A 139,624-nucleotide genomic window follows, 5' to 3' on the forward strand; every position below is an offset into this window, starting at 1 on the left:
ACACGGCTGATCCTGCCAGGCTGACCCTGCATGGTTTGTCTCGTCATCCCACAGATCTCCTGCCACCCTGCTCACCCCACACACAGCTGCCCACGGGTGCAGTGGGTAGGAAGCAGTGCTGGCAGGGAGAGCAGCAAGCAGGAAACAGGCTCAGTGGAGCATCACTCCAGAGCCACCAGCAATGGAGCCCGGGCTAAGAATAGCAGCAGAGCGCTCTGCAGCGCGGGTCAGCCGCTGCTCGGCCGGGAAGGAGCGCTCCCACCACCGGCACAGCCCTCAGCCAGGGCCCCCACAGTCACCACAGCTCCCGGGGGAGCTGCCAGGCAGCCACGGAGCAGGACCTGCCATCCTGGAAAAGGAGCCCGGGAGGGGCTCTGAGCTGGGAGAACTGAGCAAACACTGCAAGGCACAAAAACAACTCAGGGTTGATGAAGGCTGTGATCCCTGCCATTGTGGGGTGGGGACAGGACACGGGCTCAACCAACCCCACTAGTCAAGGGGTCTCAGATGCCTCCCGTGCCTGCTCCAGGGTGTGGAGGCTGCCTGTGCTCCAATGGGCAACTCCCAACCCTTGGGTGACCGGGGAACCCCAGGTACTGCCAGCTGGGCTCCCAGAGCCCCTCAGCAGCCCGATCTGTCACTTCTGAGCAGCAGCTCGGCCGTGGGGCCAAGGCTGTGGTGAGGCCTCGCTCTGCTGCCCGTGATCTGCAGAGCCGCCATCCCCACGCTCGCCGAGGGCCGGGACGGGAAGCGGAGGCCCACACACGACTCCCGCTTCCTCACCAAGCCCTGCCGCGTCCCCAGCTCCGGCCTTGGCTGCCACCATGGCGGGGAATGGCGGCCGTGGCTGGGAGATGGCCGGGATGGGAGCGGATCCCCCCACGGACACGTACTCACCGCGAGGCGGCTGCACGGCTGCTGCGCGTGGGGCCGGCGGCTGGGAGAGCCTCGCTCGGCCACCGGCCAGGAGCTGCGACCCGAGGAGCCTCCGTGGGGCGTGGGTACCGTGCCCTGTCCACGGCAGGCTGGGGGATTTATGGGGACCTGCGTCTCTTGGGAAGGTGTTGGGGCTCTGGCTGCGCACACGCCGCCCCGGGCAGGACACCGGCCAATCTCCTCCCCATGGGGGCCAGGCTCAGCCAGGATGGACCCACTTCGGTGCCTTATTGGCTTCTGGAGCCACGTGACCATGCTGAAAAACATCATAATTAAGCTACAAAACGCTGCCCATAAACTAGCATTAGAAAGTGACAGCGAAGATAAGTGGAACCCCTGGAGCAGATAAGGTGCCCCGGGAGGGAGACCCTGCAGGGAGGTGGGGGGCACCAGAGTGCCCCAGCACCCAGGGCCACCCTGATTTATGGCCCAGGGCAGGAGGGAGGCGGCTGAGGGCACGGGGCAGGACACCTCTGGGAGGAACGAGAGCTCACCTCACCCACCCAGCATCGGGATGCAGCCACGGCCTCCTCGGCCCTGAGAGTCTCCTCTGCAGGGGAGGATGGGAGGAGGCTCCTCCACACTCAGGGCCCCACTCACAGGTCCCTGGGGCTCACTGTGCCCATGGCCAGCAGCTCTTCATTTGCCAGAACAGCACTCACAGAAAGCCAGTGCTCCTCCTGGGCCTAGGCAGCCACGCCTTGGCTGTGTTTTTGCCATGTGTGATTCCCCACGTTTCACTGCCATGCTCCATCCTATCCACAGGCACTGTGCCGGCAGATCTCAGCTTCCAATCGCCCTGTGCAACACAGGAACTGCAATGCCACGGCAAGAGGCTGCGTGAGAAACCCTTCCATCCTGCTAGAGCAGGGATCTGCTCTCACTGCCAGCCCCATGCTCCATCCATCCATCGCCACAGTGTCTCCCCACATGTTTGCAGTGTCCTGCTCTCTGCTTCATCCCACAGTGACAACAGCCTTGAGAAGAGGTGGCTGCCTCAAGCCCCACACCAGCCCAGCAGAGGTTGTGCCACGGCTCTGCTCTGGCCAAGCAGCTGCTGGTAACCAGGGTGGAGCAGCAGGACCCACAGTTCTGGGCTCAGGGAATCAGCACAGCCCCGACATGGTGTGACAGTGAGGTGCCCTGCAGTATTCCCATGCAGAGTGAGGGAAGCAGCGAGCCCCGGGTGCTGAGGGGAGAGGAGTGGGAGTGCGGGCTGCACAGCCCTGCTTGTTTTTTCCTTGCTTTGCAGCTGAAGAGAGGAGAAAAACTAATGAAAACAGAGCTCTGGAAGAAGCGCCAGGCCTGGAGTGGCTTCCGCCCTGATCCCCAGCAATTATCAGCCTCATGCCAGATGTTCCGATGCGATGCCAATGTCAGAGAAAATAAATCTGTGTCAGGTTCAAGGTCCCTGCTGGGCCGGCACACAGCGCTCGCGGCTCAGCGCCGCGCGAGGCGGGACAGGGCTGCGGGCCGGCCGCGGCCGCTTCCTCCTGCCAGGCATTGTTCCCCTGGGAAGCCCCGGCCTCACACCGGCCACTTGCTATTTTTGCAGCAAGGTGCTTTCGGGGGTAAATACGTCCCTGCCGGCCTTGGGCACTTTCCTCTGCGCGGGCCCTGGCCAAGGCTGTGGCCTGGCTCCTGCAGTGGGCGTGCGGCCATGGTCAGGGCCAGCGCATGGGCCCGGCGCGGCCTGGCCGTGGCGTCAGGGTGGATTTCTGAGGGTGGATTTGGGAAGGCCGTGCTGGAGTGGCTGCACAGACACCAGGTAGAGCCGGCTCCCAGCAGCCTTAGGGGTTCCTCGGGACAGTGAGGAGGCACAGACAGGCGACATTTTGGAAGCCACAGCACCTGGGAGGGAAGGATGAGGTGGGTCTGGCTTCCAGCAGCACGGGACGTGCTGGGGAGGGGATGTTCAGGGCTGGGGATAGGCCCCAACGCTGCTGCCCTGAGCAGTGTTGTCCTGGCCATGGGAACAGCACAACTCTGTGCCCTCGATGGGCCCAAGCACTGCCACATCTGTCACCAGAGCTCCCACTGTTGGTTTGGAGTCTCCTGGTCCCATCTCCTTCCCTGACGGCCGCGGCGCAGCCGGAGCCCGTGGACCCACACCACCCGCGGCGGGCCGCAGCGTGCTTTGGCTCCTTGCTGGTGCTTAGCCTTGATGCTCAGCAAAGCATATCTCCTGCTCGGATTTTGTCTCCATCCACTCAGCTTATCGGCGCGGGGCAGCCCTCCTGCCTGCGCCACGTTCCCGGAGCGTGCCTGCAGCAGGTGGGGCCAGCACTACTGTTTGCCAAGCACCGCTGCCTGCCCGCAGTCCCTGACTCCGGGGCCCGCGCTGATAATGCGCGTGCGGCGAGGACTCTGGCGATAGCGTTCCCCATGACATTACCTTGTCCCCCGCATTCTTCCGATGCCACACACGCCTGTGCTCGGGGCGCGGGCGGCCCGGCCGTGGCGGCGGGTGCAGATGCTGTGCAGGCAGCCCTGGGAAGTGCTGGTGGTCTCCTCCCGGGGGGACTCATTGACATATCAGTCACATAGTTCTGCATAATTGGGACTTGGATGCAGCCTCTCTTTATGTTTCCTCTTGGAAGTTGCCAACAACATGAAGCACTCCTGGGTCAAAATGACAGCCTTTTGTTTACTATTCCTGCTTATGTGCCTCATTTTCTTCAAGGATAAGAGCTCTTTATAGGAATCTTTATTGTGATGAGGTTAGCAGAGAGAAGGATTTCTCTCCAGCTTTCTCTCTCTCTTTCACAGCTGATTAGCAGGGTCGGCCCATGAGGACAGTGATGTGGAGCACAGACCCAGCATTTGTCTCAGGGTCCCTCCAGCCATGAGGCATCTTCTCCAGCACAGCCCCAGCCTGCTGGCCCCCCAGTACCCAGCTGCTCCCCTCCTATTCACGGCAGACTGCAGGGAGGGGATCCACCACCCAATAAAGGTACTGAAAACCCCAACTGACCCCAGAAGCTTGGACAGGAGCTTACCCGGAGCACACAAGTCCCCTCCATGGTCTTACCAGCCCATCCATGGTGATGGATATCCTTCATCTGACCTCTGCAGTAGTGACCAACCACATTGGAAGTGTCCGCACTTGGCAACCTGAGACGTGAGAGACTTGTGATGGACCAGACAATGGAGACCCACCAGTCTGCTGCACTCAGAACTCTGGCTTTCAGGTGTGAATTCCAAACAGACTGTGACTGGGGAAGGGATGAGGAGAGATGTGGGAGCAGTTGGTGACAAGATGGGGAGAGCTCATAATAGACATGGGCAGGGTGGACATCATTGGAGAACCTTCCCCAGCTCTGGAAGAGGCCTCCCAGGACCATCCCAGCAGATCTTTCACCCACTGCTGGTCTGACTGCGCCACTGCAGGGAGGTGACCCAGCTGACCCCACAGCCCTGTCCCAGCCAGTGCCCATGGGGTGACACTCCTGGGAACAGCCACTCCTGTCAAGAGGAAAGCAGCTTACCCTTGAAAGTTACTTAGCGAAGGTCAAGAGTGGGACTGTGACAGAGCAGCCTGACAAACACATCTCCCTAAGTCCTTGGGCCCGATAATGTATGTCCCATGCAATGTTGACACTAGTGATCCACCAAAGATCAGGTTAACAAGTTTGACGTTAGTGACAGCGTGATTTGTTCCGCGCTGGCTCTGAATTCATAGAGCCGCCGGCCTTCGGTGATAAACTATTGCGCCGCGCACGCGGGGCCGCCGCAGTTGTCACCCGCCGGAGCACCGAGATGAAAAGGAAGCAGAGCTCTAATCAAAATACAGTGGTCAGTAGGGGTTGAGCTGAAAATTAAAAGGTGCTGGTACTTTTCCCACTCCAGCCTGGCTTTCCAGGCAGTGCCTCGTGCAAACACGGGGTGAGGGGAGAGGCTGCCTCGTCACCTCTGCGTGGCTCCAGCTTCCTTTGAAGGTGAGGACAAACCTGGCAGCCCACGTGCACAGAGCATCCTCTGCCACCTCCCAGGGAGCCCCACCACTGCTGATCTTCAGTGCCCCCTCACTGGGAATAAATCCCGTGTGGCACAGTGCCCTTATCCCAGTTCCCAGCCACAGCAGCAGCCCCAAGGCCTTCCCCACACCCACAGCCCATTCCAGAAGCACAGCAGCAGCCAGGGCAGCACCACCCTGAGACAGAGCCACCACCAAAGGGGGAGGCACAAACAGCCTGGAGACAGCAGCGGTGCAGAACATTTCACATTTATTAGTTCATACAGCTAAACACTCACTAAACATGCATTCAACACTTATTGGTCACATTTCCACAGGTAGTCAAGTCCCAGAGCGGAGCAGCGGAGCGGGGGCGGGCAGGCTGAGGCGGAGCCGCCGGCAGAAACATTCATTTGGTCACAGTGTGGGGAGGGGGCAGCTCCCGGTGCCGTTCCCCTGCGGTGACAGGGGGCCAGGCACACCCTCCTGCCCAGCCCCGGCTCCGAGTGTGCCCATGCTCACCGTGTGCCACGCCGAACATCCTGCTTCCCTGATTTACACAAGGGATTGTGGGAAAAATCAACGGGAGAAACCATCGCTGGGAACATCACCAAGGAGCCAAGAGCTGGGACTGACCCTCTTGGAAACATCCCTCACACCAGCAAGGGGCCGACACTGCAGCAAACCTGACCTGCTGCCTGCCCGGGCTGCCAGGACGGACACACTGCGGGGTCCCAGGTTACACAGGCAGCCTCTGACCAAGGCTGAGCTGGAATGGGCACTGACAAAACCCAAACTGTCCCCAGGGAGGGACAGCAGAGCTCAACCTCAGCACAGGACACACAGCAGTGACAGGAGCCAACCCCAGCCCACGGGAAGGGAAACAACTCCAGCAATCACGGCCCCTGCTCCTCGCTGGCAACAGACACTGGCAGTGTTTAGTTTTTCACACAATCCCTTTGAGATGATAAACAGGATGTCACACGAGGTAGTTTAGTTATGGAAATTGAGTCAATAATGTTATCAACTATTACAAGACATTTTATAAATTGAAAGAAACAATGAATCACAAAAGGCTTTGTTAAGGTTGATCGTCATCTGGTCTCAATTTCTGTTTCTTTTTGCCCTTGGGGGCATTTCTTCCACTGATCCATGTTGCTTCTTTCACAGACTTGTCAGAGGGCAGCTCACAGGAGCTATTTTTAATTTTTTTTTTTTCCAAGGGAAAGACACTGCCTGGATTGGCCTCCCCAGCTTTTTGTGAGGCTGGTTGAAACTCAGATTTGCAGACTCTGATTGGCTTACAGCTGCTATGAGTGTCCAAACAGCCCCATCCAGCCATAGACAGAACCAGCACTGAGAGTCAGCAAAAGTCTGAAGGGCTGAAATCCCCTCCCAGCTCCCTCAGCCAGAGTCACACACCAGTGCCTGTCTCAAGCTGTCTGACTGTTCCTACAACCACAGTGAGAAAGCTGTACTGATGAAAATTAAGAATTCATAAGCAACAAAGAGTACAGAGCCCTGCAACTGGCTGCCAGGGACACAATGAGAAATTCCTGTTTCTCATTTTCCATGAACAGTCAAACATTTAACATTTAGCTATGAGGGAATGCAGAAATGGAGCCCCACAGGCAGAGCTGGTCCCCAGCTGCTGGGTGGTGCAAGGACACAGCCTCCTACAGCCCCGTGCACCTTTGGGATGCTCTGCCCAAAGCACTGAGCCTTCAGCAGGCAAACTTCCCACAGCCAAACCCAAAGATTTCCCCCCAAAATCCCCATCTGGGGCCTTGTCAGCTCTCCAGGGCCCTCCAGACAAGTTGGGAAAGAAGCAACTGTTGCAACATCAAAACTAGGGTTTCTCTGGGTCACATTTTAAATACTTATCCCTGAGCTTCTGTGCATTGAAACAACACACCATGAACCCAGAGAAACACCACAGCTTGGTACTGATAGCTATGCACTCCCCTCCATTTACACATCATCTACAACTTAAAAATTAGTTTCATACTTTAACTAGTTCCCCAAGTTTTCCCCTTTCTCCTGCCTTTCATGTGGCAGGGATGATTGCCGCTTATTATCCTGAGAAATAACAACATTTTCACAGACACCGAGCTTCACAGCTTCAAATCAAAACCAAGAAAGAAGAATGAATGGGAAATAGCACATTCACAGGAGAATATTTTTTTTCTTTTTTTCCTTTTAAAAAATGTAGTAAAGATAAAAGAAATTCAAGTTGTTTTTTTTTTTTTTAAAGTTGGTTTGAAGGACAAGACTTAAACTCCTTTACCTGAAGTGGCTGTGGGTCTGTGCAGAAGCCTGAGGAGCAAGGGCAGGTCCTGCTGGCACAGGGGAGGGGTCAGAGCAGAGCCACTGGAGCCTCTGCATGGCTGGGGACGGGGCCACCACGGCCCCCCAGCAAGTGAGAGCAGCCACACTGAGGGGTCAAGGCTCAGCTCCTGGCAGGAGCCTGAGCTGAAGGGGAAGAAAACTCACTCACTTTCCAGAAGGTTCTGTTGAGGCCCCAGGGTCTGGCGTTCGCCTGGGAAGCAGCCCTGAGAGCGGGACCCTTCCAGCTGCTCCTCAGCAGCCTCCCCTGAGCACTTTGAATTTATGTCCCAAATCTCTGCTCGGATTAAAAGTAACTCTTCAGCTTTCTATCTGCACAGATGCTTTGAAGGAGAAGAGGGGGTCAGCCAGCCAATCTATCTTTCAAATCGGGGATAAAAATTGACTTGTCATGGCAGAAAATTCTACCAAAGACTATTATTGTTGATAGATTTCTCTATGACAGAAGGTCAGATAAGCAAGAGCAGATAGATACCAAAGATAATGAACTTCCCCCTAGTAGCATTAAGCACAAATAAAATATGAGTCCCTGTAAACTGAATGTTACATGAAGAATGGAACAAAAATTCCAACCTTTCCAGGGTGTCCTTCAAACCAAATTCACAAATACATCTACCTAACGTCTCTACGTCTCTAGCTACATTCCTACCTTCTCATAATACCTGAGTTTGCAATGCAACACATTCACATTACCCTGTTTAAAAAATACAAGTCATTAGAGGACTTGGTGCAGAAGATATCAGGAATGACTGTCCCGTGATTCCATCTGGTCTGTTTGCTGCTTCCTTACCTGTCAGTTCAGGAAGGATTTTCTATTCCCTATGGCAAACGTGTATTTGGGAACGGATACTGCTGCCAATCAACCGTTGTAAAATTTGCTTTCTACAACAGAAAGTGGAACATTCATGTCTGTTTGTCATCATAACTGAATTTAGGTTTTTGGTTGTTGTTGGTACAGCATTAGTTTTGGGAGACTATTTTGGAAAACCACAGATTACCCAATAGATTATTTTTGTTGGGTAGCTGGCAACAAGATGACTGCTTTTATGTACACTAATTAAAACACTTATTCACCAACAGATTATAATAATTCAGTAACTGTAGAATAAAATCACTCCTATGCAATTTTAACAATTCCTTGAGTGTATAGAACAGCAAGCCAGAAATAACCCGTAATAAAAAGATCATATCAATCTATTCGGAAATTAAACTCAAAAGCTGAGAAATACATTCTAACTCACAAACAGATACACTAAAATCTTCCCCTGAACACGTGAGGTATTGGCTGTATGCAGAAGGCTTTCCTGAGAATACACACAGAAAGTAAATGAGATTTATGGAACCACCTTTGGGTGCGAAGCTGCACCGAGCTGAGCCGCTGCTGTGCCCAGCAGCTGGTACCCGTAACCTCCTGTTAAATAATGGAAAATGAACAGCTATGGACTTTGAGAAGAGGGAATCGTTGAGCTGGGAGACGGCCCAGCGGGATGGATGCCCGTGGTGAGGCAGCAGCAGGCCCTGGTGTGGTGTGAGCAGGCTGTGCCAAACCCGCAGGGCACAGCCCCCCTCGGGCTGCAGCCAGCAGCACCCACTGGGACAGCAGGGAGGGAGGGAGGGACGACTTTGGGGAATGGGATTCTCCTCCTGCTCACCATCACATTCATGGACAGCAGCTGCAGCCCTGCTGAGCTGTGCTTGCTCTGTGCCACACAGCTGCCACCAGGGAAAGACAAGGTAGTGACTCATCCCTCCTACCCTGAGGGAACAAAAGTTGTTTCCACAAGTATTTTTAAATCAGCATTCAAACACTTATCGAGGAGCCACCTTGCTAAGTGAATGCCAGATTTACATCTAAGGAGGCAGGGAAGGAAATCCAGCCAAGGCTGTCTAGGAGAGTGACAGAGTCTTTGAATATTAATTCCTAATGAAGAAGATGAGATCAAGAGCATCTCATCCAACCTCCCCATCATGAGCAGGAAATCATGAGGTCACTCATGAGAATGCCCAAGTTTAGCTAAACATCAGCACCTAGCAATCACTCAATCAGCTAATCAGCTGTCATTAAACCAGTTCTCCATCTGGAGCTGTGGAGAGCCTGAGAGATGGAAAATGTAAGCCTGGCAACACCTATAACATGACAGGTAACCAAGTACAGCAGTAATGTAGTTTTTCCTGGGATTCCACAAGGAACAGGACAGTCCTGGCAGGATCTAACTATGGAACACCCATTCCCTGAGTCCAGCAGAGAAAGCCGTGCCAGAGGACACTGGAGTCCCTCACCCCACTACACAGGCCCCATTTAACACAGGATACAGTAACTGCTCCCAAAATGGGGGTTGCTGCAATGCAGAAGTCTCAGAAGTCAGGTACCATTTTGGAGGAACACATTTAACAGGGACAATCCTGCCTCTTCTCTAAGTAGGTATTTCCTGCTTTTGTAAACCTAAAATGGATTTTAAGGAAGTGATGATAAAGTCCTTGCCATCCTCTAGCAACAGAAGCACCTTTGTGTAATGCCAGGAGCCTGTCAAGAACTGCAGGAACACAAATTCAGAGGAATTGGCAGGTGTTGTGGTAATAGTAAGAGGTTATCTGGCCAGGAGGAGCTGGGACAGACCCCCCCTGCAGCTCCCCAGACAGGACAGGGCCAGGGAGCCCCTCAGAGCACTGCCATCCCACTGGAAACTGCCAGGGGAAAAGAAACCAACTGCCTAGACAGACTTCTCCTTCTCCACTCCTGCCTTCTTAAAATTAAAGAAAAAGCTTGGCACTTCTCTAGCACCCACTTCTCCAAAGTCGTCCCTTTGGGATAATAACAGCTCTGTCAACATTTGCTCTCTGTGACAAATGCTTTGGATGCAAATCATGGAAAGAGCAGTGCATGAACAGCATCTTCTCCTTGAGGTAGTCTTAGTCATCTCGGTCCCCAGCCCCAAATACAAAAGAACTAACCCTAACAAACACTGTAACATTAAACATCTTCACATTCTGTAAACTGCTGGAGAATGCATCTGCTGCATTCTTACAGAACCATGTGCATCGTGTTGAAGATCATACATTCAACTCTGTCGTGAAATAAATATATAGGAAAACGAGTAAAAAAACAAAAACAAACAAAAAAGATTCTTGCTACGAGGGCAGGGAGGCGCAGTGCCCTGTCTCCTGCCTGGATGGCCTTTGCCCCTCTCCGGGTGAGCCGGGCCCGGCCCCAGGCTCCGCGTAAGGCACCGGCCGGGGCCAGCTGCGCTCACTCTTTGCTCACACTCGTCTTGCAGGAATGTAGAACGGCCTTAAAAAGGAGAGGCAGCTGCTCCAGAGGGACATTCACCATTTTTCCTGGTAAGAAAGAAACCAGAATTAGCAGCCACAACTGAATCAGATTTCAGAGACACCTAAGCCAGCAGCACTGGAGATGGTTTTACCTTGAACCTTTCACAGAAACAGTTAATCATCCTACAGCTACATTAGACATTTGATATGCATTTGGGCACAATATGATTTATTCACTGAATAGAAAGCAAAATAAATGGGCAAAGTCAGATCAAAATGATTTCTCCACAATGGAGAAGTATTTATAGAAAGTGGGAAAGGCTAAATCCCATCTCATCTCAAACCCCCTTGTTGATCTCCATGAGTAAATTACAAGAGCTACTCTGAGATTATTATCTAGTTCATTATGACGGAGTAGGATGAAGCATACGGAGCCTTGACACGGGGAGGCAAGCATCTCCCTTTGCCATAACATCCAGGAACAGTTTTAGTAACACTAGGCCTTGGAGATCTAATTAGCAATGCAACTGCAGCTGAGAATTCATCTGAGGATTTCCGAGGTCCAGATGAGGAACCCTGGGGGTTACACTGATCTGGTTGAACTCTGCTGATCACTTTCTGCTCAGTTCAGGGATCTCCCTAATTCTGATGAGATAACTACTCAAACCAGGATTACATCCTTTTGAGACAAAATGCACTCCATCTGGGAGTGAAAGAAGAATAAGGGGAGACTGAAAAATGCACTTAAAGGGTGTCAGGTTGGAGCAAGGCACCTCTCCCCCAAGTGGGACTAACCCTGTGCCCACCAGCACCACCAGGACACCTTGCCAAGAGCCCCTCAGACTGGATGAGCTCAGGGCACCAGGATGGGCTTAAAGATGGGCAGAAGCTCTGATAGGAAATGCTCCCACACAAACATCCTGGAGCAAAGCCCACAAGAGTTTCACTGCAGTAAGTTCAGTGTTTTTCAGAAGCACTCAGAGTTACCTGCGATGTAGCGGATCTCTGGCAAACACATCATCAAATCCGGGAAGCGGTTTGGCTGGTGGGGGTATTTGTACTCTGTGAAGTCCTGGCAAACGTACCAGTACCGCTTGTTCAGCTGCTCCAGCTGGGAGGCGTTGGTCAGACCCCTGATATCTGGAAAGGGATACAATCAGAGCAATGAAAACATGACAAAAACATCTCAGAAGAGCAGCAGACTTACTGCCACTTCTTCATGACACTGATTTCTGTCACTCTGATCCGGGCCCCTGCTTTGGAGACTGGCTTCCAGCACCTGGTTAGACCAATACTAAAATGCCCATCTCCCCTCCTGCTGTGCCTGCATCATGGATGTGTCTTCATATGTGTGCCTAGATCCAGGATTTCCTTCCACAAAAGGCTGGGAAGAAAACAGCTAATGTCCTACACTGCTCACCTGCAGCTCAATGAATGCTCTTGGAGAGAACAGCCTCAGCAACCTGAAATCTCTGCCTGGCACAACACAGCCAGGTGTCAGGGTTTGGTCCTCACAGCAGATCAGTGTAACACCTCCTCACACAGGAACACGTTGGTTTTAGGTGTATCATCTTGGCTGAGGACAGTGCTCAGCTCTATAATTGAAGATATCATCACATTCCTCCCCATCTGCTTATGAATTATGTCATGGGAGCTTTATAAACTTGTCAAGTTCTTATATTTAAATTTAGCTTTGCCAGTGTCAGGCGACACACACAGAGGAAGAAGGGACAGGCAGGAAGTCCCACTGGCAGCGTGAGCAGCAGCACTGGCAGGTCCTGGGAGGATCCAGCACAGCAGCGAGGAAGCTGCGGAGCAGGCTCAGTGCTGGGAGACCATCTGACGGAAGAGACATTGATCTACTGCCCAAAAGCTGACTTTTAAAAATAAGTCTCAGGTATTTCACATAAAAAATTGCAAACTTCAACTAAAAATAAAAGAAGACAGGAAGTTAATGAAAATACATTTTGGAAAACAATGGAGACAGCTCGAGAAGTGCATTATCCAGTGTCAGGAAACTGCCCAGGGAAGCAAACCGGAACCTCAGCCCGGCACAGATTGAAGTGTCAGCATTATCTCCCTCTGGAAATGAGCGGGGGAGGAGGGAGCCCGCAGCACATTTTTACAGACTGCAGCTATCTTTCACAGTACAAAAGACTTTGGGGACATTTATTTCCAAAATTACAGCTGAACACTATTCACTGAGCATTTGTCTCCGCACGGATTTTGAAATGCCCAGGGTCTTGGAGGAGCCTGAACTGCCAGCTTTAATATGCTGCTTAATCAACAGGAGGATACAGCCCTTTCCTAGGATGAATTCATGGCCTGCATGTAAATACTTCATTTGTGATTACCTTTCACTGTGAAGAGTCAGATTTAGGTATAGAACCTAAAAAGTAGGAATCCAGCTAAGAAACCTAAGAATATAACCTGAACGTAAACATTTTAATGAGTCTGAAAAACTCTAAAAAGAGAGGAACCAGTCTTACAAATTCATCCTTTGAGGCATAAAAATGAGCAAGTGTGGCTGGTAGCTCCCCTTTGCCTCACCTTGGTTTAGGAAGTTGATGGCTTTCATGCAGGCGTACTCCTCGTTGCTGACCTTCAGCTGGTTGAACTTGCGAAAGAGGTAGATCAAACGCTCCATCACCTCCATGCCCTCTTCACTGAACCTGCAGGACAGAGATCACATCAGCACGCACAGCACACGGCCTGGACAGTGAAGGCATGAAGCTCATTAAAGTGACTTCAGAGATTCTAACACCTTGCAAGAGAATTTTTTTAAAAAGTCATCAAAACTGCCTTAAGTCTGCTGGTACCAAAATAAGGAGGAAAATGTCTCAGTTACAAATGCAGTATCATAGTATCATGGATTGATTTGTGTGGAAATTACCTCAAAGCTCATCCAGTCTCATTCTCTTGCCAAGGGCAGGGACACCTTCCACTAGACCATGTTACTCAGAGCCCCATCCTGTCTGGTCCAGGGATGGGGAGCCCACAATCTACAGATATTTTTAGAAAAAAATCCCCTCTTGGTGATTCAGTTCACCACCAGCCTGTTCTAACAGCAGAGAAGGTTTCACAGAGCCAGGAATCTGCAGCAAAGCCAGTGACAGAGATGGGCAGCACAGGGCACACTGATGCACAGGGAACACCCCAAAACCTCCTGGAAAATTGCCTGATGGAGATTTTGTAGGTGCAGAATGAGGTCCTCCTGCTAAAGAGGGTGCCACACTTCATCAGGAGAAACACCCCACATGTGCACCATGAAAAAGCCATGGGGAAGGACCAGGCTGGAGCGGAGTGGGAGGGTGTGGAGGGCTGTGGGTGTCTGCAGGCACCTCCAGACCATCCCACACCTGCCCAGGGCCAGAGCAGCCTCTTGGGAACACATCTCACAGCAACAGCCCCAGCTTCAAAGCAGGCACATATTGCAGAAGCGCTCAGAAGTGGGACAGAAGTGTTTCGGGAAGCTTCAGCGTGCTCTGGCATTGTGCAGCACAAAGAATAAGAGCACAGCCAGCAAGCCATCTCTGAATAGAACAGAAATAGAACCTTTTTCACTGAATAATACCTTATTTTGGCATGTGTGTTTGTTTACTTCAAAGTTATTTGTAAAATGCATGATGGGGTTTGACCTCTGTGAAGTGAAAACAAGCTGTCTGAACTCCAGGTCAGTTCTTCAAGAAAGTAATATTGTAAGCGATGAAAGCCTTGTCGGCTAATCTAAAGTTGTACAAGTTTTCTTGCTCTCCAGTTGACATTAAAAATCTTGCAGGTGCAAGATTGCAAAGCTCAAGAAGTTAATGAGCACAAAGACCACTCAGTCATCTGTGGGGTTTAATTGTTTTTAGAGCATGCACATTTTTACCAACCACTCATCACTTCATAAATCCAGGAGAGCTCTTCTCTCACTCCTGCAGTTGAACTGTCTTACTTTTCTGCACATACTTTCCTCCCCCTTTCAAACAAAGCTGTTCTGTTTTTCACAGCCCTATTTCTTCTCGAGGACTGACTCCTCCACACACTTTTCCTCACAGTTTACACCAGGCAAGTTTCTGGCTGGGAGTTGTCGGCATCAGCTGGGGAGGAGGGGGAAGGGAAGCGCTATCAGGAGTGCTGGGGGAGGTCAGGAGTCTATTCATTTCATATTCATCTTCAGAAAAACAGCACAATAAAAGAAAACATTTGATCTAGCAGGCAAACAGAACGTTTAGCCAGTTGTTAGAAGCAATTAAAACAAAGGAGCTGGGGAGCTCATTCTATGCCTTTGTTTGTCACCTATGCTTTAGCACTGCTCTTGTCATTTTGTTAAGAGCAGAAATTAACTCACAAGTGCCAGACCATCCCTGCTCAGTGACATTTCTCCAACCAGGTGTGAGCTCTAATGAAGTTCCCTTTGCAGTCATTCCTTCCTGACCAATGCCAGAGGAGCCAGGGGCACTTTGAGAACACCCAGAAATGGGACACCTCTCCTAAAGGGCCCCTCTCAAGTCCAAAGAGACCAGATATTCCACTAGTGCTTTGGACAGGGAGACTGATACCCATGAACCATCCCACTGCTGCTGGAGACAGTCAAGTCATGGCTGAAGGACCATGAAGACCAGTGGGAGGGAGCTACACAGCTCCAGTCCCTCATCTGTGCAGCTCCCGCTAAATGGCTCTTTGGGTGTGCATTCTCCCAGGTTACTAATGACAATTAATGACACTTGAAAAGCTAAATCACAAGAGGAGACTGCAGAAGCATTCCTTTCCCAAGAACACCTATTTTCATCCATGTGCACAGATCTTCTCTGAAGGACCTTCAAGGCGACCAGCTCTGAATTGCCGGTTCCTGCAGGGTGAGGATTCCTCCTTTGTCTCGTTGTCTTACCTCTCGCTTGTATTTATTACAAACTCAAAATGAAACAAACACTTCTCTAGTGAGGCTCTGACCAGGACAGCAGGAACAAAAGGACAGCTGAATGCAAGAACAAGTGTCATTGTGGTTTTCTATGACCCTCAGTGCTCCTCGCAGGAGCTGCACCAGATGCACGATGAATGGCTGTGCGCAGAGCAACCTGTCCCAGGAAATGAGACACCTGGGGCCAGCTCCCTGCTCCCCAGTGTGGGCTCAGCCAGCCAGTGCCTCTGCTTGTCACAACAGATGCACAAAGGAGCCCCCAGGAACCATGAGACACTGCAGTGGCCGAGGACCACAGCACTGTTGTAAATCTCTGCTCATCACACATCCCCTGGCGACTCTGGCAGCATCGTGAGCCCAGCAAGGGCAGAGAGCAAAGGGCAGGTGTTTAAAAGGAGGATGGACAGCAGTTCCTCTAAATCCCACCTGTTCTGCCAAAATATGGTGAGACTGGGACTCTACTACCAAAAGAAAAATCTGTCTGGCACCAAGACTACAAAATAAAATATCCAAACCAAAAAACAACACCCTGACCAACATGATAAATGAAAGGCAGGTTCCTCAGAGCATCAGATAGTCTGTACCATGGAAAAAACAAGAGCTAAGTTGCAACATCTTTAAATTTATCTAATCAAAACAATGAAATAGCAATTAATAATGAACACTTTGATAATACAGACAACCAGCTATGTGAACAACCTTTCCACTGGCCCAAAGGGTTTTTAAATAAGACTTTCTTTCCTGTGCGTCAGGGTTACCCAAAGTGTTGGTCAGTTTTACCCTCCTCATAAATGGTGGCTTGTAAGGCTCTGTTGGAGGACAACAGCATTGCTCCATGGTACTCAAACAGCCCCACACATCACCGTCCCCTTCCCTGCAGAAGGGAGTTGTGATCCAGCACTGACCAACCATGATGAGCTTTCTAAGCCTGGAACAACTGTTCCCTAAAAAATAGAAGAAGAAAACAGCCACAGGCACAGTGACCTGTCCCAGGAGGTGGTCAGAGGACACCTGTCTGTTGGGCTCCCGTGGCTCCTCATCCCCAGATCTCCCTGAGCTCAGCCCATCTCACCTGTGCAGCTCATCGTCAGAGGGAGAGTACTTGGAGGTGACATCTGCAAGGTCACCAAAGATCTGCTTGCTGTAAACAGTCAGCGAGGAGAGCAGGATCAGCTCCTGCCACGTAGAGCTGAGCAGGCAGGTATAGTCCTTGATGGAGAGTTCGCAGAAGAACGGCAGCTTCTTGATCCAAGCAATCTGCCTGAAAAGCAATTCATCCGCCAGACGACACAGCAGCGCAAACAGCTCTGCCTGAGTCACTTTGTACCTGCAGGCACAGTTAGTACAAAGGCAGAAAAACCATTAAAAATGTTGAATGACATCATCTGACGGGGAACTTGGAAACAAGGCAAATGCCAAGGGAATTGAGTGTCACCTGGTGACAGAAGCCACAATATCAGGAGCCTGGGCAGGGGCTGAGGGGAGTCCTCACAGCCCCTGGGGTCACCCACCTGCCCAGCACCCAGCCTGGCCAGAGCATGCAGCCTGGAGCTGCTGCCAGGCCCACACAGCCCAGCCCAGCCCCAGCTCCAGCCCCTGCCCCAGCCAGGCCCACCTACCCCAGCCCCAGCCGCATCCCGGTGGGATGGGCTCTGGTTTGCTGCCTGCCCCGTGGCTGTGCTCTCCCCAGGGCTGTCCCTGTCCCACGCACCCGTCCTCGATGAGCATGGGGGTGCTGAGGGGCTCCAGGTCCTCGGCACACAGCAGCTGGCTGATGAGGCCGTGCGACTGCGGCTCCAGGCTGCGCGGCTGCGGCGCCACCAGCGCCGAGTGCGCTGAGTAGCTGAAAAGGTGCGGCAGGTACTGGTAGTGCGTGGACACCGGCGTGCCCAGGTACTGATCCCTGAGTGCAGCGAAGCCGTTCAGCTCCACCGACCTACTGGAGAAGGAAAAGCTCTTCAGTACACCCCCGAAACTCCACCTGATTCAGTGCAGTGCCACATCCAGCTCCACCAGAAACGTGAACAGAAATAGGGAAAGCCACTGCTGCGCACCCAGCCTGGCTGGGCACTGGTTCCACGTGATGGAGATCTGGGAGCTGCTGCTGAGCTGCCATTCAGGGGGCAAAGCAGAAACCCAAAACCCACCTGTGCCCAGCCTTTCCACCCCAGCCTCCTCACAGGGCCAGAATTTAGGACTGTACATTAAGTACTCGCACAGCCAGTGAACACAAACAAGGCCAAGCTTAAGCTGCAACTGAAAGCAGATGGGATCAGGTCTGAGATTTGTGCAGTGTTTGCAATCAAAGGCTGCATCAGGAGGTTTGCACTCACAGCAGCCAACTTTAACATAACACCACCCATTACTAACATAAATGGTTTTATTTTCAGAATCTGAGCAAAGTGCAGAGAAAGAGCTTATGCAGAATGAGCAATGAAAGGTGATCAAGTTCTCAAGATCTGCAGAAAACACAAACAATATAAACTGAGGTATATTTTAAATATAATTGTATCTCAAGATTTCTTCCTTTGCTCACAAACATCTCATTTCCCAGTTCAATTCTTTTCAACCCGGTGCCTGTTTGTCTTAGAACACAATCAGAGACGTAAGAACCTGCTGCATGACCAGTTTACACAAAGATGCACTCACGTGTTTTCCCTACACTGACCCCAAGTATCACTCAGGGAAAGAAATCCAAGATTCCTGTAACACCAAATTCTTTCAGGGGTCATTCGCACCTTGAAGATGGAGTAGAAACAGGTGAAGGCTGGTTGCTCTCAGAAACTCCATTTCCAGGGGAACTATGGTCACTGTCTCCGTTGTTGCTCCATGACATGTTTGCCTCTCCCTCAAATTCTTGCCCAGACATAATTCTCTCAATCTCTTCCTCTGATATCTGTCAAATACAGGATACAAGGGTTGGAAACAGAAAAGCAGAGCCTCTGTTTGCAAACACCCCCAACAGGGCTGAGCCTCCTGCCCCCCTGCAGGTACCACATCCTTCCCCTGCATTTAACAACACACAGGGAAAATTCTATTTACAGGTAATCGTGGTGACCTCCAGCAGCACCGTTCAAGTGAGGGCAGCACAGCAGACAGGAACTGACACATGAAAAGATGATGTCAGATGGACATGGCAACGAGCTGTAAATCAGCCACTGTCACACCCTGAGAAACCTGGCAGTAATTGAGGCCAGGGCATTGGGAACATCACTCAGGACTGGCAGGGGGAATGGCAAACAGGAGGTGGGGCAGGCTCTGGTTTGATAAAGCAATCAAGAGAGGCAAGGTGACACATATAAAATCAGTCAGGAAAACATTTACAGGGAGCCAGAGCTCCCTATTTTCCTCCAGATAAGAACCAGGTAGCACCTGAAGTAGCAATTGAGCACTTAATACTTAAGTTCTAGACAGTAACATACACAAAGCTAAAATAGAGTAAAAAAATTTTTACACTGAGTTCGCTGTAATATAAAGTTTAAAGTGCTGGGCATGCTCCTGGAGGAATATTCCACCACTAATGGGGAAAATGCAACAAAAATTTAGAGGCTTTTTTTTTTTTTTAATCCTGTGTATGTCCCTTAATGTGAACAGCAGGAAACAGGTTTGTGTGGTTGCAGGCTGTGTCTGACACTGCCCAGCAAGGCAGAGTTTGCTTGGCTCCTCACGCTTTGGGCAGGGCTGAGGGCTCCTTCCCAGGCACTCAGACTCACAGACATTGCTTTCAGTGTTATTTCTATTTTGCTAAAATAAACACTAAACTTTTAAAAGACCCCTCTTCCAGGAGCAAGCTGGAAATGGCCATCATTCCTCAGGCTGTGGCACAAGCTGCTGTGCTGAATTCCCTCTCTCTTTACAAGGCATCTCTGCACAAGCTGGGCCATCAATCAGGCAGACATTTACTGGTGCCCTGCTTGCCACAGCTGGAGGGATTGCAGCAGGCAGATGAGATTTACTGGGAGTCATGGAGGGACAGACGTCCTTGTGCGGCGCACAAAGGACAGGGTGCAGCGAGCCTGTCCGTGTGTCCAGGCAGCACCCAGCTCCATTTACCAATCTACAGCTCCTGACGTGTTTCTGACAGAGCCAGAGCCTGCCAGACCAGCAGGAGGCACGGCCAGGGGTGATGCAGGCTCAGCCAAGCCAGGCCCAGCCCAGGCTGAGCTGCTGTGGTGTGAGCCCAGCCCAGCCCAGCCCAGGAGGCCAAAGCTGAAGGGAACCACAAGGGACAGCCACACGTGCTCACCTGGACAGGTCCAATGCTTTTGTTTCTGCCTCCTGGCATGCCATCCTCCCTGATTGCTGAAAGATACAACCAAACCTTAGTGAGGAACCCTACTGCAGGCTATTTAACAGATACCTATTTATGTTGGAAGAAGTTTTTATACCTTAAAAGATTCTTTTTTTTTTTTCATTAAAGAAGTTTACAGAGAAACCTCCAGTGCTTGAGCAGCACACAGCATGGTTCTCACCCCAAAAGGCACAGACACATCAATGGGGCTACAAGCATTACTCAAGGATTTTAGTTTCTTCATGTGCTCCTTGAGTCACAGGCAATGAAGAAATAGCAATCCTTTATCACAATTAATTTCAGCATAATTTGAGAAGTGGAACAGGGTAAGGAACCCTATCTGACCCCTGAAAATAAGCCAGTGAATGCCCAGGACTGCTGGAAAATGAGATGTGAGGCCAGCACGTCCAACTCCACCACCCACAGCCCCGTGGAGCACCAGAGAGACACCCCCAGTGCAGCCACCAGCACAGACACAAAGCACTGCACTGCTGGCTGCTTCCCCTGCTGTCCCTTCAGAGGGGCCCATCTCCTACAGCCACCACAGAAAACAGAGGGGAGATGTGTGACCCTGCTGGTTGCTTGCAAAGCTGCTGTTTAAAACTCAAGTTACCACCCCGACCCGCACAGCTGCATTTCAGAGGGGCAGCCTCATTTCTCAGCTGCATTTTTAAGGCTCTTTAATCAATTTCCAGGGAGCTGCAGTGAAATCCAGCTAAGGGGATAAACCTGGAGCAGTTTCTGTACCTTGCCCTTGCCTCTGTCTCTCTCTGCAGAGGCCAGTGGCAGCCCTGCTCCCGTGTCCCCCTTCCCAGGCTGGTCCCTGTTTATCAGGGCTTGATCTCTTTCCCACCACGACCTGGCCAGACTTGGCAGGAGGCTCTGCCCAGCTGCACGGTGACCTTGCTGCTGCACAGCCTCACCCTGCTTGGCACAGGGGCTGCAGGAGGCCCTCCCAGAGCAGAAAATGACACAAAATTTGAGCAGAAATTTCTGTCCCACAGAAGCCATGCTGCTGCTTGGTTTGAGATATCCTCAGCTGGATATCCCCTTTACGTTTTTTAAACTTACTGGAATTACAGGAATTCTGAGGGAATTGTTCTCATTTTCCAAGATATTATACCACTAACTGTGATTTAGAAGCTTCCCAAATTGCCTTGGTTGTTTGACTTCAAAGCATAATTTTAGCAGACAATAGCTTACACTTGCAACAAAATGTAGGAATGTTTTTGCTGGTGGTCCATCAAAAATGGTTCCCAAATACAGATGGACTCTCTCTGGAATACCATCCTGGTCCTGGGCTGCATGACAGCCAGTCTCCTCAAAACTGGTTTTCCTACCAACGCTAAGCTCTGCCCCTTATCTGAACGTAAAAATTATTGTATTTAGACCTAATATTGAAGGGATTTTCCAACCCAACAATGCCATAACTTGGGCAGCAGGGCAGGAAGAGAAAGCTCCAGAACCCAACACTGAGGACCTTCAGGGCTGCCTGAGGCCTCCCTGGCCTTGGCAGGGACACCAGAGGGGAGTGAAATTCACACGGTTGTTGGGGGAAGGAAGAAAAAGGGAAGGAGGAAATTAAGGGAAGAGGAAAGGAGGAAAAGGGAAGGGGAAAGGAGGAAAGGAAGGGCAGGAGGGGAGCAGGGAGGGCGGCGCGCGGCCGGCAGGTGGCGCTGCGCCCCCGCAGGTGAGACCGCCCTCAGGTGAGGGACCCGCGCTGATCCCAGAGCCACAGCACAGCCCTGACCCCCGCGTGAGGGGCTCTGAGCTGTCCCCAGAGCCACAGCACAGCCCCGACCCCCGCGTGAGGGGCTCTGAGCTGTCCCCAGAGCCACAGCACAGCCCCGACCCCCGCGTGAGGGGCTCTGAGCTGTCCCCAGAGCCACAGCACAGCCCTGACCTCCGCGTGAGGGGCTCTGAGCCACTGCCAGAGCCACAGCACAGCCCTGACCCCCGGGTGAGGGTGACCCCCTCTCCCCGGGGCAGCCCCCACAGTGGCAGTGTCCCCTCTCCCCGTGGCCGTGCAGCCCCCACGGTGGCAGTGTCCCCTCTCCCCGTGGCCGTGCAGCCCCCACGGTGGCAGTGTCCCCTCTCCCCAGGGCAGCCCCCACGGTGGCAGTGTCCCCTCTCCCCGTGGCCGTGCAGCCCCCACGGTGGCAGTGTCCCCTCTCCCCATGGCCATGCAGCCCCTACAGTGGCAGTGTCCCCTCTCCCCGTGGCCGTGCAGCCCCTACAGTGGCAGTGTCCCCTCTCCCCGTGGCCGTGCAGCCCCCACACTGGCAGTGTCCCCTCTCCCCGTGGCCGTGCAGCCCCCACACTGGCAGTGTCCCCTCTCCCCATGGCCGTGCAGCCCCCACACTGGCAGTGTCCCCTCTCCCCGGCGTTACCTTTGCGGTTCATGCCCATCTGCAGGCACTTGAGCAGCCGGCAGTACTGGCAGCGGTTGCGCTGCTTGCGGGACATGACGCAGTTCTTGTCGCGGCTGCAGCGGTACACGCGCTTGTTGCAGATGCTCCTCTTGAAGAAGCCCTTGCAGCCCTCGCAGGAGATGATGCCATAGTGCAGCCCCGTGGCCCTGTCCCCGCAGATCAGGCAGGTTCGCTGATCCACCCGCTCATCTGCAAGGCAAGAGGGAGCTCTGAGGAGACCCTGGCCTGGTTTCTGCCCAGTGGGTCTGGCAGAGGGGCAGCCACAGGGTCCATCCTGCAGGGGCAGCTCCATCCTCCCCTTCCCCTCTGCCAGGCAGGGCTGCTGGGGCTCTCCCCAGCAGCCTCCAGCGACCTTCCTGCTGTTCTTAGCAGAGAGGAACAGAAACTCCAATGGGGAAAAAAGGGTTCTGAAATGTCCCACCTCAACTGCACAGAGTGCAAATACAGAAACCTGGCAGACAGCAGTGGCTATGAAGTCCTGTCACATCTCACAGACTCCAGGAGCACCTCTGGGCTTCAACAGCCTCACTGCCCTCACAAGCCACCGCCAAGAACCTGAAAGCATCGTTACAGAAACCATCCTACAGCTGAGCCACAGGGATGTGATTTTACTGGTCCTTTTCCAAATCTTTGAAAAGCCTTTGGATGACTAAAAATGTAAATTTCAGGGCTCTCCACAACAGGAGCTGTCACATTAAATTCAGTATTTTAAGACTCTAACACTGCCTGAGGGAGAGAGCAGAGATGATGCTCGGTTTGGTCCAGACAGGGATGTCAAACAGAAAGGAAGAAAATGATGGTGAAGAGACCCAGGTAGTGCACTCAGAATCTCATCACCTCCTACTGCATGGGGAGGCCTAAACCTCACTTCAACCAAGTCAGCTATGCTTAAAATAATGCCAGCAAGTTGCACCAGCAGCTCTTCCTGTAGCAGATGTTCCACAGCTCAACAGTTTAACCCCTTGCACACCAGGCCAAGCTGCCCCAGCCCCCATCTCGTGTTTTAACCCCATAAAATCCCAACAGTTGCAAACAGATCTGCACTGCAAAGGTAGGAGCCATTCAAATACATTCAGGGACACACAGCTCTGCAGTAGTCCAGTATTCTCCATGGGGTTGCTTTCCCAAATGCCAAACACCACCCAGATGACTGGATCAACCTGGCTGAGCCAGGCACGGGAAGAAAAAGGAACCACTCTGCTGCTTCTCACTCTCTCACACCCTTCCTAGGGACGCTGGTTAAACCAGGCTGTCTGTGGTGTTCCTTGGCCTGAAGGCAGGACAGTGCCACTGCCCACAGGGACAGGAACACCCACGGCCCAGCAGGACCCAGGAGGTGGCAGGGGCTCTGTGGCTGCCTGGGCACAGAGCAGGGCACGGCAGTTCCCTGTGCCCACCACCCACACTGGGAGCCAAGGGGAGCTCACACCGGGCACACACAAACCCACACCATGCCTGTGATGCTGCCCACACCCACTGCTCCTGTCTGCACACAGACCCTCCCCAGCCTATGGGTAGCACTGGCTTGTGAAAATGAGCTGGGTCAAACTCGCTCCAGCACAACACCAAGCTGATTTTCCTCCTTCAGATTTGACCAGGGAGTTTTCTGAGACAAAGGTGTTTATCCACAGGAGGGATTTGTGGAGCAGCAGGAGGTAAGAGTCACAGTGAAGTCCTCTCCAGCCTCTATAAAGCCCAAGCAAGCTGACAAACCAGGGTGTAGCTTCATACTGCTGCAGCACAAGTGAATGCAAGAGAAATGAATGAGCCAAATGTTTTGGGACCAGAAATTAAACCAGTTTTCTGTTACATAAGCCATGTAAAAATCTAAACCAGCTGCTCCTACTCACAAGCAGCTTTCTCCAGAGCTTAAACCCAGTAGAAACCAGAACCAATCTGCGTTAATCTCTAAAAGGTTTGCTATGCACAGCATGCACATTTGCACTGTTCTGCAAATTTCACTGTTCTAAAACATTAAAATAAAGGGATGAACAAAGGAAATACAAACTTTAAGTGAAGAAACATTCTCGATTTGCACCAAAACATTCCCAGTTTCACATGACAGACCACCTCAGGTATGTGCTGCACCCAAAGGAATGTGGGTACAACCAGGAGTGGGGCTATCTGAGCATCTCTGAAGGGAGATGGCAGCCAAACATGACTTTGTAGGCACCAAGTGCATAATCTCCACCTTCAGCAATCTGATAAGCGCGGGGAGGGGGCCGGGGATTAGCCAGGACAGAGGAGTCCTCTATCTGCAGGGTTTAGCTCAGGCTCAGTTTAACTCCCGGCCCTTCCCCTGCTCGCAGAGCCGTGCCATAAATCCCGGGCTCAGCAGCAGTGCCCGGCTCGGGGGCAGCACCGGGAACGGCAGCGGCTCCCACACAGGGCCAAAGGCAGGACAGGGCTGCTCCAGCCCCCGGGCTCCCTCGGCAGCCCCGGCTGACCATGTCAATGAGGGCTCATTTCCAGGCACAGCTTGTTTTGTTGTGGGAAGAATGGGGCCGTCACCCCGCCAGCGTGGAAAGCCCGGATGATTAAAGTGAGGAGGAATCAGAACCCTTCCCTCGCCATCTCCATCTCCCCAGCCAGGGGGGAGATGGTGTGAACGGCCACAGGAACTGCACTCACCTCCAGCAGAAACTGCTCCTGGGTTTGCAGGTTAGAGCTGGAAACAGCAGCAGCACACACTGGGAACAAAGACAGACCCCAGGGACCACAGAGGTGGCCGTGCTCCCCACAAACAAATGGGAGATGAAAAATGATGGCCTACAGAAAGTCTTAGAGGTTAGATCTTTAAAAAATCCTGCAGGGACCATGGCCAGGCCCACGCTGCTGCCCTGTGCCCACGGGTTTGCTGCTCCTGACCTCTGCCAGTTTTCACCCTGTGTAATGCAGCCCCTGGTGTGGGTGAAGGATGGGAGAGATGGGGCAGAACCACAGGGAACTGCAGAGAAATGGTAAAGCACCAGCAAATCTAAAGCAGTTTTGCACTGAGGGTGCTCTGAACTCCCTTAACCTTGAAATTTCACTAGAATATCAAAGCAGATAACAAGAATAGCAATTTTTAAGTGAATAAGCCCTCCCTCCTCCCTGTCACCTCTCATCTCACTGATTCCTCTGGTTTCAAACGATACACAAGACAACACAGATTAGGACACAAAGCAATTGGTAAGAATTTTTTTCAAATACCTGTTTTATTTCAGAGAGAGAGCTGAGGAAGCTTCCCGCTACCCCCCTCCCCAATTTTCCTGACGGGTCTTACATTTAACAAACTCATACACGGGATATTCTGGCTTTGTTCTCCCAACCCATTGTAGCAGGGGCCACTAAATCAAACAGTTGCTGCTACGACAAAAGCACTCACAAAAATCTCAACCTCATCTTGAACCCTGAAGATTTTTATGGCTACTCCCTCGCTAGCCCCTCCCCAAAGCCACATTAAAGGATGTATTGTTTTCAGAGGTCATGGTAGGTTTCATACCACATACAATGTAAATTCTCCAAGAATATGATGATGTTACACAGGAATCACAGAAGATGGAGTAAAAAAGAGAAAAAAAGCTCTCCTCATATATGTTTTATAAGACAAACAGTAAAAGCAATACATTAAATTTTTCAAGAAACTGCATTTTGCCCTCAGCAAAATTAACAGTCTTGATAATTTTTTAACAAAATTCCTGTGAATTTCCAAAAGGAAATCTCTTACAATCCTGCTGAAACACATAGCAAAGACCCGGCCAGAAAGCACTACAGCACGTGGATGAGATTCTAAACCACACAGCAAATGAACTGAAGCATGGGGACACACATCCAACACAGCCCTGTCACGGCTCCCACCTGTGCCAGCCCTGTGCAGCCCATGCTGGCAGTGGCACTGCCACATTCCCGGAGGGGACCAGGAGCTGCTGCAGGTCCCCAGGCTGCCAGGGGCTCACAGCCAGCCCTGGACACCCGACTGAAAACTCTACAGCAACTGCAGCTCCCTGGGAGATTTATCTTGGAAACCTGGTGGGGTTTTGGGGCAGCCGGCCTGGGGGATTCTCCATAGTGGTGCTTTACGATGGAAGAGAAACAAAGACTTTATTTTCAAAAGTAAGGCCAAAAGTGAAGGCACAAGCCCTCACCCGAACCCCAGAGCAGACAGTGCTGGGATTTGGCCTGGCTGGAAAGCAAGAGGGAGAACGAGAAAAGCTGCCACAGGCAAAACTTTCCATTTATACAAGAGAACGTGAATTTACAGCTAAGAAAATCTTTTACGGCTGAAAGAAAAAATTACAGGCACCACTGAGCACTGCAATTCATTAATATATTTAACCTCTTTTCAGCTCTGTGCCAGTTATTTGCTTCTTGATTAACTGACCCTATTGCAGCCCCCTTGAGCTGGGTTTAAATCTCAAGCTGCTAAATACCAGCTGTTTGGGGAGGGGGGCAGAGGGGGAGATCTCACACATGTGTTACTTAAATCCCAACTGCATCTCACTCTCCTCTCGCCTCCGGTGATGCCTCGAACACAAACAAACGTGTTGGGGTTTCTTTTCCCCTTTATTTTTCCTAACGATGTTTTTCGTTGTCAATTTTTAGTTTCAAGAAAACCATCCTGTGAAATTCAAGCCCCAGAACTGGAGGAACTCCCCCCTCAGTGTGGAGCGCTGCATTGTCCAAAGAAGCCCACCCCCAAACCAGGCGCCTTTGCTTCAGGGGCCTTTTTTTTTTTTTTTTTTTTTTTTTTTAACTTATAATCGATGAACACAGGGATTAAATTTTCTGCGCGTTGGCCCCTGCTCGGGCCGGCAGAGCCCGCGGCCGGGCGCACAAAGGGCCGGGGGTCCCGCTCCTGCTCCCCACCGAGCCCGCAGATGGGGGTCCCACCCCACGCTGGAGGCGGGCGAAGGCACCGCGTCCTGCCTGGCCAGCCCGGCTCAAAGAGCAGATTGTGCTGCCCCGGATCAGGCCGGCCGCGGTGAGAGCTGAATAGAATTAACCCTCTGTGAACTAAAACAAAAACATTTGTGTGCCCAGCTGGGAGAAAGGTTAATTTAAATGGACAAGCCTCCTGTAAAAAAAAAAAAAAAAAATAGAGGAGGGGAAAGAGGAAGCCTGCAACCTTATTCCCTGTACTGTAAAAAGATGTTCTACTCACAGAGAGTCTCATTTTAAAAAGCAGCAAGTGAGTACTGGAAAGAAAAGAGGAGAAATGCTGTGCTAGAGGAATGGCCAGTGCATCTCTCTCTGGTTTCCCTTTCCAGTAATGAAATCCCAAACTCACAGTCTTATTCCACCCTGATTCCGTTTCTGCCCAAGTAGAGTTCAATCAAAAGAAAACCCCCATTAAAACACCCAGAAATCATCAGCTGCTCCTTTTCGGCTCCGTATAAATCAAGAGCGTGCAGCTGATGAAACCCATCACCCTTCCCCTGCCTGGGACACATCTCCATTTGCATATCAAAAACTCATCTGTGAAATGCAACTTCTCGCGGGCAGGGGAGCCCCGAGCGCGGCCCCGCGCCCCACGGACCGCACGTCCCGGCGGGCGGGGGCTGCCGAGGGACACGGGGCGCTGCGGGACCCCCGCCCCGCTCCATTGTGCGGGACGGGGACAGGACGGATCCTTCACCCCGGTCGGTTGTTGCACAAAGAGTTTGGAACAAAAGCCCGCACACCAAAATGTGCCCGATGGCCGGGACCGCAGCTGTGGACACGCTCGAGGGTCTCGGTCGCGCTGCCCACGCTCACAGACCGACTGCGAGTTCAGTCGCTCTCCCAAGTGATCAACTTTCGCTGATCCAATTTTAGCAAAAGAAAGCTCCGTGCGCGGTCCCTGCCCTGCTCCGGCGCGGCCGCACGCTCTGGACTAACGACGGGGTTACACCGGTTTGCTTTTATTAATTGGGGCATTACAAAGCGGTAGGATGAAGCCCTGACTTACCTGCCCTAGAACCTATTCTCTTGGCCCTATCGAAGCTGTCTAGATGTGCAGCCACTGAGAAGGATGCTGAATTAAGAAAATCTGAAACTAACCCCACCCCCAGCAGTCCGGGCTGCGGGAGCAGGGCCTGGGCACAACAGAAACAGTGACTTCTCCAACGTGTGCTGCCCAACACGCCATGCTCTCTCCTGAAATATTTCATCCTTACTCTGAAGGTGAGCTTTACCGCTGTCTTCAGTCACGGAGGGGAAAAAAGGCTGCAAATACCGGGGGGGCGGCGCTGGTCCCGGGAGGGCGGCCGGGCGCTACCGAGCGCCTCCGTGACCCCGATACTATCCATAATTAACGATACTAAAAAAAGCTCCTCCAGATGGTCGGAGGGATTAGGAAGTTTAAAATATAAACAAATTAAGCCACAAAACAAACTAATGCCCTTTTTTTTTTTTTTAATTGCATAATCCTGCTCGCAGCCCAGGGCTACGCTGCCCGGCCCCGCGCCCCGGGAGCCGTGAAAAGGCAGGAAAAGGGGAAAGCCCCGCACGGCTCCTTGTCCCCGCGGTCCCGGGCGGTCCGAGCCCCGCGGACCGAGCCCCGCACGCCGCACACCCCGCGGGCGCCGGGACGGGGCGGCCCCGGGCCGGTAGCGGCGGGGGGCGGCGGCCCCGGGCCCGCGCAGCCTCCGGCGGCACCGCCCGGACAAAGGCCCGGCCCCGCTCACCTTCCATGCAGGTCGAGTCTCGCTTCATCCCCGGCCGGCTCCTAGGGCCGCCTCATGGCGGCGGCGGGCGGGCAGCCCGGCTCGGCCATCGCCGCCGCCGCGGGCCGCCCTATGCTAACGACGTGATGTCAGCGCCGCCCCCGCCGCACCGGCCGCGGGGGGGCCGGGCCCCCGCCCGCCCGGCAGAGCGGCTGAGCCACCGGCCGAGAGACCGAGAGACCGACTGACAGTGAGACCGACCGAGAGACCGACCGAGAGACCGACCGAGAGACCGACTGACAGACGGACTGAGCCACCGGCCGAGAGACCGAGAGACCGACTGACAGTGAGACCGACCGAGAGACCGACCGAGAGACCGACTGACAGAGAGACCGACCGAGAGACCGACCGACCGAGAGACCGACTGACAGACCGAGAGACCGACCGACAGAGAGACCGACCGACAGACTGACTGACAGACCGAGAGACCGACTGACAGACAGACCGACCGATCGTCCAACCGACAGACTGACTGACAGACCAACTGACCAACTGACAGACTGACCAACAGGCCAGCTGACCGACAGACTGACCGACCAAGCAAACGACTGACAGACTGACAGACAGACTGACCGCTGCCACCGCCGTGAGGCATGGCCTGGGCAGTGTCCAGCAGGTGTCAGATGCTGGCCATGCCCACCAAGCACTGGCCACTGGCCACCAGCTGTTGGCCACCAGCCATCACTACCGGCCACCCCTTGGCACAGTCCTTGCCAGGGAAGTTGAGAGCGCTGCTCACTGAGGTGTGAAACAGATACCACTGACACACACACCAGCAAAACCCAGCGATCCCCAGCATGAAGGTTAAAGTTGCTCGGAGCACCTGTGGCTGCTCCATTCCTGGACCTGTTCAAGGTGAGGTCTGCACAAGTGAGACACTGGAGTTCAAATGGAACACAATAAATCACTGATTTAGCTGCCCATCTCAAAGCAGGTACCACTGGCAGCACTGGTCATGGTGAGCTCTTCATCAGACACAGCCATGTGTGCCTGCACCCGAAAATATTCTCATGAAGCTCTTCTGCCCCTTCATTCTCCCTCTGGGATGAACTCAGCCTGGGCTACAGTGCAGCTCATGTGTCCAGTAGTGCCCGGTAGTGCCCAATAAACTGTCCTGGTGCTGAGCTGTGTTTGACCAGGCCAAACCAATGCTCACCACACCATTTAAGGGAAGGCCCAAGAGCATTTCTGCTGATGCCCAATCCAACCTGTCATCCAGATGTCTGGATCTCTCAAAACTGGCTCTGCTCAAAAGGCACAGTTTGCTTCTGTTCCTCATCCCGAGGACTGCAGCACCCAACTGTGCTCTGAGAAATGCCTGGCTTAGAATAAACAAGGCTCAGAGGCAACAAAAGAGGTCATATTTCACTCCATCCCAAGCCTGAAATTTTATTGCTTTCTGGTGACATCCAGCAATGCAGGGCAGAGCTCAGTGGTGTCCTCCTGGCAGCCCGGGGCCCCTGCTCCAGCTGACCCTGCTTGGGCAGGGGAGCTGGCCACCAACCCCAACCCCAACTCCAATCCTTCCATGATTCTCTCTACTCATAATCCTGTTCTTAACCCAGCATTTCTGCACAGCAGGTGCATTTGCAGGAGCAAACTCTCTAAGCTTTGCTGATGCTGTGAATCTGTGCAGTTCTGTGTCAGTGAGACCCTCGTGGGACTGACGTCCCCTTGCCCACAGCCAGCAAGCCCGGGCTGGCTGAGGAGCTGTGCCGCCCTGGCAGCGCATGGCCAAGGTAAGGCAGCCCTGGCTGCACTATTGACACAGCTGTTTGCAATTGTGCTGCTCCCAGAGCTCCACATTCTTCATCCCCTGTGCGCCCTGAGCCGGCTCCCAGCACCCCTCGGAGGAGTGTGACCAGAATGCAGAGTGCTTATTTTGTAAAGCTGTGGCGTGGTGTGGACACAGCAGGCTGAAATGAAGCAACTTAATCTCCAGATAACACAAAGTTGCTCCCACAACTGCTGTTCAGACCCAAAACACACACACCAAGAAACCCCCAAAACAAACCCACTCCCACACCCCTCCCCCCCAGTTCTGAAACTGCAATTATAGACCAAACCTGGCTGGGAAAAAATATAATTGTCCAAACAACTCAAATCTTCCAAATTATTCAAAACTCGCATTAAATACACACGGCAGTTCATCCACACGAAATCCTTAAGGGCAGAAAATAATTGAAATAATTGCAGAGATCCAAAACTATTCTGTAAAATCACAGGCCAGCTGGGAATGGGCAAAGAGATGGGGAAAAAGGAGTTCTGTTGTCTGACCCAAACAGCCACACAGTAAGTCTGGGCAAAAGGAAAATAAAGTAGCTGGTTCTTCTTTTAGCCTGTATCAGCCAATTCCCACCCCAGACAGAAAAGCCTGATGCTACTGTAACCAACATCTAAGAATTTATAACAACACCAGGTCGCAACAGTAAAAGCCAAAAGCATGGCCAAAAAGTGGGCAAGTGGCACTGCTGCCTGCAAGGGATTTATTGTCCTGATGCTAAAGCCATAGGGGACAGGCACAGCAAGCAAGAGGAGGTCCTGTCCCTCTCCCTCTGCTCCCTGGTTATGTGCCATGAGATCACCATTCCAAAGAGAAGGAATTCTCAAAAGATGTGACTTTTTTCAGAAATAAGGAGACAAAGTGGCATCATGAGCCATGAAAACAGATTGAACAGTGCCAGGCCAGGCCAGCACAGCTCTCCCAGGACACTCTTTGCCAGTACCATCCCGTGTCACAGCCAATCCCAAAAACTTTGATGAAAACCCCGAATTTGGGCCGAGCGGGGTTTGCAGAGCTGTGTGGCCCCAGGACAGGGGCAGCCCTTCCTTGAGCTCTTGCTCTCCCACCCACGGCCACAGTTCCACAATTCCCCGTGCAGCAGCGGGGCTCTGCCCATTTTCATGACAATCGGGGCTCTGTTGTGTCCCCGCAGTTTGAGCCATCAGCCCCTTTGTGGCAGGAACAAAGTCCGGGCTGTGATAACAAAACCCAGCACATCTCGGCGCTGAAGGCGACAAACCCAGGGCTGCCCCCGCACCACTGAGCCGGCCACGGACCAAGCGACAGCACCGAAGGGGATTTGATTTCAAGCAACGAACAGATCCTAAGGAAATACCCGATCCTGGCTCAATTTTCGCGTTACCAACAATGGTGCTGCTGGCAGCACCTCCGCAGTGCCTGAGCCCGCGTGGGTCAGCAGGAACCTGGGGAACGAGACCCAGCACCCACAGCCAGAACCAGCCTGGTTTGCAAATGTGGCTGAAAAAATGATAAAAATTCAGATTAGCACCTCTCAACAGCCTCGGTACTGTGGATGTTACTGCTTTCAGGCACTGCAGTGAGAGAGCTGGTTGGAGGCAAACACAGCATGTACTTTCCCCAAAAGATCTATTCCACTCATTATGTATGCAGGTATTTCAGAGAAAAAATTTTAAAATTAATATTAAATTGCTTAGAGGAGCTATGGAAGAAACTGCAAGAAATGATAATAAACATCCACCTGATGTCTGAGCTGCTCTTGATAATGGTTTAACAGCAGATCAGGTAATTCCTCTCCTCCCTGGCGTTAAAGACACCACGAGTGTGGTGTTAATAATTCTAGTGAAGGTGGTCACATGGTGCACATAAAATTAAGCTATTTTCTCCTTCTTACTAGTTTGACAGGTCGTTGTGTAAATTGAATCCTTCTATCAATTTCCGGTTTTATCTGTTTATTTATATTTTTATTCGCTTGGCTACCGAATTTGCCATCCCAGACAATTGAGTGGTTACGAGAAGCGTTTCATTGCACCTCGCTTGGTGGGTGACACACAGCAGAGAGCAGCTCTGTGTAACAGAGGAAAGGCAGGGGGGAGGTTAAGGGCTCCTCAGAGAGGTCACCTTCAGAGGAAAAAGGGAAAACAAATGGGATTGTAGGCATGGGAAGTATATGGTTTTACTGCCTTAGTGGGAAAGTACAAGAAAGGGGAATTGCAAAGGGAGAAGCTTTACATTTCTATGAGGAGGCAATCGAGCTCCATTCCCTTCCTACGGGATGGCTCCATCCATTCTAAGAGTGCATTTCCTGTGACTCCCAGTAACCAAATCAGGGCACACAGCATCAGGGCACACTGGAAAGCTGGGGACGTCCTTGGGCTGGGCTCTGGCACCAGGAGAGCCTCCCAGAGCCCCAGCACTGCATGGCTGGAGCAGCAGCGGGCCCAGGGCAGGGTCTGAGCCTTGCACCTCCTCCCTTGGGCAGCTGTTTCTGCCAGGGGTCGATATTCAGAGCCCACAGAGATGCAGCAGTGGGGCTTTGTCCTGGTGTGTCCCACCTACAGAACCACACACCCATCAGCCAGCGGGGACACAATGAGCCCAAACTCTTCATCCAAACCCAGGCAGAAGATGATGTTCAGCAGGGTGCAGGGACAGAGGAGAGGCCTGTAGGCCAGGAGGCAGAGAGTATCTCCCAAATTTGAAGAGGTGGGAAAATTCTGCACATTAAAGTGATCAACTGAAAAGCCAAAAGATGACTTTATGCCAGATTTACACAAGCTGCAACCACACAGATACACCCGGCCTGCTGCAGTTGCTGGTGTTTTTAATAATCGCAACAACAGCCCAAGTTTGTTATTATACTTGTAGTTATTTTAGTTCTGAACAGTATTTACAAATTCCAGCTTGGTGGTGAGCAGCAATTTTTTGTATGCCCAGGGAAAAACAAACTAACAGTGAGGACATTTCCTCAAATTTCAGGTCAGATGGCAAAACAAAGAAGAAAAAACCTTCACAATTACAACTGCAGCCAACATATTGCTGAAACTGCAGCAGCCTGGGAGGTTCTTTGGTGTTGGGGAAAGTCCTGTTTGGGAACATCCTGGCTGCTCCATGCCTCTCTCACACAGCATGAGCCTCGGCAGAGGGGCGGGAGGTGGCACCGTGACAGCACAGAGAGACCCGCGGGATGCGATGCCGAGCAGCCCTGTCGGGCCGGGCGGTCACCGGCACAGAGCAGCGCTTCGATGCGTCGGGAAACACCGGCGGATCCGCACCCACGGCTTTACAGCGAGGGTAACCGCGCCCCAGGGCTCCGGTGCCTCGGGGACACGGGACACGGGCCCGCGGCTCCGTGCGGCCGGCGCTGGACGGGAGAGGGCAGCACCCGACCGGGGACACGGCGAGCGGCACGGCGGGACGGCACGGCACGAACACCGGGAACGGGACACCGGGAACGGGACGGCACGGCACGAACACCGGGAACGGGACACCGGGAAGGGGACGGCACGGCACGAACACCGGGAACGGGACACCGGGAACGGGACGGCACGGCACGAACACCGGGAACGGGACACCGGGAACGGGACGGCACGGCACGAACACCGGGAACGGGACACCGGGAAGGGGACACCGGCAACGGGACACCGGCAACGGGACGGCACGGCAGGGAACACTGGGAACGGGACACCGGAAAGGGGACACCGGCAACGGGACGGCACACCGGGAATGGGGCTGGGCACACCGGGAGCGGGGACAGCACAACGGGAACAGGACACTGGGAACGGGACGGCACACCAGGAACGGGACACCGGGAATGGGATAGCACACAGGGAACGGCACACCGGGAACAGGGACGGCACACCGGAGCAGGGCCGGGCACACCCAGCGGCCCCAGCCCAGCCCCTCCCGGGACACCGCCGGATCCCAGCCGGCTCTGCCCAGGCCGCCCCGAGCACGGCACCGATGCGGGCCCGGCACCGATGCGGGCCCGGTTTCAGCCGCAGTTTTTGTTGCCTCGCTCCGGCCCCGGCGCTGCCCCAGCAGCCCGCAGCACCCTCCCCTCGCCTCCCGTCCCTTCCCGGGGCCGCACCGAAGGGCCCCGCTCACCGGCTGGAGGGCGCTTCGGGTTCAGTCCTCCTGCAATCAGCCGCTCTGTCAGTAGGAGCAGCTGTTTAAAATGTCCCTTTCCGCTCCCAAACATCTTTAAGTATTCAATTTAACTTATTGAAGTTTGTAATCCTATTTTCCTCTTTTACAAGAAAAGGAAAAGCTGACCTAAAGTTTCCTTCCAAAGTTAACAAAAACGGGAACAAAATTATGGAGGAACCATCTGAGAAACCCTCAGACTTCCTCTTTGTACCCATGTAACCAGCCAAGAATATATCCATGCAGAAAACAGCATATTCCACTGAAAAAAACCACATCACCTGAACTCCCAGCTTCTGTAAGAACCTCCTGCAACACCTCAGCTTGGAGACTGAGTGATTTACCATCTACAACCATCTATAAACAACAATTACTTATTAAGATGAATTCAAGCTTAAATCAAATTTCATCTTGTGAAATGTCAAAATCTATGGAAAATATATTTATTAGAAAGGCAAGGGCAATTGAGGACAACAGCACAGGACAGCAGGAGAAATCACCATATTCAAAAAATCCTCCTCTAGAAAAATGCTCTCATCATTTTAAGTTTCTGCTGCTGTAAATGTGAGGAAAATGTCCCCATGAGCCACACAGTTTGTCCTGGCTGCAAGGTCAAATCTTTGTGTGTCCAGCAGGTTGAGTGCTTTCAGCTCAACGCTGCAGAGCAGAATGGTGCTGGGGAAGTTCTTTGTATCCTGTTCAGTGCTTTGGAGCAGCCTGGAAATCTGGGGCATTTCTGCACTGCTCCCCCTCCTACTAATATTGGTTCCAATTCTGAACGGGGCAAGAGCTGAATCCTGAAAAAAACATATGTTACTGTCTTCCTCCTGCTAAACCAGATCCTCATGCTTTCCTTCTGATAAACTGGATAATGTATGTATCACCTGCACCAGCAGCTCCCAGGCCCAGATACCACCCACCCCAGTTAGCACGAGGTTCCAAATTAAGATGTACGTGACTGCAAAGAGCCAATTTTATTAGACAAACACTAGGGGAAAAAAATCTTCCATCCTCCTCTCATTTGTGAAGCCACACAGGGCAAAGTATTCCCATGCCTATTCCTGACAGGGAGTGAGGCTGCCCCAGCACAGGGGCTGCTGCTTTGGGTGTAAAGACTGAATCAAACATGCAGTATTTAAGACAATTAGGTTTTCAAAGAAACTACACTAAACATTTCTTTCATGTGTAATCAAATTATGTTAAAGCAAAACTCATAATTTAAACCATTCCATTGGTCAGCTCCTATTTGTTTTCCCTGCACCCTCATTTTTGCTCCAGATCTGTCACATTACATTAACACCTTTCCTACTCACTGCCTACAGAAATAACAGCCTTCGACATGCCTGCACAATCCATTTGTCCTGCTCTAATTACTTTTTGACATAGCCTCTTCTGCTGTTATCTTGCCTTTTCTGACCTCTGCCTGTATTAAAGCCATTTAAAACAATCTTTACTCTCTGTATCTATTGTGATGTGTCTTACATGATAGTGCTGGAGTATCAGGCAGCGACATTTTGTAAATCAAATATTTAAATCCGTGGTAATACGATAACGTACTCGAGGAAGAAAGCCACAGCATAGTGGAAACAGCTACAACTGGCTGCTCACAACACGAGCCCCCAGGACTGCAGCACATATTCAGGATGAAATTTCTATTGTCATAAAACTGTTCTACATAAGGAAGCTGCTCAAAGATAAACGGGGTTTTCTGTGTACTGAGGAACTTCCCTTGATTTCACAAACAGGGAGGAAAGCAGGAGAAACTGAGGAAAGTGGTCATCCTGCACAAGAGAACCCAAACAACCTCCAGACAAATTGAGCAGACAGGAAGAGGATCAGGCAGGGTGCACCAACAATGCAACCCATGACAAATCACACTCTTCTTCAAACCCAGAGAAGAAACCATGAGTCTCTAATCCCAATATCCCTCTGTTTTCATCAAGCCCATTCAAAAACTGTGCCCTCATTTTCTTCTGTGGTGATTCACAGAAGATGAGCCTCTAATTACCAGCTACTTCCCCAGCTGAAGCAGAGGAGGATCTGCTCTCTGCCAAGTGTCTGCTGTGGAGTCAAGAACTTTTCCACATGGTGGAACTGGTTTTTTGGATATCAAGTTGATCCCGACGTATGTATGTCTCACTATACAGTCTAACTACATCTTTACATGCTATTTTCCACATGATCCAGCCTTGTCCTCACTTAATTGGTATCTAGTCAATATTTCACTCACATTTCAAGAGATTCCTTGAACCTACATTTGCTCTGGTTAATTTACAGGGTAATTATCCAGCTCACACCAAGTGTGGCCTTCTAGATCCAACCAGTGCAGACACAGGCACAGCTCTGCTGGGAAAGCACAGCTCTACACTTTGTCTTCCAGATGACAGCACTATAAAACCGATGGGGGACAAAACCAGAGTCAATTAAAATACATTAAATGCAACGCAACAATTCTATGATTTGTCATAGAGATTTTATTCCTTTGAATTCCTCTGACTGTGTCCTCAGGACATTAAATCCCACGAATGCTGTGGAAAGCTCTTCCCACAACACTTCCTTATGCTCATTTTTATTTTCCCCTTTCCTGTCAGCAGCCCTGACCACAAATCTCGGCCTCATTAAGGCATCTAAACAGAGAAGGGACCCGTGGCTGCACGGCCAGAGCAGGCTGCTGGGAAAGCAGGAGTGTGAGACAATGCTGTGCTGGAGCAGTGATGGAAAGGTTTTCCAGTGATGGTTTTCCACAGGACATCCAACAGCAGGAGTGGGTCATGCCCACAGGAGCTGCTGCAACAGGGAGGATTTAGGGCACCAAAAGCAACAGACACCAAGGAACCAAGGCCACAGAGATTCCCAAATTTCATGTCTTGTGAGTGAAGAGGCTCCAATTCCTCTGTCCAGAGCACAGAGCAGCATCTCCTCCAGCAGGCTCCGGAGCAGCACCAGTCAGGGCCTTAACTCCTTGTGCAGAAACCTCATGCTCAGAGCAGCCCCGTGCTAGGACTGTGATCAGTCCTTAACAGAGCCTCTGAACTGCCTGCTGGAGGAATCCACCTCTCCCCTGACTGCCTGGGGACACGGCCCCGAATTAGGGGGGTTGATTTCCCCTCATTAAGCCTGTCCTGAGCTGCTCTCTGCAGGAACCAGCCTGGCCACAGCTCCCACCGTGGCTCCAGAGACACGCTGGAGCTCCAGACCCCAGCACGGCTGCTCTTCCTGGCTTTGGGAGGGGAAATGGCAGCTTGGCCAAACCAAACTGATTCCCCTGCAGTGCAGCCGAGCCCCACTCACAGCACAGACAGACAGACAGACAGACAGAGCTGCCCTGCTCTCTGCAGCCTCGCTGGCTGCCATAAATCCTCCCCAGTGCAGCACAGCAGGTTTAGCCTGAGGGATCCTCTGCAACGAGAGGAGCTGCAAGAAATCTGAGAGGGTTTGAGAGGAAACATGTAAGATTCAGATTTGAAATTAAAATGATCTGCCCCGACAACAGCGCCTGGATTTCTGCATTAAATTTTTGACATTCCAATGGCATGATATGTTCGAGCTGCTCACCCAAGATAATCCCACGCGTTTTTTTAGGAGTTAAAAATTAAAATCTGCATTAGGGTTTTTATCATACATCTTGGAAACAAGGCAAATAGAAAACTCCCAGTGCTCACCAGCAGGCATCTTATCAGCAAAACTGCGGGGCTCTTTGTGCTGTGTTGTGATGACTTTGCAGCACACGTACTCCTGAAAACAGCCCCTGCTACTCACAGGAGGCACCCTGGATGCTCAGCCCCACAGATCTCACCGTGAGAGACACACATCTCATGGTGTGTCAGAACAGCCCAAATCACACTGAGAGAGCTCCTACACCGGATTTAGCAAACTGCACTTGCACTACGTCCGTAGGAGCAAATGTAATATGTTAGACAAGGGCCACACCAGGGTTATACACTCAGTATTTGCTTAAATCAGGAATTAGACTTATGACTTCTAGAGATATGAATGTCACTTAACCAAACAGAACATAAATACCCACAGGACAGCGACCCTCTTCTTTAAAGGAAAAAACATCCAGCTTTTCCTGTGTGAGTCTTGCCAAAGACTAATTGCATTATTGCTTGTTATTTGCAACAAAACATAAACATTTTCCTTATGCCCTGAGACAGCAGTGACAAAGGAACCCGTACACCCTCACCTCAATACACGCTACTCTGATCTAGCCTCATCCACCCACTAAATTGCTCCAAAGTTTGCTTGCACATATTCTCTGCAAGTCCAGGGAGAAGCTGCTTTCTGCACTGGCAGTACAGCAAGCAGGGTGACAGTCTAACATGGTGTCCTGCTGAGATCCAAGAATAGCAATGCCTTAAAAGGCAGCGATGTTGAGATCACAAGGAAAAGAGAATTAGGGCACAGCTGTGGAGTTCTGTAGGCTAAAACATAGACTCAATATGTCAGAGAAAATTAAATCACAAAGCTACATGTAATTTCTAGTCTCATTTGGAACTTTGCTGTAGCTGTGCAGAATTTGTGCTCGGGTCATACATGTGAGTCTCTGTGTTTCTGCACACAGAAATAAAGCATGAAATTAATTTAAAAAGATAAAACAAAGGAATTGAATGCTGCAGTAACACAAACAGCTATGTTTGGGAGGATGTGTACATGCTACTGCAGCTCACACACGGTTCTGTGGGCAGCTCTGGAGGCCAGACAGCTAAGCCCCAGACCAGCCTGTGACACAGCCTCACCTGCAGCACAAAACAAAGGCAAACTGATCTGGCAGATCTAAGAAATGCCTGTTTTCCTGCGGTTATCAGATAAGTGAAAGGGACCCTTCCTCAAAATTGAAGGTACGAAAAGTGATAACAAACTTTAGCATATGCTTTTCCCCTTGAAGATGTTACATTTCTCAGAACAGTCTGTAGATACAAATTTGTCAATATTTATTTATCCTTGAAGCCCAGCACCAGCTTCTACTCTGAAAGCATTCAATATCCAACAGAATACAGTCCATTATCCTCTGCCAATATCTACTATCTCAATCTGCGTCCAGCTAATGAATTTTTGGGATGTCAGGGTCTGTGCCTCGAGCCCGGAGCTTTGTGCCCTCCCCAGTGCCCTCCCCAGTGCCTTCCCTCAGCTCCAGAGCTTCTCTGCTCCAGAAGGCACCGTGGCAGAGACCAGCACAGAGGGGTTTATGGCAGGACTGTGGGTTCCACGGCAGTCCCTGGATGAAAAGCTGACCTTTAGGCAGAGCAGGAGGGGCTCTCCCAGCCCAACCTGGACCCACGGAGCAGCTGAGCAGTGCCTCACCCCACAAGAGACCAGGCTTTACCTGACCAGCAAAATTACCTCTTTAAAAGGCTCTGAAGGCCAGGGACAGATAAGAGAGAAGACAGAGGAGATAAGGCAGCTGGCAACAAGGGAGCAAGACTGATTGGGATGAGGTGTAGATAGCCAGGCTTTCCTAAATCCCTGCTACTTGAGCACTACTGTGGTACAGAACAGCGAGAAAGCAGAGGTTGGAAGCTGCACGTAATTACAACTGTGTTTAGCTAAGTGTATTTCCTGTGGAGCTCACAGAGCACGGCTACACTCAAAGCTGGTGTGTTGGTATCAGCCCTCCTTTGTCCCTAAAGAGGGAAATTATACCTCTGATTTGTATATAAAGTTCAATAGCTGCTAATGGCTATGCTTGAGCTGCAGACAGAGCTGTGGGCTGACATCTCCGGGAGTCAATTCCTACGAAGGGTTAGTACATTAAGAGATTTTACAAAGGGGGAGAGCTCAGCAGCCAGGAGACAGGGAGAAGTGAAAACAAGGCAGGGAGGGCTGTGCAGGGGCAGCGCGGTGGGGTCGGGCTGGGGGACTGGGCTCGGTGGGACGAGACCCGCGTGGCCCTTGGTCTGCCTGGTGAGTGCCAGCCCTGCCCACAGCAATGCAGCCGGGTGATCACTACGGTCCGTCCAACCCAAGCTGCTCCACGATTCTGTGACCCAACTCCTGCTGGAGTTCCAGAGCGGCGTGCACGTGGCAGTGCTCGGGAGAAGGAGGAATGCACGGCGATAGCCATCACATGGCAGGAGACAGCGCGGCAGTGCGGATGAGCAGCAGGGACGGGGTGTGTGAGCGCAGCCCGCAGCGATGGACGGGGGAGAGCTCCTCTGGGAACTGCCGGCAGCGGGAAGGGTTAACGGGGCAGCTCCCGGGCTGCACGCAGGGACACACGTGCACACCGCCATCTAATGAACACGGAAAATGCCAAATGCTGCGGGGGAATTGCCTCTCCCGAGCAGACCTGGGTGTTACCTACTCTAGGCACGGCCCGGTTCATACATGTGCGATGTTCTTCGCAAAGAGCCGCGTGGCGCGGGGAGCAGTCCCGGGGATGAGGATGCAGAAGGAGGTCACGATTCCCCGGGATGTCTCCGGGAGCGGAGGGAACCCGCACCGCACGCGATCCCCATCCCCGCCCGGCCCGGCCCCGCTGCCCTGACCCAGTTTCCCGCAGCATTTCTGCATAGCGACAGAGGCCCGGGCAGGACAGCGGCACCTCCCAGCCCACGGCTTTCTCCGGGTCCTGCCGCTTCCATTGGATGTGCCCTGCCTTTACACAGGCATTGCACATGAGTGTCAGCAAACACAGGAAGAGAAGGAATTAGAACAACAACAAAAATCCCGTTCTCGTTCACAGAATACCCCTCGGAAGTAGATACAGGGCTGTGAGAGTGGCTGCGTGAATATCCATCCCATGGATCCTCCTTGGGAGAAGCCTGGCAGTTCACTCTGGCCAAAAAGCTCTTTTAAAGGGACTTTGCTCGTTTCTGGCTCGTCTGAGCATTCCTGTTGCCCTGAACCATTCCTGCCCTTTCACTTCCACCAAAAGGAATCCTATTTATTGAGCCACCCAGAAGATTACAATTCCTTCATTACCCCAGCCAAAGCTCTGGTGCTGTGAGGAAATGCATTTTCCCACCCCAAGCCCCACAGCCCTCACGTACTGTCCTATTTCCTACTCCCTCAGTCCCTATGGAATTACAGTGTATTGACTGCAGATATACTGGCAGTTCTGATGTCATCTCCAGGCTTTTTCTTTTAATTTTTTTTTTCCTAGGTGAAGCATCTTTATTTCTTCTGTTCTGAAATTTTGCACTGAAACTATAACAAGCCAAAAATCTCTTCAATAGGAAATTTCACAAACGGAGGATTATGACTTCAGCTCCAGAATAAGCAGCAGGAGCAGATGGAACTCTTCAGAAACAATGATTCCATTTTCATGCAAATTTCCTTAGTAGTTAAAAAAAGACGACGAAGAAAAAAAACCACCAAGATATCAGAATGGTCTCTAAATGGAAGATTTTTGAATGATGCTAAAAGCAAAGGGCTGGTAGCTCTCCAGAGTCCCAAGCATTTTAGCAGCAGCCAGGGTGAAAAAAAAAACCCGTGACAAACTAAACCCAGACTCCATCCCCACTCAGAGTCAGGATAAGGGAAAGGGAAAATGGAGTGCATGTGTATTTTAGTTTTATGATTTTCAACATCCTCGCCTTTGTGCTAATGCACACTTCAGAGCTAATTCTTATGCTCTTTAGGAGCACAGGCTTCATTCATGAAGCAGCATGACAAAAATTCTTTATCCACTTGATGACTACAGAAGGTGACAGGCACCGAGAAGCAGCCAGCCACGGGGACCCTGGCAGAGTGCTAACCTGCAGCGTCCTCCTCGAGGACAGCGCTCCCCTGATTGCAGGAACACAGGCATGCATATTTCATAGCCCAAGTGTGGAAACCCAGCCAATTCTTTTGTTATTAATACTGCCAGCATCCCTTAAAAAACAAAAAAACCTCAAAAAACAGGGTTAGCAGACCCCGTTTCTGGCTCTTCTAGTGACTTCTTACTCAGTTTTGGTCTTGTGCCTTACTTTCCCCCTTGTGTTTACTCCCCAGGCAAGAGAATCCGAGCTGCTCCCTCACTCAGTGTGGTGAGGACAAGTGGCTGTGCCCAGCAGAGTGACTGTGCCACGCTGTGGTGCCAGCCACTGTCCTGAGGTGCACACAGCACACACACTCTCCAAAGTAAAGGCAGTACTTGGGCAGGCCCAGGGAGTTCCACTCTCAGAGGCCACTTTCACGCTGAGGTTTCAAAGGCAGGAGGATGAGCAAGAATGCAGCAGCCCAGTGCTGTTTGTCAGGGGGAAATTGCAGCCAGGCCCCTCGTGGGCAGAGCTGCAGCCACCAGGACAGATCCCTCAGACCAAAGCCAGGCATCCCTCCTGCCACAGCCGCGCCCTGATGCTGCTCCTGATGCTCTGCAGCGAGGCTTCACAAATGCCCATCAATTCTATCAAACAATTTCTATCTCGCTCAGTTTCACATTGACTTTTTAAATTAATTTTATCCTTCCTTTTTCACGTAAAAGGGACACAAATTTGGCTTCAAATAAGGCTGCCAAGAGTAAAGGCCTCTGAGCCATGTGTTCAATACCAAGAATACTTCTGTTTAATCCCATTCTACCTACACTTATCCCTTTCATCATGTCACTGGCCAAATCTTTTCACTTTGAATTTGCTCTCAAGCTGAATCTCTTTCCTTCCTCATCAAGTTAGATGGATTTAAGCAATGACAGCTACCAAAAGGACAGGGCACATACAAAATAACTCCAAAAATGGGCTCAAAAGGTTTATTTTCAATCTCTTCCCTTGCTTACTTCTTAGCAGAGGATGTAAAGAAACAATTTCCTCGCTTAATCCCTCCTTGACCCAAATTAACTTTTTCCAAACTATTTTCTTAAATAATTTCTTTATAGTCTTGCCTGAACTAACTTGACAATAGGCACATCTCAGTCTCCCAAGGAAAGGAAGAGAACAGCAATGGGGAGGGATAAGAAGATAATTTAGTTGGTCTGACCAGCACGGTCTCATTGAGAACGTGCTTTAAAGTGTTTTATTCTGTCCTCCCACACTGGGGCGGTGGAAGGGGGGAGGTTCAGATTAACACTCTGGATTTCTCTTTATTTCTCAATAAAAATGACACAGGAGGGAAAAAAGACATGTATCCTTCAAGCCCCCACTTCTTCAGCTGCTGGTCTTTGTGGTACGAAATGAGACCCATCTGCCCTGGGTCTTGCCTGTCTGGATCAGCACACTGGATCTGACCAAACTCATGGGAAGTCTTCCTTCCTCCCTCCCCTATCTTTTCACAGCCTTTCTCCAGGATTGGAACTGCCAGAAAGACTCGAGGATAACTGGGGGAAGCACAAGGCATTGCCTCTCCTTTAAATGCCTCAACAGATCTCCATCGCTTTTCCATTTTGACTTGGGTAAATTCTGAGCAGCAAAATGTAACACAGAGTTGATGACAGCAGTGTAAAATGGCTGAAAGGCTGAAAAGTGGGTCAACCCCCACCTCGTGCCCCCAGCCCCATCAGCACTGACAGGGTCCTGCAGGGCCCAGCTCCGGCTTGGAGGAACAGCCGCGCCTGCAGTGCCCTTGCCTGGGGAACTCGCTCTCCACGGCTGCTCCAGCAGCTCACTTCCCAATGGGAAATGATGTTTTCCATGGATTTAGTGAAACATGGTTCTAATTTAGCAATCTCCACGTTCATCCCACTGAGCAGGACTGAGTGTTTTGAGAATGAGAGCAAAATAATTAGGACGAGCCTCAAAATATTCAAGCGACTCAAACATTTGAAGATCACCTCTGATGTGGGGACAGAAGGAGGCACCTGGAGATTGGCATGTGGTTGTGCTTATACACCGTGCCAAAACCCTGCTCCCTTTTCCAGACCCTAACATTTCACATTTGAGGACTTCTACAGTATTTCTGCTAATCTTAAAATGGGTTCCATAGCTGTTCAATACTTTGTAAAGCCCATATTACCCTCAAAAACAATCTTATGGATTCATTTTTATTTTTCATAAATATGATCAAAGATACCATGTGTTTTGCAGTCAGAAGCCCACTCTTACCTCAGCAAGCACCAAAATACATATTTTAACAACTGCATCAACTGTGCTTCAGGAATGTAACTAAATTACTCAAGAAATGAAAGAGAATCCTCAAAAGAGGAGGCAGACAGGAAGCTGTCTGGGAGCTGGAGAAGGCACTACAAGGGTGATTGTGGGCAGAATGGACAGCAGATAGGAGTTATCTCCTTCACACTCATGCCAGGGAGGTGGGAACCTCTTCATCCACATCAATGGCAGCTGCATGACAGTGATACGAGCCTGGGTCACCATTAAAGCAGCATGTCAAGCTTTTTTTTTCTTTTTCTTTCAAAATTGCTTCCTTTTGGATGAGTTCCATGTAGCTGTCATTTGTTTCCTCATTCCATTTTCATCTTCCATTTATGCATTCATCCAGCCCTTGAGGGGGAATTCTACAGAAATCCGTGTCAAGAATGCCCACAAGGGCCCTCTGACCCACCCCTCCCAGTCCTCGTGTCCCTGCTAATGACATCATGGCACAGCTGAGAAACTCAACAAACTTGACCAGCAAAGGGCAGGAATTGCCACCGTGGCTCCTTCCCTTCATCCCCCACCTGCAGCTGCCCCAGTGCCCTGTCCCAGGGTGCTGGGGCTGCCAGACCACCAAAGCACAGGAACCCAGAACCAGCAGTGGTTGCTGCAGTGGTTACTGAAAGCATTTCAACAGCAGCAAAACACAGAGAGAGAACAGTGCAGTGTCAGAGAATGAGAACCTGTGCCACGGGACAGGATCACAGGTCAGAAGGGAGCTCAGGAGTCACCCACTCCAAACTCCCATCAAGGAGAGCGTCCAGGGCTTTGGACTCCCCTCTCAAAACGTACTCAGAGAAGAGGAAAAGGTCAGTGATTGAAAAAAACAGAGAAAAAAAGGCTAAGAAACCTGGAAGAGAATGAGAAGAGAAAATATAACAAAGACATTGATTTTTCCCCACTGCTCAGCCCTGGCTTCCCTCTGAGAACACTTGACAGAAACAAAGTTAGTGCATCTTACTGCAACTCCAGAGACATCCCAGTGTCTTGTTTCACTATCCTAGCACAGGGAAGGGATGCAGAGCAGTTGTGGGAGCAGCTCTGAGTTGTGTCAGTGTCAAACCACTGGAACTGGCAAGGCAGTGCAGTTCATTCATCATCAGGTGGTCTCATTGAGAACGTGCTTTAAAGTGTTTTATTCTGTCCTGCCACAGAAACGGCAGCGGCTGTTCTCACTGTGCTGAAGAATGGAAAGGAAACAAACACAAGTGGAAAATCTCCTCGATGAACGTCTGGTTGAGGGCAATGCAGCCGCAGGGATTCGAGGGGCTGTCCTGCCGCCCGACGGGACAGCCCCGAGCTCTTCCAGGACCCACAGCGCTCCTCAAAGGCGCTGGAGCCGCTCTCCGACACCTTTTAGATGCCTCACAGTGCGCACCCGGAGCGGCCCCGCGGTGCTGCCCGCTGTGCCCGTGCCGGCGGCGGGGCCGCGCCGTGACCCAGTTTCCCAGTGGCCCAGAGCGCCCGGGGTAACCCGGGCGGGGGCTGGGGGCCGGCGGAGCAGGCCCGGGCACCGCCCGCCGGGGCCGGGTGACAGCCCCGCGGCGCGGCCGGCGGCGGGGGCGGGCGGGGCCGGGCCCCGCGGTACGGCCGGGGGGGCGTGAGGCGCGGCGGGGCCGCGGGGCAGGTGCGGGCCAGGCCCGCCCGGCACCCAAACAAGCGCGGCCCTGCGCCCGCCGCCGGGGCGGGACGGACCCTCCGGGGCGCGGACGCGGCCCAATCGCCGCCCGGCCCCGCGCTCCCGCAGCCAATGGGCGCGGCGGAGGCGCGCACGTGACGGCGCGCGCGGCCGCCCGTCAGCGGGCGCTATATATCGGGGCGGGGGCGCGGGCGGCGGCGGCCGCGGGGGCTCGGCGGGTCCGGCCGCCGCTCCCGCCCCGCCCGCGCCGCGCCGGGGCCGCCGGTCAGCGGCGGGAGCCGCCGGGCCGCCCGCACCACCGCCAACTTCGGGGAGAGCGAGCCCAGCGCGGAGCCGAACCCGGGAGCGCCCCGCCAGGTAAGGCGTTAATCCGAGTCCCGGCGGGCCGGGGGGAGCCGCCGGGGGGGCGGGGGTCGCGCTGCGCCCCGACCTGCCGCCAGTTTGTTTTTTTTTTTATATTATTTATATTTTATTTTTCCAGTCTCATTTCTGCACGTGCTCCTTTGTTCTCCAACAGAAGCGCTTTTTTTTTTTATATATATATGTGTATATATATATATCCGTTAATGTAACGCAGCTGGAGCAGCCGCTCCCCGCCGGTACCGGGGGAGGGGGAACAGGCGGCAGCTCCCCCTTACCCCCCCCCCTCCCCTCCCCGCTTTATTCCCTCCTCCCCCGAAGAAGAAGCAGAAACTCGAGCGATTCCGCGGCGCTGGAAGTTGCTCGCGGGTCCGGGTCGGTAACCAGACACGCGTGTCGCCCGAGGGCTGGCGGGGAGGAACTGAGCCAGACGGGGACACAAAGGAGGGGGGCAGCCCCAGACACGCCGTCCCCGCCCCGCGGCGGCAGCGCCCGGCACCGCCGAGACCCGGGCGGGGACGGCGAGCGGGGAGAGAGAGGATGCCCCCGGTTCCCCCTTTTGTCTGGCTCCGGTGGCACCTGCGGGGGCGAGCGCTCGGCCGCCCCGCCCGCGGACCCTATCGCGACCGGCGACGGATTAGCGACAGTTGTGGTCGGGGAGGGCTGAGACGGCCCCGGGCTCGGCGGCTTGGTTCTGTGGCCGTGCAGGGCTCGGTTCCGTAAGCCTCGCGTTAATTAACAAAATCATTAAAAATACAAAAAGAACTGCAATAAAATGAGCCCCGATGTGCAGTATTCCACCAATTCTTGCTCCATCACACGCGGAATTTTTATCGTAACTTGCTCTAAAAGAAATTTAACATATTTGCTCCCAGACTGTCGGCAGCGATTAGCTGTGCCGATTGCAGTGAACTCAATACAATATCTAAAAGAAATTTAATGTATTTGCTCCCCCAAACCATCTGCAGTGATTTACTGTGACGATTGCAATGGGCTGTGTATACGATATCTAAAAGAAATTTAACTTATTTTCTCCCAAAATCCTCTGCAGTGGTGCTTGGGCTTCTGTGCATGATAAAAGATGTTCAGTGTACACTAAAAAAAAACTGGTATTTTCTAAGAAAATACATTTCATAAACTTTTCCTATCATTTCCTCAGCAAAAACAACCCATTATGAAAGCTCTAAGTAGAATTCTTCCACAAGTTTAGTAAGTTGAGAAGGGGATGATTTGCCCTCCTTGTTTTGTCCAGGAATGCAAGATAGCATATTTTAAAAGTTAATAAGTATTAAAAACCACGAGGAGCATCAAAAGTGTATTTCCAAGCAGCGTGCCGGCCGCGGCGCGGAGCAGCCACGCAGCGCCTGCAGCTCCACACAGAGCAGAGGTTATTCACATGGCTGTTCCAGAAACTCCATTCATATCTCTGACTACCTGGATTTGAATAGAAACCAGACAGCAATTCTTTGGTCCCAGCCACTATTCGCCCCGCTGGACAATAGAGATTTGTTAGCACACAGGCACAAGCCCTGGGACACAAAGCTGGAGGCAGCAGAGATAGGGGCTTCACTGCACAGGAAATTACAGCTTTTGATGCACTGTTGGCAGGTCTGTCGGTTCAGAACAGCAACATGCCTGTGCCATGTTTAAGAGCTCCTGACTGCCATTTTTAACCACCTAGAATGCCATAAAAGCTTTATTGTCGCAGTACATAAAATCATGAAGTCCATATGGTTACTTTTCAGCTGCCCTGGGTCTGGAAGGCAGAAGCATGATCTGGCTGGAGATTTTAATTTGGGGGGGTGTGGGGGAGAATTAGAATTTGAGAACAAAAAACCTCAAAGTGTTTATAAAAGCTGAGATTTGTTACCGAGGCAGCTGATGTCCAGCCTGAGATGGGGTGGTGTTCTAATGGACTCGGTTTAGTGGTGGCTGTAAGGGGATGTGGCTGGGCAGCTTTTTTCATCTTAAAAGGTCCAGTAAATTTACTCCATGCAGCTCCAGTACCAGCTGTGGAGAAGAACATTGTTCAGTTGTGTCAACTTGGCAAACACAAAAATAAATAAGAAAAACCAAACCGCTCGGTGTCTGGTACCTCCCATTTCCCCTACTTTCCCCCCAGTCTGGAGTTAAAATGAGAACTGCTCGGAGACTGGGCTTTAATCTGCTGATTGGAGCCAATGAGCAGAAATTATCGAGATTAGAAAACCAACCAGCAGGTTTTATTAGCTGAGAAGCCAGCCCCTCGCTGTGCGCGGCGCCGCGGCCGCGCGCGGGCTCGGGGCGCTCCTCGCCCAAAGAGCGGCAGCCTTGGGGCTGGTCCTGCTCTCTTTTTGTGTTCTTCCATAAATCCTACCTCCCCTACCACCTCAGAGCCAGATGGAATTCCCGGTCCAGCGGGCTTTTGGGCTGTTAGAATTCCGCCAGGCACATGTACATTGATTTGAGGGTGTCTCTAGGTGTGAGTCTCGCTGCAGCACCACTGGCATGACTTGGCTCTGCTTCACCCAGGAAAAACAATGAAAGTGAGAGTTGTGTCCTGCAGCTGGGAAGTGTGTGTGTGTTTGGTATGAGCTGCAGCCATACAAAGCATCATAAAATACAGAAACAGACGTTGGGCTGTTTGCTGCTGTTAAGCATGTTTTTATCAACACAATCCTGGTGTGGAGTTTGGGAAAGGGGGAAGAGTTTTAAAGTAAGGAAGGTGCATGTTCCAGGGAGACACCTGAGAGAGCAGTGCTAATGCTCTGCACCAGCCCACGAGGCAGATGATTGTATGATGGACCTGCTTCCACTGGTCCTCTGAGCAAAGAAGGGCAAAAAAAGGCTGGATGACTAAAAGAACACACTTCTAAAAAATGTGCTTCTTGTACGACTGACAAGGGCTCCTACATGTGAGGGGCCAGCTCATGGAATTTTCAGCTGTTATTTAAGAACATAAAAAATATAAATGTGAATGAATGTAAATACTTTTCACAGGAGTCAGTTTTGTCTGAGTAATTATATAACTTCCTTGAATTCTCTTCCTTATGGAGTACAATGCCTTGGGTGTATTGGTTCTCAGTAGAACTTAGCTTGATTGTAATCTAGCCCAATTCTTATCACCTATTTTGATTTTTTTTTTCTTGCTGGTGCTGACAAGCCCCGATGGAACTACCCAAAGTAGGCCTTTGAACAAAACCATTATTATTTTTAATAAATGTTAAGGATATTGATGCTCTATCTACAACACGCTTTTAGATGAAATTCCATGGTATTCTTAATGTGCAGCAACCTTTTCTGTTACCTGTATGACTGCTAATACTTAATATTCATCCAGATGCTAATGTTAAAACCTACCCCTTGAAAGTGCTGTCTAAAAAAAAATGTGCTGAAAAGTTAAATTCAATCCTTGCAATTGGGTCGTAAGATTTTGAGTACCTGTTAAGCACAAGTTCTGAATGGAAACCAGACCATTCTAGGTAGGCAAAAAGCACTTCTGCTGAATCGAAACAGCCACAAGGGGAATGTCTGGGCATGACCCCCCCGTCAACATCCGCAGACTCAGCCTGGACACGGCAATAATCCCATCAGGCACATAAGAAAAGGATGCTGATGGCTCTTCTCATGTGGCCAGGGTTTATTTAAACTGCACATAGAAATAACAGATAATTCCAAAGTCAGTTTGCACAACTCCAGCTACAACTATTCCAAGGGAAAGCTTCTAAAGCCTGAAGCACTGTCACAAGCACTATCAGCCTTGGAAGTTGCAGCAGATGCAGAAGAGCAGCGCGTGTATAATCCAACCATTAATAGATGGTATTGCATTACAGGGTTGGTTGCCAATAAAAATGTGTCAGGTATGCCGAGCTCTCACAATACACTTGGCAATTTAACAAAAAATGTGGAATCCTAAGAATTTCATTTTATCTTAATAATAGCCAGCACATGCTGTAATCGTTTCAGACCCACAGTGTTGATTAACAGTGCTCAACAGTTTCAAATGTTAAGAACTCAAAAGATAACAATTGGGTGTTTTGATATAAGGATAACATGGAAGCATGTGTTTCCCTAAGAAGCAGCACGGACATACAGACGGATGACATCACCTTTTCAAACAGACTTCAGTCATTCCTGCCCTCCCTGAGAGTAGCTCAAACCATCTGCAGCTGCCCTGCTGCATAACACAAAGAAATGAACCCCACTGCCAGCAGTGACCTGGGTAAAACTGCACATTGCTGAGTGCTGAGTGCTGCATCTCAAACTCAGGAACCCTCTTGCATTAGCAGTTAATTGTGTGGGAATGAATATTGCAGGAAGCCTGGGAATGGGAATTCTGCTGCCCGCTAGCAGGTCCCCTTGCACCACAGCAGCTTTGGGATCCTGCACAGTTTGTGTTTGCAGCACCACGCTGCTCAGCCCTGCAGTTACCCCTGCTCCCCTGGGAAAGGCCAGGCTCCGTGGGACGATGGGCACGGGCAGCACGGGGAGCATTAACGTGTCCCCCCATGGCACTGCCCCCAGCCCAGAGCTGCTCCAGCACTGGGGACAGGGGCTGTGTGCCCTGGGGAGCTCCAGCCCAGGCAGGGTGAGCCCGGCCGTGGCACAGGCACTGCTTGTCCAGTGCACTGGAATGCAGTGAGTCCAGCACGGCATCAATCCCCGAAATTCTGTCAATACACTTACTGACTCAATTTGGTAACCAAATCAGTTTATAGTTCTTTTGGAAAATACCTTGTCATATGAGTATTCAAGGCCTTCCTACTTGGCTTTTTCCAAGCTTTGAGCACACATTACTTGAGCATTAGAGCACACATCCATCCCTCTGCTCCCTTCTGCAAGTCCAGAGGGCCTCTGTAAATAGTGCTACATCTTGAGTCTGGTGTCATGAACAAAAAGGATTCATCTGGTCTAGGAGCAGAAGTGGTCAGGGTTTCACCACGCACTGCAATTCCCAGTCTCCCATATTTACATTTCCAGCTGCACGCACGCCAGTGCCCTGGAGTGGCAGCAGCTCCATTTACATAACCAGGGCTGGGTACCCCGGGGGCTCCTGCTGGAGCTGAGCCCCCAGTGCAGGCCAGGAGAGAACTCTCACCTCTCTGAGAAGGCTGCTGGTCCCTGGGGAGGCTGGGGGAGCCCACCAGGGCAGCCATGGTACACAGGGTGCTTGTGTGGCAGACAGAAAACCCTCCCCTGCAACTGGCTGTGACGAGTGGCTCTTCCTACTCACATTATCTCTTTAGGTAGAGCCTCAAATTCAGACTGTTAAGATGATCAACACATTTGCAGACAAGGTTCACATTAAAAAGGTCCTAGTTACAAAACAGAATACATTCAAGTTTGCCATATATTATTTTCTGCTAAAGATTTAAATATCATGTGGCTTTAGCTTTCTTTCTGTTCACTGAATATCAAGGTCAATTAGGAATGATGTCTGGCTAGTACTCTCAGAGCAGATTAGACAGTTGCATCAAAAACTAGGACCATGTATAGGTCATCTGTTACTGTGACCTAGATTTCTGAGAATCTGTTCAATTTGTTTTATTGAAAATGTGATCCTTTCTCAGTTCTGTTTCTCATAGCAAACCTTTCTGTGATAGCAGAAAATAGCTTTATTATATACTTAGAGACATTGCTTACTACTTCTGCTAAGACACAAAGAAAATCAAATCCATGCAGCAGACCTGTGCCTGTCATCCATTTAATTTTAAAATAACTTAAGGTTCTGAAAGGCTTATGCCTTATAATCTAAAGCATTTGGTCCACATGCCAAATACTAAGCAGTCTGAAATGCATAATAGCTTAGCTCCAGCTTTGTTTGCCCTATTTAATTCATTTTTTGCCTTCAGTAACCAGTGTGTAGATGCAATATTTCTGCAGTCTACTTTGGAAAAGAAGGAAGTGCTGAAATGTGTGCGTGAGGCTGTTTTGTCTGTACCTGTGTGCTTTGTGGTGCCCTGGGAGGAGAGTTGGTGTGGATTGCCCAGATGCAGACGTCCCTCCCAACCCCGCCTGTTTACTGAGGATAAGGATGGTGCTGTCTGAATCCTGACACTTCTCAGTACATCCACCTATGCTTGCTGGGTCATCATTCTGAAACCACATAAAAGCAGATTTCCATTTGGAACATTTTAGCCAAATTTCCTCTCCTCTCACAGCTCTTAATTGTTCCGGTAGAAAGCAATTACTAGAACAGAGCCCATGCAAACCCCGTGCTGGTGGTGTAAGTACTGGGGAGAGGGAAGACAAGAAGGTGTATCTTAAAATAATAGAAACTGTTTTCTAAACACCAGCGAGTTCAGTGTAAAAGAAAAACTGTAAAAATCTTGAAGTGACTGCAGAACTCGCAATCCAAAGACCACCACCCGAATTTGAGCATTACCATCATCATCAGTCTCTGTGGCTTTATCGTGCTGGAGTACAAAGCACATCTGGAACACCTGTGCTCTCATCACACCCCAGGACAAAAGGTCGGCCATACAATCAAACATCAGGAGAAAGGGCACCAGAAAAAGAAAATATGCCAATAGGTTGAGATTCACAAATGAAAGCCTGTGGTATGTCCCTCCCTCACACGTCAATCTTAGGAAATCTGTTCCCATTTTTTCAAAATTCTAAAGCCAGTTCTACCAACTCATCTGAATTTTATACTACTTTCATATTCAAACTTTTATGTGCATCTCACAGCACACTGGGACCAATTTATTTTATAGGCAAGATAAAACCCTGCAATATTTGGTGACGTTATCCAAAGATCATTCTTCTAAATGAACATAAGTACATTTTCTCCTTTTTGTTTCACATGATGGCTGCATTTAAATAGGCTAAATGTATAATTCAGAGAAGAATGGCTGAGTCCTGCCCACCTGGGGGTCATATGCACATCCATCCAATATTTAAAAGCACGCAAAAGCAAAGAAATTAAATATATAAGAGGTGGGGGAGGAAGTCTTTTTCTTCCAAGGAATATTTGCCTGGTAACCAGATAGAAGAGACCGCCTCTTTTTTTACCCCCAAATCACAGTTAGTTCTACAAGTCTTTGAAGACACTTCTATTTTAAATGTTAGCACCTGAAGGAGCAGTTCAAGATGTGCTGAGCCACACACAGTGGGAGGAAAGTCTCACAGAAACACAGCTGAAGCTCTGAAGCCAACACTGCATGTTCAGACCACCATTCAGTAAACAAGGCTGAATGAATTTGGTGTGAGATTGGGAAAAAAGAGCAAGGAAGCACAGGAAATCCATCTGTGGTGTGGATGGGAGCGTGCTGAGGGTGTGATGTCTCCCTGTCAGCCCAGAGCAAGTCCATCCAAGCCATGTGGTACTGCTGGGGCTCACTGGGAGTGACCACAGCCACAAGATGGGAGCAGGACCTTGCAGAGGCTCAGTGAGATCAGGGCACTCGTCCTGTGTGGCAGCACCCGCTCAGCTCAAGGAGGACACCCCTCATGGAAAGAATAACACACTTCCAGCTAAGCCAGATGTGGGCAAGGGAGAAGAAATCTCATGACCTTTGCGAGGAGGATGGGAGAAAGCCACGTAAGGATTCCTTTTCCTGCTCATTACAATGTCATCATAATGTCATTTCCTTTGCTTCAGTTCTGTACAGTTACTGGAAGTAAAATCTTTATTGCAGTGAGTGTATTGTGAAATGGAGTCTTACAGGGTGGCAGCATAAAACTGACCCGGAGGTGCCACATTGCCAAAACTGAGCCAAAAAGAGAGTGAGATTTTACAGGTATTTCTTCTGAGAAGAACTTCAAATCTTGAAGTCTATCAGATGAGAATTGCTGGATCATAAAGATGAAAACCAGGAACTAATTATCTTCAAAGAGACAGTTATCAACTAATCACAAGGAGACATTATGATTATGAAAAGCAAATCCTCCATTTGATCCTTCTCCATCCATACTGCTTCCCAAGCAGATAACCTAAGCTTTATCCATATGGAATTGCTAATATTCCAAACAGGGAATCAAATATAAAAGTCCCAATTACCATACTTTTAAAAACTCTGTATTTTTCTAGTGTTGTGCATGATCAGTGTGTGAAGAGGGACACACGGCAGCAGTTCCATGGGGGTCACGTCCCTGGTCTGAAGTCACAGGAAGCCATCTCAACAAAACAGACCTCAGATTTTCTCTCCATTACTTTGAACCATATTTTCCCCATGTTTGCCCATTACAAGAGCAGGTTCTGGGCACACCTTCAGTATCCCACATGGGAAAACTGAAGTGATTGCTGTGAAACACATGCAGGGGCAGGCATCGTGCTGGGGTGAGCCCACCCATGCACTGCCCACCAAAGCCAAGGAGACCTTCACTCCAAACCCAGGGTTCTCTGACATCATCCAGCTACATTATCCATGCAGAAACAATGACAAGGGAACCTCAGCAGCAGGAGAACCAGTGCTTCCTGCCCTCCCTGCCCGGGCAAAGAGCAAGTCCAGCTCCTTCCAACCTCAGCACAACAGGGCAGTGCTCTGCCACACAGGAACTGATTTTTGTGAAAACTGTCAGACTGATGACTCTGCCAGCAATTTCTAAAAAGCTAAAAGGAGGAAAACAATCTCAGTAACAGAATCATCTGCAGTTAGGATCATCTCTCTCCTTCCCAAAACAGGCACAGGAACTATGCCTGAATTCACAGCTAATGGGAAATCTTTTGATCTTCGCAGACACAAAGCTGCCAGCCAAGAAGAGCAGTCAGCACAGGGGGACCTTCTGAAGAAGCACTTATCCTAAATTCACCACCACCATAAATGCAGCACATCCTGGGTCTGGAGCAGTGCAGTCCTCAGTGATGAAGACCTGTGAGCATGTTTAATACAGCAGAAAAGACAAGGTTATTTATATCTCACAAAGCTGCTTACCCAGCGTTAGATGTGCCCAGCCATAGTGCAGCTGCAGGAATCCATCAGGAGGACACCTGAGATTCCTCTCCATTAAAAGTGATGGATCTAACACAGCCAATCATCCTCGTGGCAACAAATGTTATCTTAAAAGACAGGGGATAAAAGTTCACAGGGAAGCTGTGCAAATTCATGAAAAGAAAAATGCATTCCTGGTGGCTGAACGCACAGAAGTCTGTCTCCAGGAGTCTGTGTGTTGAAAAATGTGTGGAAGACAGGAGATGATTAGCAGGAAATAGGCAAGCTTCTCCTCCTTGGAGCGTTCTCCAAACATCCATTAGCCACTGGTTTGATTTTAAGAGTCAGAACTGCTTTATTGATTACAGCCAACAGCTGCAATTCAGTAGTGGTCCCAGACATCCAAAGTAGTTTTTTCCCCAACAAAGACAATTTCTGAAGTTCTGTGAAATGAGATGACGACACCATTACTGAGACATCCTGGGCTGAGGTCATTTTGTTCAGGCCAGGTACAAGCAGTTCATAAATGGAGCTCCAAACCCATCCCTGCCACCACCCTTGGGTGCTGGGAAGCTCTTGCAGGGCTGAAGGAGCTCCTGGTGCCCTCCCCAGCCTGCCTGGGTGGGACTGGGCTCAGTCCTTGGGGAATGGGTGTGGGGCAGGCAGGGCTGGGGACATCACGTGCTGATCCCTTCACTTGCACAGGACAGTGAGCTGGATCTAATCCTGTCACTCCTGGCTAAGTAGGTCAGCAAGGAAGCCCCTGCCCATGGCTGTGTCTTCCAGCCTCAAATTTGACAACTACCTCCTTTAGGAGGTCACAGGAGGTGGAGAGTTTGATTCTGAGAGCTTGTGTGTTTGTTCTAGAAACATAGAACAAGTTTCACTTTAAAAAATCCATCTATTTCACCATTTTGATAGCTCAGAAAGAGTTTGGTGAAGCACCTAAAACAACAAAGGGCATGGCAATACTCAAGCTGGGATGTCACATTGCAAGAACATTCAGAGCAGCTCACTCATAAATGCCTTATTTTAAAATATTTGGGAAAAAAATCATAACCAAAAAAATTTTATTTTACTTTTCAGTTGAAATCACTTGCTGAGCCTTAGCCTACCCTTTTCAAGCATGAATGTCTAATTTTCTTGCAAAATCACATCCCAACAGGTCAAAAAAGCTTTCTGCTCTTTCATATGCTCTTGAAACACAAGTTGGTGCCTTGAGTTTCTGAAGACTCAAACCATTTTTCCCTGCTAACACCCACTGCCAAGGTTCTGCTTCCCTGCTGTGGAGCCAGACCCATTCCCAAAGCCAGGGCAGGGTTGCTGTGCTCTAACTGCCTCAGCTGTGCAGGTGAAGATGTCAGGAGACATGACAGAACTCCTGAACCTTCACTGGTTTGCCTCAGAGAACCTTATTTTCCTGGTGACAGTCTTTAATTCTCTCCACTGAGAACTCTGAGAAACCTGCTCAGCTCAGTGATGTCTTCATGGCAGCCTGTGCCAGAACTGGCTAAAGCCTCCATCCTTTCAGCACTTTCAGGAGAACTAGATGCAGATGCACCAGCCTGTGCTGCTGCTCAGTATTTCATTGTTTGCACAGTAGTAGGAGTCAGATTGTGCACACACATGCAGTTAATTATCTCCATGGCAAGAACTGCTCATGGGCCCAGCCCTGTATCCTCACACATGGTCTGTATTCCCTGTTCCCAAACATGGAACTCTGCATTCAGCTGGACCAAAGCATTCACTTGCACTTGATTTATCCAGAGATCCAAATCTGTGTCACTCTTCTGTCCAAACCCCAAACCTGCTAATATGGGATATACTGTGTTTCCCCCAGGCCTAAAGCCATGCTCTAGGATGTGGCCAAGTCATTCTAAGGCTGCACCAACTGAATCAAGTTCCCACTAGGAATTGCTTTTAGACCTCCCCATTTGTCATTTGTTAATCCTTTTAACATTTGCCACAGCAAATTTGTATCATACCAGTTTAAATTGTCATTTGGTATTAAGTCAAACACCTTACAAAAGTCCAGGCTATGCTGCATCCCAAGCAGGCTTGTCAACTTAGAATGAGATTAAAAGAACTTGATCAGTCCTCCCTAAATTGCTGGAAACTGGTACTAACAGCATTTCTCCCAGGTCCCAGAAGAGCTCTGCATCCCTTTTCTCTAGGATCATCACCACAGCACTGTGTTCTAAAAGGGCAAATGGAACAGATTGGTGACTTTGTCCCCCAGTTTTATGTAGCCCCCAGACTTGTCAAGTAGTAGTCCCAAGGAATTTTTGGACAGTTAAAAATAACCTCCAGTGCTCACTGTAGAAGACTGCTGAATCTGAGTGCAGTTAAACACTCACCCCAATTTCAGTGAAACAGCAATAACTAAAATTACTGGCAGCAATTCCATGCTCTTGTCTCCCCAAGGGGTATTTGCATGCTTACCCTGCTGAAGTCATTTACCTCGACAAAGAAAACACATTTTTATAATACAATTAAAGCTTGTTCCAGGACAAAGCAAATGTGCTTGCACATGGCATTTCTGTGGATGCCCCAGGCAGGCAGGAGGACTCTGTCATGTGCTGAGGACAATCCTGGCCCCAGTTTCCTTCACTGGGGTCACACACCTCCCTCATGAGAGTCACAGCTACAGCACAGGGTGGGAGGAAAAGGGAAGCTGTTTTACTACCAGATGCATATGTAAAATTTATTTAGTGATACTTTAGGGCAGTGCTGTTGGGATTCCTGCCCTGCTAAATAAAAGCCTTATTGTGAGGAGCCAGTAGAATGATTGGATTAGGGTGTAAGAATTGTTCAGGCCCCATAAATACAAAGAGCACAAGAAACATGCACCAAATTAACTCAGTCCTGAACAGTTACCTCTTACAAACAGGTTAACCACTGTGTTTCTCCCAGTGTTCAATACTTTAATTAATAGAAAAGGTCTCGTTCAGCAGGCACTGCCTCCTGCCTGGTGGCCTTACAGGGACCCCAGCTTACAAGGTGTTCATGAGAGAACAGAGTTGGCTCTCAGGGACCCCTGTCAGCATCTGGGGAGGGTCCACTCCATGCTTTTTCACAACAAAAAATAATAATTAAGGAATTACAGTAGAGGTGGCAGCTGTCAGGTCTAGTTTCAGTGCTTCCTAGGTGAAAGAAGTCTGAGGGAAAGGAAGGTATGTTGAAGGTTCATGCAGACCATCACTTTTGGAGTGTGCCTTGCACATATTGCCCATTACAGTTTCCAGAGAGCTATTTTATAATTTCAGAGTTTGTCCAAAAAATCTGATGGAGAGCTTTGAACTTTGCAAAGAGGAAGGAGTGTGCAGCCAGGATATAGAAATAACATGTACAGTTTAACTTACAGTAGGAACTCGGCTCTGAAATTGTGAAACAAGAAGATGAAAGTTCCTACCTTGAAGGTCACTGGAGGGGTAAAGGAGGAAGAAGTAGTAAATTGAGAAAAAAGCCTCTCTCACAATGTCATTTAAATATAAACACACTGTTTTGGTTTGTTAAAACCAAAATTTCGTGCTTGACTTGAAGTGAGTTTCCTTGATTTATGTTATACCTACCACATGTAGTCACCCTTCACACTGGGACACTCCTGAGGCTTAACACTCCAGGCTGAGCACTGCTTGTGATTAATTCAAATTGTCTTTGTTCTTTCCACCAGCTCCTACTCCAAATGATGGCAAGAAAAAGGTGAGACTAATTTTTGGAGAATTCTTTTGATTTTCAGTATCAGCTGATGTTTAATGATTCCATTAAAATCAATCAGTTTAAGTGCAGGCTACAATCTGTATTCCTGAGCAAGTTTGCTTCAAGTACTTTAGTAGACAATACACTTACTGTTAAATTACATGTATCAGCTCAGGATATTCTGAGAGAAACTGTTAGCTCCCTACAACAAGAGAAAATACTCTGAATTTAAAGCAAGTTTCCAGCATTTAAGCAGTAAATTATCCCCACTGACTCTGTAGGCTCCACTGCACTCACAGCAAAGTTATTTCAGATACAGCAGCACATTTACTTTTTAACAAACAAACTGCAAATAAGTCATCCCTCTGGAACCATGCAAGCCAAGTGGAAAAGGTGAAGATAATTAGATGCAATATAGAGATTTAAAGAGACTAAACCCCTTTTTAGGGTAAGAAGAGCAGGGACAGGAGCTGTGGAAACACAGACATTATTACTCCACTAAGTAGATCCCCTTCTCTCACTTTTGTTGTTTCAGCACTGTGGGTGAGCACCCACCCCCAGTTTTTTCCAAGTGAACTTTATAAAGAAATCTGAATCATTATAAACATCCTTAGTGCTCCTATTGAGAACCTGCATATCCACAAGAGAAAAGGCTTTTCCACAACTGCAACTCCAATATATTCAAAGCTGGTTTAAGAAATACTGAGTGAACTCAGCATCCATAACCAGAGTGTTACACTTCTGCAATTCATTAGTCCTCGAGGTTCCATTCCGTAATTAAAATACTTTGCAGTTTAAGGCTTTACAATAAAGAATGTGCAGTCCTCAGCAGTGTTTCCACTGCCAGTCTATGGAAAACATATGCATGGAAAATCTGTACAGTGCATGTGCACAGCCATCTTTGGATAGCTTCAGTGAACATTCAACGCTGTCGGTGAGTTTGAGAACTAGAAAAAACCATCGACCGTTGACTGTACCTTGAGGTTTATCACAAACCCTCTGTTCAATGGAGAGCCTGAACCTTCAGAGATTTCACATGTGGTTGCCATTAGCAGGTCATGATTTACAGATTATATTAAGAGCTACAGAGGTTGAGTTTTTCCAGTTCTGCTTTCTCTAAAAGTGAATTGGTGTATAAGAAATGCTTGTTTTCTCTTAAAAAAAAAAAAAAAAAGAATTAAAGCTTTATACTAGCACAGAGTTTCTGCAGAACAGAGTATAAGAGATCAATGGAAGGTTTTGTATGGGCAGCACAAAAGCAGGAACGTATCCACACCATATGGGACACTTGGAAACAAATCTGAGCATGGTATATATTGAAAATAGCAGAATATAGGCCAGATCAGGAGGGAAACCTTTCCATTTGGGCTGGCAACTTGAGCTTTGCTGGAGAAAGCTTTGGAATGTCAGTTCATTGCTCCCAGGAACCTGCAGTTGATTCCAGCAGCTGCTCACCGGGCGAGGAGCGGCTCAGCTGCTGCCAGGGCTCAGGCTGTCACCCTGCAGCCAGGCAGGAAGGGAAGCAGCCTTTGTTTCCAAGGCACACCAGCCAGGGGCTTGGGCACCTCAGTGGCACCCACGTGGAACCTTCTCCAGCCCAGCTGGCTGCCCAGGACTGCAGGCTCTGGCAGCAGGAGCCTTGACAAGGGTGCAGGCACTTGTTCTGCCTGTCCAGGGACTGCAGAATCCATTGAATAAGGCAAGACCCAAAGCAGGTGCCAGGGAATTTTGTCTTGGGCTGCTCTGGAGTGACAGCACCATCACCTTGCCGTGGCATCTTCAGCATCTAATGGCTGCAATCAACATTCATTGCTGTCGGTGGGTTTTCATTGCTATCAACTCACTGATCAATGAATGCAAACTGCGGACCAGCCAGCCAAGGACCTCCTGCTCTGATGGCCACGTGGCCTGTCCAGCAGGAAAAGTGACACCTCTGCCAAAGAAATGCCCTATCCAAGTTCTGCCTCCCAAAACTGTGTAAGACTGAGCCATTGTCCCACCAGAGGAGTTCAGGACACATCATCCAGCTCCTTCATGAGCAAATCTAAGTGCTAATCAAGAAATGCACAGGGATTTTAAAGGAGCACAACAGTTGAGGAACTAGTTCAGTTTTAATAAAAGTGACATCCAATTGGTAAATCTATCAGTAAAGCATAAATCTACAGCTTTACCAGGTTATAGGAAATTAAACTTCCTCCTGAGTGAGCCAAGCTATGGAACAGCACTGGTCCTACAAAGTGACCAGTGAGAGATGAAAAGGGACTGAACTGTGGGGCTTTGGACTGACAGGGGTGAGAATGGGAGGAAGCAAAGCAGCAAACAGTGCTTTAAGGTACTGCTGCAGAGAACATTCTTCAGGGCTGTGGTGGGCAGGGCCAGCTGGAAAGGTGAGGAGCTGGAGCTGGCTGCCTGGGGCAGCAGGGACCTGCCTGCTCTGTGGCTGTGCAGGGAGGAGCAGACACCTCTCTGCATGGCAGACAGACTGACACTGCCCTGAGACACAGGAGCAGCCTCTCAAGCTGCCCTCCAAGTATTCCTGCATGACTGGCGTGACATACCTGTTCCAGAAATGCCCCTGTCTCTGGACAGCGTGGGCAGGAAAGGGAGGAGGCTCCTGTGGGGCACTCAGAGCAGGGATGGTGGATCTCCCTCTGCTCAGCAGTGGTGTCAGTCAATCCCCTGGGCAGTAAAGGCTCCAAGCACTTCTCCTACGCCTTGTTTGCGCCTCCAGTTGCTCACAGGATTATCCTGAAGGAGCCTGTTCAGACATGCTGTGCTGCTATCCCACAGGAACCGTGTCCCTCCGTACAGCTCAAGTCAGAACAACTCACCAAAGACTTCTGAACTCCAGTTTGGTGAATATTCAAAATATATCTGCTTGCTCTGTTCAAAGACTTAAACTTGTTCAGTTCAAAAACTACGCACTAAACAGACTGAACTTTGCAAAAGTGGAATTTTAGGAAAACTCTGCCCTCTCCCTGGGTCTGATAGCCAAGAGCCCTTTTCAGTCACCCACAGCGAGCACTTCACCGACAGCTCGGGTAAGTGTGGTGGCTTGGTACAGGGAATTTACCACAGCAGGGTAACAGTGAGCAGCCCCAAAGCATGCCTGCCAGATTGTTTTAACATTATGAAAACAAGACAAATGACTCATTTTGGATGCAGTTTGACATTCTGCCTTTGAAATCTCAAAATTTTCAGCATGCTTGGCAGACTCATTCGGAAGTGAGAGTGCACAATTTGGATTATTTCCAGAGACATCTTACATGATGTACAAGAAAGGACTTTTGTGTTATTTTAAATAGATATTTCAACCAACTGGTTTTCCTCATGTATACCTGCATGAAAGTAGAAAATACAGAAGCCCTGACAGAGGTGTTCATCTTTACTGCGAGGACATGTGAAAATAATTCACTGCAATTACTCTGAATGAGACATTTCAGACAAACAGGGGAAATTACAGTAAAGGGGCCATTACCCCAGTTTGCCAATGCACAACAAGCCAAAGGCTTGAGCACACATTCCACACCTCTCAAATGCTCTGCATGTACAAATAGGATTAAAATTTGGGTTCCTACTTGGCTGTAAGAAATCCTCCAGATTTTTTTTTTTTTGCTTTAATTTTGGCAAGGAAGACAGCAAGGGAAAAAACTAAGGAAAGACAGGCACGTTCAGAATGTTTTTAAATCCATGCTTGGGAAGCTTCAGATGTTTGTGTCAGCAACTGTTTGCTGCCTAGCAGAGGCAGCACCCCGCAGATGTGCCTGCCTGGGGCACATCAGGGTGACACCGAGCACAGCCCACTCAGTGCTGCCACCACAGCCAGGGGATGGCTGGGCACAGTGGGGACCTGCCCAGCAGGAGCTCCAGGGCTCACCCATCCCCAGCAGAGGCCACGAGGGCTGGCCCATGGTCCTGACTGAGCAGTGGCCACCAGCGCTGAGCGGTGATCGAGAGACAGGGAGACATCAAAAGAACTCAAGGAGCTCGGTTTATTTAGTTTATCAAAAGTTTATATAAATGTCTTCATCGGGAACAGACAAGCATTTTTCATTTTAGCAAAAGATAACAGACATGAAAGCTGTAGCTAGACAAATGCACACTGGCAGTAACATACAGTTATTTAAGGGGGAAGGAGGGTCAGTCAGCTCACGTTGGACAGCCCTGCCCTTTTTCTGCAGAAATGTTCTGCTGGGAGAATACTATGGGAAATTTAGTTATGTTTTAATACCTGTCAATGCATAAGAGTAAATATGAGCTGTGTCAGGCCACAAAGGTTCAACAGAGTATTAGCCAATATATCATCATGAACTGTACATGTCTCTAGATGACAAATTATTCTACATATGCATGTGAAATTACCTGTTTCCATATAAAAGTGATAAACTGCATGAAAGCCTAGCTAGATACCAACAAAGATGTGTTTTAATAATCACCAGGCAAATAACTCCACACATGTTCACAGCTCAGAGCCTACCATGCATGCACTCCACAGGGCTGCTCTCACTATAAAGGAAGGATCCAGATTTTCACTCCCATCACACAGGAACCACAGTTCTCCAATAAAAGTCAGTGCAAGTCCACCAGCACAAAGGCACGTGGAAAGGACCGTGTCCTGGCTCTGGGAGGCTTTTAGCAGTTGTGAACATCTGAGCATTACTTTGAAATGAGCTGCCAGTTCAAAGTCTGCCACATTTGAAAAATCCGCAGAGTTCCCAAACAATGAGATGAAAAGTTGCTCTCAGTGAGGGGTTCTCAGCCCTGTGAAGGACGCGGTTTCCCAGTCCCACCAGTCTGACAAGGGCCTGTTGCCATCTAGTGGATTCCCACCGACTGGTCCCTCCGCACAGCAAATGCCACTAGATGGAGTGTTAACAAGGAATTCTGAATTCCTCCTTTTTTAGGTGTCCAGCAGCTCAGGTTTTCAAAGTCTCAGAAAGTTACAGGCCCAGAATTACCCTGAAATTGAGGAGTATTTCACCAACTGCTCTCAGTTTCATGAGAAATTTCAGGCTATAGATTTTCAAGTGTTATAATGAAACACTATAGAAAAAGACTCCCATGTCAACATAATTTACATCACCTCAGGGGTTTCTATCACTTATGCAGGCATCTCCTTCACTGAGATATCTCTGGTGGCAACAGATCTTACTCAGCCTGCATTCTGCTGGTGTAAATAGTGATGTACAGACCTGGTCTGTGCTATTTTAGTGAGAAATACCTCATCAGCTCTCAGCTGTGGGAATCCCCACTTCCATAAATAAGCATCAGCTGTAAAACTTCTCCAAGTCTCTACCATGGAGTATCAATTCACATCTCTGGATTACCTCAGAAATTCTACCCCGTCCCACATGGCAAGAAAAGGGGTACTTACTGCCCACGGAGTTCACAGGGAGGACAGGAGAGGAGGAACTCATCTGCTCCACATCTGTAGCTAATGGGAAAGTGAAAATGAGAAAGATGTGATGTGCATGTTACTGAGAAGGTTTTACTTTGAAAACTTTCATTTACACTGAAATTGAATACGCATGTCTTCAGTCACCCGAGGAAGCTGCTTTGAGGAGCAGGTAATTTTAACAGCATCAGCTTCCCCCTCTCAAAGTATTTCTGTCATACACATTATCTGTAGATCTACTTTTCTCAGCAGTCATATTAGTAATTTATAACTTGTGATGGTTTGAGAATATCAATTCAGAGCAACTTCCAGCACAAAGAAAGTCTAAATTACACCAGGTTTAAACTGTATGCAGAGCATTACTGTGGAATGAAAGGACATGATGATCTCCCATCTGTGGCCAGTGAACCTTCAAAAGATTCCTGATCAGAAGAGAGATCCTCTTCCAAAGGCTGGCAAGCTGCTGGAATTTGATCTGGAGCAGCATCAGAAACAAGTGTCTTTAAGCACAAGGCGCTCCAAAGCTTTATTTTCTAGCAGTGAAAGAAGAAACAGAACTTCCTGCCTGTGTCTGCCAGTGAAAACCCTCAAAGTCAGAACGTGATCAAAAACAAACGCCAGATTGCCCTCTGTGTTTTGGAAAGGATCCACCTTTCCAGGACTCAAACCAGGAGAAAACCATCTTGCACTAACCAGGGTCATTTTTAACCTAAGATTAGGTAAAGCCAAGATGCATTCTTTGGGCTTGATCTCCCTCTCAGCACATCACCACCAACACCCAAGCCAAGCAGCTCAGTCTCCATCTCTGTGATTTTGGTGCTCGTAGGTCCCACATAATGATATATTCTGTAACTCTTGTTTAGCTCTAAGACCCAATAAATGCACACTACAAGTCTGCATTCCTAACCACAGAACACAGCCCCAGAAGCACAACTCCAGCCCACGCCAGGCTTTGCTGCCAGCCCAAATCCTGCCTTTCACATTCTTGCAATTCCCAATTCTGGGGCAGCAGGCAGTTCCCTGAGGACCACTGTTTACACTGAAAGTGCAAAGTTCTGCTCTAATTAGGCAAACCACAAACAAAAGTAAACACTTCAGCAGACCATTTTTACAGAATGTGAGAGCAGACACTGCACCACACTGACTAAATCCTGCTGCCATACTTCCATACCACCCTGAGCCTCCTTGGTGTAGCTACTCAAAGCAGCAGCTTTAGTTCACCATGTTAAACACCAGCCATAGCTGAGAACAGCAACAAACACAATTACAGATTTATTCAGCAATGCCCTGGCTTGTTCCTGTCCTACTCCCCACTGGATTACCAAGGCATTTACTGCCTAGAACACCTACACATTAATTTATCATCTTGCCTGGCTCTCGCAGCAGTGCTCAGAAAGCTGCATGTGACATGCTGGCTGCAGACCTCCCAACAGGCTCTGCCTTACACTGCACAGGCCTCTGATGTGCTCAGAGAAGAAAAATTATTTTGCATCTTCCTATTTTCCACCTTAATACTATAGTCTCCTTAATTTAGGAACTAGCAAGCCATATACTGTACATGTTTTGTAAATTTAAAAAAAAGATATTCTTCATATGTAGTACAGCCATTTCAGGTTCCTGGAAAGAGTTTTGTCCTTTTGCCTGTTGAAAACTACATAAGCTCTCACATACATCCAAGTTAAGCCGAGCAGTAAGTGCAGGTTACTCTGCCCTTTGGAGAGGGGTGAGTGAGCCCTGAGCACAGGGGCCTTCAGCAGGCTGAGGGAGCAGCCCAGCAGATGGTCCCTGCTGCTCTGGCACAGGGGTCACTGCCCAGGCCTGGCCAGATGGCACAGGGCACGCACCGAGAGCTGCTGCGAGGGCAGGGCACTTAGGGCAGTAAGCTACACCTGCCAGCATCTGGAATGCTTCATCAAGTATCATTCAAAGAGCAACTCAATCGTGCATGTGCCTTCTGAAGAGGGGTTTCTGAGTGGGAAGTGTTTAGAGAGAGGCAGTGCAATTCTGCAAGTCCTGAAATTTTAGATTGTTCACTATAATGCCACGTTACAGGCTGCAAACAACAATGTGTAACTATTTCCCAGTCATACTTGGAAATTCCAGTTCGTGGCTGAAATTCTGTGTTTTACTGACAGTTTGTAGTATGTTCACCATGCTCACCACCACCCAGCTGCTCAAGTTTGGGGTCAGAATCCCCTCAATGCCCTGTGCTGCTGGGAACCCGGCAATCCCACAGCCCCTGCAGGAACATGGCACAGCTCTGGCATCCAAGGGCAGCAACACATCAGCATTTCTGGTCTTGTGCTACTGCTGGCAGATGGTATTTATTATAACATATTAGTCTCAAAATCACACTTTGATTTTTTTCTAAGTACGTAGAAGCACAACTGCTTATTCTACACCTGGCCTTGAAGAGATGGATTTAAAAACTTCCCTCTGTGTAAAAACACAGCTGTTTATGAAACATGGCAATGCTGATCTCTTACCCACAATCCTCCACCCTTCCCCTCCAGCCCTTTTTATCTTCACAATTATATGTAATCCATTAAATTCCTAAAAACAATTCATCCAAGGGAGAGGAGATATGGACTAACAACGAGACTAAGATTCTGGAAAGTGGATTGCTCTAAAAGAGGAAAAGGACAGAAGTCTGCTCAGCTCTGAAGAGCTGCTGCTGCCAATACAAGTATTTACCTCCTGACCTCTCCGCCCACTCAGTGAACAGTGCCAATTGTTTTCCTGTATTATATACTGTTTACAAGCCCTGAGTGGTATGAAAGGAATTAATAATTCAGCTCATGAAGCTGATGACCTTTATTGGGGTACCTCTCTTTGCTGAGCACGAATCAGAGCAAAAAGCTCCCTTGAAACCACAGGGTTTCTTTTTAAGTGTTTTTCACTTTACAGCCTAATTTTCCACCATAACATAAATCAATTATTTCTCCTGTTTTAAGCAACAGTGCTACCTTTTCTCAACCCCTCCATTTCTAACTTCCATTGTATCAAGCCAGGCCCTGTTCTTTGGCTTTTCCAATGGTCTGGTAAATGCACTGGAGAGCTTTGCAGGATCAGGACCACTGGGGAACACCAGCAAAAAGAGATTATGCCATTTTGAACTTCTCTTGACCTTTGCCTGCCCTTGTCCCTGTTCATGCTAATTGAAGGGGTATATGGGCTACTCCTAGAAATGAACTCAGCCTGAACCTGGACTCAGCACTGGACTTGGAGGATGAGCTGTGGTGCCGCCTCCCCAGCATGGAGGAGCTCAGCAGGTGGCACAGGGCAGGTGACACAGGGCCGGTGACACAGTGCAGGTGGCACAGGGCAGGTGACACAGGGCAGGTGGCACAGGGCAGGTGGCACAGGGCACCCTGAGCACTCAGGGATTCCCGAGGTGGGAAGGAGCAGAAGGTGCTGACTCGGGGAGGGGGCAGGATCCATGCCCAGGATCAACCCCACCTGTGGATCTGTGTGGCACAGCCCAGTGCTGTTTGTGGGGCTGCAGGCAGGAGATGTGTGTGGGACAGGATGCTCCAGAGGTGACTCTGCCATGTCCCACACCAGGCACCAAGGGCTTCTGTCAGCCTCGTGGCCCTGAGCTGTCACAAGCCCGCCTGACCCGGCTGTGGGGTTCTCCAGGACCCCAGGCCCTCTCTGCTGAGCTGCTCCTCACCCTGCACCATTCCATGGGGTGATCCAGGTGCAGGACTTGATGGTTGTGTCTAACTTTGAAGTTTCAATCAACCTTTTCCTTCAGGTTACTGAGGTCTTTCTGAACAGTGGCTGTGCCCTCCAGAGTATCAGCCTGGTGTCATCTGCAGGCCTGAGGAGTTTGTCCATCCCACCATCCTGAGGGCTGATGAAATTGCTCAGTAGTGTTGGCCCCAACACTGACTCCCAAGGACAATCACAGCACAATGGCCACCAGTTAGTGCTTGAACTCAACTGAACAAAACAAAACAGCCCAGGTTTGCACCCAAACTGCCTGCTAGGGTGACATGGGAGACTGCATCAGAAGCCCTGCCTAATGCTAAGGTTAATGACAGAATTACTCTCTCCTCATGCATGGATCCAGTCATCCCATCACAGAAGGAATGAGGTTGCTCAGGCATGATCTCTCCCCTTGGCAAACCCATAGCAAACGCTCCCAATTACCTTCCTGTGCTTCAAGTGCCTGGAGAAGCCTTTTGGGAGGATTTGCTCCACACCCTTCCCACTGAGGGGCTGAGACAAGGCTGACCAGCCTGCAGTTCCCCAGAGCAGCTACTACTCAGCAGAGCTGAGCTGAAGGTGATTCATTATCCCTTATCAGCTCAATTTTACTATACAGAGACATTCCTCCCCTTTCCCCTACATTGGGTAGGGCTTGTCTCACCTCAGTGCTGGAAACACACACTGTTTGCAGAGAGGAGTGGGAAATAAGGTCATCTCCTGATAAATATTTTTACTTATTTTCATTTACATGGAACACAATCCCAGTTCCTGCTTACCAACAAAACTGAAAGGAAACCTACACAGAGATGCATCTTCCATGTACCTGCACCGTATTCTTCAATAAAGTCTCTACAAACATTGTTATTTTAAATGCCTGTTTACATTCCAGTAAAATTCTGTCAGCATGCTATCTGATTTATTGATGCCATCAAAAGTCACAGGATTCCTGCCGTGCCTCCTGAGGCACAACAATCAAAGCAGAAAGGAGATGCATCTTGCTGTGCTATCAGCATTACCACATACCTTATGGGCTGGGTTTCCAGAGCCTCTGTGATTTCTGGGACAGGGCACAGTGCTCTTTGGAAAGCTGCTGCTTCCCTGAGAGGTTCAGCAGGCTCTGCTCCTGGAAAATGGGGCGCTGTGGAGGGAGTACCCCTGAGCCAGATCGTGGTACCAGCAAAACTCAGGGCAGCTCTCAGCAGGCTCACTCCTCTAAAGGGGACTCATGCACATTTGGCATCTTATTTCAGACTTTTAGGCTACCAAAAGGGAAAACACAGTCAAGCACCAATGCTTTTTAGAAAAGTGATGATGATGAAGAAAAAAGCCTGTCCTAGAAGAAGGTGATCATGTCTCTGTTTCACACCCAGTGCCTCTCAGCACCCCAGCCCACAAGCACACTGCCTTTGTCCCTGGGCACGAGATTTTTGCATCTTCTCTACCTGGAGGACGTTTTGGTTTATTTGGGTTTTGCCTACCAGGCAGCCCAGCCTACTCCAATATTGAAAGATCAATTGCATAATCAGTCTGTAAATCTGGGGAAATTCTTTATTGACTTTTTGATAGCTGATAAAGTGTTGGCCAACATAAGGAATACCACTTCAGCAAAATCCATCTAGAGTTCACTAGAATTACCTACATTCAAAAAAGGCGGAATTAACTGATATTATACAAGAGATGCCATTTTTTGAGGAGTTAACATCAACGCAGATTAATACTGATCTCCTGATAAATAACAGCATGTTATGATACACAGAATATGGCAGAAATCATATTCTGCTGCAAATTAGGCAGCATTCCCAGAGGCAAGTGCACTGGGTTAGAACCACCCCTTTAACTGGACCCCTGAACCGACACGGGTGTGGCTCCCATCCTTGTGAGGCCACCTGGACTGGCTGTGGCTGCAGTGACTGCCCAGTCCCTGAGAGTTCAGGTTTCCCCTCCATCACTGATTCCAGCATCCTCCCCTCTCACCAGCACCAGAATGCCGGGTCTGGCTGCAGTGAGAGGCTCACACTGAGCATTTGGCCTCCCAGGGATGGGGATTACCAACGGGCAGGAATCAAGGGAAATTGGATTCTCTCTCCCCACCACCTCTCTGCCACTGTCTCCCGTGTTTGCAAACCGCATTAGCTCCTGCTGCTTGCAATTCCAGAAACACTTCCCTTTCTCCTTGGGGCTCATGCCAGCCACAGCTGCCTATTGCTGTAATCTCGTTTTGCAGGATGCCACATCTCTTAGTAGCTTTTAATTGTGGTAACACATCTAAGCATCTTAGAAAGCACATCAGAAACTGTCTGACAAACAGAAAAATGCTCTTCAGAATAGAAACATCCTTCCTGACATTTGGATATTTGTCTCCACTTGTACTAGAAAATTACCTTCAATGCAGAAAAATATCTACATTTTTAAAAAGAAGGCTCCTAATCTTTTCAATGAGAAATTAATTTTGGATTGAATTTAGTATACACTGCTGCTCTGAAGAACAATCTGAATCGTAATTGACTTTTAATCTAACTTAAATAATACAGCAGTTCATGTTTTGCTGATTTCCATGAAAAGACAATACACAGTTTTGTCTTTTTTAAAATCTATGTTGGATGACATATGATTACAAGTTTTACAATTTTAAAATAATTGTTACATACATTGCTACATGAAATCTATTTGCATTCTTCCTTTTGGTACTCCACAGATGGTGGTGTTCTGCTTGGGCAGTGGTGGGCAGGGCTGGTCCCCCTGCACCCCACCCAACCAGGGACCATGGCCACACCTGAAATATCTCACTCTCCCCAAGAAAAATCATCCCAGCATGGTCTGCTGGGCTGAAGGAGATGAGAAAGGCTGTGGCACTGCCATTTATTTTGCCATGATTATGGCATTTCTTATGTAGCAATTATTGCAGAGGTTTTCATAGGAAAAAAAAAGGTATAAACAGGTCTCTTGTTCCAATTTATAGCAGCTTACTAGAATATTTTGTAGGATTTCTTATTTGAATTTCAAATTATTATTTAAACTCTTACTGGAATTCAAATAATCCCTATCCTACAATAAAATATCCTACAGATGTTGACAATTACAGTTCACTTATTATTGGGCAATGTACATATACTTCTTTTAGCAAAACCCAAAGATAGAAGAAGAGGTCAAACACCCAGAGGTGCATTTCTTCCCCAGTACCAGTTTGCAATAGAAGCTGTTTCAAACTTATGTTGTTTCATGAAAAAAAAGAGCAAAATTTTAAAATTCTGATCTTCTAGATAAAAACATGCTGCTGCTGGACCTGCCACTTCAGAACACAGAGGTTTGGGAACAGGAAACAAACCCTTCACCTACCAGCCACGGAAAAGAGGTAAATTAAAAAAAATCTAAGGAGAAAACAACTCCACATTACTGCAAACAAAACCGTGAGTGCAGGCTGGAGCAGTGATGCAGCACAGCCCGTGGTGTGCACAGATTGCCTTTTACAAAAGCTGGGTGTAAGTTACCACTCGTGAGTAAGGACCAACGCAGCCCCTTCCCTCTGTCCCCGTGAAGGGACATTTCTGGCAGGGCCAGCAATCCCTGTTTCCCACATCGTGTGATTGATTGCTCTCTCCCCTTACAAGAGCTGATTGGTTTCCTGGTGCCAGGAAAATGATTGATGAATATTTCAGGCCATGGGCCTCTCTTCCTGCTGGGTGTCCTTTTCACATGTCTCCAATGGGCCTGGGGATTTTTTTCAAGACTAGGAAGTGTCATTTTTATGGATATCATCCTGTGATAGGGACAGTTCACTGAGCAGAGCCCTTATGTAAATCCAAGTGAAATACTAAAGGTCAGCTCAAGTGTTAAGGTGATGGACCCAGCTGGCAGTGCCAGGTAAGCAGGAAAACAGAACTGGGCAAAGAAAACTTCTCAAAGCAGCAGCAAACAGGAGGCAGCGAGCAGCCACACCCTGAGCCTGGCACAGCAGCAAACTGGTACCCAACACTGGCACCTCTCCTCAGCTCCCTTCCGTTCTGTACGCCACCAGGAGCACAGTAAATGTGCAGGTAAGAATAGCCCTGCTTGTGACCCACAGAAAGGGCATTTCCTCAGCACTGCTGATAAAACAGGCAGAGGATGGAGAGCCTCCTGGCAAAAGCACTCACAAGACATCTGAAACAACATACTTAGGAATAATTCCTTGTAAGTATTGCCAAACAACATAAAGCTACAGCTGTGAGACTGAATGAAGAGATTTTTGGAGGACAAGCTGGTGTTTGGCAGAACTTTCAGAGACTCGGAGTTCTTTTACAAATTCTTACTACAACCACGACAGCCATCATTCAATCACTTGCATTCAGGACCTGAGGGCTCTGCAGCAATTCCCACAGGTAAAACCCTGGGCTGCCGAGCAGCAGCTAATCAGAATAAACGCTGCATTGCCAGGAGCCCTGTGCTCATGCACAGCCCAGGGGTACAGCACCTGCAGGCTGGGAGCAGGGCAGGGAGCCCACCGCCCTGAGCCCCTGCAGACTCTGCACCCACAGCTGCAGAGCCTTTATCCAGCAAGAGAATTTTCTCTGAGGGACACCACAGTCCGGATTATGTCCCCACAAAATCTACTGAAGGTTCCCCCTCAAGTTTCAGCTAGGAGGTATTTCCAGACAAGGACATCACAGCACTTTGCAGTCAGCCTGGTGTTGCAGCTGGGATAGATTTTTACTGGTTTGTTGTTTTTTTGTTTTTTGGGGGGTTTTTTTAACAAAGGAAAAAAGGGCTTTAAAAAATGAATCTTTCACACTGACCAGACATTTCTCTAAGTTTAAATTTCCCCACCTCTACAAGCCTCCAGCTGGGATGATTAGGCAATGGAAGGTGGACATGTAATTTGTGCTCTCTGAAGGACGCAGGTCCACCCTGGGTAAATGAAACCTCCTTATCAAAGTGCTGGGGAGAACTCAGATACCCCAGGCTTATACTGCTACCAAGATAAGTTATTGGCAATCATTTACCAATAAAGAACTTCACTGAAGCCAGCCTCTGCGTGGAGTATTTCCTCTTTCTAACAAAACCTGTACAGAATCATTTTTATCAACACATAAAATCTGGAAGTCTTCTAATTATGTAATTAGAACTGTAATAATTAAGACCAAAGCTAAAGCTCAAAGGGTCCCCTTGTCCCCCAACTTCCCTTTCTCAATTAACTCTGCACAGTGATAACCACTTTGGCTTAAAGGCTAAAAAAAGGACAGGATCAAAAGGCTGGTTTAATACAGCTGGAGGGAAAGAATGCATTTCAGCTCCCCAGCAGCCATCTGATGAAACCCTGGGCCAATTCCCTATGTAAATGACTTAATTAGAATTACCAGATTACACTGCTGAAGGCTTTATTTAAATAGGCAGTTTATCAACAGGATAAACTGTGCTCCCATTCTCACAGAATGCTGGTGTAAATGCATCTGTTCAAAGCTCTACCACCGTAGAAGTTGAACAGTAATTCAATAAACCACTGGCACATTTTCCCCACCAAAAAAAGAAATACCACAAAGGACTTGCCAGAGGCAGGACAGAAACACAGCTATTGCTTCCCAACAATCAAGAATTAGTCTCCCAGATGGGAAAGTTCCCTCATTTTCTATAATTCAGTATCTTTAAATTGTTTTATAGCAAAGCAGGGAAAAAATCTTGTTGTTGCAGTGCCACATCACACGCTGCATCTGCTCAACATACAGCACTAGTCCTGCTCAGCACAAAAAGGCATGCATAAACCCATTTTCCTGATTAATGATCTACAGAAGCCATCAATACCAAATTCCAACTTTATACCAAGAGGTATTTTTCCATCTTTACCATCAAATCAAACAAAGGAGTTAAGTTGTTCCTAAATTACAAGTCTTTCACTTCCCACCACAGTACTGAGAAAATAATGCATAGGGTTCTGAACTATTATTATTTACAAAAGCAAGAGACATCCACATTCAAGAAGCCAACACTGAGCTGAAATAACACTGTAGCTTCTTGTTTATTCAGAGACATTTGACTTCAGCAGCGTTGCCATTCGACAACTCCATTTGTTTTTCTTCCTAAATCTTCAAAGAAATGTTTATAGCAAGTAAACTAAGACCCAACTATATCAATGAAATAGTCTTTGTTAAGCAAAGGCTTATCTCATCAGATGCAAAGCAACCAAGCATAAAGAACCACTAAAAATGTCAGTGTGTGCCAGTAAAGTTTGGGAATGCTGTGGAAAAGGGAAGGGATGCAGGCAAAGGGACTTTTCTTTGAAAACCTTACATTCTTTGTGCTCTGACAACTTTCCTCTCTTCTCTGGTATGAAGTTTATCCAGATCAGTAATCTGCCCATCTGAAACTCTGATAGTTTTACGGGAACACAAAATTCAAGTTTTCTGTTTAGTTTCCTGATAAATCTTGTCTTCCAGACCACAGAACACAACAAAGTGTCCAAAGCTACCTTAATTCTAGCTAATCTGTTGTGTCCCTATTTTAGCTAAGACATTAAATAATTAAAACTATGTAAAAGCCATCATGTCTCATTCACAGAGGAAAAAGATGCCAACTGAAGCTATAGCAAGACTGATCTTAAATGGGACCCTGTTGAGAAATAATTGCTACTACTGCAAGAAAAATGAATGCCTTAATGAAATTGCTTTAAAAAAAACCCCTGGCTTTATGCGTGGCTATTGATTTGCTCAATGACAAAATATGTTTCTTACATGGAAGAGGAAGTACTCAAATTGGCAAGGGAAAACCATCATCTTATATTCTAAGAACGTCAAGTGTCCCCTCAAATAATGAGGCTGCAATTGCCTGTAACTGCTGAAATAAAACTACACCCTGCATTTCAAAGTTATCCTGAGGCTTCTCTCACTGAAGGCGCCAATAAACTTGCAGCAGTTTACTCTGGGTTAACACAGAAGCCACGTGCACAGCTTAAGTTCATTAATGATTTTAACATTAACATTTTAACACCAAGAATACAATCTGACTTTTATGCCTCTGTCCTCCTACAATTTTCACTGGTTTTGTTAAGACACTGTTCCTCGAGGTATCAGAAGCACTATGAATTTTTCTTAAGAAAACGAAATATTCAGAGTCTTCATCTGCCATTATCATTTGCAGGTATTTTATAAACCATGAATTAACAACCCAATCTTTCCTGCTCCTCCCCCAGAGGCTTTAGAAAGACTGAAGGTCAAGCAATGTCTCAACACCGCAGCAGTATTTCACATTTTTGAAGGCAAAGTAGCAAAAGGTTGTTACATCACCCATTCAAAAGACTAACCACAGCCACAGGTACATCTGTCACAAGAAACAGCTACGCAAAAAACTCTTAAAGCTAATCTGATTAATCAAAAGAGATTTCCCTCAAAATCCCACATCTGTGGGAAAAACAGCAAATGCGGACAAAGCATTAATAATGTTGTACTTTTAGGGACACTAAAGCAACAGACACTTCACAAATTAAACCAGAAAGTTCAAAAAGTATTAAGGCTATATTAAAGCATTAAGAGTGTTATTAGAGTGTTATTAAAGTATCTAAGAGTATTAAGTGTCTTTCATCCAATTGGACATCTAATTAAGTGAGGAGGAATAAAGTGCTTCCAGGGACAACTCAACGTTACACATCAGGGCGCTTACAGCAATGCCCATTCTGCCGTTCCCACACTGCCTATCTTTTGGTACCGCCCGTATCTCGAAAACCGAGGATGCTGCCTGATAAAAAGCCTCTTTTGTCTGAGCAAACCCTTTGTAGAGAACCCGAGTACCTTAAGATGGTAAAATGCAATTGTAAACCATAAAAATTGGCAGGGACATTCAAGTGCAGATGCGGCATCTGCATACGGGAAGTGTAAAAGGGTCCCAAATGGTGCCCATAAACCCCGGGCAGGGACCGGCTCCAGGGGCTGAGCCAAGACACCCGCGGGGCACCGGGAGCAGCCGCGGGGCACGGCCGGGACACGCCGCCGGTACCGGCACCGCGGGGCAGCCCCGGCGCTCCCGGACCGAGCCGGCAGCGGCCCCGCGCCGCCGCACGCACCCCGCGGGCCCCCGAGCACCGGGGCTGCCGGGGCAAAGGCGATTCCGGCCGGGCGAGCGAGATCCGCGGGGCACGCGCCCCGGCCGAGGGCACCGCTGAGGGCGGCGACCCCCGCGTGCCCCCGAGCGGGTCCCGGCCCCGGCCGGGGCAGCGGGGCAGGGCGGGCACGGCCCTTTGTTGCGCCCCGCGGCCGCGGAAAGTTGCGGGCCCGCATCGGGCAGGCGGAGCCCCCGGTACCGCCGGCCCCGCGCCCCCGGCCCGCCCGGACCCCTCGCTCTGCACTCACCGCTGCGGGGCGGCCCCTTGCTGGCGGCGCGGGGCTCCGGCAGCTCCGCGGGCGGCTCCAGCTCCATGGCGGCGCCGGGGCCGCGCCGGGCCGGGCCGGGGCTCGGCGGTCTCAGCGGCCCCGGCGGCCGCGCTGCCCCATGGCCGCTCGGGCGCTGCTGACAGCCAGGGCCGCGCCGCGCTCGGCCGGGCCGGCCGCGCCCCGCCCCCCCGGGGCACCACGGGAGCCGTAGTCCGAGCGCCGCCCGCGGGGAGCCGGGCCCGGCCCCGACGGCCGCGCCCCCGGCCCGCCCCGAGCCCCCGCCCCGCCCCGCGGGCTCCCCCGGGCCGGTGCACCGGGAGCGGCGGGGCGCCAGGGGGCACCCGGCGGCCGAGCCCCGAGCGTCGCCCGCGGCACCGGGAGAGGGAACCGGGCACCGGGCACGGGGCACCGAGAGAGGGGCGAAACCGGGCACGGGGCACGGGGCATAGCCCGGGGAAACCGCACAGCCCCGGTGGGGGTCCGAGCGGCTGCCCGGGGACACCGCCTCCCCCTCGGAGGGGGGGACCGGCCAGGCCGGGGAGGGACGGGCAGCCCCGCACGGGGCACCGGGCAGCCCCGGTGCGGTGGCAGCCCCGGGGCGGGCACGACCAGCCCCACCCGGGGGGAACGCGCCGCCCCCGCGCCGCGGCGCCGCTGCTGGGGCCGGTGCCGCCGTCGGGATGGGGCGGGGCGGGACGGGACGGACGGGCGGACGGGACGGGCGGCTCCTCCCCGCCGCCGGGACGGGACGGGCCGGGCCGGGCCGGGCGGAGCGGACGCTCGGTGCGGGCGGTCACCGCCGCTCTCGCCATGCGGGCGCTGCTGCTCCCCGCGCTCCTGCTCCCGGCGCTGGCCGCGGTGCGCGGCGCCGCCATGGTAAGGACGGGCCGGACCGGCACCGGCACCGGCACCGACTGGGGTTGGGACCGGGATCGCGATCGCGGCCGGGAGCGATCGCGGCGGTGGTCGGCAGCGGGCAGGGGCAGCCCCGTCGCTGCGGGACCGGCCCAGTGTCCCCGGCGGTCGCTGCTCTCTGTGCCCGGGCGGAGCGGAGGGGGCGCGGCCCGACACAGGCAGCGGGCGGGGGTCCCGGGAAGGGCCGGTTCGGGTGCCGGTGCTCCCGGCGGGCGGGGGTTCGGCGCAGGGAATGACCCGGGCTGCGGGCGCGTTCAGCGGTTGGACGGTGCCCAAGCCCCGGCGCTGCGGTGATGGGCGCTGCAATGAGCGACTCCGTGCCAGGGAGAGCAGCCCAGACAAGCCTTCCCCGCGGGGATAAGGAGCGGGAGCGGGACCGGGAGCGGGGGGAGCCGGCCTCCCCGTGCGTCCAGGAGCCCTCGGTTCCAGCTGGAAGACGTCTCCCACGGGGTCAGTGGCCGTAGCGCGGCCGGAGCAGGGACACCGGGACCCAGCCCAGAGGAATGGTGGTGGGAGCAGCTACTGCTAGGATCACCAAATGTTAAAAAGACGGGATTTTCCAAGACATTTGGTGGGAAACGACGCTAACGCAGCTGTTGTCGGGCAGCACTTAGCTTGGAACAGATATCCAAAGCCTGGAATGCCCTGTTGCTTGGGCTCCCGGCGGGGTGCCAGGGGTGATGCTGGCAGGACTCAGCGATCCACGCGGTGCCGTCTCCCTCCCCGCAGGTGCTGCCTGCTGTGCTCAGAGGTGTGTTCTCAATGAGATCCCATCGTGGGCATGCGTGTGCCATACAAGCGCTTGGCACGGCTGTGTCCCCGTGACCGACACGGGACACCCAAGCAGCGCCAGCGCCCGGGGCCTGGCCCCCGTCAGCCACGGCCCAGCCCTGCCAGCACCGTTCTGCCTCAGCTGCAGGACGTGTTTGACACCTTGTGCCAAGCCTGGGAGGAGGAGGAAGAGGAGGGTGACATGGTTTCCCTCCCGTGATGGGGACCTGCCTCCCGGCAGCTGTGCCAGAGGCGTGTGGAGCGGCAGCTTATCAACACAGCGTGTTTTCCCCCGAGACGAGTCCTCTGGCAGCAGCCAAGGGACAGCCTAAAAGCTGGCCAAGGGTCATTGTCAAAGGTCCCGCTTTCTCCAAATAATGTCACAAACTCTGTGCTCACATGGATGCTCTTGCAAGAGGTCCCGGGAACCAGGAAAATTACCCAGCTCATAAAACTTGCAGTGAGGAAACCCTCGGCAAAGTGCAGGGACACTCTCCCACACCAGCCATGGGTGTGCAGCCCCCGGGGAGCTGGGACCCACTCAGGAGGACAGGCAGCAGCCACCTGCCAGCAGCCTAGGCTGGGGTCTGCAGCGAGTGGGGGATCTAGGGAAAGAATCGCCAGAGCCCCTGCAGGGCTGCATCAGCCCCCATCGTGGGGAGCTCACAGATTCCACCTGGAGAAAGCAGAGCAGCACGGGCTGCCTTCTGCACCCACATCCCCAGCCGCCTGTGCGTGCCCTGGTGTGGGCTGTCCCTGCAGAGCCGGGCACAGCCGGGCAGGGGCTGACAGAGGGCACCAGCCGAGGTACCCCGGACCCTCACAGAGGCTCCCTGCGTGGGAGCCTGGTTTTTAATACTTCCTTGCTTATGGGCTTTTCTGTATAAATAGAGCGTGCAGTTCCTGTTTAGGGAAGCTGGCAGACGGCACGGCGAGGTTTAGTGTTACGGCCCCACTGAAGGTGGGCGGCGGCCCGGGCACGGTGCGGAGGCACCCGCAGCGCGTTTGCCCACGCGGGACGGGCGCGGCCGGAGCCGGGCGGGTCTCTGGGAAGGGGCTGGCCCTTGGTGCCCTGGAGAGCTTCTGTGCGCCGGACACCTCCCGGCTGTGCAGTGTCACAGGGAGGGGATGCACAGCCCAGGGTCGCCTGCTCCCTCAGGAACGAGCTTCCTGCAGCCCTGCCCTGCAGCAGGCGCTGGGAGCAGGGGGGTCACCGCTGTGCCGGGGTCGGGCTGTGCTGCAGCAGCGGCGCCTTCACCGGGGGCTGCTGCTCTGGGCACTGCCAGGAACGGGGGACCCCAGCTCGGAACTGAAGTGGGCCTGCAGTGGGGAGCATCTCTCACGGGATTCCCGCAGGGATGTGTGCTCAGCGGGCAGCACAGGGATGGACACTGTCCCCCAGGACAGCTCCGGCCGCTGCTGGGTGTGTGGCCGGGCGGGGAACCGTCCTGCCTGTTTGCACAAGCGCCAGTGGCCACAGGAGAGGTCAGGGGCCCCGGGGACGTGCGAGCCTGGCGAGGTGGTGTTTGGGGAGGGGGTCCCTGCCCCGCTCCCTGCTGAGAGCTTGATTAGATTCTGCTCAATTTACAGCCCTTTGGCGTCCTGGTGTTTCCCTTCAGCCAGCAGGACCTGGTTTCCCTTTGAACGAAAGAGGGTTTTTTGAAATGCAAAATGCGTGAGGGTTTGCAGCCCTTCAGAAAGGGGAGGAAGCCCCTGGCCCGTGTGGGCTGTGGGGAGCTGGGGTCCGTGCCCAGCTCAGGGAGCCCCGGTGCCACCAGCACGGCAGGAGGATCCATCCCTGTGCAGCCCTGGGTGCTGCCTTGGGGCAGGACATGGAGCCCGCGGGCCTCTGCCCTTTCCCACGCCGCTCTGTGCTCCGCTGTGGTCCGGGGAGGACCGGGAGCCAGAGCTCAACTTGTTTCCCAGCTCTGCCACCGTTCCGTTTCCCAGGATGAGTCAGAGTCCCTGTGGGCAGAGCCCTCTCCCTGCGGGGTCACCGCACTGCCTCTCCCTGCTCTCCCACCCTCCGGGGTGCTTGGAGCAGGCGCATCCCCGCCCGTGGGACACCCAGAGCGGCCTGGCCATGCTCCTGCCAGCCCAGGGGTCCCCCGCAGGTGCACAGCCGGTGGCAGGGGGTGGGAGGGACTCAGCTCCCCTGTTCCTGAGCACAGCGGGAGAAATGAGCTAAACCAGCCAAAAAGCACCCTGGGCTCTGGAGCGTGAATCAGGGCCATGTGTGGAAACAAGGGAGTCCTTGAGCCTGTGCCTCGGGCCATCGCAGCAGACTGAGGGGCCGAGCTCACCCCGAGGTGGCTGCATGTCACCGCAAACAACGGACCCTGTGTGGGCTCGGAGCCACTGTGGGGGCACAGAGACACTGCTGGGTGTTCTTGCCACCATCCCTGCTCACTGAGGCACCGCTGGGTGTTCTTTCCACCATCCCTGCTCACTGAGGTCTTGCTGGAGGCTGGGAAGCAGCCACAGAAATGAGACTGAAGTACCTGGGCCACAAAGCATTGCAGGGATGAGCAGGTCCCTGGGCTTTGTTCACCGTCAGCCCGGCTGCAGAGCGGTGGGACAGGGTGCTGGGGACTAGGCAATGCCTCCCTCCTTTGGGCACAGCCACGAGCCCCAGGGGCACTGGGAGATCTCTGGGCCAGCAGCAGTGAGGGGTTGGCTGTGTTGGTCTGCTGGGGTTGGCTCTGCGGGACACCCGGGTGGGCACCGGGCTCATCGCGTGTCCCGCAGGCGCTGGGGGATGTGGACCAGGTCCGGATGACGTCCGAGGGCTCCGACTGCCGCTGCAAGTGCATCCTGCGGCCGCTGAGCAAGGACGCCTGCAGCCGCGTCAGGAGCGGCAGCGCGCGCGTGGAGGATTTCTACACCGTGGAGACGGTGAGCTCGGGGGCTGACTGCAGGTGCTCCTGCACCGCGCCCCCCTCCTCGCTCAACCCCTGCGAGAACGAGTGGAAGATGGAGAAGCTGAAGAAGCAGGCCCCTGAGCTCTTCAAGGTATCTGTGGTGTGGTGGGACTGGGGGCCAGACCCCCTGCCCATGCTGTGCTGCCGTGTCCCTGCCCCGTGCCCCAGCCCTTAGCCCAGGCCCCATCCCTGTGTCCCCCCTGCAGCTGCAGGCCATGGTGGACCTGCTGGAGGGAACGCTGTACAGCATGGACCTGATGAAGGTGCACTCCTACATCAGCAAGGTGGTGGCGCAGATGAACACGCTGGAGGAGGTGAGCGAGCTCCAGCAGCCCCATCCCCGCAGTGCTCCCCCCTGCACGGCTCAGGAGCCTCTGTGAGCCCCTGAGTGGGGCCCCAGCCTCTCCTCTCCTCTCCTCTCCTGCAGACCATCAAAACCAACCTGAGCAGGGAGAATGACTTCATGAAGGAGAGTGTCCAGCACCTCAGTGACCAGATGAAACGCTATGAGAACTACTCTGACATCATGATCAGCATCAAGAAGGAGATCTCCAACCTGGGCTATCAGCTGCTGCAGAAGGATGCAGCTGCCATCCCTGAGAGCAAGGCACAGGTACCCCAAGGCACAGATACCCCAAGGCACAGGTACCCCTGGGCACATGCAGGCACAGCGGGTCCTGCCAGGCAGGGCCAGGCTCCCCCAGGCTTGTGGAGGATCCTTGGGGTAACCCCTGGGCTGGTGCCTGTGCCCCCTGCCTGGCACGGTGGTGGCAGGGAAGAGGAGGGCATGGGAGGGCAGGGGGTCTGACCGGGCTGTGCCCCCCAGGACACGACAGGTGGCCGGGAGAAGGAGGCAGGACGGTACCCCAGCACCCGCAAGGCACTGGGGGACAGGGCAGCCCCCCGAGCGCCCAAGGAGAAACCGCTGAAGCCTGAAAAGCCCAAAAAGGAGAACACCAAAGCCAAGGTGGGGTCACAGCCCACGGCCAAGCCCAAGCCCCTGGTGCAGCAGCAGACTGTGGTCCGGGGCATCACCTACTACAAGGTCGGGCAGGCGGGAGCGGCAGAGGGTCCGGCCGGCAGCCGCGGTGAGTCTGGAGCAGGGCAGGGATGGGGGCCTGGGAGGGCACCTCTCACCGAGGGGGGCCAGGACCTGCCCCTGCAAACGCACTGACCCCCGGCTTGTCCCCCGCAGAGGGCCCTGTGAGAGGGGCAGCCGTGCCAGAGCAGCAGGAGGACAGGGGCCCCCCGCCCCCGCCAGCCAAGGGTAGCCCAGCCCAGGCTGTTGCCCAGACGGAGAGCACCGTGCCCAGCAGCACGGCCGTGCCCAGCAGCGCCCCGGTGCCCCGCAGCACCGCCCGCAGCCCCCCCGGCCCCGCCCTCGGCCAGGGCACCGGCAGCACCGGGGACCCCGAGACACCGAACAGAGGTGGGTGAGCGGGGGCGGCTGGCAGGGGGCACCCAGCCCCGCGTTCCCGGTGCCCTGCCAAGCTAAGCCAGCAGGAATCTGCCTCGGGGAAGGAGCAGGGGTCAGCTGCCTGGGCAGGGATAAGCCTTCCTCTTCCTCCCCCTCGCACCCAGTGAAGGAGGCGGAGTGCGAAGGCACCATTGAGTCCGTGGAGCCGCCCCGGGAGCACCATAGCTACGGGCGCAACGAGGGGGCCTGGATGAAGGACCCGGCAGCCAAGGATGACCGCATCTACGTCACCAATTACTACTATGGCAACAGCCTGGTGGAGTTCAGGAGCCTCGACAGCTTCAAGCAGGGTGAGGAGCAAGCGGGCGAGTGGGCACAGGGGCCCTGGCTGCTCCTAGGTGGGTGCCCAGTGCTGGGTGACACCAGCTGTGCTGGGCCCTGGGGCAGTGGGCAGCTGAGGGGAGCATCCAGAGGGCAGCAAGGGTGACACAAGGCCCCTGCTGCTGCCAGCATGCTCTGGCCATCGTGCATGGGACCCCTGGGCTGTGGAGGGTCCCAATACCTCTCCCACCCACCCACAGGCCGCTGGAGCAACCTCTACAAGCTGCCCTACAACTGGATTGGCACGGGGCACGTGGTGTACAGAGGGGCCTTCTACTACAACCGTGCCTTCACCAAGAACATCATCAAGTACGACCTGAAGGAGCGCTTCGTGGCAGGCTGGGCGCAGCTCCACGACGTGGTGTACGAGGACACGACGCCCTGGAAGTGGAGGGGCCACTCGGACATCGACTTTGCCGTGGATGAGAGCGGGCTCTGGGTCATCTACCCCTCGGTGGACTACGACTACTCCCAGCAGGAGGTGATCGTCCTCAGCCGGCTGGACCCCGTGGACCTCTCGGTGCGCAAGGAAACCACCTGGAAGACGGGGCTGAAGCGCAACACCTACGGGAACTGCTTCATCATCTGTGGCATCCTCTATGCTGTGGACACCTACAGCCAGAAGGAAGGGCAGATCTCCTATGCCTTCGACACGCACACAGACACGGAGGCAGAGCTCCGGCTGCCCTTCCTCAACCACTACTCCTTCACCACGCAGGTCGACTACAACCCCAAGGAGAAGGTGCTCTATGCCTGGGACAACGGCCATCAGATGACCTACGGGCTCAGCTTCGTGGTCTGAGTGCCCGGGCAGGTCCCTCTGCACTCCTGCACCCACCCTGGCTGGGGCACCCTGACGCAGCCTGGCCCTGGCCCCCCCACTCCAGCCAGGGCTGTGGCAAGAGCTTGGCTTCCACCCCAAAGCCTTCCCCATCTGCTCTGGCCATCACCTGCACTATGCCCACCGTGCTGCAGGGCAGGGGGAGCCCGTAAGAGCAGCCCCCAGCAGATACCCACCCTTGTGACAACGTGGCCCCCGGGCCGTGGCAGCTGGGCCAGCATCGCCTCCCCGGGGACACGGAGAGGAGCCCAGCCCCGCATCCCTCTGCCGCTGCTGGCACTGCCCGCCCGCCCTGCAGCAGCGCCCTGAGCGCCTCCTGCACTGCCCCCAGCCCGGGCACCGTGTGTGCCATCCATCGCTGCCAGCCGTGCCAGAGCCGGGACAGCCCCGTGCCCCGCCCGCGCCCAGCCCCGCGGGGCGGGCGGGCCCCCTCACTGCCAGGCGCCGGGAACAGGTGCCAGTCGCTATTTTAGGAAGTGTGGTTAAGATGCCTTTGCTTTTGCTGATCATGAGTTTGTTATTTAAATGCATTCACTGGAGCCGTGCAAGTCCCCTTCGGCAGCAGGCGTGGAGGAGCCTGCCTGGGGTGTCCTGCCTGCACAGCCACCCGTACACCTGCCCTGTCACCTGCCCTCGCCCCTGCCCTGTCACCTGCCCTCTCACCTGCCCTCACCCCTGCTCTCACCCCTGCCCTCGCACCTGCCCGCACCCAGCACTGGACAGGGCAGCCCCCGGGCCTCTCACTCCGTGTGAGGCAGAGCGAGGGGCTGCGAGCGCTTGGCTTGGTTTTGGTCATTTTAGACATGAGCAGTACTAAAACATAAGAGATGTGAGAGCGGGCTGCGTGTGTTGTCATTTGTCCTGGAGCTGGGCAGGGAGGAGTGGGCAGGGTGGGTGCTCACCGTCCCCATCCCTCCCTGTCCCTGTCCCTCGCCATCCTTGTGCACTGACCCGACTTCCACGGCCAGGAGTGCCAGGGGTTGCTGTCACAGCTGCTGCACACCTTGCAGGCACATCTGCCCAGGGCGGGCACCCCACGCTCCCCCAGCAGCACGGGCACGGTGCCACGGCAGTGCAGAGGCAGGAGGGTCCCGGGACAGACCCGGGACAGCAGCCGGGTCCTGGGGACAGCTTTGGCATTGCCCAGCCTGAGCTGCGGCCCGAGAGCCTTCGGGAGCGCGGAGCAGCTGAGCGTGGGCACGGCGAGCAGCTGCCCCGACGCTGCTCAGGGCTTGGCAAGCGCGGAGGGAGCTGCCGGGGGCCCCGGGTGAGAGCAGCCCCCGCTGCGCCGCCCTCCCGTTCCCGTCCGTGTGCGCGGGGCAGCGGCCCCTCGGCCCCGCCGGGCCCCGCACGCACCGGCCGCGGGCCACGGGCGCCTCGTGCTGCGGGGCTGGCACCGACCGCGTCCCGGGATGCGGAAATGTTTCCCACTGCGGAGTGGGCTGGCTCCCCCTCTGCCGGCCCCACGCTGCTCCCAGGTCCTCCTCTGGCTCACGGCACCACCTGCCCCTGCCCCTGCTCCTGCCCCTTCTCCTGCCCCTTCCTCTGCCCCTGCCCCTGCTCCTGCCCCTTCTCCTTTCCCTGCCCCTGCCCTGCCCCGAGCCCCACGCTGGCCATGCGCTGCCCCCTCTCTTGGCCGTGGGTCCTCGCCACCAAAAAGGAGCCGGCCGACATTTCCCCCCAGCTGGTCCCTGCCAGGCTTTTATCTAGCGATCCCCAGCAAATCCCTGTACAAACAATACGGATTTCTGACATTTTTTTGTGGTAAAGTAAACTCCCAGCACATCTCTAATTCCAGGCTTTGTTGTTCTTCTGCAGGGGCTTCCGTGGCTCCGCGCTGTGCTGGGCTGGGCTGCGGACACCCCTCTGCTCCCCTTGCTCAGAAAACACGGGAAGGGAGGAATGAAACCCGCACGGTCAGAGCACTGCCTTGTGTTGGGCCCTTTGGGCTGTGGTGGGGAGTTTCAGTCCCAGCAGCCCTTTGTGAGCTGATCCTTGCTCTGGCACTGGCCCCGATGGCTGGTCCTGGTCTCTGGTCCCACGTTCTGCCCCTGGTCCCAGTTCAGTTGTAGGACAAGCCCGGCTGGGGAGGACAGGGGTCCCCAAGTGGGGACATGTGGGTGGGGGCAGGATGGGCTCCCACTGCGACAGGAGCTGCTGACTTCCAGACATTCCTCCTGTGCGTGGCCGGCACCACCTCGGCTCATAACGTGATTAAAAGATTAAAATCTCTCAGTTCAGCAGCAAGCAGCAAATGAAGCTTGAGACAGGGATGCTGGGGGGCTGTGGTGCTCGAAGCCCCCGTGACAGCGATGTGGCGCCTGGGGAAGGGCAGCTGAGGCCATCTGGGCAGGTGGCCCTGGTGCCCAAAATCTCCTCCTGTCCTCGGTGCAGCCGGGCAGCGAGCCCTGATCCCCCCACCCCCTTCTCAGTTACTGGCCGGGCTGGTTTGCTCGCGGTGGTTTTGCCTCCTTCCTGGCGTCCTGCTCTCGCCACGGTGCCAGCCCAGGGCTGAGCTGTCTCGGGGCTGAGCTGAGCCGGGGGTGGCCACTCTTTGGGTGGGAAGGATGTGCAGTGGGCAGGTGGCATCCTGGCCATGGTTGCAATCTGTTGGCACCACTGAGGGTGCACCAAAACTTCAGTCCTTGTTCCACCCCATCCAGGAGCTGCCTCCACCTGGATCCCCTGCAGCTCAGCTGTCTGGGCGCTGCCAGGCTCCAGGACCAGGGGCTTGGCAGAGGGCTCTGCCTGGGACATGGTGCCCAGCCATGCCAGTCGCCCCCAGGTCATCCCTGGGGATCAGAAGGCTCAGTGCCAGCGCCACAGCCCTCGTGCTGTGCCCCCACCCATCTGCTGCCCATGCTGGGACATGTTTGGTGGGAGAACATTGGTGCCACCAGGGCCTCTGGTCAGACTCCAGGAGCTGCAGGGAGGTGCGGGGACATGGTGTGACATGGGGACACAGGTGCCAAGGCTGACGACCCCAAGCAGCTGTGGGAAGGGCTGGGCAGCGGGTGGTGGCCGGAGGGAAGGGAGGGGAGCCACGGGCTTGGCGGTGCCGCCGCTGACTCACTCACCAGTGGAAACAGAAACCTTTCCCAGGCTTACAGCACCAGCTCCACAGCACCGAGCCTCGCCATGGCAGCCCCTCGGGCTGGCAGGGCACACCTGCACACACCCCTTCCCTCGGCATGGCATGGCATGGCATGGCAGGGAGCGGGGAGCTCTCATGGCCGGGCTCTGCTCAGCCTGATGCAGGGGCTGTCTCCATCTCCCTGGGGATGCTCAGCCAGGCTGGCTGGGAGCCAGGAGCCCCAGCAGGCAGCAGCCCCCAGCCCCGGGCGCCCCCAGGCCAGCCCTGCAGTGCTGTGTCTGTGTGCACACACTGCCCGTATTCATGGAGCAGCAGGACCGGGGCAGTGCGGGGCCAGTCCTCCCCCAGAGTGGCCAACAAAACGGGCATTCAGGGCCAGCGCGGGCGGCCGCCCCGGGCAGACCCAGGCCATCTGCAAGGCCAGCAGGATGAGGCATTTTCCTGCCAGGCCTCACAGCCTGGGGCTTGTGGTCCCAGCTGCACCAGACATGCTGCTCGCACACAGCCACACAGGGCCAACTCTCCCAGCACCCTGTGCCAGGCATGGCACACCGAGGGCACCGGGGCGGGCACAGGTGGTCGCTCCCAAGCTCCCTGCCCACAAAGTGCTTGGCATGTCCCTCCATGTCCCACTGTGTGCAGAAACCAGGGTCAGCCCTGTGGCAGCACTCAGGGCAGCAGCCAAGGACCGTCCTGGAAGAGGAAGGTGACAGGAACGGTGACAGGGGCAATGCCAGGAGCGTTAGGAGACCTGGGGATTGTCCATTGCAGCAAACACCGGCCAAAGGAGGTGGGTGCTAGGCTTTCCTCGGCAATATTTGGTTTACAGTTGGACTCAATCTTGAGGGTGTTTTCCATCCTGAAGGACTCAGTGATTATACAGCTCACATCTGCCTCTGCCCCGTGCAGCCCCTCCTCCCCAGCCCCCAGGCCCTGCCCCAGATGCAGAATTGGGTCCAGGAGTGGGTGCTGCCAGCTCCCACTGACACCATCCGCTCCGGGCCGGTCCTGCTGTGCTGGACAGAAACATCTGGTCCTGTTGGATGTGTTCCAGGGCACAGGGCCAGGGCTCCCTCTGCGGCAGCACCAGCCCTGGGCCGTGCCCTGCAGCCAGCCAGCAGCTGCTCCTCCATCCTCATCCCCACCCGGGAAATTATTTATTTGTTGAAGAACATCTTTTCCCAGGAAACCTCTCCAGTGCTGAGGGACGTCTTCAGTTACAAGGAGCAAATAAACAGTTTGAGCTTCCAAGGCTCTGCAAACACCGGTGTTAACCCAGGGCTGGCGTGGGCCGCTGCGGGGTCAGCGCTGCAGCATGGCGGGGTCCCACACTGACCCCACAGCCTGCAGGGACACAGGGGACATGCTGTGGTCCCCACAGAGGCAGTGTGACACGGGGGTGCTCTGGGGAGTGGGTGGCCCTTCCCTGGGGGCTCCTGCCCCTGGCCCCCCTCCTCTGGGGACCAGCAAGGCCAGAGAGGCAGAGCCCAGCCAAGGAGCTGTTCCCACTCAGCCCTGACAGCAGGGGCAGCATGGGCACCCTCTGCAGCTGGCTGGCAAAGAGGGAACCAGCACAGACCACCCAGACCCCAGCCAGGACAGGCTCTGCCTTGCTCTCACAGCAGGAACAAGAGTGTTCTCCACCTGTGCCCTGAAGGAAGCTCACCACTTCACCTCCATGTACTCTCAATCAATCACTCTGTTGTTTCTGGTCACTTAAAGGGCTGCTTGTCTGCAGGATGTCTCCTGTGACAGGACAGGGCAGCTCTGATGGGAGGGCCAGACTGGCTGGTTTTGTCACACAGCTATGGGTACATGGAGTAATTCAGCCCCAGGGCTTAGTGCAGTGCCAGAAACATGTTCACCTCCTCCAATGGTTACTGGGGGCTGTGCACGAACTGAAGCCTGAGCTGTTCTCCAGTACTGCCTCTCATTTCAGCATGGGGGCCCCTGGATGTTCAGTGCCTGCTCAGCTGGGATTTTTCCCCATTTTTGTGTTTCCCACCCTCTTGATTGGCCTGCCAGTGATCTGTACTGACCGGATCCTTGAGACAGCAGATCCTCTCTCAGCAGTGCTCCTGTGGCTGGGGTGGAAGGTGACACCTGGAGCACACCCAGACACTCACCAGTCTCTGCAGGCAGAGTTTGGGCCCTGTTTGCTTGGCTGTGCTGTCAGGAACACTGGCAGAGCTGCCAGGCTCCCCTCAGCCGTGCTGCTGGAGCGGCACAGGGCACACCGCTCTCCCAAGAGAAGCCCAAATGCAGCCAGGCGTGATCTGGCAGCACCACCTGCCCCAGCCTGCCCTGCTCCCAGCACAGGGACCGGCCCCTCTCCCGTCTCCATCTGGCATCAGGCTCCTGGATGGGAGTGTGCAGATCTGGGACCCTCGCAGGGTGCTCCTGCTCCTGGGGGACAAGCAGCTGATGCTCCCCTGGAGCAGCTCTGCGGGCCCCAGCAGGACACACAGACACACAGACACAGCCCCTGTGACCCTGCCCGCCTGCCTGGGAGCAGAGCCCAGCCAAGGAGCTGTTCCCACACGCAGCCTGCCCGGCCCAGGCTGTGCCAGCCCCGCTCCTCTCCTGCCAGACACGTCCCGTGCACCCCATCCAAACAGGGACAAAGCCAGCACAGCCCAGGTGACATCACAGCACAGCCACCCTCGCAATGCCACCATGTAGGGAAAATTCCCTGCACTGCAGGTGATTAGGCCCCTCTGGATAAAACTAGCTTGAGGCTTAAAAATCCTTAATTGAGGGAGCAAAATTAAGATATTTTCCCTAAACAGAATCTGGATCCAATCTAGGAACTCCCTAATGGATAGGGATTTTTTTATGTTCGAATGCATTGGCTGCACTAATACAAACCATGAGTGCTGCAGCCCTCACGCTCCAGCAGCACTGTGGAACTCTCCCTCACAATCAGAACCAAAAAAGGCTTTTGGAATTGCAGCTCCATTTCTGAGTCCCAAAGAACTCCATGGGGGACAAAGACAAACCATTTAACCCGTGCTGTGCTTTGCAGGTATAAAGAAGTGAGGAATTGTGAGGCCATGGATGCCCTGGGAGTTCAGAGGTGCCACCTGTAGAGTTCAGTTCTTTTTCATACCCCGAGCTCAGGTGGCCTCAGCAGCACCCAGACCCGCACAGAGAACACCTGGTCTGACACTATCCCTCCCCCAGGGAGTTCTCAGGAGCTAGGAGCTGCCCAGGGATCTGAACCAAGCGCTGACAAGTTTCCATGATGTCCCATAAAATCCCTCAGCTAATTGTTTTTTTTTTTTCTATTAACCCTTTAACACTGGCACAAGATAAAATTTTAAACTGTGATCAATAGTGATAAATATCGACTGACTACCAACTTTTGTGAAAAGCTTCCATTCTACACCAACCTCAGATTAAATACTTCTTACATGTTTGGATGAACCAGCCTCACAGATCTGTACCCATTCACTGCCTGTTCCTCAGAGGCAAATAAACTGCCAGGTCTGTATTTTCATTAGCAGTTGCACACTTTCTGTGAACCCTCCCATTTCCCTCCATTAAGCTGATGACTCTTTTATGGGCTTTTTACCCACCACCCCCAAATAAAGCACCAGTGACACTTCCAAAGCAAATTCCATTTAATGAGCCATCATGCCCCGAGTGCAGCTGGCCCGGGGCTATGCCTTGATGGCGAATTTCCGGGCCGGGTATAAACGTTCCTTTCGCTGCTGCTTCTTGGTCTTCAGGTTCTCCTCGTGCTTGTTGAGCCTGCGCCGCATGGCCCGCGTCTTCTTGGGCCGCAGATCCAGGGGCTTGTACTTCTTGCCCTGTTTGCAAAGACACCCAGCAGCTGAGCTCAGACACTGCTGTGAGCTGAGCTCCTGCCCCAGCCTCGTCTCCTTGGGACTATCACTGCAGCCTGGAGTTCAGCAGCCTCCTCTCCACTGGGAATCACGGCTGCACTGTAACTTTTGCAGCAGCTCTGACTCAGGTTTAAGTAAGGCCGAATCTTACAAGCCCCACTTATCCAGCGCCTCTTGTAAAGATCTTTTTCCCCCACCCAGTAAGATCTAATTCAAACTCCAGGAAGTGATATTCTAAAAATTACAGAGCCATATAGAATTAAAGAATTTCTTGTCACCTGCGAGATGATCAAACTGAAAATAAAGAGTATCTGCATTTCTGCAAACCACATCTCCCAGCAAGTCCACCCCACAGAAGGGACGCTGACAGAGGACTCTCCTGCAAAAGCAGACTCACACCAAGCTTGCAGAACTCTTGCACTAATATTTAAAAAGCAACCGTGACCAGAGAACTTTATTCTGAACATAAACTATAGTTTTTCATTGAGTTTTAAGTAGCAATCCTTCCCACAAACTTTGTAATTGTGAACGGCAAGAGTGTGAAGGCCACTTATGGAAAACGCCTGTCCTTACCTTGTAGAACTTCCTCAAGTTCTCCTTCTGGGTCTGGTTGATGACAGTCAACACCCTGGCAATGGATTTGCGCACCACTCGGCTGCAGGTGGGAAAGAGAGGGATGTGAGCACACCGTGCAGGAGCAGCTCCACGCGCCGAACCCCGGGTACAGAACCCGCCTGTGCTCCGGAGCCCTTACACTGAGCCCCACTGCAGCCAAACCAGCAGCGCCCGGCTCAGCTCCTCCGAGCACAGACACGCACCGGCCCTCAGGCCTACTGAGATGTGCTCCTCTCGCACGCGGGTTTTCAGGTTAGTCTTTTCCACAGCACACAGCCACCACAGCCTGCGAGAACGGCTCTCAGGCACGGTGCCCGGGGACTCGGCGGCCCCTGCCCAGCTGCCCTCGCCCCCGGCCCCACTCACATCTTGGACAGCTTGGACGCGGCCCCGCCGGTCACTTTGGCCACGCGCAGCTGCGACAGCTCCACCTTCAGATCCTCCAGCTGCTTCAACAGCTCCTCCTTCTTCTTCCCGCGCAGGTCTCGGGCCTTGATCTTGGCCTGCGGGCGGCGGACAGGCCGTCAGTGCCCCTGCCCGACCCCCGGGCCCGCATCCCGCCCGCCCTCAGCCCCCGCGGCGCGAATGTGCGGGCCCAGGGCCCGGAGGGATGTGGGCGGACTGCCGGGATTCCCGGGCCCGGTGGGATGGGGGGATGCCCGGCGGCCGTTCCCGCGGGATGCCGGTGGATGCCCGGCGGCCGTTCCCGCGGGATGCCGGTGCATCCCGGTGCCGTTCCCGCGGGATGCCGGCGGATTCCCGACGCGCGGCCCGGCTCTCTCACCATGGCGGGCGGCGCGGGGCGGAAAGGCGGAAGCGGCGCAGGGAGAGGGGCGGTGCCGCGGCCGGACCGTACCAACGGGCGCTGGGCGGGGGGAGGAGCCTGCGCGCCGCGCGCCCCCCGCGGGAGGCACGGTGGTCCCGGCCGGGGCGCTGACAGGCAGGGCGGGAGGCACGGCTGGCCCCGGGCTCTGGGGCTGCAGCCCGGCGGGAGCCGCTCGGTGCTGCGGCTGCCGCCCCCGCTCCCTGTCAGGCGCCGGAGCCCGGTCAGAGCGCAGCCGATGTTCTCACGCTGGCCGAGGTGCGGCACTCTTACACCGGCAGTGATGGGGACGTGATGGCGGGCGGGGCGGGAGCGGCCGCCGCGGCACCGCGGAGCAGGGACAGGGGCAGGACCAGGACCGTGCGCGCAGGCGGCCGCGCGGGACGGACAGACGGACAGACAGACGGGCCTGTCTCGCTCCCCGCGGCGCCGCCGCCGCCGTATCCAAGCAGCCGCCGCGCCTCACCGGCAGCGCGCGGGAGGGCGGAGCCTCTCGATTGACGGCCGGCGCAGCCAATCAGAATGCAATCTCGCCGTTAGCCTGGGCGCGCGGCCAATAGGAGCGCACAGGGGCGGGGCTGGCCGGCGCGGACCGGCGCGAGGCGGTAGCCGCGCTCCCCGAACCTCGGCGGCGCTGCGGCCGCGCCCGGACCGGGACCGTGGTCGGGACCGGCGGGTGCGGACGGTGAGCGGGACCGCCCGGCAGCGCCTGTCCCGCTCCGGCCCGGCCTCCAGGTGCGGGGGGCGGAGCGGCGGCGCGGGCGGACGCGGGCGGGGCGGCGGCGGGGGCGGGCGGGAGCGGCGGCGGCTGCGGGCGCCTCGGGGCAGGCCCGGCGGCGGCGCGCCCCTCACCGCGGTCTCGCCCCCGCGGAGCTCCGGGCCCGGCGGAAGAGCCCCGCCGCGCGTGGGAGCCCAGGTAAGGCGGCAGGTGCGGGCGGGGGCCCCGCGGAGCATCCCCCGGCGGCGCGGCGGGGCCGTGCCCGGTGCCGCGGTGAGGGGCGGCGGGGGCGGGAGCTGCCGAGGCCCGGCGGCAGCACGGGGCCGTGCTCGCCGCTGTCTCTGCTGCTAACGGAGAGGAGGAACGCGATGTGACACGTCTAACGCTTAGGCCTGGGCTGGCAGCGTAGCCGGGATAATCACGCGAACGACCCCCGTTATTAAGTTCGCCGCTGCCCGCGCTCCCTTCCCGCCCGCCGCGGCGGGGCTGCCGGTGCGCAGCGGCCGCTGACAGGTAGCGGCGATCGGCATCGCCAGGCCAGCCCGTTGGGATGGAACGTTGCCGGGTTTTACGGGAGCAGTCTGTGCCGTGCTGGGTATCCAAGCTGCCGGTTTGCTGGAATCGTCGTGGGTTCGTTCTGATTTTAAACTTCTATCGCAGCAGTTCCCTTGTCACCGATTTTTATTTGTTTTTGTACAGAGAGGTGTCTTGGACAATAGGTGACATGAGATGCCCTTGGGGACAGAAGCTGGATGGTTGTTATGTTGTGTCATCCCCTCAAATTTCTTGTCTTATAAAAATGTTCATAACCTGTTAAAACATTCAAGATCAAGACTGCAGGTTTTCAGCTCTAGATCTAATTTCCTACCACAGAATAGGACTTGTTTTCATCGATGTCTGAGTTGCATGTCTCTCATTTAATAACCAGACTCCAAGCTTCTACACTTTAGCTGTGTCTGGGCCAAGCATTTCTGGTCCTCCAACCTGCAAAATGGACCCCTTAATATAAAAAAAAAAAAAAAAAAAATCTGGATTTTGCATGAGCTATCCAAATGCAACCTGTAATTCATGGCATCTTGTCCAGCTAATGCAAAGCAGCACTGTGGGACCATATGAAGACTAAAATGTGAGTGAGTCTCCCAGAATGTGTGTGCTTCCCTGTGCTCCTGCGGGCAGCGGGACTGCTGTGCTGGTAGCAGTCTTTGCCAGTCGTAGAAAATCATCCTGGTATGAGTCTTGCTGTGGGATCTGCAGGTGCAGCTCCTGCCTGGGGTCTCCTCACCCCGCCTGACCCTGTGGTGTGGTGGTTGTGCTGTCCCTGGCATGGTGGAGGAAGCACTCTGAGAGCCTGGTGCCTTGCTGGGGAGCATGTGTGTAGAAAAGAGGCTTCATTTTCAAATCACATTAATACAGTCTCATTCAAGATGTTTGGATAAATTGGACCACGATTTATGTTAAATGAAAGAGTGAGTCACTTCACCATGAGCAGAGAGCATTATTCTCCAGTCATCCTGGGCTGCCAGAGCAATACAGACAGTCACGAATGTGATGGCCAGGTCCTTTACTGCAGGATATAGAAAAGCCATTCACAGAAACTATATTGCAGAGAGGGAATATTTTGTTGCTCTACAGAGGAGAATGTGATCATTGTTCTGTCTTGAAATGTAGCTGCAATAAACTATCAGAATTCTGTTGGCAATCCATTACACGGCAAGTCCCTTACAAACAAGGGAATATTTAATCACAACCATGTCTAGTTGGGCTTTGCTCTACGTGTAAGAATGATACAAGAATGATACACACATACCGTTGTTCTGTGCTCTTTTGAGAAAGTCGATCTACAAGTGATAAAGATGCTGAAAGTGCATGCCAGCGGGAGCAACATGCAGCTCATTGTTAATCATTTCTGTGTCCCTGTTTTATTTCGTGGAGGGAAGTAATAAAAATGGAGCGTACCGATTCAAAGCGTCGAGAAGCTTCTGGCCCGAGTCAGTTCTGCCCTGGGGTCAGATGGGGGTGTCGCTGGCTTGCAGGGAGGGCGCAGGTTCGGGAGGTGGGAGCCGGGGGCTGCAGCTCTCCCGCTGCTCTGTCACATGATGCTCTGCACAGTCCCCTGCTCGCACTGCAGCTGCCTCGCTGCCGTGTGCCGCTCACATCTCCCCTCTGCTTGCATCACTTTCATTCTGGTTTGGCTCTGTTGGCGTTAAATGGAGCTGTTGATGATCTGCTGCGGCACAGATGGATAATGGGAATTCATTGGATTATCTGGACACGTTACTTTGTTGGCTTATCTTTTATTCTGCTTGGTGTGCTTTGGGTAAGGAGGGAAGATCTCTGGTGTGGAAGTCTGTTCTGAGGTTGTGTTACTGCCTAAAGAGCTGCAATGGAGCTGATATGAAACAAAAACCCCCAACAGCCCCACCAGTCCCCTAAAGCACAGTACAGCTATTGGATTCTGACCCTAAAAACCTGGATGTTGATGTCTTTTTACACAGTTCTCAATTTTTTTCATAAAAATGATTGCTTCCATTGGAGGAATCCTGGGAGAAGGACAACCAAGACCTGTACGTGCAGATTTTATAATAATTTTGCTTGGTGTTCTTGCATAAGAACGTTCTGCAGGCTTGGCTTTCATAGCTAAGGTGCACTGTTGAAGCACAAAAGCTCTGTTCAAGCTGTGGAATTTTTAAACAGGCTGGAAACAGAGGTATGGTACGGAGCATTTGTTGCAGCAGGAGGAGACAGTTCAAAGGAGTGGACCAAGCTGTGTGTGGGAGCTGCACTGAGGGTCAAATGGAGGTCTGGTTCTGTAAAGTATGTAAGGAAGTTGCCAACACAAATATTACCTTGCAGCTTACATGTGCTGAGAGAGCGCAGCACAGCCCTGCAGCAGGGATGGAGCAGAGTAACCATCAATCTGGTTCCCTGAGGATGTCAGTCAGGAAGGGAAGTGTGCGCTGCCAGACAGCCTGGATGGAACTGCAGGTTTAGAGGACTTGTTGTTTGAAGTATTTTTAATTATTGCTATTAATATAATGGAACACAGACTAGAAGCTGAGTTTTTGAAATATAATTAAAGCAGGAGTCAGCAGAGGGATTTCTCTGCTGTGAGGCAGCACAGCTCAGGAGCTGTACCTGCTGAGGAAGGTGAAGTCCCAGAGTGGTGATGCTCTCCATGCAATTCCCAAGCGTGCTGGCAGCTCCCACCAAACACTGGTTTGGAGGGAAGAACTGAACCGAAGGGATCAGAAAGCTTTCCCAAGCTTGTCCTGCATTCCCTTTTGTCAGAATACAGTTCCAGTTGGAAGGCAGCCACTGGCACCTTGGCTGAGGATGGGAACAGGCTGCAGAGTGTGACGATAGCTGCCCTCCAGATCGGGCGCTGGCCTCAGCTGCCATTTGGGCCAGCCAGTAAATCATTTGGCAGGCTGGAAGCAAGCCTCTCCATCTCCCCATCCCACTGCTGTACAATGCAGCTCCCTGCTAGCTGTTTCATTTCAAATTAATGAGTGTACATAAAAGAGTTAAAACATCAGTTGTTGTCAGACGAAAGAAAGAAAAATCTTTCTTGTAACTGGGATGCTTTTCAGGAACTTGGCTGCTGGGAAGGCGAGAGGCATGTGCTTTTCCACCCTGCTTTAGGTGATGGCTTAGTTCAAGGGGGCCCAGATTTGGCTCAGTCAACAGTTGTGTTGGCGTCTTGCCATCAAATGTGCATAAAATGGAGCTGACTGCAATTCCCTCCTCACTCTAACATGGAGGGGCAGCGGAGGGACCCGAGGCTGCTCTGCTGTGCTGTGCTGTGCTGTGCCGTAGGTTGGCTTGGCTGTCAGGGCCACCCTGGGATGTGCAATCCCTGCAGCACGAGCTCTTGCATTGTGACTGGGTCGTTGCTTTCCCGTCCCTGGGTTGTATTTTGGTGGCTTGTCATAACTAATGCATTTCAGCCCTCGTTGTGCCTGTGCTCCCAAAATCTCTCTCCTTTCTCACAGTGGCTCATGTGCTTTTCCAGATGTAGGAGCTTCGTCTCTCATTTGTAGACTCTTGCTATGGTTCTGTGGCTTATGCGCATTGCCACAAAATCGAGATAAAACACAACTGGCATTTTAGCTGCTCCAAGAACATTGTGTGTAAATAAACCACTAAATAGTTCAGCCTGTGAAATGTAAATACACACAGCTCACTGCCACAGCTGATGGTGTTTTTCTGTCTCCCTTCTACCCTCCCACCCCTGCCAAGAGTGGGCCAGCCTGATGGTTTTTTTCCTCTTGCTCTTTCATACAAAGCAAATGACTGCTAAGTACCATGTAGGTGGTATGCAGGCACCACCACAGATTCATGATTTGAATTTGGATGAAAAGAAATACTTATGTCCTCTTCCACATTGCTTCTGCACCATCTTCTGGAGATTCCTAGACTCTGATGACCCAGAAATTCTTCTTTGGTCTGACTTTGAGCTTGAGCCTGTTTTTAATAGCAAACCAGTGAAGTCAGTAGAAGAGCAGAGGCCCAACTGTGATGACATTTTTAGCCTGTGCCCTTTGTTCATCCTATACACAAAAGGTCGTGAACTGCAGTGAAAGAGGGATCACAGAGGGCGCAGAACAGACAAAGCTGGAACAAATTGTCAGTGGCAGAAACATAAAGAAGAGAAGCGAAAGTTTTGTGTTCTGAAGGCGACTGAAGGCCACGTGCATCCCATGGTGAGATCATGTCTCCTGTGTTCAAAGTGATCCGCCCAGAGTGGATTCAGAGGAGGCTGCTGCTGAGGTGTGGCTCCCATGATCTCAGTGGAGGAGGCAGGAAGGGACTGCACGGTTTCCATGGCATGATGTTAATGAGCACCTCCGCATGTTTCTGAGGGGAAGGATGCCAAAACTGCAGTTCTGGATACAGACAGGTGTGCTTCCTAGCAATAAAAGGATTTTTAAATACGTCTGAAACATACGAAAAGCCTGATTCTACAGACAAAGCACTTACTTGAAGTTAAAGTAATGGGATTGACATTGTATGTTGTATTTTCCAACTCATTTGACTCAGAATGGAGTTGAATTTGTGGTGCTGCCTATTTTGATACAGGAAGTCATGAGACTGTTCCTGACAAGATTTCACAGGTAATGCAGAGGTGGTGGCTCCCCTTAACTCTGAGCTCTTCTCATCCTCTGATGTGCTGAGGAAGGAATGATGCATTCACGTGAGAGCATAAACTTTCAGTTTGCAGTAATAAAATCTGTGTAACTTGTATAACAGTTCTTGTGTAACTGAGTGCCTGCTCTCTGCCACTTCCACTGGCCACAGCAGTGTGCAGCTGGGGAATGTGCGTGCGTGGGTTTATCTTGTTTTCTTATTTATCCCCTGCCCGCTCCTTTCCCTTTTTTAGGAATGCAATTGCATGATCAGGCTTCCTCTTTTTTCTTCTTCTCCAAGCAGCTTTTCAATCCCTTGTCTAATATAACTGTTGTTGTTGTAGGGGGAAAGGTCCTGAAGATTATCTAGTGAGTAGTTTTCACAACATTCAAAAGAAGTTGAAGTAATGTGTTTAGTGCATCTATGAAAGGGAAGAAGAAGGTTGTTGTGTTGTAGGAAGCAGCTGGCCAGCCCCTCAGAATGTGTGGAGCCCCAGGGCAGTGGCAGCTTGCCCTGTGCTAGGGAGAGCTGGATTTATTGGGATGCAAAGGGAAGGATCAATCCAGGCCGTTGTGTGACCAGGCTCCCTGTGCCTACAGGAGCAACTGCTGGCCCTGACTGCTCGTGCACTGGGGTGTGGGTGTGTTCATACACAGGCTCACTGGGGTTTGTGTCTTTTTATTATTTATTTTAAGTGACTTCCCTATTGCCTGATCTTTAGAGGTAGCAGTATTTTTGCAAGTTAGCTCTAAAAATGTGTACTTTAGTAGGAAAACCAGTTTCTTGGAGAATTCCCAATAGGAGGTAGTTGCTAGACCTAGTTACATTTGCAGGTGATTTTGTCTGCCACGCTGTAATTTGTATATGAAATCAGTAGTTCCTTTCTCCTTAGTGCCCTTTGAAGTAAACAAACATCCAGGCAGAGAGAACATGATTTAACAAATATTATCAGTTAGATACAACAGCAGCTTGTTTTTGTTTCTTAAGCTAAAGTTGCTTGTCATTGTGGCATTCAGACAGAAGTGTCCCCGAAGGCCAGGCTGTGTCGTTTTCCTTGTGCGGTCCATGTGCACAGAGCACTGAGCAGAGCTGGGACACAGCGCTCGGGTTGTTCTCTGAGCTGGCCCTGGGCATTGCTGTCCCCCGGGACTGAGCCTTGCCAGGAGCTCAGGTGTGGGCTCAGCCTGCTCCCAGATGCCTCCTGCAGCATCCAGCAGGCTGCTGGAATAGGAGCTGGATGTGTCTGGAAGAGCTGCAGCCACTGCAGTGCAGACGTGCCCTGAGGTGAACAGTGGTTGGGGTGAGGAATGTCTGTGATTGCTTCCAAATTTTACTAAAAACCTTGGAATCATAAAGAAATCTTTCCCCCGTGCCTACATTTTGTGAAGAAATGGTTTGATGTATAGCTGCTCATTGCCATTGCCTCTGAATTCCTGACTCCAGCAGGCTGTGAGGTTTTCAGTGCCTGTCTGGGGGAATTGCTAATTATTTATTTCAGTGTTTCTTGGGCAGAACTGAGTGGTGTCTTGGGAACTTCAGGGCAGTGGCTGTTGATGGAGAGTTAGGTATTCTGGCGAGAGGAATGAATTTGGTTTCTAATGCATTTTGTGTTGTCTGAGGCTCTGTCAGGACTAGCACTCTGAGCAGATCACATGGAAACACACAGATGGTTTTCCCAAAACGTGCAGTATAGTGTTGAAAGAAAACATGAGACACAAGGGTGCCAGTCTGCAGAAGAAAAGGACAGGCACATAGGGTGCCAAGGTAGGCATCCTGCTTGGTGAAGGTAAGATTGGCTGGTTTTTGATAGAGTTTTGGGACATGATGGTTCCAGGCTTTGTGTATGGACGATCTGGTTGGTTTTATCTGTGCTGGTAATTTGCAGATAAGGAATAGATAGATACCAGCTGGGCGCCTGGCTTTGTGTCACATCCCCTCTTGGCAGTGATGCTGTGGGAGATGTGTCAGGATGAAAAGTGGAAAGAGAGCTGGTCTCTAACTCAAGGTTTGACAGCTTCAAAATCCTGATAGACTGGAATGTGTTTTCCACCATTGCTTTCTGTAGAGAGCAGCTCTAGGAAAATTTTCTTTTGGGGAAAATCCTGTATCAACAAGATAAATTAACAAAGTGTGTTTGCTTTTGTTTTTTGGTTACTACTTGTGCCTCTAAGCAGGGGTTGGGGAGCATTTGAAAGCCAGTCAAGGTTCCATAACTGAGAAGAAGTGATGGCTTAAAAAAAGGCAGTTGAGTTGTACAAGTGCTCTGTCAGGAGGTCAAGGTGCCACATCCAGGAAAGTGCTCCTGATTCTGCCTGCCCTCACTGATGTATGAGCTGACAGACCCCTGACATCCTCCTGTGCCCTCAGGCTACACCACGGCTGCACCTTCAGTGTGTGAGGTTTCCTTTGCTGGCACACGTTGGGTGGGGACCCTCCCCTTCCCAAGCAGTGAATGGCAGCTTACAGTGATGCTGGCTATGGAGCAAATCTGAGAGGATGGAATGCACTTATTGAACATATCCATGCTGGGCTTGCATTGTCAGCTGGATTTCCCTGACCCAGAGCATTCCCTCATGGCTCACAAAGCCTGCCTTGCCTTGCAGGCCTGAATCCCAGGGCAGGGCCAGTGGGGAGTGCATACCATTAACTTCAGCACTCTTTTTCCCTTCCAGCTAAGCCTGGAAAACCTTAGCCAAAAGACAGCAAACCACAGGGAAGTGGAGACGTGTGTGATGTAAGTGACATCTGACTTTAAAAATCCTGCCCAGCACCATGAAACCTCTATCCCTGTCCCATGTCCCTCCTCTGCTGCCCTTCAGCTCCAGCTTTAGCTGCCATCCTCTGGGGTGTCTGTGAAGCTCTGCTACCCTGGGTGCTGCAGTGGGATGAATTCAGTAATGTATTGCATTAAGCAAACCCGGAATTGTGTGTTCTGAGAGCTTGTAGGGAAGAACCTGGCACACCAAGTGTGGGGCTTGGCGAGCACAGCTTTTCTGCCTTGTATGGCCTGAGGAGTTGGCAAAATCTTTGAGAGAATAATAAGTTCTGCTGGAAGCCACCATTTTCTGACTTATTTTAACAGTCTTTTAAACCAATGTTTCAGTGTCTCCTTCTGCAGACTCTGGAGAGCATTTTTTAATGTGTTACTTAAGAAAAAATTGTCATTCAAAACATCCCAACAGTTTCTTTTGCACGAAAGAAAGCAAAAAGCATCAAACAGAGAACAAGAAATTAAGTAGGTGATATTCCTGGTATAGTTGAGCTGTCAAAACTGGGAGAACTGTCTATCTGCAGACGAGCAGGGATCCATGTGATAGCTTCTAGTATCAAAGGGAAGGAGAGGTCCCCGCTGTGGATGTGCTCCTGGTTGCTTTTTATTTACATTGTTCATTTGGAGCTGAGCAGTCCCTTAGGAAAGGGCCATGTCAGGAGCTGTATTCCTCCCTTTGCTGTGCCCACTTGCTGTTCTAATAATAATTCTCCCTCCTGTCTGTACTGCTGCTGCATTACAACACAGTCCTTAGTGCAGGAGCACCTCCTCCTCTCCCGAGCTGCTCCTGATAGTAGCTCTTCCTTTGTACAGCACCAAATACCACCCCCTCCAGAGCATGATAAGCCAAAACCAGTGCATGAAATAACTAACCAGCTTCACGTTTTTCCAGCCTTCCAATACCTTTCACATTGGCAGGCTATGGATTTTCTTGTGTATCTTTTATTGATTGCATAAATGGCCTCTTCACAGTGGGTCTGGCGAACTCCTTGCATGTGAGAAGTACTTGGTTTTAAAAAACAACCCAGAGCCTAGCTGGTTTTATTTGCCTGTGCCAGGGCTGGCACAGGTTATGTTGGCAGTGGTTGGGGTTGTTGGGTAGTATAACTTAAGGGTGATGTAAAATAAAATTCACTGCCTTGAAATTAAAAGACTGGTATCTAGATTGTCTGAAACATACTTTGCAACTTAAGCAAGCTCCTCAATTTTTGCAAAAGTGCCTGAAGCTGCTCTGGAGTGCCTGGACTGCCACGGTGGAGCGCAGAACCTACGGGCTCGCTGCAGGATTTAGGTCACCCTTGCTGTGGAGCACACAGGACCTGGGGTATTGTCCCTCTTCCTGAAATTCCTGAATCACCTCCTGGCTACTTCTGACATTTGTTTTTCAGGTCTCACTGTTCACTCCAATCTCATATGTTGGTGCTCTGAGTACTTGGTGTTGTTTGTTCTGTGCTGTGTAAATGTGAATGTTCAGAGGTTTCAGGCTGGTGCTCACAGTATTCACGTCCTTCTTGCCAGGCTCATGCCAAAGTTTGTGACATCTGGGTGCTATGTTTTGGACTCTGGCACCCATATTGCAGTTACCTGACAATAAAGAGAGACTTTTTACCTTTTTCTGGAGCTCTTCAGCAAGTGGTGTGTGCAATGCCCCCATGGCCTTGCTCTGGTGGGCTGTCACGTGGGTGTGTATAAACAAGTCTGTGTGGGCTGCATCTTGTCTAAACTGGGGAATCATGAGACTGCTTGGTTGGCAGGATGGCCCTGCCAGCCCTTACCCCAAAAGCTGGGTGGAAACTGCCAGTTTCTCCTGCATTTGTTAGGCATGAAGTGTTTGCTCAGGGAAGCATTTCTGAAGCCTCTTTAGTTATTGTGAAGGATTTTTTTGTGCCAGTTGCTGAAAGATGCTTCTGGGTGCTTCCTGATGGCTGGAAAGAGTGAGCTTTTCCATTTCCTGGCTTGGACTGGGACATGTAGGGAATTTTTTGTGCAAATAGCATCCAAGCAGAGGTGCTGCACAAATGGAAACCTGTTGCCTACCAGAAACACCCCAGAACTGGCAGAGAAGCTGCTGGAAGTAAAAGCCCTGCATGTGCCCAGTTAGAGGTGTGTTTATCCTGCACAAAAATCCTGAGCAGGGTAGAGCTGAAGACCTAGGAGCCATTTCCAGAGGTGTTTCGTTGTTGTTTCTGCTGCCAAGTCTGTAGCTCATCCTTGTATGCTCAAAAGGATAATTTGATATCTGTGTATGTTTGGAGTAAGATTTTTAAAAGCCACTCTGCCTCTGTAAGCTTTCATATTCCCTTACTCAATGCTACAATTATCTACATTGTATCTTAGTTTTTTGTTCAGGTGATTATTGTACAATATAACATTTTACTCATGTGAAGAATAAAAAGGGATCTGCAGGTATCTTTGTAGGCAACGCAGGCCATGGAATTAAACAGTCATGAAGATGCAGAGGGGAAGGATGGTAGGGTACTTTTTAGCATTCTAGCGAAATTTGCCCTTTTTTAGCAATAGGAGCCATTGAGCTACAGTTTTCAGCAGTAACAGAAGAAAATGAAATGTCAAGAGAGCTGAGGCTAGTCTCTAAATACAGCTGCAGGATAAATACCTCTGCAGAAGGCAAATTTGGAGAGGATTTCTTTGTCCAAGTGTGAAACCCAAGTGCTGTTTGTGCTACAGTCCTTTCATTGTCAGTTTTGTGTTTGTGAAGACAGTCCTCGGAGTTATTTTATTTTGTGACTATTGTACCACTGTTACTTTTAATTTTGCTCTGTTAACTAGTGCATTGTTCAATAATTGGTCCCATGCCTTGATTCTCAGCTGTTTTTTTAATGAGTCTTGAGAAGAGTAACCTGTGGAGAACTGCATGCTCTGTGTTACATCCCCATGGAACTGAACATGCATCTCAGTCTGGATGAGTTCATAGCAGCCGTTGATTTTTGAGTAATTATGGCTATGGTTTTTATCTTCATAGGACTGAGCTTGCCCTGAAAGAAACCATGTCATCAGGGGGAGCTGAAGATGATATTCCTCAAGCAGAGAGAAAAACGGTGACAGACTTTTGCTACTTATTGGATAAATCTAAGCAGCTCTTCAATGGCTTAAGGTTAGTGGATTTTTGACAGTATTCCTTCAGAAAAGCCTCAGAACACACACTGCAGTATGTGATGCTGGAGTCAGTACAGAACATTTCAAAGCCAAATCCAGTAAGTTTCTTTAGGAGAGAATAATGCACCCCTGTATGGGTACTTTTGGACCATGTGTGTAAGAATGTTTGTAGGAGCAGAGGTTCCAGTTTATAGTAAACTAGAATTTGGAAATCCCATTAAATTGATGTCATTATTGTGAATGGTGTGTTTGAAGGCCACAATTAAGGATTAGGTGTGACTGTGTGCAGTCCACAGCATGCATGTCTCTGTGGAAAAAGAAAGGAGTGAGGAGGATTTTTCTGAATGGGAGGAAAGTAGGAGAGGGAATATTTTTGGGGAAGAAATTTAGGAAGCAATAAACAGAAACATCAAAACCGTGCCCTGTTGTGTGTCTGCTGAAACAAGTGCTTAATCTGAACTGTGGAAAAAGGTAAAATCTACATTTATCTACTAAGCAGCTGCAACAACAGCTGGAAAGTCCAACTGGTTTGTCTGCAGGGGAATACACGTTTGGACAGTAATATGGATATCCTGTTTATGTCAATATATGCCGAGTTAAACAGCATGTATCCAAAGCTGCTTTATTTCTAAGCTTTGCTGTAGAGTCTCTTAAGTAACAGGGGTTTGAGCTCCTATCTGGTTGGCAGTTCAGCCTCTTCCTGGTCTCTGAGTAATGCTGTATGTTTGGGCCCTTATAGCTTGCTGTTAGTCAAACACAGATGGTTAGCAAAGATGCTTTTAATTCCTCCACCCCCCGCTATTGATAATCCTTTCATGTGCTTTAGAAGTTGATTACCAAATCCAAAACAAACATTTTGTGCTCCAAAATCTGAATGGCAAATGGGCAATAGAGACAGGGAGCTCTTGGTGATTGTGTTTGACCCCCCCATGAAGGACAGTATAAAGCAAAAGGGCTGAGATCTTGAGACCAGGATTTCCAGCGCTGTATAGGACATTACACTGGCTTTCTGATAGATTTTGCTTGAAATTTTGGCCTGAAATGAACACAGTTCACGTGTGGCTGTGTGCTGCTCCAGTTCAGACCAGAGAGGTGGCAGAGACCCTCCAGCCATTCTGTGCCTCCTGTGCTGTGGAGGGAGGTAGTGCTTGTGTCAGATTTGGAGATGAGAGATGGAGTTTCTCAGTGTATCCATGGTACTTTTCCAGAAAGAAACCTTCTTGTCCAGCTAAATGAAAAGAAAATGGAGAATACCTTTGGATGAAGTATGGCAAATAAAACCAGAGGTGGGATTAAGCAGCCAGTGCTGCTGTGCGAAAATAGCAATATTGCAGAGCAGGAACCTCTGTCCTTACTGTAACCTGGCACTGTTACTTCTTACACTTGACCACCATTTCACCTCTGAGACTTGTGATTCCCGTGGGCATAATGACAGGATAAAGCAACATTATAATTCTCAGGTATCTGCTGTGTTAGTGCTTGTTCTCGGGGGAGTTCACCTGGAAATGTCTTGGCAAGCATCCCAATTCTTAGTCCAGTTGCTTCATAATAAATGCATTTGATTCATGCCTGACATCTTCTGTATTGAAGATGATGACAGCCTTTGCTGCTGTGTTTTTTGCTGTTCTTTTGCCCCTACCACATTTCATAGAAAAGAAGTGATGGGGGAGGGAGAGGACAGCAATGACTTCCTCCCCAAAACCTCCTCTGGGCACTTCAGCTACAGGGAGCTGAGCCTATAGCTGTGTTGGCAGCTGCTTAGCTGTTGCTGCTGCCAAAAATTGCAAGGGCTCAGCCTGCCACGTCTTTGTTTCAGTAGCATTTCCTTCCTCTCTTCCCAATGCAGATGCCAAATACAGCATTTGAGGAAAACATATGATGGTGTGCCAAGGTGGCTGCTCGAAAGTGCTCCCAGTGATAGCATCTCCTGAGGCCACGCTGCTGGGGTGACCCTGGGGGGCTCTCTTCCTGGTGCCTCTAGCCTGGGCTATAACTTAGAATAAACTGTTGATGAAGTGTGTTGCAATGGCTCTCTTCTCCCCTTTCCCCACTCCCACTTGCTTTTTTCTTGGAAAAGGCTGGGAAGAGGGAGGCTGTAAGGAAGCAGTTTGTCATGGTGTATTGTCACTGGTATTATTTTCTTTTAAATGTTAAAAAGTGCTTAAATGTGTTCAGTATCACAAAGAAGCCTGGAACTTTAAGGAATTAAAAGACTTTCAGCAACTGTATTTTAGGGAAGTGATTGTCCCTTTGTACTGGGCACTGGTGAGGCAACTTGTCCTGTTCTGGGCCCCTCATGGCAAGAGAGACACTGAGGGGCTGGAGCGTGTCCAGGGATGGGAACAAAGCTGGGGAAAGGTCTGGAACACCAGGAGCAGCAGAGGGAGCTGGGGGGCTCAGCCTGGAGAAAAGGAGGCTCAGGAGGTACCTTCTGGCTCTGTGCCACAGCATTTTTATCCCACTGCTGCTCAGGTTCTGGGAACGGGAGCCTGTAACTACTACAAGCCCATGAACATAAAAGGAAATTGTCTCTTTTTATCACCTGTCAAAACTGTGAATGTCTTTAAAGCTTTGAATGTTAAACTGACAGTTATTGTAGCCTTCCTCTTTGAAGCATGCTGCTGAGTCTCTGGGACTTTCTCAGCGTCTTTAATGTCCCTGTGTGACAACTTCCATGTGGTGCTGGCCAAGCACACCTCAGCACCTTTAATTGGGCTTCAGCCAGTATTATCTGGCAGCATGGCTGAAATGAACTCCTGACAGAGAATTAATTATGAGCACATAAGTATTGCTAGCCTTTGTGGAGACAAAGAGTATAGCAAGAATTGGATAAAATTCTGGTCTGTCTGTGAAATTTATCCAGCAGCCACACTAGTGCAGCAGGAGAACCAGTCTTGTGTGCCCTGTGTGAGGAACCCATCATTCTAGAGCATCAGAGTTTGTGTCTTCACGTCCCATTTGGAATGTTCTAAAAGCCAAGGAATTGGAAATGGTTTCCACTTGTTGTTGCAGGCTATTGTCATGTCCTAAATCAAATCTCCAGTCCTTCCTCTGCATTTGAATTTGTTTAGTTGCCCCTTTATCCCTCCTGTAGTGGTGTTCAGCCAGAGCAGTGCTGAGCCAGCAGCCTGGGCTGGGCACACCCCCCAGGAAAACCTGCTGTCTTTGTCTCTCCTCACTGCTCTGGTGTCCTCCTGTAGATCTGGAAGTAGCAATAAGTCTTGTTACAACATAGGTCTTGAGCTCTCAACTTGGGGGTATAATTGCTTCTGGGTCATGTATTCCCCTTTGGTGGGAGGAGCTGTGCTAAAAGCCCACTCTGCAATCTGCTGAGGCTTTGGGATTCTTTTGGGCTGTTTCTCACCAAATAATGCACATCCCCATCTTCTGTGGACTAAATGTCCTCTTCTGCTTATGCATCCGTTTTCTTATGGCAAAATTTCTTGGTACATGGGAGCAGCATGTGTGATGTTCAGCACAGAGCAGTAGAGGGATGGCAGGAAGGGCAGCTCTAGTCTGCAAAAAGCAGTAGTGAAAGCACAGTAATGTATTGTCATAAATGAAGTTTTATTACAGCCATGTCAGAATACTATCAAAAGAACAAGTGCTACTGTCTGTTTCCATGGAGATCCTTCCCGTTCCCTGGGGAGCCGAGGAATCCATGGTGTTGTGCAGCTATGCCAGCTGCAATTAGGCAGGCAGGCTGCAGGAGGAATATCCGTGTGGACAGGCAGCAGTGGCTGCAGACAGCAGTGCCAAGCACACGGGCACTGCCCTGGCAGAGCTTCTGCAAACACCTCTCACTGCCACACACTCACATCTAGTGCAGCACAGCGAGCCTGGGCTTTGTGTTTAGGGTATGTTAGGATGTTTAGGATGTGCAGAGGAAGGTGTGGAAGGGGGAGGTGAAGGTGAGTGTGTTAATTAGCTCACTGATGAGGGATAGATGCATGAGCATCTATCAGCCCTTACCTGCACCATCACCCTACCTGCTTAATGCTTAGTTTGTGCTGCTACTGGTGTTTGAGAGAAGGGTGCTTTCTTGGGTTGGGGTTCTTCAAGTCAGGGTTGTTAATTCAGGCATTCTATAGGTTAGTGTTAGGGAACTTTGATTTGTATAGTTTTAAAAAAAAATTATCCATTTCGGTGTAGTTTTGTAATTATATATATTTTTACATATACTTTAACATTTAATCTTGTGGATGTGCTAATTATATTAAATTAAAGCTACCTCTTGCTGTGTCAGAGTCTGTGCTGTATCTTGGGTGTGTGTTTGGACAGTGCCTTAGCTTCTTTTGTTTAGCTAAAATGTTTACATCTATTACAACGACAGAAGGTGGTGAATTATTCCTTGCAGAAAATGCTTTAAATTTGCATGTGTTTGTATCAAGCTGTATTTGAATGAAGATGTTGGTACCCTGAAGCACATATTTATATTCCTGTTTACCCTTTGCTACACCAACATATGTTGCAAGATTTTGAGCAGCCCATTGCAAGTTTGAAGGGATTTTTTTGTTTTTTAATTTGGTAAAATCCTGCACAGATTCCTTGGCATCTTCATGGAATATCAGCATCAAGTACTGGAATGCTTTTCCAGGCTGGTAAGGGATTCATTTTACTTGTAGTAGCTGAGCTAGGTCCCTTCAAGCTGTGTGGGAAGTACAGTTGGCTGACGAGCAGAAGAATATTAATTTCCTTTCCTACCTCGGGTGCTGTTAAAGCAATTACAGTGAGCAGAAGCAGGCCAGAACGCTGCTCTGAAATGGTGTGTACTGCTCTGCTTCTCTGGCTCCTTCAGAGGACATGGCAAGGTTTCCTAAGGGTGCTGCTTCGCTTGGTCTCTGCCCTCCAGGCTTGGACGTGGCATGTGCTGCTTTTCTGTCTGCTGAAGGTGGTACATGAACCAGCACAGTGATTTGAAGGAGCATTCCTTGTGGAAATCAATCTTGAATCAAATAAAAGAGGATTCTGTCTTGGAAAAGCTGTTCTACTTCCACTTGCAGAGTTGTGCACCTCCTTTGAATGAGCTTTGGTGTAGATATGTAGGGAATGTGTGCTCAGTGGGACTCGGGGGTTTGCATTTATTTCAAGATTCAGGTAATTCCTGGGAGATGAGAGGAGCGAGGGTTGAGAGCACAAATGTTTAAAGCCAAAATCCTTAGGAATACATCATAGTTGTGGGGTGGAAATATAGCACAGTGTGGAATTCGAGGGGAAGTAGGAGAGCAGAGCTGAACTGGGTTGGCTGTCTCACCTTGTAGCACTGGAGACTGACAGGAGCAAACCAGAAGTTCTCAGGTTGTGCCGTGTCACTAGCTGTGAGTGAGAGGGTGACAAATGTGGTGATGCTGTAACAGAACCCAGTGAGTTCTGTGCTAACTGTGAGCATCCATATGCTGGCCTGACCTGCTGATAGTGGGGCACTGGTTTTGGTTGTGATGTCATAGGCTCTGTTTCTGAAACATGGCTGTATCCATTTGAAAAGATTCCTTCCTTAGTCAGTAACAATAAATATTATCAGTCTATATTTACTAACTTCCATCTGCTTGTTCTTGGGTAGGGTTTTTCTGTATTATGATATTTTAAGAGTCCAATTTGTCTTTCTGTGCATATAACCATATAATTACTTCTCTTTTAGCAAAATTGTAAGATATTTTCAAACACCTGTTGCATGTTCCTACATGATCATTTCCTATTTGGAGAGATCCAGTAACAACAGGTTTTGAGAAACTCTGGCAATCATGGTTCTTGTAGTTCTGGGTGCAGGCAGGATTCTAAAGTATGTGAATGAATCCTGAGCAAAGCAGTTCTGACTTTGAATCAAACGTGCTCCTGTCATGTTGGGCTGACTGGATTCTGCTTCCTAATTCTGCTTTTGTCACTGTCTCTTGCAGGGATTTACCTCAGTATGGGCAGAAGCAGTGGCAATCCTATTTTGGGCGAACATTTGATGTTTACACCAAACTCTGGAAGTTCCAACAGCAGCACCGGTAAGGAAATGTTGTAGGCAGATGTGTTGTGTGGGTTTAAGTGCAGCTTTAATCTCTGGAATGCCCAGAGCCCCAGCTAAGAGTGAGATTTCACTGTGTTGTTCAAGCATGAAGGGAGGGAACAGCAGCTTCCTGCAGTGCTCACAGTCTATTGAATTAAAATGTTGCAGCGTGTTCAGTGGCACTTTTTAAACAAACCCTTTTGCTCTACCTGAGTGTGTGGTGCTTTAATTTCTTACTGAGGAGGTGATGGATTCTGCAGAGCAGAATCTGGAATGGTGTGAAGTCTCTTGCTGCAGCGTGGGCTCTGATCCTTCACACCTTCCTCTGGCTGCATAGTCTGAATGTTCTCCTGGGAAGTGGTGACCTTTTGTTGTGTGTATTTTGTGCAACACACTTATGTCTGGTTCTGGCAAGTTTATGCAAGATAAACGGCCCTTCTTGTGGGGTGTGTGTGCTGCTGGCTCTGTGAGGGGCTGCTGCTGGCAATGCTGCACCAGTAATGAAAGCTGAATTTGGCCTTGCAGTGGCTCTTTGTCTTGTCTGGTGGGATGTTCTGGGAAGTTTGGGAATCCTTTTAATCTTTCTTTTCTCTCTTGCAACATAGACAAGTATTGGACAATCGGTATGGGTTGAAGAGGTGGCAAATTGGGGAAATTGCTTCCAAGATTGGGCAGCTCTATTACCATTATTAGTAAGTAAGCACAGAAGAGGATTCAGTGGGCAATGCAGGGTTAGTGGCAGCTGCATGCCAAATGTCTGGATGCTCAGTCAGGAGGAGTCAGTGATTGGGCTGAGTCATGATGCCTGTTTGTGAATGAGGGCCCTGGGGACTGCATGGGGTGCTGCAGGGATGGGCCCCTGTGAGCCTGGTGCCACACTGCTGCTCACACTGGCACTGCCCAAGGACTTCTCTCCTGCCTCCAAAGGGTCTTCCACGTGTGCTGCATTGGAATGTTGTGGAAAAATGTGATTTACAAGTCTGGGAGCCTGATGTTCCTGTTCAGTGACGCCATCACCTGTACGTGTGGTGCAGGATGGGCAGCTCCGAATGTTATCTGAAATGGGATCCAAGGTCTGGCACATCCCACAGTGAGAGTCTGGCTCTCGTGGGCTGGCACTTGAGGAGGGAGCTCTGCAGGGAGGCCCAGGCTGGCTGAGGGGCAGGAAGGGAGGGTTTGGTGTGGCTTTTTTCCCTGTGAGGCAGTGAGCTGATGCCTCTGTTCCCCACAGCCTGCGCACCTCTGAAACCAGCTATCTCAACGAGGCTTTCTCCTTCTACTCAGCCATCAGGCAGAGGTCCTACTACTCCCAGGTCAACAAAGAGGACAGGTATGTCTGAATGGAGGCTCTTGTTTTTTCAAGACCAGAAAGGTGTGTGGAAGCAGCAAGGATATAAACTGTAGGAGCATAACTAGGATAAAATCCATGTTGTTGAAGAAGTTTCTTTTAATCCTTCTGCCACTATTGAAAAATTCAGGATAAATAAGAGCTTTGCTGTATGACTGGAAGAATATTCTGTTACCAGGTCCTGGATAGAAGGCTATTAGCCCCAAAGTTTTCTCATTTTAAATCCTGAGTGGTGTCAGTGCTGGGAGCTAGAGTGCTGTGGGTGGAAGATGGGTCAGCTGGGCTGGAGCAGAGGAATCTGTGTGATTCTCATCAGGCCTTTCAGGGGAACAGCAGTTCATACTGCAGTACAGCACGGTTTGAACTGCCAGCCATGATATCTGACTCCCATGCCCCTGTCAAGTAAAGAGGCTGTTGCTTTCTTAAGTTATTTTTTATGTCCCTGTACTCAATTTTAACTAAACCTCCAAGCAGCCAGGTGGCTATTCATCACCACATGAGTTCAGTCAGAACTCTTAATCTGCAACTGTTCAGCCCTGCTGTGGTCTTAAACTCCTCCTCTCCCTTACCCCTGCTACCTGCCTCTATTTTAATCTCAAATTTGGCTGTGGTGTTTTTGTTGTTGTGTCTAGGCCTGAATTAGTGGTTAAGAAGCTGCGTTACTATGCAAGGTTCATAGTGGTTTGTCTCCTGCTCAACAAGATGGATGTTGTAAAGGACCTTGTAAAGGTATGCTAGAATCAGGATAAAGGTGCTGAGGGGTGGGAGGTTGCTGATCCTTGCTTTTCTAGTCTGTCTGACATCCAACACAGGGAATACCTTCTGTCATTCAGACATTTAATAATGACACTTCGGGATCAAATGATTTGGTTGCATTGTTTGAATGAACAGCCAGTAAAAATGTTCCAGTAGCTGCAGCCAGACAGGGAGGTGCCCTGGGAGTGCAGCAGAGGAACAGCAAGCTGCTCCCCACAGCATATGCTTCCCAGCCCTCTGACAACCTCGCTTCAAGCAGTTCCTGGGCCTGACAGCTTTGTGTAGGTTGCATTGCTGTCTGTGTCACAGCTACCCTGAACTGCAGGCTTCGCTTAGCACAGCTAAACCAGCCACACCATCCCCTTGCTCAAGGTATTTAAAGTTACTTGCAAGCTGAAATCTGAGTCCCTGGTATCCATAGCTTATGGTAATAACCGGTGACATAGCTGTGAGTGGGATAATTATACTTAACTCCAGATATTCTTTGCATTTGGACCTACGTAAAAGACAATTTGCATTGCCAGAACTCCATGTAGCATTGGCATTCTGTCTGCTGAACGAGCGCGTTTTGGCTGGCATGTTAGTCAGGAGTGTGCTGCATATGTTCTCAAGGAATTTATTTATTTATTATTCTTAAAGGCCAGCACAGCTAACCAGATATAAGGTTACTGACTGTCTGTTAAAGTCTGGTTTTAGGAGTGACTGTGTCTATCTCTGAACTGTTTACATCAGGAGCTGTCAGATGAAATTGAAGACTACACTCATCGTTTCAATACTGAAGATCAGGTGGAGTGGAACCTGGTTCTTCAGGAAGTGGCAGCATTTATTGAGGTGAGAATACCATCCCCTCTAGTTGTTTCAGAGTTTTCTGTCTTGTTGATGGAAGTGTTGCTGTATCACCACATTTGTGAGGGAAGCAGGTGTGCCAGTGCAGGGACAGTCCCATAAATCATTGACACATGTTCACAGGAATATTTAAATACTGCCAGAATGGGTGGCACCATTATCATTCACTCTCCTCCTTTCTATTCATTTCTACAAAGGGAAAGCAAGCTAAAATAGGAAAACTACAATTATTATGACTATAGGAATATGTTGTTTATTCTGCATGAATTTGTGAGGTTGTTGATGACATTTGACTCCTCAGGTACAGCGAAGCTGAAGCAGAGTCCATGTCATTGGAGGCAGTATGCTTTTCTCACTGCTGTACCTTCATGTGCTTGTCCCATGTATTTCTTGCAGTCCCTAAGAACTTTGCTTTTCCAGCTGGGAAGGCTTGACCCTCTAGCCTGCATAGAAATATATAAATACATGTATGGCAAAGTAATTTTAAAAATCTGCCTCATTCGTGAGATGTTTATTCTAAGTGCCGAGACCTGTGGACTTCTCTCTGACTGCAAATCTGTATGCTTTCCTGAATTCTTGATTTATTCTGGTTGCTTTTTTTAGGCAGACCCTGTCATGGTTTTAAATGATGACAACACCATTGTAATCACCTCTAACAGGCTTTCTGAGACGGGAGCTCCGTTGCTGGAGCAGGGGATGATAGTGGGACAGCTTGCTCTTGCAGATGCGCTCATTATTGGGAACTGCAACAACCAGGTAAAGGAAATTCTGGGCACCTGGGTTTGCATCTTTGGAGTTCCCCCCATGACATCCCTTCTGATCATACAACAGGGATTCCAACAGAGGAGAACACTGAAATAATTTTATTGTGATGGTTGCAGTGGTAGCAAGAGGAAGAGGGTTCACAGAAAAAAGACATAAAAATGAAATGTTAGATATTAGATCTGTGGTACTGACCTCTTATTGTTTATATTCAACGTGTCAATTAAGTAGACAAAATTGATTTTCATATACTGAATTATTTGTAACAACATTCAAGCATAGGAGACCTCTAAGATACATCCAGAAAAAGCTTGACTTGAGCTTTCATATGACTCACTCCAGCTCGTTGCAACTTCAGTGGCAACAGGAAGAGGTTTTCAAAAGACATTCTAGGTTCTGTTTTTAGATGATAATGATAGTGAAGTTGTACAAATTTCTTGGCTTCTCTCTGAGCTCTTTTCAGGTAAGCAAGAGAGTTATATTTAAACTACGCTTCATCTGTCTTTGTCAGAGTTTGTCTGAATTCATAGTACATAGCCATTTCAGCACCTGATTAATCCACACCCCAGAGAAGCCTGTAATTTGGAAGCAGGGGTCTGCAGTGCAGTGACTTGCCTGGTAGATCAGTAACAAATAGACTCTGTTTTCTGTGAGCTCTTCTAGAAGTCATTCACAGTTCTTCAGAGATTCAAAGATGACACTGACAGATCCCTGAGAGAGAATGGCCTCTCTGGTGTGCAGTGGAGTCTCTCAGCTGCATAATTCCAGAGCAATTCTGTTTAATGTGTATCTGGCAGAATAAACTGTGTGACTCTCTTGCAGGTCAAGTTCAGTGAACTGACAATCGACATGTTCCGAATGCTGCAGGCTCTGGAGAGGGAACCCATGAACTTGGCATCTCAAATGAACAAACCCGGAATGCAGGTCAGTTCCACTTCAAACAAACCTGGCAGCACATCTTAACTGGGTTTTTTGTTGATTGATTGCTTTTATGTAGTGTACTCCTTCAGTATTGTCACTGTGCAGAGCAGGTTAGTAAAGGTGGTGTAACTTCCACTAGAAATTAGTGAAGAGTAGCTCAAACCCGTGGATTCATCAGATTACTGAGTCATCTGAAAGTTAATGTCCCCTTCAGAGAAGTATCAAGTCTTCTATCTGGGGCCAAAAGAAAATATGGAGATTTTTCATTTATTTAATTGAGATGAAGTGTGAATTTTGTCACTCATTTCTTGGGTGATACTTGAGACACTAAGAAAGATTTAATTCACAAGTTTCAGTGAGGAATTATACAAAGTTATGGTTTGAATACTGTGCATCCTGCTTTACTATAATAGGAAATGCAGAATGGGCAGACCAGTTGTGTGGGTAGTGTTTTGGAGCATTCTAATAAATAGAAGTTTAGAGGGTTATGAGACTGCTTTGATAATATCTGGTTGTTGGGGTTTTTGAGTAGTATTTTGTTTCTTTCTTTTAACAGGAGTCAACAGAGAAACCAGCCAGGCGGGAAAACCCCCATAAATACCTACTTTATAAACCAACTTTTAGCCAGCTATATACATTTTTAGCAGCATCATTTAAGGTTTGTGAAATCAGTGAATTTATTTATAATAAAAAATATCCAGGACTGTTTGTGAGACTAAATGAAATGTGCATCTCCACTGATCTGGAGAATAGAAAAATCTTAAGAGTATTCTTTCATTTCATATCATGCCAAGCACAAACCAAAATGGGGGAAGTGCATCAGGAGATTGTTGCTCTTGAGCACTGCACAGCTACTGAATCTCCAGTCCTGTATCCCACTCAAACTGTAAACAAAGCTTCCCTTGTGCATTGTCGGGGAGTTGGGCTCTGCGTGGATCTTGGCAGCTTTTGGGTTCCATATCTTGGAGAGCCTCAGATCTGCATAGATAGTGAAGGAGTCTGTGTGGAGGCAGGTGCTTTGTCAGTGCTGCTGGAGCTCTGGTACCAGCCTCGAGGTTTGTGTGGAGACAAGTTCAGACATTTCATCAGTGACACTCTTGGTCTGTTGGAAGGGGTGTCTGTGCTGGGGCAGGGCCAGTCCATGCACCAAGAGCAGAGTGGAGGGGAGCCAGAAGCAGGAGTAGCACAATTATAATGACAGTGTGTTCATGGAGGTGATGATTCAGTACTAAAATAAACTTGTACCTTTCTGCCCTGGCCCTGTCCCCTGTTTGCATTGCAGGAGCTGCCTGCCAACAGCGTGCTGCTGATTTACCTGTCTGCCACGGGCGTGTTCCCATCAGGTCGTTCGGATAGTGAAGGTACAATAAAGGAATGCTCCCTGTCATGAACAGGGCTTGAATTCTCCTTATGTTCCAGGACAAGTGACCAAGAAAGATGTCACAAAGCTCCTTTAAAAAGACAAGTCAATTAGATTCTCCTGTCTGCTTAGTAAGATAGCCTTTATTTTCCACGAACAATAATTAAATCTTTGTGTTTTAATTAGTGTGCATTAGCCTGAGAACTTTTCAAAGGACACATCCAGTTTTTGATGCATCTGAAGTATTAAAAGCCTCCCAATTTTGAAGACCACGTGGCTCAGTTGATGCATCAGCACAAAGTTCATAAAATGGCTCCATGGCGCTCTGATCTTTCCAATGCCCAGCACCAGGAGAACGTGTGGCCAGGACATGGGTGGTGGAAGGACTCAAGCAGCTGCAGGGACTGGTCTATTTGCACGCTCATTAACCTGACAATTCAAGCCCTTCTCATGATTTTTAACAATTCCCCTCACCTCACCCTCCTGTTCTTTTCAATCTAGCAGAATATTTGGATGCAGCTGCAATGTAAAAGCTGAAAACCGGTTGGCTGAAGTAAACACGGTCCAATGATCTGTTTATATAATTCCAGAAAAAAATCAAAACAATTTTTTAACATCCTAAATATTGTAAAAAACCTCATCTGTTTGAGACTTGCATTCCTTTATAAGATGCATGCTTTGTCCACCCCTGTGCATGATTTATAGAGCTCTCAAAATGTTAAAAGAAAAAAGAAAATCCCTGTCAGCTTTGGACAGTGGCAGTGATTTTTTAAAAATGCTTTTAACATTTTACTTCTTGCTGCAGCTTGGTGATAGGTCCTAACTGCAGTGTGTCCTCTGAGGCCTGTGGTGTGTGCCCCTCTCTGCATGTGTTGTTTCAGCTTAAGAGCTTGTGGCAGAGGCATCCAGGCTCAGTCAGCTGAGGAGCTGCACCCCAGTGTGCAGCTTTCACCAAGGAACCCATCACAACTGCATTCCTTTAATAAGGTGGTGTGGCCTGCACACAGTTCTGCCTTATTAAAGGGGAGAGCAGCTGCAAGTTGCACTGTGCATTGCCTGCGAGCCGTGTGTTTGGCAGACCATGTGAGGTGTTTGTAACAGTGCTAAATTAATGTTTGTCCTGTTCCTGATTTTGTATCCCCAAAGCTTCCCTTAAATGGAAAGGCGCCTTGTATCCAAACCTGAAAAAATTGCATTTGGTGGCCAAATGTGGGTCAGCCAACTCTGCAAATGTGTGACAGAATGAGGAAACCCTAATACTTTATTTTACTAAAGTTAGTGACATTTCATTCCCATACCACTGGCAGAAATATTTCTTGGTATCTTGTGGGATTTGATCTTTTTATAGCCATTGCTTTTGTGTTTGCTCTCCATCAGACATTCAGGGGGTAGTTCAGTTTTGCAAATTTAACAGAATATTCAGCTTACAGTGGGAACACATGTCCAGGGCGTGTGTATGTGAAAATTGTGAATTCTGACTTCGAAATCTTGAAATACATTTGATACAGATTTGAAATCTGGTTAAAGCTGTTTTGTCCCTTTGTCATTCTCTGAGTTCTCTCTTCTCCCCTTTGCAGTGTTAGAACTGCAAATGACATTAGTATTTCTAGTTTTTTTGATTCATTTAGCCTTTTTTTTGATCAAATTGTGAATCTGGAATATGCAAACTTATACAGTAATTCTACAAAGGTATTGATTTTCCTGTATCAGCCGTGTAATGGGTTTTAATCTTTTATCTCTATGGTGTAACAAGAGCCAATATTGGGATAATTTGAATTAACTTATGGGATAATAGTGAATAATTAAATTACAAGTTATGAAATTGCATTCCTTGCTTCTATTTGATAGATACTGAAATTTCTAAAAAAGCATAAAAAGGAATATGCAGTTAGTGAAGTCTCCACATTCCCCTCTCCCCTCCTTACAACTGCAGCAGTTCAGATTCCCCTCGTTCTCTGGGATTTGTTGTTGCTTCCTCCCTGTCATGTAGTCAGTAGCTGTCCAGCAGGGGTGAGTTGCCCCTGCTGATTTGAGCCCCCTTTCCCCATGAAGGTCCCTACGATTTCGGGGGAGTGCTGACCAACAGCAACCGCGACATCATCAACGGGGACGCCCTGCACAAGCGCAACCAGGCCTACAAGGAGATGCACTGGTGAGTGTGCTGCAGCCTGCAAACCCACAGCAGCTTGTCTGCAATAGGGAGAGATGCATCAACACCTCGGGAGTTCGCACTCCTCGGTGCAGGACATCATAGCGGGGATTGGCTTGAACACTCAGAAGTGGATGAGCAGCTTTAAATGATCATTTAAACACTTCAGCCTTACTTACGTAAGTCGGTATAAGTTCTTAATTACTGACAAACTTCAGATCAGCGGTGGATGACTTCTCAAGAAGTTAAACATCTCCTGGACTAATGAGAAGTCCCACAGTCCATATTATAGACAAATATAGACAATAGTGCAGCTGCCCTCTGAGTATGAATCTAGGGACTGCAGCGTGGGAAATCTGTCTGCTTTTTATCTGACTGTGGGCAGCTCTGTGGCTGAGACACTGGTGCAGTGTCAGAGCTGTGCAGCACTTGTGGTGCTCTGAGGGGTCCCTTTCTCTCTGCAGCCTTCACCCTGGAGATCTCTACCCTTTCACCAGAAAGCCCCTGTTCATCATCGTGGATTCTTCCAACAGCGTTGCCTACAAGGTAAGGCCCTTGGAGGCAGTTCCTCCTGTGGTAGGATACAGTGCCAACCCCTAGTTAGCTTACACTTTTAACAGGCTATTTTTTTTAAACAGTTTGTATTCAGTCTTTCTTTTCTTTTGAGGTTGTGCATGCTAGTCAGGATCTGACCCTATGAATAGGAACAAGAAGGAGAAGCACATGAACAGCCGCTCATTGGAAAGTAATAAATCCTCCTGGAGGGAAAAAAGGTTCAAGATTTCCAAGGTCTCTGGTGGGAGGTTTACTTTTGTTTTATACCAAAGACAAATCTCGGTGTGTGTGCATGGGGGAGGGAGATAACTAATGTGCTTTTCTTTTTTCCAGTCATCCAACATTCAGTTACTTTTAAGCAACAAAAAGGAGTCAAAGCATTGAGCCTGATCTTAAAAAACGGGGTGTCTGTGTCTGAAAAGTGTCTGAACCAAGGAAGTAACAAGCCTCAAATTAGCATCCAGTGTTACTATAGAGTGGTGTTTGCTTGGACACTGAGCCTCCTTCCTAGGGTGCTCTGGACTTACAGTAGAATTGCTCCATGCCAAATCACCTCTGGGAATCTGCAGTTCGGGTAATGCAGAAGCAGGCATTGCACTCGTGGTGGCCAGTTGAATCTGGAGAGCATTACACATGTATTTCATTCATGAATGGGGTAATAAGAGTGTGCTATATCTGGGGAAAGTGCCACTTCTTCTGTGTTCCTTTTTATAGCTCCATTATGTGCAGGGCGGGAGGGAACATCCACAGCTGCGTTTCGGAGGAGGAACAGGGACGTCTAGTGGCCAGAGGAGCTTGTGCCTTGCTCAGTGTCCACAGGCTGTGCTGTTTGTTTGGAAGGCATGTGCTGGCCAAGGAGAGGTACTAAATCAGTGGTCAGCATGAGCCAGGGTAGTTCTGTATTGAGCCAGGGAACTCCTGCCTGACAGCCAGATAATGATCTGGCCTCTCTGTTGGCTCTTTGGTTTGCTGTAGCGTAGTGTGTCTCAGAGGGCTTTTTAAACACCACTTTATTTAAATTCACTGCACTGGTTTCAGAACAAATCTGCTTTTTTCTTGAATTCCCTTCCCCATTTAAATGGAGGGAAACACAATTAGAGTGATTTACTTGTCTTTCTGAGAAAGTGAGCATTTGGAAGGGATTTATTTCCCTATGCTCTTTCCTGGCATTCATTCCAGTATAACATCAGGAGGATTGGTTTTCTTTCAGGGGAAAAAGGTATGGCTTGTGTTGGGTTTTTGGTTTGGTTTTGGTTTTTGTAGCACCTTCTTCTCTAATAGAATTGTTAGAAGATGTCAAATGGATCAGCTCTGTAAGAGAGCAAAGGATTCCAGCTCTGGGTTCTGTGTAAAGCTTAGAGCAAAGAACCAGTTTGGGGCAATGGATTTCCACATGTAGATTTGTAGGTCTTGTGAGAATAATGTCAAGTGTTTACAGTAGAATTTGCTTTTTGTATTGCATTTAAATTTGATAATTAAGTTTTCTTTGTTTTGTGGGCACACAGTAAGTGACTCTGTAACCTCCACTGAGTTTCTTTTTGTTGTTCTGCAGTGAGCTGGCAGGGGTGTAAAACCCAGCAGTCTGTTCAGCACAACTGGTGGGGAGCGTCCATGTGAGATTGGGAAGTATTTTAGGACAGGATTATAGAAGTGGCTGCTAGGAGCACTGACCCAGATCAGAACAGTGTGGGCACAAATGCGAGGAACCTAGAAAGAAATAAGTTCAGCATTTCAGAAGTGACATTCACCTTCCCCATCTCTTGCCACTGAACACAGGCAGGGATGTCAGGGGACAGGTTTGGGTGTCTTGTGTTGTTTTCCAGTGAAGGTTCATGGCAGAGCTCTCAAGGTCAGTGTTCCAGCCCTTGTACACTCCTGCCTGTGGTTGTGCTGGGGTCCTTGTCCCCAGAGAGCCCTGGCAGAGCTGTCCTGTGACTGTGCCCTGTGGGCTGGGAGGTGTCTGGGGCTCGGGTGCTGCCATGAACAAAGAGCAGCCGTGTGAGGAATTGAAGTCAATAGTGACTTTTTTCCCCGTGGCTGCTCTGATCCTCCCTGATAGGACAGGAGCTATCCTGACATTTAAATGTCACTGCCAGCAGTAGCAGCAGGAACAGCAAATGCTCACACATCCTTTTCTGCAGCCCGTCCCTGCTCTCCTGCACGCATCCCCGTCCTCTCCCCCTCTCCACAGGACATAAATGGTGATGACTGAAAGTAAGTCCTGCCAGGAAGTGACTTGCCAGTTTGTCAAATCAGCAGCACTTGAACAGCTTCCTCCCCTGTATATTTAGCTGAAAGTGGAAGATAACTGCAAATCGAGCATATCTACTGAAAGCCGTGATTTTTTTTTTTAACACTTCCATTTAAATATAGCTGTCTGTGTGTTCTTGAAGGTTACCACTGCATATGTGGATGAAATAATATTTTTAAATCAATATCTTCCTGTAGCGGTTGTTGTCTAGGATCATGGTAAAATGCAAAGTCTTAAAACCAAACCAAACCAAAACCTCCAGCCAGTGGGAATGCAAGGCCTTTGACAGTGATGTGGTATAAATACTCAGCTTAGCAAAGCTTAAATGTGAAGTGACTTCTTTTGGAGATGATGGGCAGTTCTTTCTTGGGAGGAGATGACATGCATTGTAAAAATCAGCAATACTTCTGTTGGAAACCTTGAACACTGAAGTAAAAAACCGGTCAAATTTGAAACAAAATGGAGTTTATCCTTTTTGGAGTTGACCATGCACTGAAGGGAAGGACATTCCATACCCAGACCTCCTGTCAGCACTGGATTGCAGGGCAGGTTCTCCTGGCTTAACCTCTGCTGAGGCAGAGCCCAGAGTGCTCTCAGCCAGTGCCTGAGACCCACGGGTGACCCAGGGGTGCTCTTGGCTGTGGGGCTGCAGGGCTGTGACCCAGGGGTGCTCTTGGCTGTGGGGCTGCAGGGCTGTGACCCAGGGGTGTCTTGGCTGTGGGGCTGCAGGGCTGTTGGCACTGCTGGCCCGGCTGCTTGGGTCTGGACCTGAGTGACACACAGTGGAATTCATTCCACTGGGCAGCCTGCTCATGGTGCTGAGAACACCATGAATTACTGGAGAAGGTAAAACCTTGCCAGTGTGTGCACACTTCAAACCAGCCGTGTCTGGCTCCTGCAGGTTGAAATGTTTCTTTCACCAATTCCTGGGCTGACCTCTTGTTACTGTCTGCAAGGGAGTTGTCTTTGTTTCTTCCTTAGAGACCAATCCTTAGTATCCAGCATTATCATCAGTCTTCCCTGGGCTCCTAATGAGCTGGAGGGGTTTCTAGCACTACTCAGCATTCTGTCAGAGATGGGAAATGTTTTATTTTGATTAGACTAGATTTCTGTCTCTAGTATTTAGCAGATTTAGATCAAATTAACTGTAAAACTAATATAACTGAAATATACTGCCTGGAAGGGAAAGTTAATTTGAATTATGCAGAAAGCAAAAGGAATTAAAAAACTAACTTTTTGAGGATTCTTCACAAGCAAATACTTGTGGTGTTGTATGTCTTACAACTGCAGTTTTAAGAATCTAATCTGCAGATGTGTGTGGTACTCACATGCTCTGGAGGCAGGGTTTGAGTCTGTGCTCTGAAAGGATGCAGGCACAATCACATTTTCTATAGCTTTGCAAGCCTTCAGTTTAAGAAAGCTCTTCTGGTGACAGCTAATGAGTTTATGTGCATGATTTTTGGCTTTTTTCCCCAGGTTATGACATACTTGCTTTAAAGGAAACTTACTTTAAAAAACTTTTCTCTGGGCCCTCCTGTTTCATCAGACATAGCTCCTCCTGATAGAAAGAAAAGGGCAAAGAAATGTTTTGACTGGGCAGGTCAGTTGGTGTTGAGGGAAGACATTAAACCAAATTGCTTTCACTTTTACTGCAGAACACGATTTTTTTATTTTCAAGTCATGTGTTACTACTGAAAGCCATATTTCCATGAAATTAGTGTCTGCCATCAGTAGCAATGAAATGAGATAATTGTAATTAATTTAAAATGTAGTTGGTTATATTCCTTCTGTGCTGTGATCTCTGACTAAGTGAATCTGTCAGGCTCATTGCCAGTGCTGAGCTGTGTGAGGGGCATTAGTGTCTTCTGTCATTAATATGATTTGTACCCTTGACTTGCTGAATATTCAAGGCAAGCAAAGTGACCATCAATACTTCAAAATTCTTATCTGTTACAGAATTTCACAAACTTATTTGGACAGCCATTGGTGTGCTTGCTTTCTCCAACAGCATATCCAAAAGCATTACAAGGTATGTGCAGTATTGCATTTCCCAACAAGCTGCAGTTCCTGTATCTGTCCCAAACAGAACGTGGATTCCTCAGGAAAAGGCAGCTTTCCACTACTGTGTAACCCCTAAATCAGGTTGCCAGTCCCTGAAGTAGTATGATAAAGTTTAGCTAGTGTATGTAGTAAATAATTGGTTCCAGTGCTGGTGACATTTCTGCAGATGGCTCCAACAAGGGCTGGAGCAAAGGCTCTCCTGCAGGGAGACTGAGGCACGGCCAGCCCAGCGTGGGTGACGGTGGTTGTTACAGCTCTGGGCAGCATTACTGCTCCCAGAAAGGGAGCAGAGCCAGTTTAGGTGCCTTGGGGTTAATGCATGTCTCCAGCAAGCCTTTATGGCCAGTCAAGGATCAGGCCTGCACAAGAGAAGGTGTAACTAACACCCAGGAGTAGCTCCTCTGTGACGGAATTTAGCGGGTGAGCGACTTCGTTGTGTGGCAGGGACAGCGTTTCTGTTTCATGTGCCAAATGTATCCCTTTGTCTATTGATTTATTTTTTCTTTTAGATCAGTCTCAGCGGGGTAGCCTCTTCACACTCTTTCTGAACAATCCCTTAATGGCATTCCTGTTTGTCTCTGGATTATCAAGCATGCGCCGAGGATTGTGGGAGAAGTGTCAGGATTACCTCCGGAAAATCAACCGGGACATTGCCCAGCTGCTGACCCACTCCCGCTCCATAGGTACGGCCTGGCCAGGCCCAGCTCAGCCTCTGGGGGGTCTGAGCCTTTCTAAACTGGGCTTTCTCTGCCTTCTCTACAGATCAGTCCTTCCTTCAGTTTTTTGGGGATGAATTCCTTCGCTTGCTTCTCACGAGATTTATCTTCTGTTCGGCTACGATGAGGATGCACAAAATCTTCCGGGTATGCAGGGATGTGTGTGCTTTGTGGGAGCTCCAGGCCTGCAGAGCTGCCCTGGTCAGGTGGGAGGGCCAGGGTGACCTCAGAAAGGGACTGATGCTCACATGCTGCTCCTGCAGCTTGCACTGAGGCTGTGCCTTTGTGTCTCTCCAAAGGCACGGAGCCGTTGGCTTGCAGGAGCCTCATCCTGCACATAACACAGCAGGCACACTCCAGTTCAATTATGTCACTCTGGACAGCCTTGTCTGCTAGAAAAATCCCTCTCTATAACTTGGGATTATTATTTCTACACAACCAAAAAGGTATAGAGCAAGAATATAAGGGGAAGTGGGGAGGAGTGGGTCATTATTTCTGGAATGTGTTCATGTGAATGGGTTTTGAAAGGTCTTTGAAGTGTAAATGAATACACTAAATAGGAAGATGGTATTTTTGCCTCCCTGTTGGTTAAAGCTGTGCCAGCAGAGAAGTCTGCTCTGGATCTACACCATTTTATGTGAGTGTTGGCATATAAACTGCCTGCTCCATTTTAAATGCTGCAGGGAAAAATGGGGCTGGAGCTTTGAAAGGTGCAGTATTCAGTTGTGGAACTGCAGATGTCCAGCAGCTCTCCAGGCCTAAGTCAGCTACCTGGGCTGCTCTGATACCAGGGAAAAGAAATAGGTCTGTGTCAGTGGGGAGAGATTTGCCCCCAATGTCTTAGATATTTGTTTTAGGATGAGATGAATCTCCCACTGGAGATGCTTACATGTCTGTAATTTCAAGAAATGAACTCCAGCCTAGTAGGTAAGTACAGGTGAATATTTTTTGTCTCTTTTAGTGGTTTAATTTTTTTTTCCTGCAAAGCCTCAGTGAACATACCAATAACTATCTGAGATGAGCAGGCATTTGTATTGCCACTGTGACCATCTATGAATCAATGGAAAGAGAAAACTGAAAATTCTAGAATGTTTTCTGTCTCTGCCATACTGAATAGATGAGGTTGAAATTGGCCTTTTGCAGTCTTCTTCCTAGAGGGTGTGAAAGAAATGAGTGTCTGATTCTCTTTGTTTTCACTGTCATCTAGCAGGAGACTCGAAATTATCCCGAATCTTATCCTCAGCTGCCAAGAGATGAAACGGTGGAGAACCCTCACCTCCAAAAGCACATTTTGGAGCTGGCTTCCATTCTGGATGTTAGGAATGTTTTCCTGGAAAACACACTTGATGACTATTAAAAGAAACTGTCTTACTGCAAAGGGGATTCCCTGGCCACAGATTTTGAATGGTGCAGTTTTATAATGTGAAAATCATAAAAGGAAGTACTTGATTTTATTTTTAAATTTAGGGCCATTATTTTAAAAAGTAATAATAAACAGCTGTTAGTTGAGCTGTTCCATTCTGTATGGGGTCAATTTTATAAGCAGAAGTTTTCATGTCTTTTAAATGTTAAACTAAAGAATCACTAGAGGTTTATTTCTGGTCTTGTGGCTGTCAACCACATTTCCAACAGCTGATCCTAAGCATAGAAGTATTATTGGTTACCTTTAGCCCACATTTGTGGAAATCCTTTATTTTTATACAATTTTAAGAAATTGGAAAGAAAAAAATCAACAGAAAAAACCAATATTTTATCCCCAAAGAGTTTGGATTTGAAATGGTAAAGATGGAACCACACAGTGCAAACCAACAATAGCAATAACAGATTCCTTCATAACAAATATATTTTTTCAGTCTTAGGCAAGCGAGGAGACAAAACTGTGGGCAATTAAATTGCATTTGGAGCAGTGTTTTGAAGTGAATTTGTAAAGATACTTAATGCTCCCTATAAGATTGATGCAGCAGTTTTCTGTATGAACTGTACTGCTGGCCAAGGACCTGGCTGGGCAAGGGGTTCAATAGTGAACAAACTGCAAACCCTGAAGGTCAGCCCCCACCTCTCAGTGTCATGTGAGGCATCCTGCCACAGGAGGAGGGGGCATTCTTCAGTTTGAGGTACTTTTAGAAATTCCAGCATTTCCAGCAGGTGTGTGGATGGAATGTGTGGCTCCCACAGCATGAGCAGTCCCTGGCAGAGCTGAGAGGATGTCCTGCACAGTGCTGTACCTGTCCCTCGTGTGTCTGACCCTGCTGTGCACAGCCCCAGAGAGGTGCTGATGTTCCCTTGCAGGTGAAGCCAAGTGGGAGCTGCCAGAGCTCCCTGGATGTTTTGCATGCCCCCCCCCAGGCTCAGTCCTGCCCTCAGGAGCACCAGGGGCTGGAACTTGGCAGCACCATCACTCCCCAGCCCAAGAGCTCGGCTGGGTGGGTGTCTGCAGGAGGACAGTGGCCTCTGGGAAGGGGCTGGCTGGAGAAGGCTCTTGTGGCTGCTGGAGGAGGGCTGGCAGGCTCATTTGGGACTGCTCTGGCAGCTCCTGGCAGTGCAGGGGAAGCAAGGATGAGGGAATGGAGATACTTTAAACTATTAAATGGAAAAGCCAATTGTCACTGTTCCGTGGGCTGCTAGGAAAGAAGTGAGAGGACAAGTCCAGCCAGTGCTTTTTGTTTAACCCCAGCCATGCCTCTGTGCTTAGGTGGAAACCGTGCAGAACTTGGTGACTGTTGCAGTGTCATGGCAGTCCTGGGTGCAGAGCATCACCCAGGGTGTGGTGTGGTCAGCCAGAGCAGCCTGGTGGATCTGTTCTGCTGAGGGAGCACAGTGTGGAACAGCAGGAACGGCTGCAGTGTAGCTGGGGAGTTTGCATGAAGGTTCTTTGTAGCTGGGCTGAAGCTTGCACCATCCATTCTTTATTTCCCAAGTGTACAAAACCCTGTGAATGCTTTGTTTGTCCTAAGCAGTTGTGAAGCTGGTACATTGAGACCCCCCACCCCTTGGTGCTGCTCTTTGGACTCTGGCAGGACTTCCTTTGCCAGGCTGTGGAGTCTGTTGTGATGAGTGTGTGTTGGTGTGTGCATGTGTGTGCTCGGCGTTTGTGTGTGTATGTACAGTACACATGCATCTACTGCCTGGTGTAAATTGTAAATATGTATATATGTACAGGTACTTGTATATGTATTAAAAAGAATGAACCACTACGATGTCTATATACAAAATTTATATATACACACATACGCCATGTTGGGTGGATTCCACAAGGTGCTGCAGATCATTTGTGGTTGTACTAAAGGTTATGGCTCTTCTGCCACTGTAATTTGCTGTTTCCAGGGACTTATCCTTGGACCTTGAAGTAATTGATAACTGATTCCAGGTACAGGAGCCCTCAGTTAGCCAAGGGAATGGTATCCCTGTATGCATTACAGTGATAAGATCCATGTATTACTGTGAAGCTGATCCTGGCTTTTCTGCCTGGTAGGAGGTCCCCAGTTGCTAAAATGTGGGATTGTATGTGGAGGCTAAAGATGCAGGAAGCCTTTAATGCAGCAGCAAGTGAGAGGCAGGTTATCTGTTGCCCTGCCTGCTGTTCCTCTACCAGCAGCGTTCAGCTTGCATGGAAAAAGGGAATTGAGTTTTCCCCAGCTCACTGCCTTCCAACCAAATGCTTTTGCTTTGCTTTAGCTTTTGCTTTGATGAAGCTATTCCTTTTTTGGTTCCATCTCTGTGGAAAAGAAAAGAGTATGCTGTTTCCAAGCATAGGAGTGATGATGATGATTATTCCACTCGTGTGGGCTGGTGAACCTCTGGGATATTGCTTGTGAACTGACTGGGAAAGCCTTGGTGGTCCTTACCTTTGTTTAGGCTGAAGTGGGGAGTCCTTGCTGGTGACCTGAGAGGCTTCTACCATTTGCAGCCCTTCGAGGAAGTTCTGTTTGCTTTTTGCCAAGGTAGATCTCATCAGAGAAGAATGCACTTTTTAAAAGAAGAAGCTGGAATGTAGGAGGAGAATATAGGCCTTAAAAATTAGTTCAGAAGCTGAACTTAACAGCAATGACTGTCCAAGTGAAAAATTAGTTTTTGAGGTTCCTAATTCTCCTCTTACCCACTGATCTTTGTTAGAAGGTCCAGTGCTGGGATGTTCAAAGATAAAGATTTCACTCCTGTTGTGTTGGGAGGAGTATGGAATTGTACTGTGGAAGCAGAGGGCTCATACCCTCTGTCTGCTCTAGCTGTAGCTAGGACAAGTGTCTGCTCTTGGATTTTGAGCCAGCCCCTTCTTTCCCACCCAAAGAACTGCATTCAATATGAAAATGTTGATATTTTCCCCTCCAAGTAAAAGCTTGTCTTGTTTGAACTAAGTCATTCTGAACTTGTGCTACTGTGTGCTCTGTGCTATGGTCGTAGGTACCTCTCGGTGTATGCTTGTGTGTACTGAAGAAAATCTGGTTTTGTATCTCGCAGTCCTCAGTGTGGAAGCCAAGCAAAGACTGAACCATTTTAAAGTGAGAAGAGAACAAATCCTTTTCTTCTCAGGCCTGATGCCTTCCCTCTTGTCTCGCTCTCCCTTTCTCCATGTATCTTTATTGCTTATATTAGCGGAGAAGACTTGCCAGCACCAGGCAATGCCAAATTAAAGGGGTAAATTCTGCATGTAAAACATTGAGAGGACAAGGTGAACTGGACCAGCTGTGTCCTTACAGGACTGCTCCTGCCTGGCTCCCTACTCCCTGCATGTGGTGTGCTCAGATGAATCCTGCTCCCACAGTAGGTTTGTGCTCCTGCTCAAAGTGGCTTTGGAACATCTCGCCAAAGTTACTGCTGTTGCCTTTTTTTCCCCTTTGACTTCTCAAAATAACAGTGTCAGGGCAATGCAGGGTTATGAGTCTTTAATGCTCTGTTTTTTCATTCCTCCTGGGATGTGATGTGTCATTTTGCTTTGTGCACCAGCTAAATGGAGCACTAACTTCCGTGAGCTGTGCAAACAGGACTTGCTCCCTGGAGTACTTTCTTGAGAAGTTTCAGGACCTTTCTTTGAGTAGTTCATCAAAATAATGTCTGTCAAATCATGACTGACTAAACCCCTCAAGACTGTTCCCCAGGGAGATGTGCAGAGATGTCTTTAAAGGATCATAGGAAATAGATGGGGGCAACAGGAAATCTGGCTTCAATTAATCATCTTCAGAAGCTACAATTTGAGTATCTCTGGTCAGGCTTCTCCCCTCAGGATGGGATGGAAGTGCTGTTCCATAGGCCACCCCTGGCTCGAGTTAGGAAGTACCTCCCCTGCCTCACTGCCTCCCGTGTCCTGTAACCATGCTGTGCTGCAAGTCTGCTCTTCCCAAAGCTAAAAATCTTGGAATCTGTCTGAACAAGTGTTTTGTCTTGAGGTTTCTTTTGTAAAAGCTTTACCTGTGTTCGATTCCTCAGTAACTGTCAGTGAGTGCAGCTCAGTGGTGCAGCAGCGGCCGAGCCTCACTCAGTCCTGGTGGTGTTGGGGGCTGCTCCTGGGGCTGAGGGAGCTCTGCAGGCAGGAACACTTACATGAACTGGGGAAAAAAATTCATACAGAGAGCTGAAAACTGCTCTGTGCGCCTCGTAAGGTCAGACTGGACAGAGCAGCCGGGCAGAGCTCTCCAGAGATGATGATAAGCTGCTGAAGGGGCTCTCCTGTATTTGTAACGTTAGACTTTAGAGCAATACTGTTCTGTGACCAAATGTATTCAGGTGCTTTGAAGATCAATAGAGATCTGCTCACTAGAGCAGAGGATAAACATAACTGCTTCAGATTTAGGAGTGACAACCACTTTTTGTTTTCCCGTTTAAGCCATTGCCAAGACTGAGGAGAGTTAGTTCAGGATTTCTGAATCTGACATTTTTTGGGGTTAAGGACTGTCTCTGAATTGTGCCCAGAGGCACGCACAGATGTTTTGTTCCTGGTTTGATTCCCGCTGGGAGCAGACCCCAGCACAGCTGGCTGGCCTGCAGGAGCCCCAGAGCAGAACAGATGTCACCGGCCCAGCCCCAGCAGCCGCTCCTTCCAGAACAAACCCTGCTGGGAGGATCTGCCCCTTGACTTCACAGATCGCTTTTGGCACGTGTTGTTGATCGTTCTGCCATTGAACTGGTTTGTTGGGAGCAGGATTCTGCCTCGTGCAGGCTGAAAAGCACAAGTGGCTTCTGCCCTGGGCCAGGCCCAGCGAGAAGAGGAGGGGAGCGCAGGTGGGAGCGTTCTGGGAATGCAGAGGGACCGTGCCTCGGGCAGCCCAGCTGCGGAGGTACACGGAGCGTTTTGCCTCTCTGAGAATCAAATTATTTATTACCAAAAGTAATTTTATAGTGAATTGGTTTAAAGTTATTTTACAGCTGTGTGCCTGTATATCGTATTTTGGTAAAAACGGATATTTTCCTTAAAATATATAGAGATATATAAATAAACTTTTTTTGGAGCAAATGGACTTTTTTGCAAGGGATCTGTAATCGCCAAAGCAGTGTGATGCCAGAAGCGACTCTGCCGTTGTTCGGGGAGGGAAGGAGCGTGTTTGTGTTACTGCTGGACACTGCGGGGAGGAGCGAACCGCGATGGACCCGGGCCCCGCCGCCTGTCCCGCTCCGGCCGGGCACCACCGACCAGCGCCAGCCCCGCGTCCCGCTCGTCACCGCCTTTCCAGCCTTTCCAGAGACTTTGGAGCAGATTTCCGTTCGCTTTTGTCCCCGCCGCGCCGGGGCCGCTCCCGCCCGGTGTTCGCGGTTGTGCCGTGTCCGAGCCGTTCTCTGTCCCTGTCCCGGCCGCCGCCCCGGCCCCGCCGGCGGACTGTGCTGTCAATAAACTGTGATAAACGCTCGTTCCGAGGCGCCTGCTCCGCTCCGGGCGGGGACTGCGGGAGGAGCGGGGCTGGGGGACGAGCCGGGCCGGGAGGGGAGGGAGAGGAGCGGGGCTAAGGGACGAGAGGGGCGGGAGGGGAGGGAGAGGAGCGCGGCGAAGGGACGAGCTGGGCCGGGAGAGGGGCGGGAAGAGCGGGACAGAGGGACGGGACGAGCCGGGCCGGGAGAGGAGGGAGAGGAGCGGGGCGGAGCTCGGTCAGGGGGCGGGGCTCGGGCTGAGGGCGGAGCGGCGCTGAGGGAGGAGCTCGGTCGGCGGGCGGAGCCGGGCTGGGAGCGGAGCGGGGCCGGGGGCGGAGCGGGACCGGGGGCGGAGCGGGGCCGGGAGCGGAGCGGGACCGGAGGCGGAGCGGGACCGGAGGCGGAGCGGGACGGGCGCCGCTTCCGCCCCGCGCGGCGCTTCCGGGTCGGCGGTGTCCGGGGAAGCGGTGGCGGCCGCGGGACCGGCGAGGCCCGGCCGGGCATGGGCGGTGAGGAGCGAGGGGACGGAGGACCGGGAGAAGAGGGGGCAGCCGGGCCGGGGCTGCGGGAGAGCGGCGGTGACAGGCCCTCGGTGCCTCGGAGCAGAGCAGCCTCCGCGGGCCGGGCCGGGCCGGGCCGGGCCGGGCCGGGCCGGGCCGGGATGGGCTGGGCTGAGGGGACCCGCCTGGGCCCCGGGCCCCGGCCCCGCCGCCGTTTGGGGCCGTTGGTTTGGGGCTTTAACGGATTCTGCTCCGGGAGACCCGATTTTTTAACGTGCTGTAACAGATGCGATGTTAAAAGGCTTTCTGTTACCTTTAAATGATCCATGCCGGTGGGATTTTTTAGTGTGGAACCCATTTCTGTTTGATTTGCAGGTACTGCCAGGCCTTGAGGGCTTCAGTGGCGCTGGAGATGCAGTAAACCAGTGCATGAGGCTCAGAATTCAGTCTCAGCGTTTGGAAGCTTTAGACAAGAGTGTCAGCGTATTAAACGTTGGCGGTTGTGGCTTTCTGAAGGACCTGGATATTTCAGGGCTGTAGAGCAGTAAAATGTTTGCCAAATTGAAGAAGAAGATCGCGGAGGAGGCAGCGGTGGCTCCCAGGCCCGGAGGAAATGCCCGCATGCCCAGGTCTGTCAGCAAGGAATCGATCACGTCTGTGGGAGCAGACTCCGGAGACGACTTTGTGAGTTACACCTTGCTTTCAAATCTCCTTTCTCTGACAGTATTTTCATTACGGTTTTGCAGACAACCATTTAAAGTCTAGGGTGTGATTTGAAAACGTGCTCCGGTGTCTTTGTAAGTGTATCTCCTAATGCATAAATGTATCATTAGCTTGAGTGAAATTAAATATTGAAGAGAAAACGTTTGTTAAGCATAGTAGTTGCCAGGAGGCTTCCATTCCCATGTAAACAGTTTTCATTTTACCTCTGGGCTTCCAGGTACTCTTCCTACCTGAGACATTGTATATGTCTCTGCTGAAAACGTGTGCAGTGTTTTTGCAGTCAAAACCATTGTAGTTCCTCTCTTCCACGATAAAACATTGTTTAAACAAGTAGTGAAGTTGCAGGAGCGCATGGGTTAAGTGAGACCCTGGAATGCTCTGGCACCTCTGCCCTGGATGGCTGGCTGTCACATTTCTGAAAGCCTGGATTAAGGCAGTGTCACCCCACTCTGGAGCCAGCAGGACCCACTGCATAGCCAGCAGCAAGTCCCTGTTTGGCGTCTGCAGAGTGAAGAACTTGTTTACACAGTTGGGCTTTAAATAATTTTTTTTGAAGCTCAGCTGAAATTTCAGTTGTGTCAAGCAGAAAGTTGGAGCTCTTAATGTTTAGATGCATTTTATTGTGGAAATATATTAGTCTTGTGTTTTTCTGAGTTTTTTTTTCTTCAGCACTTAGGAAATTCTCATGTAGAAATTCCGTTTGCCGTCTTGCAAGTTTGTAGAACAGAAAACAAATAATGGCAAACAAATAATGAATTGGCAAAACAAAATAATGAAATAATGAAATGGCAAAACAAGTAACGAATTTGAGTGGTCTTCAGAAAACCCCCAAGAGTTACTCGTTTTATCAATATTCGTTTAACTGCTCTTGCTGTTGACTTCTATGGAGCAACACCCACCAGAGTGTCATAAGTCAGTTATGCAGCAGATTTTGTGTGGACAAACTGCTGCATCAGGGCATCAGTGAGTTTATCCCACCTGAAAAGCATTACTGCTTCTCTTTTAATGACTTTGATTTTCAGGACTCCCTCTTTGACCTTTCCTGGTGCCTGTGCTGTGGAGCCTGATTTCCTCCCCCTCAGTGATTCCATTCCCCCATCTCCTCAGTGACAGTTTGGACAAACAGGTCCCAGCCCCAGCCCCTTCCCAAGCTGTGTGCTCTGGGGAGCAGGCAGCCTGGCACTATTGAGCCTTGCTGGTTTTCTCCTTCAGCATTTCTAACACATTCTGCTGTGCTAGTACAATTTTCCCCTCCATGGGAAAAACAAGTGCTGTTCCTAGGCAGGAGAGTGGTTATTATCCCATACCTAATGTATGGCAGGATCACTTCTTCTGAATTTTGTAAGTTACAGAGTGTTGCTTTTCTCCCAAGGCTTCTGATGGAAGCAGCTCCAGAGAGGATCTTTCATCCCAGTTGTTAAGAAGAAATGAACAAATTAGAAAACTGGAGGTGAAGCTATCTGGTATGTGCCCTGATACATATAAAACTTGTTATTTTAGGAAATGTTTTCCTTTGAATTTACATGGTTTAATTTATTAAAAATCCATGGGGTTAGGGTCTTTTGAAAATTGATTTGTAGCAGCCCTGTTGATTGACAAGAGGGGAGCATCCAGCATCATTAATTTTTTATGAAGGCAACTGGGTCTTTGCTGATTTCAACAATACATTTATGTGATTGCTTGGAACAGCTGGGTAGCTTTCTGTCCCATGTTTCAAACAGCATCTGTCCCCACTTGTGTGTATAGTTTGTTTCTGATAGGGTTTGAGCTTTCTGACAGTAACACAGTGCCATCCTTAAAGAAGTGGGCTTGGAAATGAAGAAGAAACAAAGAATTCAACATAAAACAGTCCTGAGGGTTTTTTCTTTCTAATTCCTTGTTCTGTAAAGCTGTAGGAAAGGCTGGCACTGCTCCCCATCCCTGTTGTAGGGAAGGGACCAGGGACTGGGCTGAACTGTGTTACACTGCTGCTTCCCAAAGCTCATGGGAGGCCTTGGAAAATTAGGGAAGGTTACAGCCAGATAAGGATTATTTTGATTTATTCTGGAGACTTATCAGGCTTCTGGTCAGTTCAAGAAAATATAGGCTTCAGAAATTGTTTCACATGGAATTCAAAAGGCCCAAGTGCTCATCTGCTTGCACAAGGTAAACTTAAAAGTGCTGGCTGGGGCTTAACACAAGAGAGGGAGGCTCTGGGCATCAGGAGTCTCACGCAGGCAGGCAGCCAGTGAGTAAATCCTCTTCTCCATCGTACAGGACCCTCTCCAGGGTGTGTGTACACTTGGTTTGGTTTATATTCCCTCTGGGTCAGTTCTGCTGAGCGAGGGTGAGGGCAGTGCTGTGGGACTGCAGCAATGAGCAGATGGATGCAATGGCCATGAATTAACCCTTCCCTGCACCCTGCAGTGCCAGACACCTTTCCTGAGCAGAGTGAAATGTGTCAGTGTTCTGGGATGAAGTGAAAAGGGAGAGACAGTTGTTCATTCTCTGGTTCTGCTCTTGTCTGTGTGACTGACACCCCTGGGACAGGCCCTTCTGTTTGTGCCAACCCTGTGGACAGTACAGAGCTATTTGCTTGTGATCATTGTTGTTGTCACCCAAGTTTTCCTCAGCAGGAATGATTTTCTGATTGAGAAAATCATTGTCATTTGCCACTCATCCTTTTTTCTCTTCTTTTTTTTTTTCCTTTTTTTTAAATTTTTGTGTTACCCTAAAAACGTCCTTCCCCAATGTCTGTCCATTCCTGGTCTGTTCTTCTCCCTCCTCACACAAGATTATGCTGATCAGATCCGAAATCTGCAGAAGATAAAAGAGAAGCTTGAAAATGCATTAGAAAAGCATCAGGATTGTACGTATTTTTCTTGTTTTCCTTTTTGTTCAGTTCAGTTGAAAATTGCTGTGGTTGGAAGGAAAGAGGTTTGGTGTACAGATGTGCTAATGATTTCCTTTCAAACTGTGCACCTCTGTAGTGTGAACAATTAGAACACAAGTTGTTACCTTATTTACAGCATAAAAAGCAGCAGCGGTGTGTTGAATGAAGTTGTTATTGTACTCCCTCTGCCAAATTTGGGGCTCACATGCAGGAATGACCTCTTGGAAACCTGCAGCTTTGTTCTAATCCAGCAAGGAGCAGTATCCCTGTCTGCTGTTAGCTTTGGCCCTTTGCCAGCCTGCAAGCAGCGTGAGGGAATGAGTAGCACAGCGCTAGTGCTACAGTCAAGACGGGGCTAATTACTTGCAGAAGAAACTCTTTAAAGTTATAAATAACTTACAGGAAAGTGAGAAGTAATTTTAAAAGATGAGTTTTTAATATAGCTGGTGGTTCTCTGTTGATAGCCTCCATGAGGAAGTTTCAGGAGCAGAATGAAGCTCATCAGGCCAGTCGAGCCAAGATGGCTGAAGGAATGGCTTTGGCCTTGGAAAAAAAGGACAAGGTAAGAGAGCTTGAGCAGGACTTTAGACTCTCATGACCCTGATATTTTAAGCAGGTGCTACTATTAATTAAAATAATTGTTCAGCCCTGTGTGTGAGTGTGCCAGTGCTGAGGGAAGGAGGGAGTGCTGAGCTCAGTGCCAGGAATGGTGCAGGACTTGTCACTGCTCAGACTGTTCCGACTGGTTTTTACAAGAGCCCACAGAAATTCCTAATGAAAGGTTAAGCTTGTGCTTGGATAAGATTCAATGGCAGTAGGCCTGTTGTCACATTTATTTTACTTGCATAAGACTTATGTATTCGGGTAGCATGAATGATTCCTCAGCCTTTATTCAAGCACTGGCTGTTACTGTACTGCTGCTGATTTATTTTTTTTTAACCATAATTGCTGTCCTTGACAGTCTGCAAATAGATTTTGATATCTTTTTTTCTCCTTTCTTTCTTTCTTGTTCAGGAGTGGATGGAAAAACTCACTCAAGTTGAAAAGGTAATTAACCTTGGATGTTTTTCTCAGGGGGTGTAGTGTAGCTCTGTGTGTATTTGCACACACCATCCTGCACACTTCCAACTCTATCAGAACTCGACTCTGTTCAGCCCTTTTTATTATTTAGTCTTTGTTCAGTGGGAGAGGCCAATCATTTGCTTTTTGTTACCAGCCCAAATGCTTGGGGAAGTCTTTCTGGTTTTGTTTTTCAGCAGGGAAGTGAAGAACGATGGGTTGTGATGGGAAAGTTGTCCTTCTGTAAGGTGGAACATTGTCCATTTTTAAGAGTTCAGCTTAGATAGTCATTGGTGGCATTGTGATGAATTCAGATTTCTTTTTTTTTGTTGAGTTTGGTAATTTTCACTGTGACATGAATCTGAAAGGATTTCTAGTTCTGTAAGGAGCACCATCAGGAACTGTATGGCTGCAAGACAAGATTTCTTTCTCAGAGAGTTTACCTGAACTCCCATTAACTTGACATGAGCATACAGATATCCTTTGGTTCTGTTCATTTATCAGGAAAAAAAAATGCTTCAAACACAGTTACAAGAAATGAGGGAGCAGAGTTTGAACCTTTTCCAAAAACGAGATGAAATCGATGAACTGGAGGGCTTTCAGCAGCAGGAAATTGCCAAAGTTAAACACATGGTAAGAATATTTTCAACTTTTTATTTCCTAAATTTTTTACTAGGATATTAAGTTAGTGGTAGCCCAGCATACATTTTTTCAGCCTTTGTGCTTGTACACAGATTTGGTTAGTGTCAAAATCCCAACAGTAGGTACTGAACACAATATTACATAGTCTATTATCTCGCTTAATTCAGCCCACAAATTAGTGAAACAGGCAGGTTTCAGTGAAAAGGTTTATCGGTGTTACTGGTCATCTGTAATGCCAAAGATGATCTTCTAATGTTCAGCTTTTGAAAAAGGAAGAGTGTCTGAGCAGGGCGGAGCAGGAGCTGGAGGCGCGAGCGCAGGAGCTGAGCCGGGCGGGAGCAGAGCTGCAGGAGGCCAGGGCCGAGGCCTCGGGGCTGAGCAGGGACCTCCAGGACTTGCAGCAGCAGTTCCTGCAGCTGCAGGCTCACAGGTATGGAGCTGAGGCTTCCACGGGAGCAGTGGATGTGTTTCCCCTGTATTTTTACTTCATGCTCACTTCTGTCTCTTTGGAAGAGTTTATATATGTAGGGAGTTGACTGAATTTTTGCCTCTGCTATGGCCATGGGGATGTAAATGCCAAGCCAATGATAGTAATACTCTTTTTGTAAATTATTTCCTTTTTTCATAGTTGGAATGCTAACTGTCACTTTTTTTTGAAAATGTATAATCAAGCAGTGATTGATGGTGGCTGGTTTTAGCACAAGAAAATTTTGTTGATGTCCATTTTCATAAGCAGCAGAATTATCTGCTAAAGATTATTTTTCTGGAATGCTATGTCACTTGTTTTTATTCTCTTTCTGTGAAGAGATGAACTAATGACAGCTGAGACAAATGCAGAAAATAAGATCACTGCTCTGGAATTAAGAGAACAGGAGCTACAAACTGTCATTCACCAGCTTTCTGTAGACTTGCAAAATGTAAGTTTGAGCCAAGTGAGATTTGATTCAAAGAGCTCCATGTCTGCAGAAGTTAGATTAGATATCAGTTATGTGGTGTTGGAAATTTAAGTTTCAAAGTAAGTAATTTCTCAAAATGTTTAGGCTCGAGTGGCTGGTTCTGGTTGTGAGAAGAGACTGGAAATGTTACAAGTGGAGCATGAATCTCTGAAGGTGGAATATGAGCAGGAGAAGGAAAAGGTGAGGTGCTTTCAGATGCATGTGCTGCTCCTGGTGTGCACATTTGGGTAATGTACAGCTTTGTGTAGTTGGACGTTTGGTGTCCAGAAAGTGTTCCAGGATTAAATTATCTTTTTAAATAGGACTTTCCTTTCTATTGGCATTTCCAAAAATCAAACCGCAACAGATCAGCTGGAAGCTTCATTACAAAAAGATTCTGTGATTTCTCATTCTCACAGATGACTTTTGAACTTGCTGAGAGAGATAGACATACTGAACAGCTGCAGGAAAAGGTGTCTTCCCTGGAAAAAAAGCTAGAAAGGAATCTCTCAGGAGATGAACATGTGCAGGAGCTGCTCAAAGAGGTAATTGCACAGTTAAAGGCTGCTTAGAGGTACAGTGTTAGTGAGTTGTTTGGTTTGGGTTTTTTAGGTCTTACATTACATCTCACCCATGCAAAGAAAGCTGCTGATGTCACACAGCCACGTTTGTCCTGGCAGTGTGTTTTGGCACACTGTGCTGGGCAGAACATGTGGGTGGCTGCACTGAGCCTGTTTGTGTAGGTCCTGCACAGATGTCTGTGCTGGCCTTTCTGCATTGTCTGTTTGGGCACTGCATCTGACTGCTTAGAAGGAAGAGAGCAGCTTTCTGCCATCCCCACAGGAGGTGGGACAGTTTGGGAGTTTTTCTAATTAATCCTCACAAGCACAGTGAATGCTTTTCCTTGTTCTTTGGAAAGGCCAGGGGCAGGGAGGGGAACTGTTTGCACATAGGTGTGCAAACAGAATGTTGTATGCTGAAAGCCTCAGCCTCAGAAGTGCTGAACAACAGCTGGAAACAGAAACTTAGCTGTGGTTAATCCCCTTTCTCTCATTGCTTCTTGATCTCTTTCTCAAGCACTGATGCTCCTGCTCAGAATCAGCCTGGAGCAATGTTTCCCCAGATGGGTCTTGGGGATGTTTGCTTTTCCCTGATCAGGGTGCCTACAGTCACATCACCCCTGTGTTGCTGTGACAAAAGGATTTGGCTTAGTAAACTCAAGGCAGTTTAAAGTTACCTAGGGATATTAAAACATTGTGTCCTATTTTAGTTTGACCTTATAAGTGAAATAAGAAGGAAAATTTTTATTACCCCCCCAACTTATGTCTTTGTCCATCCTTGCTCGTGTTCTTCACCTCAATGTAACCTTCAGAAAGCTGCTCTTGAGCAGAGGCTGGAGGAGAGCAGGCAGCAGGTACTGACAGACAGGACACAGCACAGCCAGGCTCTGAACCAGCTGGAAACACAGGTGAGCAGTTTCTAATTTCACCACAGATTGCCACTCTTTTCATCCTCTGTGCCCTACTCCTCCTCCCCTCACTGCACTCCCTGCCCAAGGTGAGACTGCACATTTAATCACATTTAGTCACATTTAGTCTTGAAAGGAGAATAACTGGTCAGTGATTCTGGGCATCTCCCCACGTCATGAGTGGAGGAGGGCCTAGAGGTCAAGATAGAGGATTTGTGCAGATCCTCCCTGTAGTAAGAAACAAATAACTCAGGTGCAAGCACTGCTGGGGCAGTGCTGTGGTGAAGAATTTCTAAAACCTGCATGTGTCAAATAGGCAGCCTCTCTATGTCTGTGGCTTCAGGGATTTAATGTTTACCTTCCCCTCCTGGGCCACTCTGTACTATGCAAACTTTTAAAATAACATAGGTGCCAGTGGATAAGGAATTTAATTAATGGTGTAATTTTAGAATAAAGAACTGCAAGAGAAACTACGGATTGCAACAGAAACACTGAAAAAGAGCAAAGAAACAGCTGCAGACCAGGATCTGAAGATCCAGAAGCTGGTGAGTCTCCTGCATGTTTCACTGACCAGAACTGATCAGTCTTCAGCATCCCCAGAGACAATCACTTCTCTGTTCTGTTATTCAAATGTTTGTTTTCTTGCTGTTTGTCTGCTGAACTCCGCTCTGTGAGTACATGACACTGCTGCCAAAGGAATGGTGTTCCTCAGTTTGAGAGTGTCTCATGGAATGGGGTCTGATCTTGTCAGAATGATGTCAAAATACCATTCTATTAATGTGGTTTTCTTTAT

General features: G+C 50.1%; 5 protein-coding genes across 19 annotated transcripts in view; 3 read left to right on the forward strand and 2 right to left on the reverse strand.

The window, feature by feature from the left end:
* Nucleotides 1-5,145: 5,145 nt before the first annotated feature.
* Nucleotides 5,146-76,896, reverse strand: NR6A1 (nuclear receptor subfamily 6 group A member 1). 3 transcript variants are annotated; one of them, XM_071454420.1, is made up of 10 exons: nt 76,706-76,896; nt 64,659-64,718; nt 22,092-22,322; nt 19,657-19,712; nt 18,149-18,306; nt 17,122-17,346; nt 16,483-16,737; nt 13,058-13,179; nt 11,495-11,647; nt 5,146-10,573 (listed from the first exon to the last, which is right to left on the reverse strand). In XM_071454420.1, exons 1-10 carry the CDS (start codon nt 76,770-76,772, stop codon nt 10,485-10,487), a joined length of 1,416 nt encoding a protein of 471 aa, XP_071310521.1. In that variant the 5' UTR covers nt 76,773-76,896; the 3' UTR covers nt 5,146-10,484. The 3 variants fall into 3 exon arrangements, with proteins under 3 accessions (XP_071310521.1, XP_071310520.1, XP_071310522.1); XM_071454419.1 differs by having other exon boundaries at nt 17,122-17,349; XM_071454421.1 differs by lacking the exons at nt 64,659-64,718; nt 76,706-76,896 and adding an exon at nt 28,781-28,917 and having other exon boundaries at nt 17,122-17,349.
* OLFML2A (olfactomedin like 2A) lies at nt 46,588-84,805 on the forward strand. 2 transcript variants are annotated; one of them, XM_071454417.1, is made up of 8 exons: nt 46,588-46,730; nt 81,161-81,424; nt 81,540-81,647; nt 81,761-81,946; nt 82,160-82,421; nt 82,529-82,762; nt 82,915-83,100; nt 83,332-84,805. In XM_071454417.1, exons 2-8 carry the CDS (start codon nt 81,188-81,190, stop codon nt 83,931-83,933), a joined length of 1,815 nt encoding a protein of 604 aa, XP_071310518.1. In that variant the 5' UTR covers nt 46,588-46,730; nt 81,161-81,187; the 3' UTR covers nt 83,934-84,805. The 2 variants fall into 2 exon arrangements, with proteins under 2 accessions (XP_071310518.1, XP_071310517.1); XM_071454416.1 differs by lacking the exon at nt 46,588-46,730 and adding an exon at nt 77,095-77,602.
* A 5,866-nt stretch (nt 84,806-90,671) lies between these two features.
* RPL35 (ribosomal protein L35) lies at nt 90,672-92,441 on the reverse strand. The gene is made up of 4 exons (XM_071454314.1): nt 92,314-92,441; nt 91,896-92,032; nt 91,488-91,569; nt 90,672-90,878 (listed from the first exon to the last, which is right to left on the reverse strand). The coding sequence occupies exons 1-4, from the start codon at nt 92,314-92,316 to the stop codon at nt 90,729-90,731; spliced, it is 372 nt and encodes a 123-aa protein (XP_071310415.1). The 5' UTR covers nt 92,317-92,441; the 3' UTR covers nt 90,672-90,728.
* Nucleotides 92,442-92,456: 15 nt separating this feature from the next.
* Nucleotides 92,457-130,636, forward strand: SCAI (suppressor of cancer cell invasion). 7 transcript variants are annotated; one of them, XM_071454309.1, is made up of 19 exons: nt 92,457-92,610; nt 100,870-100,931; nt 102,185-102,291; nt 103,948-104,079; nt 109,976-110,071; nt 110,679-110,765; nt 111,305-111,403; nt 112,054-112,150; nt 112,910-113,008; nt 113,627-113,779; nt 114,608-114,709; nt 115,263-115,364; nt 115,989-116,067; nt 118,119-118,218; nt 118,680-118,761; nt 122,978-123,050; nt 123,592-123,765; nt 123,845-123,945; nt 125,006-130,636. In XM_071454309.1, exons 4-19 carry the CDS (start codon nt 103,973-103,975, stop codon nt 125,153-125,155), a joined length of 1,701 nt encoding a protein of 566 aa, XP_071310410.1. In that variant the 5' UTR covers nt 92,457-92,610; nt 100,870-100,931; nt 102,185-102,291; nt 103,948-103,972; the 3' UTR covers nt 125,156-130,636. The 7 variants fall into 7 exon arrangements, with proteins under 7 accessions (XP_071310410.1, XP_071310412.1, XP_071310407.1 ...); XM_071454311.1 differs by lacking the exon at nt 92,457-92,610 and adding an exon at nt 92,947-93,087 and having other exon boundaries at nt 102,185-102,355; XM_071454306.1 differs by lacking the exon at nt 92,457-92,610 and adding an exon at nt 92,947-93,087.
* A 349-nt stretch (nt 130,637-130,985) lies between these two features.
* Nucleotides 130,986-139,624, forward strand: part of GOLGA1 (golgin A1) — a 16,166-nt gene continuing 7,527 nt past the window's right edge. For 3 of the 6 annotated variants that reach the window (XR_011683653.1, XM_071454025.1, XM_071454027.1), the window contains exons 1-13: nt 130,986-131,141; nt 131,508-131,816; nt 133,228-133,318; nt 134,629-134,703; nt 135,192-135,289; nt 135,742-135,774; nt 136,291-136,419; nt 136,689-136,858; nt 137,234-137,345; nt 137,469-137,564; nt 137,783-137,908; nt 138,736-138,831; nt 139,281-139,376. Coding sequence is in view for 5 of the 6 variants with exons in the window: in XM_071454025.1 (XP_071310126.1) it covers nt 131,682-131,816; nt 133,228-133,318; nt 134,629-134,703; nt 135,192-135,289; nt 135,742-135,774; nt 136,291-136,419; nt 136,689-136,858; nt 137,234-137,345; nt 137,469-137,564; nt 137,783-137,908; nt 138,736-138,831; nt 139,281-139,376 (1,257 nt within the window). In the remaining variant the exon portion in view is untranslated. Of the gene's footprint in view, nt 131,142-131,507; nt 131,817-133,227; nt 133,319-134,628; nt 134,704-135,191; nt 135,290-135,741; nt 135,776-136,290; nt 136,420-136,688; nt 136,859-137,233; nt 137,346-137,468; nt 137,565-137,782; nt 137,909-138,735; nt 138,832-139,280; nt 139,377-139,624 lie in introns of those variants that run through there. The other 3 variants (XM_071454026.1, XM_071454029.1, XM_071454030.1) reach the window with 3 other exon arrangements.

This window comes from Agelaius tricolor, unplaced genomic scaffold, assembly GCF_023055355.1.
Source record: "Agelaius tricolor isolate 1412-34295 unplaced genomic scaffold, bAgeTri1.0.p SCAF_38, whole genome shotgun sequence".
NCBI lineage: Eukaryota > Metazoa > Chordata > Aves > Passeriformes > Icteridae > Agelaius > Agelaius tricolor.

Excerpts from the sequence above, each read along its gene's own strand:
- RPL35 (XM_071454314.1), bottom strand. Across the intron at positions 91,570-91,895 it reads GCGTCCAAGCTGTCCAAGAT|CCGAGTGGTGCGCAAATCCA; the intron begins GTGAGTGGGGCC and ends TCCCACCTGCAG. Across the intron at positions 90,879-91,487 it reads ACTTGAGGAAGTTCTACAAG|GGCAAGAAGTACAAGCCCCT; the intron begins GTAAGGACAGGC and ends CTTTGCAAACAG.
- NR6A1 (XM_071454419.1), bottom strand. The coding sequence starts at position 76,772 with ATGGAGCTGGAGCCGCCCGCGGAGCTGCCGGAGCCCCGCGCCGCCAGC. Across the intron at positions 22,323-64,658 it reads CCCTGTGAACTCCGTGGGCA|ATGAGCGGGTGGATCAGCGA; the intron begins GTAAGTACCCCT and ends CTTGCCTTGCAG. Across the intron at positions 13,180-16,482 it reads TCTGACGATGAGCTGCACAG|GTTCAGTGAAGAGGGCATGG; the intron begins GTGAGATGGGCT and ends TCTGTCCTGCAG.
- SCAI (XM_071454309.1), top strand. The coding sequence starts at position 103,973 with ATGTCATCAGGGGGAGCTGAAGATGATATTCCTCAAGCAGAGAGAAAA. Across the intron at positions 114,710-115,262 it reads TGAACAAACCCGGAATGCAG|GAGTCAACAGAGAAACCAGC; the intron begins GTCAGTTCCACT and ends TTCTTTTAACAG. Across the intron at positions 116,068-118,118 it reads AGGTCGTTCGGATAGTGAAG|GTCCCTACGATTTCGGGGGA; the intron begins GTACAATAAAGG and ends TTCCCCATGAAG.
- OLFML2A (XM_071454416.1), top strand. The coding sequence starts at position 77,537 with ATGCGGGCGCTGCTGCTCCCCGCGCTCCTGCTCCCGGCGCTGGCCGCG. Across the intron at positions 81,947-82,159 it reads TCCCTGAGAGCAAGGCACAG|GACACGACAGGTGGCCGGGA; the intron begins GTACCCCAAGGC and ends TGTGCCCCCCAG. Across the intron at positions 82,763-82,914 it reads CCCCGAGACACCGAACAGAG|TGAAGGAGGCGGAGTGCGAA; the intron begins GTGGGTGAGCGG and ends CCTCGCACCCAG.